General features: G+C 57.3%; 3 protein-coding genes across 8 annotated transcripts; 1 reads left to right on the top strand and 2 right to left on the bottom strand.

Moving 5' to 3' along the window:
- Positions 1-39,053: 39,053 nt before the first annotated feature.
- Positions 39,054-44,796, bottom strand: PPIL1 (peptidylprolyl isomerase like 1). Its single transcript, XM_038380275.2, has 4 exons — positions 44,574-44,796; positions 43,981-44,135; positions 41,314-41,382; positions 39,054-40,371 (listed from the first exon to the last, which is right to left on the bottom strand). Exons 1-4 carry the CDS (start codon positions 44,627-44,629, stop codon positions 40,151-40,153), a joined length of 501 nt encoding a protein of 166 aa, XP_038236203.1. The 5' UTR covers positions 44,630-44,796; the 3' UTR covers positions 39,054-40,150.
- Positions 44,797-44,853: 57 nt separating this feature from the next.
- On the top strand, positions 44,854-73,759 carry PSRC1 (proline and serine rich coiled-coil 1). The gene is made up of 7 exons (XM_038380048.2): positions 44,854-44,955; positions 62,462-62,518; positions 64,503-64,560; positions 65,274-65,814; positions 67,269-67,422; positions 68,792-69,061; positions 69,767-73,759. Exons 2-7 carry the CDS (start codon positions 62,497-62,499, stop codon positions 69,847-69,849), a joined length of 1,128 nt encoding a protein of 375 aa, XP_038235976.1. The 5' UTR covers positions 44,854-44,955; positions 62,462-62,496; the 3' UTR covers positions 69,850-73,759.
- Positions 73,760-75,888: 2,129 nt separating this feature from the next.
- CELSR2 (cadherin EGF LAG seven-pass G-type receptor 2) lies at positions 75,889-133,297 on the bottom strand. 6 transcript variants are annotated; one of them, XR_006276452.1, is made up of 36 exons: positions 129,726-133,297; positions 114,067-114,711; positions 109,714-109,936; positions 102,488-102,603; positions 101,972-102,060; positions 100,124-100,281; positions 99,152-99,315; positions 98,552-98,677; positions 97,983-98,149; positions 96,881-97,066; positions 95,229-95,342; positions 94,442-94,616; positions 93,901-94,042; positions 92,216-92,336; positions 91,213-91,396; positions 90,341-90,442; positions 90,053-90,147; positions 88,839-89,048; positions 87,951-88,134; positions 87,315-87,458; positions 86,840-87,023; positions 86,042-86,209; positions 85,786-85,912; positions 85,243-85,443; positions 84,784-84,958; positions 83,523-83,635; positions 82,418-82,497; positions 81,665-81,791; positions 81,097-81,219; positions 80,581-80,711; positions 80,372-80,460; positions 79,927-80,097; positions 79,185-79,406; positions 78,340-78,586; positions 77,233-77,706; positions 75,889-77,171 (listed from the first exon to the last, which is right to left on the bottom strand). XR_006276452.1 is itself a non-coding variant. In XM_038380132.2 (35 exons), the coding sequence occupies exons 1-35, from the start codon at positions 133,174-133,176 to the stop codon at positions 77,679-77,681; spliced, it is 8,982 nt and encodes a 2,993-aa protein (XP_038236060.1). In that variant the 5' UTR covers positions 133,177-133,297; the 3' UTR covers positions 75,889-77,678. The 6 variants fall into 6 exon arrangements, 3 of the variants coding, with proteins under 3 accessions (XP_038236060.1, XP_043356297.1, XP_043356296.1); XR_006276454.1 differs by having other exon boundaries at positions 75,889-77,402; positions 77,433-77,577; positions 129,726-132,514; XR_006276453.1 differs by having other exon boundaries at positions 75,889-77,402; positions 77,433-77,554; positions 129,726-132,514.
- Positions 133,298-139,801: the final 6,504 nt, after the last annotated feature.

Raw genomic sequence — 139,801 nt, 5'->3', positions numbered from 1 at the left:
AACTCCATTGTGGCCTCCTTGTAAACATCCTTGCCTAGAAGCAGATGGACTTTGGCATGAGCAAGACGGGGCTGGCTTGGGTCTCTGGGGTGGATTTGATCCTAATGTGTCCTGAGGCTTAGACAATGGATGCATAATAAATGAGTGAACAACAACTGTCCTTCCTCCCGCATGGCAACCAGCAGGTAACCCTGGCAACGCTGGCGCTTCACTGTCTCAGAGCCAAAGCCCCAAGCACGGCAGGCTTGGAAGATCCTGCAGCACTTTCTGGAAGGCCGTTAACCCCGTTAGCGGCCTGGCCAAATGCTGCAGATGTTGCACCAGAGTCCTGCTCCTCCAACTTCCCTGCGCAGCTGTCAACCACACCCCAGAGTCAGCATCCAACTGGGGAGAGGGGCGGTTCCTTACACAAACCACACCCACACCACACCCTCTCTGGCCACGCCCACCTCCTCCAGTCCTCCCTGGGGCTTTGTTATAACACTCTACACCACATGTAATAACAAGGTGAGAGCTGCTGAGGGTCCCACGAGCTCGCCCTCCTGTCCCCACATACCCCTTGGGCCAAGACCTAGCCAGGCAGGGCTCCCGGCACAGCTTACAATGGCCCTCTCTCCACCCCAGCCTCACGGGTCCAGACACAGTGAACACTGGGGCCTTCTTGCTTTGGTCTCTCCACAAAGGACCCCTCCTGCCCAGCGTCCCCCCACCCGTCTTTCCCTTCTCTATCCTCCGTCGTCCCCCTATCATTGCACATCTCCCTGGCGCCCCAGCCCCATCCCTTAAAGGGCCAGTACTCCCCCGCACATCGGAAGGTCAGTCACTCCTTCATCTATCTTATCTTGTGCCCATTCCAGCAGCAACTGTAGTCAATGACAAACTCCCTTTGGCACCGGAGAGCATAAGCCCAGCCCCCTTAGAAAATGCTTAGAAAATGCTACCATTCATAGGTGCCAACTGGGTGCTGTGCACCCACTGGCAGCCCCCCATCAGCTCCTCCCTCACCTCCAGCGCCTCCTGCCCACCAGCAGCCCCGCCAATCAGCGGCTCCCTCTCCTTCCCAGCATGTCCCACCCACCGCAATCAGCTGTTCCAGGTATGCAGGAGGGGGAGAAGCAAGGGCAGGGGCACTCAGGGGAGGGGGCGGAACAGAGGCAGGAAGAGGCAGGGTGGGAGTAGGACCTTAGGGGAAGGGGTGGAGTGGGGGCAGGGCCAGGGGCAGAGCTGCGGGGAGCACACCCCGGGCACATTAGAAAGTCGGTGCGTGTGCTACCATTCCTTGGATGGCTTTTTCGTAATGCGGATGTTTCTCACAGTAGCAACCTTCCTTTTCTCTCTCTGCAGCAACCTGTCACTAAGTCGTTACTGGTGCCCCCTTTGCCCCAAGGGGCTAGTCAAAGTTCAAGACCCTGTAGATTGTTTCCTGTTGGGAGGAGAAATTGAGGGTGAAGTCAGGTATCTTTCATGCAGTTCTGCTTATTTACAAAGGATGCACAAAGTGCTGTTCCCAAACACTGAAGGAATCAAACAAAATGAGGATTTCTTTGGCCCAGATCCATAAAGGAACTTTCATAGATTCCAAGGCCAGAAGGGACCATTGTGATCATCCAGTCAGATCCCTGGATAACACAGGCCAGAGGCCTGCCCCCAAAGAATCCCTAGAGCAGAGCTGTTAGAAAAACATCCAGCCTTGATTTACAAATTGTCCATGATGAAGAACCCACCTTGATCATTAGTAAGTTGTTCCAGTGGTTAACTACCCTCAATGTTAACAATTCACACCTTATTTCCAGGCATGAGATCATGTTGTACCTCTCTCTGCTAGATAGAAGAGTCCATTGTTCCCCATGTAAACACTTACAGACTGATCAAATCACCACTTCACCTTCTCTTTGTTAAGCTAAATAGACTCAAAGAGCTCACTCTCTCACTATAAAACATGGTTTCTAATCCTTTTATCATTCTCATGGCTCTTCTCTGCCCCCTCTGCAATTTATTAACATTCCTCTTGAATTGTGGACACCAGAACTGGACCCAGGATCCCAGCAACAGTCGCATCAGTGCCAAATGCCTCTCTGCCCCTACTTGAGATTCCCATTTACACATCCCAGGTTAGCTCTTTTGGCCACAGTGTCGCACTGGGCGCTCATGTTCAGCTGATTATCTGTCAAACCCCTAGAGTTTTTCAGAGTCACCGCTCCCCGGGACAGTCCCTGATCCTGTATGTACAGCCTACAGTCTTTATTCCCAGATGTTTCCATTTACATTTAGCCGTACTAAAAACACATTGTTTGTGCCCAGCTTATCAAGTGATCCAGATCGCTCAGTATCAGTGACCTGTCCTCTTCATTATTCACTATTCCCCCAATTTTTTTGTCATCTGCAAACTTTATCAGTGGTAGTTTTATGTTTTCTTCCAGGTCATTGAGAAAAATGTTAAATAGTGAAGGGCCAAGAACCGATTCCTGTGGGACCCCACTGGAAACACACCTGCTTGGTGATGATTCCCAATTTACAAAGACCTATCAGGTAGCCAGTTTTTAATCCATTTAATGTGTGCCATGTTAATTTTACATCATTCTTGTTTTTTAATCAAAATGTAATGCAGCACCAAGTCAAAAACCTTATAGAAATCTAAGTATATTACATCAACATGTTTCAGAGTAGCAGCCGTGTTAGTCTGTATTCGCAAAAAAGAAAAGGAGTACTTGTGACACCTTAGAGACTAACAAATTTATTTGAGCATAAGCTTTCGTGAGCTACAGCTCACTTCATCGGATGCATCAACATGATTACTTTTATCAACCAAACTTGCAATCTCACCAGAAACAGATATCAAGTTAGTTTGACATGCTCTGTTTTCCATAAACCTGTGTTGATTTGCATTAATTATATCACTCTCCTATAATTCTGCATTAAGATTTAGGCACCTAAATCTCACTTAAACCCAAGTTTAACTCAATTAAGCCTAAATCCCGTTTTAGCTGCACTGCAATCCACAAAACTCCCTCTGAACCCTGAAGACAGTTGGTGAGTAGAATCATAGAATATCAGGGTTGGAAGGGACCTCAGGAGGTCATCTAGCCCAACCCCCTGCTCAAAGCAGGACCAGTCCCCAATTTTTGCCCCAGATTGCTAAATGGTTCCCTCAAGGATTGAACTCACAAACCTGGGTTTAGCAGGCCAATGCTCCAACCACTGAGCTATCCCTCCCCCCGAGTAACTTTTCAGGGTAGAAGTTCTTTAGGCACCTACATTTCTGCCTCTGGGCCTGCACACTGCTGCCTCCCTAAGCGTCTGGATGCCTCACGGCTTAATTAAAACAGCTGTTAAAGGGCTCTGCTTGGAACAAGTATTACTTCTGATTTATATTTCCAGCTTTGCTATTTATTGACAAGGAAAGGTAAAGTAATGAGACATGCCAAGGCTTTGTAGGATCACAGCTAATGGAGTATAAATCTGAATTCTGAAGGAGTGCATGAATATTAAGACTGCGTCTTCACTTCTGAGCACATTAGTGCTGCCGAGTTAATTTCCTTTTTAAACCATTCTAGTGTGTGAGATACTAGAGCACTTCTCATAAGCAAACTAGAGAAACGTGGGCGAAATGCAATTACTGTCAGGTGGGTGCACAAGTGGTTGAAAGACTGTACAGACACCAGTTATCAATTATCAGGGGGGGCCATGTTAGTCTGTATCCACAAAACCAACAAGGAGTCCAGTGGAACCTTAAAGACCAACAGATTTATTTGAGCATAAGCTTGTTATTTTTACTAGTTATCAATGGTTCTCTGGGGGAAGCGTATCTAGTGGGGTCCCACAGGAGTCAGTCCTGGGTCTGGTACTAGTCTAGATTTTCATTAATGACCTGCATAATGGAGTGGCCAGTATGTATATCAAATGTGTGGATGACACCCAGCTGGGAGGGACTGGGAGCACTTCAGAAGACAGGATTGGAATTCAAAACAACCTTGAAAAACTGGAGAATTGGTCTGAATTCAACAAGATGAAATTCAGTAATGACAAGTGCAAAGTACTACACTTAGAAAGGGGAAAAAAATCAAATGCACAATGGGGAATAACTGGCTAGGGATATGTATACACTGGCAATTGAACAACAAAAGTTTTGGCGACAACAAGCAAACACTGTTCATTGGGGGTGGAAGTTTTTTGTTGGCAAGAGAACTACACTGCATGACTTTTAGTGGCACGGCTATGTAGTGGAGACATAGCCTAGGTGGCAGTACTGCTGAAAAGGATCTGGGGGTTGCAGTCATAGGAGTCAACAATGTGATGCAGATATGACAAAGGTGAATCTCATTCTGGGGTGTAGCACCAGGAGTGTCGTACGTAAGAGATGGGAAGTAATTGTCCCGCTCTTCTTGGCTCTGGTGAAGCCTCAGCTGGAGAACTGTGTCCAGTTCTGGGGGCTGCACTTGAGGAAAGATGTGGAAAAATTGGAGAGTCCAGAGGAGAGCAACCAAACTGCTAAAAGGTTCAGAAAACCTGACCTATGAGGCAAGGTTAAAAAACACCTGGGCCTGTTTCCTCCTCAGAAAAGCTGAGGGGGGAACCTGATGACACTCTTCAAACATGCTCAGGGCTGTGTCATGGGCTGCTCTACTCACTGATGGGAGGCATCCCCATGGGGCGATTCTGGGGATTAGCACCACCTGGTTCAGTACCCCTATGGCTGCTCTCCTCCTGCTCACAGAGTTGCAGCATGGCCGCATCATGACACGGGCTCTGGCCAGGTCACACTTTGATTCCCCTTCTGGGGAAGCCTTTTCATGTCTCTCGCACAAGCAGTCCTCACATTCACCACCTGATTGTGTCACTCCCCCAGTGACTCAGGCAGCCTTCCCGGTCACTGCCCCAAGCAGCCCCCCTCTGCAGTGCATATGTAAGCGGGGGAACTTTCCTGGCTTCGGCCCTACCCCGGTGAAGGGGGCTAGCGAAAGGATCTGAGTCCTCGCTCCCACTTCCTTTACTCAGTGGCCTCCCTGCCCTTGAGGGCTCCCCTTCCACTCTCCTGTCTGGCAGAGTCCTCGTAACCCCGACAAGGCTGGGCCCAGGACTCCTGGGGGGCTCGACCCCCAACCCTGCTGTGGTCACCTAGGACAGGGGCTAAGGTGTCCCCACTCCAGGGTACTCTCTCTGCACTGGGCACTTCTCTGACCCACTGACCATTACATACAAGTTAAAGCAAATGCAAGTTATTTAATCAACAATTAATTTTAAAAAGGAAAAATGGGAAATGCTAAAGGAAACACATCACCCCGCTCTGTGGCGGGGAACATCACAAACAGTGTCTCTGGAATGTCAGGGCAGTTCACAGTCTGTTCCCTGTAAGTCCCAGGCCTTCTTCTCAGGCCCTGGCTGTGCTGCAGGATGCTGTGGGTTGGACACTTGATCTGGTGGTAGCCACACGCTCTAAGTGGCAGGACCCTTCTTCCCAGTGTCACCCCTGCCCCGTCGGGGTTATGATCCAAGCCTGGCCTGCAGAGCCTCTTGGCTGAGGCATCTCCCTGTGCTGGGCCCGCTGCCCAGGGTCCCGCTCAATCTCCCCAGCTGCTCACTGCACCCAGCTCCAGACTGCTCCAGCCCCAGCTGCACCACTCGGTCTCTGCACTGCTACTGCTCTGCCTACAGCTCCCTGAGCTGTTTCTTTGGCCCCTCTGCCTCTGGTTGCTGCAGCTCTGCTCCCAGGACAGGTCTGCTCTGCAGGCTGCTTCTGTGACTCTGCTCCCAGCACTGACCGGCTTCCTGGGCTGCTTTTCTGGCCCCTCTGGCTCTGGTTGCTGCAGCTCTGCTCCCAGGACAGGGGCTGCTCTCTCTGGGCTGCTTTTCTGGCCCCTCTGGATCTGGCACAGCTCTGCTCCCCAGCTCAGCTTGGGCCCCTGCTTTCTCCTTAGCTCAGCCCTACTCAGTCTGACCCAGGCAATTCCAGCTCACCCAAAGGATAAGGACGGGACCCCCTTGGCCTACTGACTCCCTGATTATAGATTCATAGATACTAAGGTCAGAAGGGACCATTCTGATCACCTAGTCCAACCTCCTGCACAGCGCAGGCCACAGAATCTAACCCACCCACTCCTACGAAAAACCTCACCTATGTCTGAGATTAGCCTGCCCGCCCTGTCATTCAGGCTGACCTGGAGCACTGGCCTCTCCCCATTGTTCTGGGGACTGTAAGACTGTAAGTCTCAGGGTCCTGATTCCCCATCGACCCTTCCCCTTTGAGTACTGGGAGCTAGCAACTAAAACACCCCCACTGAATGTTAGTAAGGGGGCAACAGTCCCCTTACCCATGGCAGGTCCAGGTTTCCCTCTCCTCTGGGCTCCAACCAGGGCCCTAGATCTGCAGCTACCCCAACCTTACTGCTCTCTTGCCTGGATGACTTTCTGCCATGCTTCTTTAAGCTTTCCCTCCATCAGCCTTTCTCAGGCCCCTCTCTTAGGCCCACTAGGAAAACCTTCCTCAGGGCGAGAGACTGCAAACTTCCTCCCTGCCACCCCCGCACTGGGCCCATTGTGACACTGGTATGTCACAGGTGAGCTTCCTTCTAATTAGTGCCCTCTACACAGCCTAAATCTCCCTCCTGTGGTGCTTAATTGGCTGATTGGGACTACTTGGCTTAATTCACTCTCTTGGGGCCTGTGTTGGGAGCAAACCCCATCACAGGCTGTTACACAGGACGGTAACCAACTGTTCTCCATGACCACTGAAGGTAGAACAAGAAGTGATGGGCTTCATATGCAGCCAGGGAGATTCAGGTTAGATATTAGGAAACACTGTCCAACTCTAAGGACAGCTAAGCTCTGGACCAGGCTCTCAAGGGAGGCTGTGGAATCCCCGTCACTGGAGGTTTTTAAGAGCAGGTTGGACAAACTACTGCCAGGGATGGTCTAGGGTTACCCAGCTTTGCCTCCAGTGCAGGGGCTGGACTAGCTGGCCTCTCAAGGGCCCTTCTAGCCCCACATTTCTATGATTCTATCTAAGTCCCAGAGCGGTTCACAATCTGGGAGAAGACAGGCATTTGTCCTCCTACAGCATGTGAGGGGTCTGATCTGGTAGGGGTGCTCAGCGGCCCATTCAAAATCCAGCCCCTAGGCAGGAGGTGGTGTCCACCCACCTGGTCACTTGTAGCCCAGTGGTTCGAGCCCTCAACTGGAATATGGGAGCCGCAAGTTCAATTCTCCTCTCTGCGAGATGGGAAGACAGGAGTTGAACTGGGAGCTCTCAGCAGTGTGCTCTAACCACTGAGCAAGGGGACAGTCTGATGTGGGGATGGCCTTCATCTCTCCTGCTGAAGCCATTGCACTGTGGATAGCTAATGAAAGAGGGTTTGGAGCTAGGCACTTGGACCCTGGGTGGGCAGCTGCTTCTTCTCCAGCTCTTTTGTATGGGATAAGGCAGGTGACTAATGTGACCGTGCATCCCATAAGGCTTTATGGAAATATGCTTATGAATGTATATATGACATAACTGGAATATGTTTTATGCTATATATCCCATGTAACATATCTCTGTAAAGGTTATGATCTATTGAATCTATTCATCCTATTTGTATGCATGTATCATTTTTGTATTTGAAGTTATGAATATTGGCTGTGTACTTGCTTGATTTTTAAGTAGCCTTAGTAAAGCATTTGATCAGTTTCTTGAGAAAGGAATGTGCAAATTAAGCACCCAATCAAGAAGCACTTAATGGACAATGGATCTTGGAATGCTCCAATCTACATAAGAAGTCTACATGAGGACATTCAAGGTAGCATGTGAACCATGGCTGCTACCTATAAGTTCTGAGTAATGCATGGACATGTGACTTGTCCATGTGACTCCAAAACTCCATCTTGTAGCTGGAATTCTACACAGGGAGAGGGAAGGGTGTCCACCCACAAGAGACAGTCTATTTAAACCCCTGGGAGACCCCTCCATTTTGTCTTCAGCTGGCTCAGGAGATAGCCTCTCCACCCCAAAGGATACCTGAAAGAAACTGGAACAAAGGACAGTAACCACAGGGGTGTGAGTGATTGCTGGACCCAGACTAGAAAGAGACTAGTCTGTAAAAGGAAGCTTACGGGGATTCCTCTAAGGGCGAGGTTTTATCTGTATTCAGTTTTCTTACTGTATTAGGCTTAGACTTGCGGGTTTTATTTTATTTTACTTGGTAATTCACTTTGTTCTGTCTGTTACTACTTGGAACCACTTAAATCCTACTTTCTGTATTTAACAAAATCACTTTGTACTTATTAATTAACCCAGAGTATGTATTCATACCTGAGGGGGAAGGGAGGGAGCAAACAGCTGTGCATATCTCTCTATCTGTGTTATAGAGGGCAAACAATTTATGAGTTTATCCTGTATAAGCTTTATACAGGGTAAAACGGATTTATTTGGGGTTTGGACCCCATTGGGAGTTGAGCTTCTGAGTGTTAAAGACAGGAACACTTCCTAAGCTGCTTTCAATTAAACCTACAGCTGTTAGGGGACATGGTTCAGACCTGGGTCTGGGTTTGCAGCAGGCTAGCGGGTCTGGCTCAAACCAGGCAGGGCACTGAAGTCCCAAGCACAGAGGGCAGGGAAAGCAGGGGAAGAAGTAGTCTTGGCACATCAGTGGGCAGCCCCAAGGGGGTTTCTGTGATCCAATCTGTCACACCTAACTCAGTCCCACAAGAAACACCTGAGACCCCTGAGGTGGTGAGATCCTGTTCCTGGAGCACTAGGCAGAGCTAGGGGCGTATCTCCAAGAGGGGGGCAGGCTCAGCTCACACCCATGGCACTGATTCTCCCATGGGCTCACTTAGATGGCTCCCCGCCGAGCGTGCTGCCGGGCGCCTGACTTGGTTTGTGGGCTGCAGTATTGTTCTGTGATTTTCTAGGCTCCTGAAAGTTAGGTGTCATGATGCTCAGTGTTGCAACGCCTAAGTCCCTTTGTGGAGCAGAGGTTCATCCCCAGCTCCGAGCCCTCTTTCAACCAGCACCCAGCCCAAAAGCTCTGTCTGTGCTTTATCCAGGACCACACACTCTGTGCTGTGTCTTGCACTTCCTTGCTGCCTTCTCTCTCAGCATCTCTGGCGTGTCTCTTTTCCCCTGTCTCTCTCTCACACACACACACACACCCTTCTGCTCAAGACAATATCCAGCCGGGCCCCGCTCTCACACAGTCCAGGGTCCTGTGTGGTCCACCTATGCCTGTGTTTGGGTAGAGGCTGTTGCTGTTTCATACTGTTTCTTACAGCTGTCTTACCGGGGGTGGCCATTAGACTTATCACTTCACTGATGTGTCACCCCACCTGCAACATTATTAGCAATACTGTGTGAACCCAGACACTCCTGCAAACACCTCAGCTTGTCTCTGTCCATTCCCATTTCATGCTCCATCCCCCACTTATCCTTTCACCACCAACAACCCCCAAGAGGTGCCAGGCAGCAGCACTGTGATGCCCATAAAGATCTTACATTACAAACTGATCAAATAGTGATTCTCTGCCCTGCTAAGCCATTGCTGGAATCAGTGTGTTTTGTGTGACTGTATCCCCCAAGCTAATTCCATGAAACTCCCTGAGCAAATATATTGGAACTGAATCCACTGACAGAAGAATGCTGTCTGTGCACAAAGGCTGTCACACCTAACTCACTCCCACAAGAAACGCCTGAGACCCCTGAGGTGGCGAGATCCTGTTGTTCTGCGTTGCTGGGTCAAGTGAAAACCAGCATGAGGCCTGCAACTGAAGGAATCGGTGAATGAAAGTGCAAGATTTGCCATGTGGGATACTTTGCCTATAGCATTTTGGTAGACACCCGGAGCTGGCACGGTATGTGAGCAGGAGGGTATATTCCCAGTATCTACCTGCAATCTCTGTCTGCACCGGGCGAGATCATAGTCCCATTGAAGCCAATGGCAAATTGACTTCACAAGACCAGGGTTTCTCCCCACAAGTGTCTGTCTAGGCTCCGTGTCTATACACAGCAACCAGCTGCCTGCTAGGGAGGGGCTCCCTGCATCCCCTGGCTTGGTGGCTAAGCGCAGTGCTCATACCCATCTGCCTCAGAGGTCACTGTCATTTACTCGTGGTTTTACAGGGGCACACCGAGGCCCCAGTCAGGGTCCCATTCTCAAGCTTTCCTCCAAAACCGTCACGGTTAGAAACTGACTTTTTTGTTAAAATAAGGCCGGAGTCTCCGCAGTCACCTGACTCCGGGAGCTGGGCCTTCAGAAAAACCCTAAACGCTGTGAGGCTGCCATAAGAAGGGGCGAGCTGGCCGCACTGCATGGGAGGGCAAGTCCCATTGGCTCATGATTCTAAATCACTTAGGCACTTGGAAATCCCAACCTCTCTGCTTCCCCCTCCCTTGTCATTTAACCCCCAGGCCCAGATCCTGCAACCGGAGCCACATGAGCAGGTGCTTGACCCACTGACAGGGCTTCTCACAAGCATAAGCAGCTCCCTGCAGATCCAACGGCAGGACTGGGACCACAGGCCCCGTCCTGCAATGTGAGGTGTAAGGTGAGGTGAGGTGAGCCCACACGGACTCCCAGAAAAGTCCACAAAGCTGTAGGTGAGTGCAGCCAGGTGCCTGCGTGTAGCACATTGCAGGCTGGGGGACTCGGTCTCCAAAGGGACGTCGGCCCAGTGGTGCAAAGCTGAACGTTCGGTGCCCTGTGGAACCTCCACCTTGAGCCAGGCACCCTGGCTCCCTGCACGATGCTCGGGGTGAGACGGAGCCTGAGAGTGGGATTCACAGATGCCAGCCCACTGGGTGGGGAGGTTCCTGAGCCAGCCAAGAGGAAATGCAGAGAGAGGGGATGCCTAAGACCCTCCCCTTAAAGGGGCCAAAGTCTAGGAGGGGTGTGGGGGAAGGCTGTTACAGCAGGATGAGACTCACAACTTCACCCCTCTCCTGGAGTCAGCACCTGGGCCAGGTCACAGCAGGGAGATATTCCGTGGGCCAGCGAGAGCGATTGACTCTGTGCCTGTGGTCCCAGCACGTCCCCTGGGCGTGGGGCAGTCGGGGCTCAGGCCCTGCACTGCGAAATAGTCACACAACGTGGAACAGCTTCAAAGGGAGACAGAGCGAGCCAGGGGCTGGGGCACTCACCTGGGATGTAAGAGACCTGGGTTCACAGCCAGGCCCAGATCAGGCAGAGGGGCTTTGAACCTGGGTAATTGACTTGCTAGGTGCCTGCACTAATCGGTGGGCTGTAGGGGAGCTCTGTTTTGTGCAGGGCCTAATCCACTGAGCCCCACTTCCAGGTCAGGTGCGGTGGCCAGGGAGCACCTAGTGTGAGTGCTGCTGGCCTGGAGGTGAGTTAGGCGCCAGCCATAGGCCTGAGGCAACAGGGCAGGCATCTCTCTCAGTGGAAAGCAGAAGCCTGCATGGCGGGGGGGAGGGGGGTGCTCAGGAGCTGAATTTGTGACTTAGGTCCCTGAAGGGGCCATTAGGGACCCACCTCAGGCCTGAACGCCCCAGGACAGGGCACCTAGGAGTTACTCACTGTGATACCCAAGCTCCTTTCTGGATCCAGCCCTAAGGCGTACAGAAAGATTGGGGGAGAACGGAGACTCACGCCCAGCACTGTCAAGCCCTAGGGCCATGCCCTAAGCACTGGACCCCCTTCCCTCTCGTTAGCCCTGCAGTGTGTGTCTCAGCATCACATCCTGCCATACCTCCTGATGTACCTCTGTCACTGGCCATCTCGCTAGGTCCAGGTCTAGGTGATCAGAAAGCTTCATGTCACTACACTCATTAGCTTCACCTCATCGCTCAGGGGTGTGAACAATCCCCACCCCTCCCTGAGCAGCGGATTAACCCACCTAAGTCCCTGTGCAGACAGTGCTAGGCCGATGGAAGAGTTCTGCCTACCTCACTACCACCTCTCGGTAGGGTGACCATACGTCCTGTTTTGGCCAGGACAGTCCCTTTTTTAAGCCCTGTCCCGGCCATCCCAATGTTTTTGGCAGAAGTGGGCATTTGTCCCATTTGCTCTCGCCAGCTTGATCAGTGGGTAAGAGCAAATGGGAGAAACACAACGTTTTGTCAAAAAAAGGGGGGTGGAGGAATGTGGGGGGGGACGAGCGGCAATGCCAGCCCCACATGGGGCGGGAGGCAGGGCCCGGGCGGGGCAGGGCTGGGGCGAGTAGAGACACCAGCCCCATGCTGGGGGCAGGAGGAGTGGGAGGGCTTGGGCCAGCCCCACGCAGGTGTCCCGTTTTCCCTTTGGGAAATATGGTTACCCTACCTCTCGAGGAGGTGGATTAACTATGGCAACAGGACGGGAGAACCCCTTCCATCCGCGCATGTCGTGTGCACGGTGAAGCATCGACAAGCCCCCGGGTGCAACGCAGGGATTGCCAGAGTGGGGCCTGCAGCCGCAGCAGCAGCTCTCCTGGTTTGCAGTGAAGGCAGAGTACTGAACTGCTCTCTGGTGGAGTGTGTGGACCTCCAGTTTGCTTCCCATACGGCTGTCTGGAGTGGGGGCAGCTGGATTTTATTTTCCTGGAGCTGTGTTTTGGGGCAATGGGTCCTGATTCGAGGAAGGCACTTAACTAAGGTCTCTGGATGTAGAAGGTGCTCCGCTGCACTGTAGTTAGTTTCTGAGGATAATCTGCAACTGGAAGCTCACAGAAAAAGAATTACATTTTCTGTAAGACACTGTAACAGCTTAAGCCAATAAGAGGTAATTACTTGGTAATTTTCACATCGTTACAGAGCAATTTGAAGGCTGTTGCAATGTATTACAAAGACCCTGATTGCACCAGCGTCACTGAGCAAGGAGAAATATTGCACTTCATTTCCACTGAATAAAGCGACTAGCTGGCGCAGGAGAGCGGGGGCTTTCCAGACCTAGGTGCGGTTCTGGGCCAGGTTGCTGGCGATGTGAGGGATGCTGTTGCCCTCTTGTGGCTTTCGAACTGCCTGCATGTCCAGAGTTTGGGGGGCCTCGGAGCAGTGACCACATCCCCACTGCAAACATAGGCTGAGATTGTCAAAGCAAGCAAGGGCAGGGTTTCTCAAGCTGGGGGTCATGACCAACAATCAGGGATCATGACCTCCGTGCCCTTCCCATATTGTTAGAAATAGGGCCTCACCAAATTCACCATCCATTTTTGTAAATTTCACAATCATAGCATCTTAAAAATCTTTAATTTCGTGGTTTCAGATATTTACATCATAAATGTCACGGGGTTGTAACAAAACAGGACTATGTGTTAAAAACCAGCAAAATATAAACGCCCTTAAGTTGGCATTTCTTAAAGTGGAAGTCCTGACCCAAGACGGGTCGCAAGGCTGTTGCAGGGTGGGTGGCAATACTGCCACTCTTGCTTCTGCGCTGCCTTCAGAGCAGGTGACCAGAGAGCAGCTGTCTGGACGCCCAGCTCGAAGGCAGTGCCACCACCACCACCAGCAGCAGCACTGAAGTCAGGGTAGCAGTACGCCTGGTGGCAGGGCTGCCTTCAGAACTAGGCGCCTGGCCAGCAGCCTCCATTCTCCGGCCTCCCAGCTCGGAAGGCAGAGCAGAAGTAATGGTGGCAATATCACGACCCCCCCTGTAACCTCCTTTTGATCTCATAGTCCATGATGCGTTTTTCCCGGCCGTGAATTTGGTTAGGCCCTAGTTTTAAACCTCCACAGGCTGGATGAGGCAGACCGGCCCGGGTACGTGGATGGGTGGGGATAGATAAACAGGAAGAAAGGAGAGACTTAAACAGCCCCAGCTGGCCCCAGCCATCTGACTGGCAGCCAGCTCTGAACTGGCCATGTGGGGAACTCTGCGCTACCCACCCGGATCTCTGTGATGAGCAGCTGCCACAGCCGAATTGCTAACCTGGGGCCATCTCCGCTTTGTTCAGTGAGAGGGATCTAACGGGCTGCTGTGCTGATTGCAGCTTCCACTCTGCTGTGGTGAGTGGGTGACTGGCTAATGCAAGCCCAGGTGGGAGTGCTCAGCAGGGGAAAGCAGCGGGGACAGCCCTCTGACTGCAAGCAATCAGCGCCTGGTTGCATTTCCCCAGCAGTTCCTGCCATAGGGCTGCCCTGCCAAGCTCTCTCTTCCTTCAGCTGCCCTCACTTGGGTCCCATCCTCTGCCCTTTGCAGCAGGTTGAGAAGGCCCTGGCTGGGAGTGGGAAATGGGTCAGAGATCCTGATCCTAGGGATGGAGGAAGAACTGGCAATGGGAGCGCGTTCTCTGGGGCAGTTTGTCTAGTGGTCAGAGCAGGGAATCGGGGAGCCAGGACTTCTGGGTTCTGTTCCTGACATAGGAAAGAGCGTGGCCTGGTGTTCTGAGCAGGGAACTGGGGGCCTGGCATCCTCACCCTAGCTCTGCCTCTGACCTGGGGGAACATCTCAGTTATGGAGGCCCCAGTGACCCACATCTAGGGCAGCCCCATGAGGAGGTGACCTGCCTGTTTGTCCACTTGATGACTCCCAGACTCTGAGCCTGCACACTCAGCCAGGCTCACAGAGAGTCGCAGGCTCCAACTGCTTCTGTAGTTCTAGGTCCAAAACGGAGGTGCCAGTGACCCAGCTTGGCTGCCCCCAAAGCCCCCAGGGGCCGAGCCCCCGCCAGGCAGCGCTCGCAGAGCTGCCCCCGTCCTAACACTGCCCCCAGCGAAGGAGCTGCTCTGAGCCCTAGCATAAGCTGGTCCCCCAGAGGGATGCTCAGGCTAGGTGGGGGGATGTGCAGCTCACCTATGGAGTGCAGTCCTGCTTAGTGCCCACCTACACCCTACACCTTTCAGCCCCACAGCAGGCAGACTGGAGGCAGGCCACTGAAGGGAGTGGGGGGCACACAGCCCCCACCCTCCGAATATAGCTAGGGGGCACACAGGCTGGGAAGCTGGGCAGGGGGAGCTTACTCACCTGGATCTAGGAGACCTGGTTCGGCTCCCCGGGGCTTTTGAACCTAGGACTACATATGCCAAAGCAGCAGCCCCTGCCCCTGGTGCTCTGGGGGCTCTCGCCAGTGCTTGTTGTGAGAAGAGGCTGCAGGTTGACTTGAGGAGAGGGGTCAGGGCAGAGAATCCCAGCACCAGAGAGGCAGCTGGCTCTGGTCAGTCAGACACCTGAGGCCCAGATCAATGGGAGTTCAGTGCCCACATATCTGTGAGAATCCGGCCCAAGCCCCACCCCTCTCTGAGGCATCTCCTAGTAGCTGGTGTAGGCAGCTCGCTGCCCGCTCAGCCCGCTGGTGTCTGAGAATCCCTGGTGTAGCTGCCCAGGGCTGAGACGTGTCCTGTGTGCCAGAGGGTGGGCATTGCAATTGGCCTTGTGAAGCTGGGCTGGTCCCAAGCAGGAAGCACTCAGCATGGTGCAGCACCAGCCTTCGGGGAGCGGAGTCCGTCCAGGTAAGAGGATTAACCCAGAGCCTGCTTCCCTCCTGCCCAGGCAATTGCAGGCTGCATTCTCCTCCGCACAGAGCCCTTTGCATCCCCAGCTTCCAGGGCAGATCCTCAGCTGGAGAACACCGGGGGGGGGGGGCAGGCTGTGTTGATTCAACGCAGAGGTGTTGATTTGCACCCGCAGTGGGGCTGGCCCCCATCGTTAACCACCGACCCCCTGAGGAAGAAGGTGCCCAGCTCCCAGGTGGAGGAAGCAGAGCCGCAATGGTGGGCATTATTCTTTACCCTGCCATCGTCCTGTGCTACTTCTACCAGGTGTCCCGGGGGACCCAGCGTGACCGGCTGGTCTTGGACTCCAGGGCTTCCTTCAATGTCTTCTGCCTCTTTGCCATTGTCCAGCCCGTCTGCCTGGCCGTGGGCGACTACACCGGCATGCTGGCATATTGCATCGCTACACTGCTCTCCTACGCTCTTCTGCCCCAGCCAGAGCACGGCAGAGACACTGGACGGGCAAGGTGCCAGAATGGGAAGGCAAAGAGAGCCTGAAGGTGACCTGCAGCCACGCCCTGGCCAGGACCCTGGGGGTGGCACCATCTCTTCCCCCCGCACTGCTCCACACAAGTGGGTCCTTCCCTCCCCTGCTAGGCCCAGGGCACTGGCCTGTGCCCAGGAAGAGGAGCGGGAGATGCCCTTGCCCGGGGATCATGTGCCCAGCCAGGTGTGTTACGGGAAAGGGTGGGGGCGCACTAGCTATGCCTCCCTCTGATGCATTTGACATTGGCCGTTATTGGACATAGGCCACTGGACTCTGGACTCTGCCCACAGCCTCCTGCGGTGCCTATGTCTAGCCTGTGGCACTACGGACACCCTCACACCCCCGCCAGCTGCTGCCTGACCCATGGGTGCCCAGTGTCCACCGGCAGCCAGGCAGAGCTGCCTAAGTCCTGACACTGCCCCCCAGCAGTGAGCTCCTTGGCAGCCTGGCTCGTGTCTAGGCCCGGCCCGCAGGAGTCTCATGCCGGGCATCGCCCGTCTGTCTCACCGGGGGGATGGGGTCCAGCTGGGAGCAGGCCCAGGCCCTGCGGCCGGTTTGAAGCCTGACAGCCCCGGTTTCCTATGGTTTGTCCTTGTCCGGTGCTGATCTAAAACTCGACATGGCTTTGGCCAGTACCATAAGAGACACACTGAGGGCCCCATTGTGCAGCGTGCGCGTCTCTGTGTGTCCCCCCTCCCCATATGTGTGAGACCAGCCTGCCAGGAGTGGGGTCATGCTGCTGGGGGCGGAGTCATATTGCCGGGGCGGGGTCACGCTGCTGGGGGCGGAGTCATATTGCCGGGGCGGGGTCACGCTGCTCCAGAAGTCCTGTATTGTAGGGATCCATCAGTGGCCCCCTATCCAGCAGGTGTGCTCGGAACTTGGCCAGGTGTAACCCACACACCTCCTGGGGGTGGGGTTCAGTCCCATCTAGTGGCACCGAGACCACTCAGAGAGAGAAAGAGATTAATGAGTCTGCTGTGCAGCCTCAGCTTACAGAACAGCCAGGTGGCTTTTAGCTCATGTGGTAGAGGCTCAGGCACAAGCTCCAGAGGTCCCAGGTTTGAGTCCACCGATGACCAGGGTCTATCGGTGTTACACAAGGACAGATCGGGGGCAGCGTTGGGGCACTCCCCCACATTATGTGGAAGACCCAGGCTTAGATCTCTGCTCTGCCTGCCTTGGCCAGGGGCACCCTACCTTCAGGGACTTGAACCTGACTTGCCCCCAATGCCCAGGGTGCTTGTGCCACCCGACTGCAGAGCCGCTGGCCCAATGAACAGGTAATTCGTTATACAAACAGAACAGCTTCAGCGGGAGTGCTGGAGAGACGCCCCCAGCCCAGCAGGCAGGGCCCTCTCCTGGGAGGTGGGAGACTAAAGTCCCTGCTCTGGATCAGGCAGAGCAGGGCTTTGATCCCAGCTGGGCGCCCGCTGGCTGGGCACTGGGCCCTGGCTGTTCACAGAAAGGGCTGGCCTGGGGGAGGTAGCTGACTCCAGGATGGTTCTCAGCTGAGAAGACCGAGCAGAGACTGGTGCCTCTTTCCTGCCTATCTGTGTCTCTGTAGATTTGGGCCCTGAGCCCCAACCCCTCCCTCTGCCTGTCATCCATGGCCGGCTCCCTGCTCAGCACCCTGGCATTATGAAACCTGTTCTGGGGTGCCTGGCTGGCTCTCCCCATGCATTGCACATGGCGCCTGCATGCCTGACGGGGGCTGTGAATCCAACAGAGCAGCCGAGCCCCTAGGAGTTGGGCAAAGCCAACGCCCCTTGGTGACTCTAGCACTCAGGAGCATGTGTTCGGTCCTGGAGATCCCGGTTCCAGTCTCACTTTGGGCCCAAACAGGGGGGTTGTGCCAGGACAGGCAGTAGGGGCAGCCTGGGGGCTGGGCTGGGTGAGGCCCCTTCTCTAACCCAGCTATGTGGAGGGCAAGGCAAACCTAGCCATGGCTGCTCTCGAGGGCTGCTGCACCCCTCAAAGTGGGTTCGTGCTCTGACTGTTCCCACCCTCTCTAGGGGCCCTGCTCCTGGTCTCTAGAGCTGAGGATAATAGAAGTGCCACAAAAGCACTAAGAAGTGTGATAGGGCCAAAAAGACCCCCCAGGTCCCCAGTGGGGTGGGAAGGGGGAGGTTTCTCCTCTTAGTATAACAGATTTTTCTCACTAACGTGCTGCCCTGTGGCTCGGCATAGCCCTGGCTTTGCAGTCACAATATAGGTCCTGGCCAGGTGTGGGCAGCTGCAAATGGCTGTTGTGTCACTGGAGTCACTGGGCTGGGACATTCTGGGCCCTTCCTCAAAGCAGTCCAGTGGGGCCAGCAAGCAGAACGGGCCCTTCTCCTGCCCTGTCTGTGACCAACTTTATTTCTACCGAGCCTGTGAGCTCTCCAGGACAGGCACCCTGTGCCCAGTACATCTGTGTACACAGCCAGGGCTGGCTCCCTGGGGCCCGATCCTTGAATTTGACCCCTGGCCGCGGCTGTAATCCGAATAATAAATACTAGTCCCTAATTTTGTGGGCATTGTGGCCTTCCACTATGAAATATAGGACGTGGGTTTGTGGCCATGCATGGATCCCTCCCCTGTGGAATGCAGTCTCTGGTTTTGGGGCCATGTGCATATCCTTCTGGTGTGGGTATGTGTGTATACTTCCTCTATGAAAAATGGTCCCTAGGTATTAATTATTTTTGATCTGCAATTACATGAGCCCTCCCTAGTTAGAAGCCAGCTGGCGGGGATTGAAGGTCGGCTGGATGCGCCAGTAGGGTGAATGCCAGCTCCAGGGATGCCCAGGGACAGTCTCATACATGTTGCAGCTGCCATTATTGCGATGTTCTGCATATGCAGATTGGATGGTGGAGCTGGCTCTGCTGTGTAAGGAGAAGTATTGTGGTGTCAGCCGTTTCATGCATTATTCATTGGATGAAATGAAAACACTCAGTCTCTGGGGCTGGCTGGTCTCCAGGCTCCAAGAGGCTCTGGCATGCTTATATGTGGATTACAAACCAGAGCCCTCCAGACCTTACCGCTGTGGGAAGAAGGGCCAGCTCTTCAGCGGGTGTAAATCTGCTGAGCTCCGGGGAAGCCTGTTGACCTGTTCGGGTTTGTATCCGCTGAGGAGCTGGTCTGTAACTTGGGGTAAAATGTCTGTGGAGAGCAGTAGTTCCATCCACAGCATGGCCGTGCATCAGCACTCAGAGAAATCAGCTCGACTGCAATGAGTTTGATGGAGGAATCGATGTGCTGGAGCGACCCCAACTCTCAGCTAGTGAACATTAGCAGAGCTCCAGGGAAGACAATGGAGATGCACCTATTTATACCTGCTGGGGATCTGGCCCAGTGAACCTTGCCCTGACCTACTGCTGAGGGGGGACAACAATTAGTGGCAGAATGAAGTTTGCATTGTAATAATGGTGAAAGAGACTTGCACCCACTGAATGTCAGCATCTGCTCTCTTCGGCTTGGGCAGCAGCTCCCCACCGGGCAGGGAACAGGCCAGCGTTCAGGGCATGAGCCTTGGGAGAGAGGGAAACCCACCCAGTTGGCTCTGCCCTGGGGAGAGGCTGACACAGGCAGGATTCACAGCAGGCCCTCGGAACTGCTCACAGATGGCCAAACCCTGGGACACAGGGCGGACTGGGCGGGGGACACAGGGCGGACTGGGCGGGGGGGGGGGGCCTGGCCAGCAGCTGAATGCGGCCAGGTCAGGTAGGCTGGGGTCAGGGTGGGTTTTGCCATCAGTGAGTCCTCCCCAAACGCACCCTGATCTTCCTGCTGGACACCCTGTGGAAAAGCCCAGGCCTCCTCCTGGCAACTAGCCTGAAGTGTGCCCTGGTGACCTGCCCCATGGTGCCCCACTTTGGACATGCCCCGCTCATCCCTGCCACGCCACCAGGTGATCCTGACACACCCGGCCTGTGTTCCTGTCAACCCAGCTTTACAGCAATGTAACTCCACTGACTTCATGGGAGTCACTCCTGATTTACACCAGGATCAGTGAGAGGGGAATCGGGCCCAGTGGTGTTACTCCAGATTTACACCAGGGTCAGGGAGATGGGCATCGGACCCAGAGCCCTTTTCCAGACCATACCTTGAACTAGTACTAAGTCACCTGTAACTGTGACCCAGCTCAGCAGCAGCAGAGTGAACGAGCAGGCTGGTGACTTGCTGTGACCAACTGGCGGCCTGGCGCCCCGACTGAGCAGCTCCCCCGGCACTTCGCAGCACTCCACCAGGCACAGCTGTCTTGCACACAGGGCTAAGCCTGGCCCATCACCACCTCCCAATCCTTCCAAATCCCCGCATGAGGAATCAGTTACATTCAGACTCCAGCGCCCAGCCAGAGGTGGCATTTGAAGTCCTTTGCTTGTGTTTTCCCTATTATTTAATTAAACCAATGTCTAAAATAACTCCAACAATTACTCCAGCTAATGGCTGTTCTGTTTACCAAAAGCCTTTATTCTCCCCAGGCTTTGTCTCTAGGATGATTAACTTGCTGCAGGTCTCTGCTGGAGCAGGGAGGGGAACTGTTTAGGGTGGCACAAGGGGCTGGAACTAACTGGGAGCAGTGGGGTGAATGAAGAACAAGAACATTTGGACTGAATATCACATCCAATAGCAAGAGTTGACATTCAGCTGAAGAGGAGGGGGAAATCAGCCACCCTCGCAAAGGTGGAATGGAGGATACACTATCGGGAATGATCCTGTGCCGACTGCTCAATAGATGACATGACATACAGGTATGGGATGGGACATGGTCCTGCCTACTTCAGCTCTCCAGTGTAGAAGCGAGACCGTCAACCTTTTATACTCACGAGTTGGAGCTCATGAGAGCCATCTGGTCTGTTGCCAGGGTGAGTCAGCAGAGCAGCTCTGCACCTCTACCACAGGGGGTTGGTCACTTACAAGTATGAAAGTGGAGCCAACAGCAGGACTTTGAACCTGAGCTACTTTGACTCTCATGAGGCTGGGGAGGTTTGGGTCACATTCTGCTCCCCCGGGATTAGATTCAACACCAGAAGAAGTTTTCAGGCTCTGTTTTGGCTATTGCCAAAATGCCATGAGACCAGCCATCCTCCACCCAAGATGGTGGCCATCTGGCTGGGACAGCCTGGGAGATATCAGTGCTTGACCCTTCCAAACACAAACCCTCAGCCTCAAGCCTTGGCCTTACCCAAATTTGGATTGGATCCCCACTCCCATGGCCCAGCTGGTGTTTACCTGGGAAAATTCCCTGTAAAGGTGCATGTTAAAACTGCAGTTCAACCTGCCAACCCATGAGAGTGCTGAGATCAGGCTGAAATCTGTGGTGATGCTTCGCTCCAAATTCACATTGTGCATCTGGGTTTACACTGTGGCCTGGGTCTAAAGCAGGGAGTTTGGATCTGACTTTTAAATTCCCCCTGCCAGCCTCAATCAGCCTTGCAACACTGTGCAGAGTGTCTGTGTGCCATCAAAACAACTGCTGTGGTCCCCCAGAGGAAGCTGCATTTCAGTGATGGGTGAAGCGATTTCTATATTTAGTCTATAAAGTAGGAAAGCGTTCTCAGAGCCTTCTGGATGAATATAAAAGTAAGTCATTATCACGATCCTTATTATCCCTAGCTCAGAGTTTCCTTCCTTTTGCAGAGGTGAACAGAGCCAGGTGTTTAATTTTTTTTCTGCACAGTTGAATTTGGCATTTTTTTTTATTTTAAGCTGGTATTTAAAGATGCCCTATTATGAGGCGAAGGTCTCCAGGCAGGCATGTAATAACTGACATTTCTATTGAACGTCTCGAGGAATCTCAAAGCCCTTTGTAAGTGAATTCAGGTTCACTAATACCCAAGGAGAGAGCTTGGTCTTATTAACCCCATATTATAGATGGGGAAACTGAGGCACGGAGCTGGGCAGTGACTTGAGCAAAGTTCCCTACTGAGTCAGTGATAGAGCAGGGAAGAGAATGCTGATTCCCACCACTAACTGCTCCACCCCACTCCCCTCTCGGGACTGGATACAACCAAACATTTTTTTATTGGAATGTGCTGATTTGTTGAAGTTGTAGAAACAGTTTGGTATCGATGAAGGTCTAAGGCTGGGCTCAGAGCCTCTCGTCAACTGACGCAAGATGGAAAAATGTCCAAAAACTCCAGAGTGTTTGTGTAACTGAAATTCAGCTTCCCAGCCAGATCTCCCCACCATAAACACTGTCTCTGTCTCCCAAATACTAGCTAGCACTCCCCTACCAGAAAGAAGAGGAGAATCCAGGAACCCTGTGTCCCATGCCCGGGCTTGCTGCTAGGGGGCGCTGAGCTGCTGCTTTATGGAGCTATAAAACAGATCCTGACCTGTAGTACTGCTGGAGGCGACCTGCAAAGGGGGAAAAGAGTTTGGGTGGCCTGAAAGGTTTTACGGTTTACATAAAATGGGTGCCAGGCAAGGGGAATTCTGCTTCCATTTACATTAGAAATCAGGTGTGTTAACCCTGTTTTTCTATGTATGCCTGGAGAGCTAATAGGATTATATCACTGGGATTGGGATTATCTGTCTGTTGTGCAGGGCCCAGCAAAGCGGGGCCCCAGTGCAGACTGAGATCTCCAGGTGCTAGCACAATAAGTATTGATAATAATCAGTCAAAGTTCATAGAGACCAAGAGACACTTCCCTAAATCAAAAGAGTCAGTTTATGCCCGATCCTCAGCGGGCATAAATCACCATTGCTCGGCTGAACTCAAGACCATTTACACAAGCAGAGGAGCCATTGTTTACATCACTTTAACTCAAAGGCCTGGGAACCAGATGGGAAGAATGAACTCTTTGTTAAAGTGTGATGAAGCTGCTGCTCCACCTCTCTGTGTTCTTCCCTCCAGCAAAAAGGGAGAAGACTTGAGAACCCTGATGACTCTGAGGCAAATGAACCATTTATAAAAATGCAAAGACCTTTCAGCTCTGCTTTGTAAATTATAAAGAGAAACGGCAGGGACCAAATGCGAATTACCAGTTACACAGCCCCTTAGCCCAAGCCTCATGAGCCTGAGTCAGCTGCCACAGACCAGCTGTGGGTGTTTAATTACAGGGTAGACACACCCAGAGTGTCAGAAAGGAGGCGCTATTATCCGTGAAAATGTTGCTGTTGTTACTGTAGTGACAGGAAACAGAAGAGAGAAAAAATAAAACTTGTGAAAACAGCCGTTTCCCGTTGTTGTGCCTGGCGTACAGCTCACAAGAGAGATCCCCCTGGAGAGGCGGGAGCCATGGCACAGCTAGGAGTGGACATGTGAGGGGAGCCCTGACTCCTCGTGGATGGGTAATGGCCAATGGAGAGGGGCGACTCCCACAGCCATATGGACAGGGCTTAGTTAGGGCAGAGGGGCCGGTCAGAGCCCAGGCAGTACCTGGCTGTGGGTGAAGTTGTCAGGGCTGGGAGAAGTTTGTGACACTGGGCATTCTCACAAGCTCAGTGCTGGGCGGGCCTGGGGTGCCCCTGGATGGGAGACCGCTGTTTGAACCCCTCCTCATCAGGCAGCAAGGGTAGTTGGACTGGGGTCTCCTATCCCTTGGGGTTTCAGAGTAGCAGCCATGTTAGTCTGTATTCACAAAAAGAAAAGGAGAACTTGTGGCACCTTAGAGACTAGCAACTTTATTTGAGCGTAAGTTTTTGTGAGCTACAGCTCACTTCATCCGATGCATTTGGTGGAAAATACAGAGGGGAGATTGATATACACACACAGAGAACATGAAACAATGGGTTTATCATACACACTGTAAGGAGAGTGATCACTTAAGATGAGCCATCACCAGCGGCGGGGGGGAGGAGGAAAACCTTTCATGGTGACAAGCAAGGTGGGCCATTTCCAGCAGTTAACAAGAACATCTGAGGAACGGTGGGGGGGAGAAATAACATGGGGAAATAGTTTTACTTTGTGTAATGACTCATCCACTCCCAGTCTCTATTCAAGCCTAAATTAACTGTATCCAGTTTGCAAATTAATTCTAATTCAGCAGTCTCTCGCTGGAGTCTGTTTTTGAAGTTTTTTTGTTGAAGGATAGCCACTCTCAGGTCTGTAATCGAGTGACCGGAGAGATTGAAGTGTTCTCCGACTGGTTTTTGAATGTTATAATTCTTGATGTCTGATTTGTGTCCTTTTATTCTTTTACATAGAGACTGTCCAGTTTGACCAATGTACATGGCAGAGGGGTATTGCTGGCACATGATGGCATATATCACATTGGTAGATGCGCAGGTGAACGAGCCTCTGATAGTGTGGCTGATGTGATTAGGCCCTATGATGGTGTCCCCTGAATAGATACGTGGACACAGTTGGCAACGGGCTTTGTTGCAAGGATAAGTTCCTGGGTTAGTGGTTCTGTTGTGTGGTGTGTGGTTGCTGGTCAGTATTTGCTTCAGGTTGGGGGGCTGTCCGTAAGCAAGGACTGGCCTGTCTCCCAAGATCTGTGAGAGTGATGGGCCATCCTTCAGGATAGGTTGTAGATCCTTGATGATGCATTGGAGAGGTTTTAGTTGGGGGCTGAAAGTGATGGCTAGTGGCGTTCTGTTATTTTCTTTGTTGGGCCTGTCCTGTAGTAGGTGACTTCTGGTTACTCTTCTGGCTCTGTCAATCTGTTTCTTCACTTCAGCAGGTGGGTATTGTAGTTGTAGGAATGCATGATAGAGATCTTGTAGGTGTTTGTCTCTGTTTGAGGGGTTTGAGCAAATGCGGTTATATTGTAAAGCTTGGCTGTAGACAATGGATCGTGTGGTATGATCTGGATGAAAGCTAGAGGCATGTAGGTAGGAATAGCGGTCAGTAGGTTTCCGATATAGGGTGGTGTTTATGTGACCATCGCTTATTAGCACCGTAGTGTCCAGGAAGTGGATCTCTTGTGTGGACTGGTCCAGGCTGAGGTTGATGGTGGGTTGGAAATTGTTGAAATCCTGGTGGAATTCCTCAAGGGCTTCTTTTCCATGGGTCCTGATGATGAAGATGTCATCAATGTAGCACAAGTAGAGTAGGGGCATTAGGGGACGAGAGCTGAGGAAGCGTTGTTCTAAGTCAGCCATAAAAATGTTGGCATACTGTGGGGCCATGCGGGTACCCATCGCAGTGCCGCTGATTTGAAGGTATACATTGTCCCCAAATGTGAAACAGTTATGGGTGAGGACAAAGTCACAAAGTTCAGCCACCAGGTTAGCCGTGACAGTATCGGGGATACTGTTCCTGACGGCTTGTAGTCCATCTTTGTGTGGAATGTTGGTGTAGAGGGCTTCTACATCCATAGTGGCTAGGATGGTATTTCACCAATCCATTGGTGATCTTCCTAAAAACTCCTTTTCTTTTATCCCTTGGGGAGTTCCCTAAGCTCTGATATGGGAGTCACCACCCCCCGGTGTGGCGTTGGGTGTGCGCTACGAATCCAACCCAATGGGACCCAGCGGCAACAAGGCAGGAGAGCATCTGGCCTCGCCCGGGGTGAGGCTTACGCTGGGGCTTAGGTATAAATAGGTGTTTGGGCACCTGCCGGAGGCAGAAATGCAGCTACCAAGGGGACTTTCATAGCTAACAGGTAGGCAGCTGCAGAGCCAGGCAGCAGCTGAGTGGGGGGTTGAGGATCTCGGCGCCTGAAGTGGGAGTTGGTGCCCAAAGTTCTTTTGTGGTTCTGGGCCTTGGGCTTTTTCTAGGGCCTTCAGGGGCCAGATTTTCCGAAAGTAAGGAGCCCCATTGAAAAACCAGGCCCCTTCCAGGCAGGGTGTCCTAATGGATAGAGCACTGGACTGGGACTCAAAACGTATGGACTCTGTTACTGACTCTGCTGCTGGGCAAGTCCTGTTACTGTTTCATGCCTCAGTTTCCCCATCTGTAAAGCAATACTGACCTCCTTTGTAAAGCACCATGAGGCGAAAGATGACAAGCACTAGATAGGAGCAGGGGATTAGTACTGTCTGCAGCTGAACACCCACAGCCACTAGCCACTGTTGAAAGCATAGACCCCAGCGTGTGAACGGGAAGGGGACAGGCGTTTGATTTGTCATTCCCTCTCATCCCTCGGGCCATTACACAGATGCTTAGGTGATGTCACTGGGTTTCACCACCTCACTAATGGATTTCAGCCACTGACTGAGAAAATCTTAGACCCAAGAGGAACATGTGGCTTCCCATGGAAGGGTTAATCTGTAAACACCAGCTCTCAGCTATTGCTAGTCTAGCACGCTGCCCTCTGGATCAGCCTCAGCCAGGGACAGCACATGCTGGTGAGCTAGTGAGTTCCCACCCGATACCCCTGCGGTGGGAAGAGATTTACTGAGAACTGGTCCCTCCTACTTATGGACCCTTGCAGCCGCTGGCTGTGCTGCTCCGCCTGCCTGGCTAGAGGCCCGGACACATCCCAACTGCTGGAGATGCGCTCGGATCCCACGTTTGCCAAACCGGCCCTGTGATCAGCCAGCTGGTGTCACGTCGCCTCGTGTAATGGGTGTTTGCACAACCCAGGGCTGGGGAGCTGTAAGGCAATAAGTAGCAGCGCCCTCTGCTGTCTGGGCCGATGGTCTCCTGGTTGCCAGGCTCTGTGTTGGGTTGGGTTCTTTGAAGGTCCCAGACAAAGGGACGCAGGAGAATAGTGTCATGAGCTGGCTGGTGTCTTTGTCAACACTATCCTCTGGTGGTCACAGTCTGAATGGCCCAACCGTGTGTCATAGGCACACTGGACTAGATCCACAAAGGGGACTTGGGCTCCAAGGTGCAATGCCTGGGCTGTCCAGCCGCCCAGGGGAATCACAGCCCCAAGCTCGGCGTCTAGTCACGGGGAGAGTGACTAGACCCAAGAACGGGAGCCACAGACACCAGCCCACTGAGCTGCATAAGCAACGCAATCGGAGACACCAAGATGAAGGGTGTGGCCTAAGCCCAACCCTCAGGATCCTCAGCCCATAATCCTCTCCTGAGCCAGGTCAGCCCCTTCCAGGTCAGCTTCACACCCTGCTCCAAATCCGGCTGAGAGGCTTGAACCAGGATCACCCCATCCCAGGCGAAGGCTCCCACCAGTAGGCTGTGGGGCAGAGGGGCTGGGGCTCCTGCCGGCTGTGTTTTGGATGGGGCCTGATCCAGTAGGCATGTGCCGAGGTGGCCTCAGAGCACCGCTACCAGATCAGGCCCTCCACCGAGACAGGCAGGGAATGTCTGCTGTGAGTATCCGGCCGGGGAGAAGCGTGAGGAGAGTCAGGACTGAGGCAGCTAGGCACGACCCACCGGCTGGTTGTTAGGCACCATGGGGACTTTGGCAGTGGAAACTGAGGCACCAAGGAACTTCAGGTGCCTACGGGGGTAGGCAGCAGCTGAGCAGGGGCTCTGGGGCTCTGAATGTTGGATTTAGGCAGCTCATCCCTCCGTGGCACTAGCCCTATGCTGCTAACAGCCAATGGAAATGCTGTGTTCATTCCACCCTGTGGTCCTAGAGCAGGGGGCTCTGAGTTTGATGCTGAGAAGCAGGCAGTGTCATGTCTTATTCGGACATGTAAAGGGATCTTGTCTGTTGTGTCGGCTCATCTGGGGAGGGCAGAACCGGGCAGCGCCCAGACAGCGCACGCGAGCCATTCACATCCCTAGAACCAGGCTGGCTGGGGACAGATCACAGCTCTGGGTCACCTGCTGCAGCAATATCCCCCCAGGGAACCTACCTGTATGCTGAGCGCTTCTGCCTGTCCCCTGTAAACACCCCAGGTGCCACCTGGCACAGCCAGCACTAGCCAGGGAGCAGCTCGTCCCAGCACCAGCTGCAGGGCTTGTACAAGAACAATCCTTCTCCTCGCCAGCACATCTCTTCAGCTGGGTTGCAGTGCTCAGTGAAACCAGGGGGAGGTGGGGCAGGCTATAAAGTGCTTTTGCTGGCTCTTGGGGCATTTCTGTGTACTTCTGCCGGGCTCCCTGTCAGCTGTGACAGTCCAGCCAACAGCTGAAGGCATTTGTGGGTGAAGCATTTTCCAAGCAGCTGCTATTAATCTCTAGGTTCTTGCAGAAGCTTGAAATCTGCAGTGTTTATGCTCAGCTGAGTGGAACTGAAAAGAACTACAGAGTGAGAGATACAGCGGAATCATAAAATTAAGGGTGATTTTCTAAACATTTGCCTTTCCATAGGCCTGCTGGTCCAAGGGAAAGTGATCAGAGGAGTGGTTGTTCCAGCCACCAGTAAAGATTTATAAACAGAACTGAAGGAACTCAAATGTGATATTGCAGAACTACTAAATGTGGTTTGTAACCTATCATTTAAATCTGCTTCTGTACCAGATGACTAGAGGATAGTTAGTATGATGGCAATTTTTAAAAAGGGCTCTAGCAGTGATCCCGGCAATTACAGGTCAGTAAGCCTGACATCAGTACCAGGCAAACTGGTTGAAACTATAGTAAAGAACAGAATTATCAGACACGTGGATGAACATGATTTGTTGGGGAAAAGTCAACATGTTTTTTGTAAAGGGAAATCATGCCTCACCAATCTACTAGAATTCTTTAAGGTGGGTCAGCAAGCATGTGAACAAGTGGGATCCAGTGGATACAGTGTACTTAGATTTTCAGAAAGCCTTTGACAAGGTCTCTTACCAAAGGCTCGTAAGCAAAGTCAGCTGTCATGGGATAAGAGGGAAGGTCCTCTCACGGATGGGTAGCTGGTTAAAAGATAGGAAACAAAGGGTAGGAATAAATGGTCAGTTTTCAGAATGGAGAGAGGTAAATAGTGGTGTCCCCCAGTGAGCTGTACTGGGCCCAGTCCTATTCAACATAGTCATAAATGATCTGGAAAAAGGGGTAAACAGTGAGGTGGCAAAATTTGCAGATGATACAAAACTACTCAAGATAGTTAAGTCCAAAGCAGACTGAAGAATTACAAAGGGATCTCACAAAACTGGGTGACTAGGCAACAAACTGGCAGATGAAATTCAATGTTGATAAATGCAAAGTAATGCACATTAGAAAACATAATCCCAACTATACATATAAAATGATGGGATCTAAATTAGCTGTTACCATTCAAGAGAAAGAGCTTGGAGTCCTTGTTCTCTGCAAACATCCCCTCAATGTGCAGCAGCAGTCGCAAAAGCAAACAGAATGTTGGGCATCATTAGGAAAGGGAGAGCTAAGACAGAAAATATTGTATCACCTCTATATAAATCCATGCTACACTTACACCTTGAATACTGTGGGCAGATCTTGTCACCCCATCTCAAAAAAGATATATTGGAATTGGGAAAGGTACAGAAAAAGGCAACAAAAATGATAAGGAGTATGGAACAGCTTCCATATGAGGAGAGACTGGGACTTTTCAGCATGGAAAAGAGACGGCTAAAGGAGGATACGATAGAGGTCTATAAAATCACGACTGGGGTGAAGAAAGTAAATAAGGAAGTGTTACTTACTTCTTCGCATAACACAAGAACAGGGGTCACCTGATGAAATGAATAGGCAGCAGATTTAAAACAAAGAAAAGGAAGCATTTCTTCACACAACGCACAGTCAGCCCATGTAACTCCTTGCCAGAGGATGTTGTGAAAGCCAAGACTATAACAGGGTTCAAAAAAGAACTAGATAAGTTCCTGAAGGATTGGTCCACCAATGGCTATTAGCCAGGATGGGCAGGGATGGTGTCCCAGCCTCTGTTTGCCAGAAGCTGGGAGTGGGTGACAGGGGCTGGATCAGTTGGATGATTTCCTGTTCTGTTCATTCCCTCCGGAGCACTTGGCATTGGCCACTGTCGGCAGACAGGACACTGGGCTAGATGGACCTTTGGTCTGACTCAGTCTGGCCGGTCTTATGCTCCTATGCACCACTAGAACAAATCCTGGGTTGCTTAGGGCTAAGGGATTGTCACCATGGCCACTCAGGACAGCCAGCAGTAGCAGGAGGAGATCACTAATCCCTGTGCTCCCAAAGCTCCCATCACATGAGTTACAAAGGGACTCCTCGTGAGCTATTAGCAGTATGGAGCCTATGACACACAGAGAAGCAGTTATGATTCCATCAGCAGTGGTGCTCCCTATCACTCATACTCCCCCTGGCACCCCAAGCCCCTGCTCACTCCGTCACAGAGCTGTAGCACTCAGCACTGTATATACACGCGCACACACGTAATCCAGTGCAGGGACAGTGACCAGAAAGTGCTCCACAGGATTCTCCAGTGCAGCCGGGCAGAGGGGGCAGTCCCAGACTTTCCAGGTCCCAGAAAGAACTACTCCATCTGGACCAAGGGGAAGCATTGCATGCTGGGCCCCAGAGACTTATGCAGCTCCGTCTGCATGTAAAAGATGAAGCTAGGCTGCAGCCTGCCCTGTGTGATGTGCTCAGGCCACAAGGAGGTTTGGGCCATCAGCTCTCCAAGTCGTGGTGACATTTGGCTCTCTACTCTGCGGGTCACAGCTGAATGTGCACCATAGGAACACCTGTCCAAGAAGGCTGGGAGTTAGCCACGCTGGCGTCAGCCAGGGGCTTGGATTGCAGGTTTAGCTGGTCGAAGCCCGCTGATCAGAGGTGCTGAGCGCCTATGACTCTCCCTGATTTCCGCAAGGGGAGCTCCAGCACCTCTGGAAACCACACTGCAGATAGCCTGGGCTGAGTCAGCCCCAGCCCCTGTGTCACTGCTTGGAGACTGACAGGTGCTTCCCTGCTGAGAGAAGCATCTCCACAAAGTGCTGCAGGCGCCCTAGGGACCTGGAGCATGAGAGCTTGGTGTGAGACAGCCGTGCACCGTGTGTTTCTCCCGGTCCTATGCTGCAACACAGTGCCTGAGCTCTGCTCGGCATGCCACGAATTCACTAACAGGAGATTAGTTTAAATCTAAAGCAATTTATTGCCTCTGTCCCCACTCAGAGCTACAAACTACATCTATTCCTCGCTTGGTATCCCCGATTTCCTCTGTCCTTGTTAGCTACGGAAAGCAATGGGAGGTGGAAAACTGTTTGCAGGACTTCCTTCCCGAGCTGTAGCTCACGAAAGCTTATGCTCAAATAAATTTGTTAGTCTCTAAGGTGCCACAAGTCCTCCTGTTCTTTTTGTGGATACAGACTAACACGGCTGCTACTCTGAAACCTGTAATTCCTGTGGGGAGCATCCAAACTTTGCCCAACCAAGGGCCACGATGGCCATTTGCTGGGAGTGGCACTGAATAGAGATGCAAATTGGAGCAAGCCTTGTGTATTAATAGGGGCAGATGGCTCGCAGAGTCTGGAGCGCCCCCATGCAGTGCTGGATCTGGATCCAAATGGAGCAGTCAATGCTGCATCGCCCCCCGGCTGGATGGGCAGCCCACACAGTCCCACCTTGCACTGAGCTGTGCACAGCCTCTTCAGGGGCGCCACAGCATATGGGAGGAGCACCACTGCGGGTTGTTTCTGGGCAGCTGAACGTGGGACCCCAGCACTCAGAATATGAGACGTTGCTGTTTGTGCTGCAGGAGCAGAGTTGCAACGGATTCACGTCCTCTGTAGACCAGCCATGAGGGGCAGCATCGCTGCTTTGGTGTATTGAGGACTGTGCTGGAATTGCAAGCTAATCACTTTCAGAGCGGGGGAGGGTTCCTGGTCCTGTTTGCAGACCTGGAGTCTCTGTAGGGCACTGTGCAATCCAGGCCTAGCAGCTAGTGGTCAGTCTTCATCCAGCCAGCCTAGAAGAAGGTGGGCTGAGTAGGGCCTCGTGCCTTAGGGAGCAGCCTGCTTTGTCTCTCTCTGGTTTGGGTTCTGTGAGCTATCGTTTGCAATTCCAGGGCACAAGCTCTTGTTACGTTTTAACCTTCCGAGTAACAGCATTTATATCTTTACCTAACTTCTGCATGTGTGAATGTAACACTCCTCTCCTTGCAAAGCTGCAGCCCTGTGGAATTCCACCTCTGCCTGGGGGGAAAATTCCTTCTGATGGGCTGCAACCCCCAATGCCCCGTCTCCATGGAAAGAGCGGCCAATCAGGGCTGCTGCAGGAAGCAGGCAGAGCTGTAACCCCATCCCACGAGCTGACATCATTTTCATGCGAGGTGAAAGAGCTCAGCTGCTCAGCGCAGCCCTGCTCCCCTTCCCCTCCTCTGAGCAATGGGTCGGTCTGCTCCCTGCTCCCCTTCCACAAGCAATGGGTCAGTCTGCTCCTCCTCCCTGCAACACCTGGCAGGGAAAGAGGCAGGGAGGGGAGCCCGCTGCAGGAGGAGCGGGTGGGGGAGGGGACACAGAATTAATGAGTTAGGGGCAGGAAGGAGCTGGCGGCTCTGCCCCATCAGGAAGCAGTGAGAGCTAGGGTGGGGGGCAGATCCCCTTACGCTGTGCAACAGGGAGCTGCTGAGGTTTGTTGCCCCAACACCCGGCGGGTAGGAGGCAGTTCATTAATCCAAACACAGTGTTGTCTTTTTTTAAAAAATGCAAGATTCTAGGGCCAAGCTCATGATCGTTAGGGGGGTCACATGGGGGCTGCCTGATTCTGTGTGCAGTGCACCAGCTGGGCCCACCCCAGCTACACACCCCAGCACGCCCTGCTCCAGCATGGTCCTTGTGGAGTCTACACGTCTCAGCATGCCCTGCTCCTGTGAGGTCCCTATGGAGGCTACATGTCCCAGCACCCACTGTTCCATCTTTCCTAAGTAGCCTGGCCGCAGTTCAGGCTTGCTCCTCCTCACAGCCAGGTTGTGGCTTGTCCCTATGACAGACAAAGCACTGCTACCCTGTTAGCCCCTGGGCCATGCTTGGGCTGGTCCAGCTGGGAGGGCTGAGGAATTAGTCGCTGGGTAAGTACCAGACACCCAGCCTGGGCCCTTTGCCCCACTCTCCTCTCTGCAGCACTGTCCCCTGGGCCCCTGCAATCCTCATCCCCAGCACAGCGGCTGTGGAGTGACACTGGCCCCTCCTGGGCACATTTGAGACTGGCTGTATGCCTAGGTGTTTCAGCTATTTGTGAGCCATGCCACAGCTCTGCCTGTGCCGGACTCCATAGACAAAGCTGCTCCGATCTCAAGCTGTGGGCTCCTTCCCCTGCTCTTCCCTACTGTCCACTACATTTTAGCAAATGTGGTGCTGGGAAAAGAGCCAGCTCAGCAGCCCTGGAGACCAAAGGCCTCTGACTACCCACCCCTAGGGCAGCCTTCGCAGCCCTGCCCAGCAGAGACCCCCTTGCCACATCCCTTGGGGCCACTTGGCTGAGACTGCCAAGAGAGGGGCTGCTTGGTGTCACTGCCGATGGCTTTGTGATGTGTCCGGGAAAGAAAAGCAGGGATTCACATGCTGGGTCCGGTCGTTAGAGGAAGAGGCCTGGCAAGCCTGTACCTGTACCTCTGGGGCCAGAAGAAACCTGTGCAACATGGAAACAGGGCAACAAAGAGATGCAGAATAAAACCACCAGCTGAGAAATGCTGTGCAGCAGGCAGTGACTTTGGAGTTGATGATGTAGGCGCACAAACCATCTGGATCAACTGGTTGGCAAACTGACTTTGCACCTTTCTGATGGGAAGCTTGGCATGTCTCCCTAGGCCAGTGACTTGGATTATGGCCGTGCAGGGGTGCTTGAGAAGTGGATGTCTTCAAAATATGATGGGGGCGTTAGTCTGCTGTGGGACTGTTTATCAATGACACTTTTACTGTTACTGCTAGACTTCTGAAATGACTTTTTATTCTACAATATAATCAGTCTAAGTGAAGATTTCCTATTGAACATTTGAATTTTATCATTTAAATTTCCCTTTTAAGCTGTTTGGGATGTTGCTAGCTAGAGATCAGAGTTTAAATAATCCTCATTAACTATTTTCTTTATATAACTGGGGTTAGAATAAATTAAACCATTTAAGCAGTGGTACAAACAGCTGCAGGAGGAGGAATCTTTCGTTTACAATTTCATGTTTTTCCAGCAGTGCACTGAATAAATACTCACTGAGCGTGACTTGCATTACTCTTTTGTTTCAGGGTCCAGGTGAGACAGAAAGGGGTTATGCAATGTCTACAACTTCAGAGGAACCTACTGGCCCCACCAAACATACATCTGTTATTTTTTTTAAAAAAGACTTTTTTCATCATCCATAGTTTTACTGGATGAGTTCATAATCGGAACCAGCAAATTCCAATAAGATTCCAGCTGAAAGATTGCTTGGTTCGTTTATAAACAAATTCTCCCTTTCAATTTGTTCAGAACAAACTTTTCCAAGACATAGTTCAATCATTAGAACCAAGCTGTGCTCCACCTGGCAGAGCAGACACTGCTCGAAGGTTGCAGGATACAGCGCATGAGAAGGAAATTGAATCAGTGCAAAAAACTTTTACAGGAAATTGGTTATCCTGAGTGTTGATGGGTGGCGCCACCTCGCAATGATCCAGTAATATCTGCTTGTGCGACAACAGAAGGTGCGGTTGTCTGTATTACACAAAAAATGGATGCATCATGAACTGCCCATACAGCAGAATACTTAGAACAGTGGTTCTCAACCTATTTACCATTGTGCGCAGCCTATGCAGCTCTCTATGCATTATATGGGCCACATCACCACAATATATATACTACCTTTATGACCCTGAAGATGTCACATGGGCTGCAGCTGTGTGCTGATTGGGCCGCAAGTGGCCCACAGGCTGAGAACCACAGACTTAGAAGAAGTAGCAGTAAAAGCTATAACAAACTATGAACATTCAAGCATCAAGTGCATAGCTTTGTCAAAGACAATGTTGCAAACGCAGCAAAGATGAGAAGAAACGTAGAAGATAAATGGAACTTGCAGTGCTCATTAGATGCCTCTTTTAGCCAAAGACTAAAATACAAGTCCAGGAACAAAGGAAAATGTTGAAACTGCCAAATACTTCTGTAACAACCACCTTGCTTTTGCATCACTGAAAGGAGCAAGCAAATCCAAACTCATTCTCCTGAGAGATGGACAACGGAATTCAGGGGGTGACTGTTTTGAGCTAGTTTGTAAGAACTGGCCTATTTTCATGATAATTTGTGAAGAAAATTATGACCAAATGAATGAAACTATCACAGACAAAGTAGCCACCATCAGACTAAAGAGAAATGTAGATGCTGGGCCCAATATAATAATAACCTATTTCCACAGCCTTGGACAAACTGCCGAAAGATTGCTGCTGTAGGGTGGATGCTGCCGAAATTTGGAAAAAACTTCAAGGGACACTGAAGAAAGAAATACTCACCAACACAAGTAAATTGCAGGCAGATGGACTACGCACTTACTCCACCTCATTTCCTTGCCAATATTCTCAACCCAAAGCACCAGGGTAGATGCTGCTGCTATGGGCATAATGGGCATAGGCATATAATAATGGGCATATAATAATCAGTCGTCAATCATAGCAACCACAATAAATCTCAGGCTGGAGGTGAACCGTTCAAGCAGTACATGTTTGCTAATGTTTTAAAGAAAATCACACCACTGAACAGGTGGAAGTCACCAGCTCAGCACCTGAAACTGAAGTTTGTTGATGTGCTAAACCAGCTTTTCACAGCAGTAGCCTCCTGTGCAGGCACAGAAAGAATATTTTCTTCCTTTGGACTAATTGATTCCAAGTTGAGAAATCAACTGAGACTTGAAAAGACAGGAAAACTTGTCCCTCTTCCAGTCCAATAAAAATTAGGAGGGACAGGATGAGATCTACTTGATTAAAAGTTTTAAGGCCAACCTAAGTTACTTAGGAGACTTGTCTCATTTTCGGGAGATGTAGGCGAGTAAGAATGTAAGCTCCAGTCACTTTCATTTGGGCATATTTAAAAAATTTTCCAGGTTGACCTGAAATAATCAGTTTAATTCACTGATTACAGTTAATCCCTCTGTTCCTTTAATAAATCATTTAGTTGGAAATGTGAAACATGTTTGGATAAAAGAAATGTATGTAGGTTGATTTGTTTAATAAAAATAAATATAAAATATTCTCTTATGTGTTTAATTAAATCCTAATTACCGTCCTAATGCAGCTTGACAAATTGTAAGCAAAAGGTTAATTAGTAAATAAGCAATACCTCATTCACCACTTTAACATACTAAACATGTACAATTAATAAGAATCTGAAAATATTAAGTTATGTAATTGCTTCAATAAATGTATATAGTTATAGCATACCCTCCTAGGTAGCAAAAACATGTGCTAAGTCTAGTGTCAAGGCTCTATGTAGTTGTAAATCAACATGGTTTAATGGTTACATCAACCAATGAGAATACCCCTTTCTTCAGAAAATAACTGAAGGACAAATGGAAAAGATGATTTCAATTAATTATTTAAATTGAGGCTTTCCACTTGGTGATTTAAATCAAGCCAGCCTTCTGCATAGCAATGGCTAGAACAACCCCTGAAATTCTGCAGTGGCTCAGAGGCTGCATTACAGACAGAGGAATCACAGAATATCAGGGTTGGAAGAGACCTCAGGAGGTCATCTAGTCCAACCCCCTGCTCAAAGCAGGATCAACCCCCAACTAAATCATCCCAGCCAGGGCTTTGTCAAGCCTGACCTTAAAAATCTCAAAGGAAGGAAATTCCACCACCTTCCTAAGTAACCCATTCCAGTGCTTCACCACCCTCCTAGTGAAAAAGTTTTTCCTAATATCCAACCTAGACCTCTCCCCCACTGCAACTTGAGACCATTGCTCCTTGTTGTCATCTGCCACCACTGAGAACAGCCTAGCTCCATCCTCTTTGGAACCCCCCTTCAGGTAGTTGAAGGCTGCTATCAAATCCCCCCTCACTGTTCTCTTCTGCAGACTAAATAAGCTAAGTTTCCTAAGACTCTCCTCATAAGTCATGTGCCCCAGTCCCCTGATCATTTTCGTTGCCCTCCGCTGGACTCTCTCCAATTTGTCCACACCCTTTCTGTATTGGGGGGCCCAAAACTGGAAGCAATAGAATCATAGAACTGGAAGAAACCTCAAGAGGTCATCTAGTCCAGTCCCCTGCCATGAAGGCAGGACTAAGTATTATCTAGACCATCCCTCACAGGTATTTGTCCAACCTGCTCTTAAAAATCCCCAATGATGGAGATCCCACAACCTCCCTGGGCAATTTATTCAAGTGCTTAACCACCCTGACAGGAAATTTTTCCTAATGTCCAACCTAAACCTCCCTTGCTGCAATTTAAGCCCATTGCTTCTTGTCATATCCTTAGAGGCTAAGAACAATTTTTCTCCCTCCTCCTTGTAACAACCTTTTATGTACTTGAAGACTTATGTCCCCCCTCAGTCTTCTTTTCTCCAGACTAAACAAACCCAGTTTTTTCAATCTTCCCTCACAGGTGATGTTTTCTAGACCTTTAATCATTTTTGTTGCTTTTCTCTGGACTTTCTCCAAACCTTTCCTGAAATGTGGTGCCAAAAACTGGATACTCCAGTTGAGGCCTTATCAGCGTAGAGTAGAGTGGAAGAATTACTTCTCGTGTCTTGCTTACAATACTCCTGCTAATACATCCCAGAATGAGGTTTGCTTTTTTTTGCAACAGTGTTACACTGTTGACTCATATTTAGCTTGTGGTCCACTATGATCCCCATATCCCTTTCCGCAGTACTCCTTCCAAGGCAGTCATTTCTCATTTTGTATGTGTGCAACTGATTGTTCCTTCCTAAGTGGAGTACTTTGCATTTGTCCTTATTGAATTTCATCCTATTTACTTCAGTTTGTCCAGATCATTTTGAATTTTAATCCTATCCTCCAAAGCACTTGCAACCCCTCCAAGCATGGTATCATCCACAAACTTTAAAAGTGTACTCTCTATGCCATTATTTAAATCATTGATGAAGATATTGAACAGAACCAGACCAAAACCGATCCCTGAGGGGACCCCACTCATTATGGACCCCACCCTTTCAGCATGACTGCGAACCACTGATAACTACTCTCTGGGAACGATTTTCCAACCAGTTATGCAGCCACTATATAGTAGCTCCATCTAGGTTGTATCTCCCTAGTTGTTTATGAGAAGGTCATGTGAGATAGTATCAAAAGCCTTAAAGTCAAGATATACCACATCTACTGATCCCGCCATCGACAAGGCTTGTTACCCTGTCAAAGAAAGTGATCAAATTGGTTTGACAATGATTTGTTCTTGATAAATCCTTGCTGACTGCTTTTTATCACCTCATTCTCTTCAAAGTGTTTGCAAATTGATTTCTTAATTATTTGCTCCATTATCTTTCCGGGTACAGAAGTTAAACTGACTGGTCTGTAATTCCCAGGGCTGTCCTTATTTCCCTTTTTATAGCTGGGCACTGTATTCCCCCTTTTCTAGTCTTCTGGAATGTCTCCAATACTCCAGATGTGGCCTCACCAGTGCCGAATAGAGGGGAATAATCATTTCCCTTGATCTGCTGGCAATGATCCTACTAATGCAGCCCAATATGCCATTAGCCTTCCTGGCAACAAGGGCACATTGTTGACTCATATCCAGCTTCTTGTCCATTGTAATCCTCAGGTCCTTTTCTACAGAACTGCTGCTTAGCAGCCCCTAATCTGTAGCGGTGCATGGGATTCTTCCTTCCTAAATGCAGGACTCTGCACTTGTCCTTGTTGAACCTCATCAGATTTCTTTTGTCCCAATCCTCCAATTTGTCTAAGTCACTCTGGACCCTATCCCTACCCTCCAACATATCTACCTCTCCCACAGATTTGTGTCATCTATGAACTTGCTGAGGGTGCAATCCATCCCATCATCCAGATCATTAATGAAGATGTTGAACAAAACCGATTCCAGGACCAACCCTTGGGCACTCCGCTTGATGCCAGCTGCCAACTAGACATCGGGTCGTTCAAGGAGTCACATACATTTGCAGGGTACCACAGGTGAGTGGAAAGATTTCGTCTGAGCAACCAGCTCCCTGCAGGAGTCACCTTTGCACACCCAGTGAAACCAGACACCCCTCTACCTAGTTAGCATTTCCAGGGCCAGAGATCATAGCAGCAGTGAACTTGCCTCAGCCTGTTGCAGCTATTGCAAGAGCAGTCCTCTTGAAACAAACCAGTCATTGTTTGCTTGCCTGCCTCTCTTCAGGAGACTGCTGTCCCCCCAGTAGAGAAGCTCTTCAATCGGACGCCCTGGAAACTATTAAGTTTTGCCAGCAGATAAGCACACAGCAGGAGATGCTTTCAGTGGCATTTGAGGCAGATCCTTCTACTTTAGAAGAAGTTGTATTAAAGCAATGGAGTTGCCGGTCCATTGACACTGTTGAGTCCTGCCACACATCAGCAACCGTGTTCTCTATAGAATGCCTTTCAGATCTTTATTTTAAGAAAAATCCATGTATTACAAAGAGTATACAAGAGCACACTGGTCTCACAAGCATGCACACACCTGTCTTCCTGCAACAAGGAGCTGTAAGGGGGGATTGAATTAGATTTCACAGTAACTCAGTTCTTTGAGAGAGGGGGATTCAGTATCCCCATCCTAGAGGCCATGGAAAAGTCTGAGCTTCTCCAGGAAGCTGTAGATTCTCCTTACAAGTTAATTCTAAAAATAAAATGACATTTAAGGTAGCCCCACCTGCTGTAGTAGACTCTTGGGAGTTGGGGAAAAAGTTCCCACTGCCTGTTCTCCTAGTCCAGTTTGGCACATTAATCATGTTCCACTGTACTCTTGGTTCAAATGATCCTATAGATTAACATGGCCTTTTGGTTGTCTTGTGGAAAAATAAGACAAAGTCACTGATTGCCCAGCTCACACAGCATGTTAAAGGGGATGCTGTCAAGCTGGCTAGGCCCAACGTTTACCAATAAATGTCAGACTCTCCTGATTAGAATCTTCCTTAACTCGACATGCCAACTTCCTCACCCTCAAAGGAGAGGGTGCTGTAACCCTGTTATTGCTCCTTTGCTGCTGAGACCCAAGAGCCATCCTGCACACTGGATTGCCTCGCAGTTGTAAGCATGCATGGTGTGCCAGCCATGTGCTCTGCGTGGCCTTTGCACGAGATAGTTGCCAGAACAGAGAGCAGAGAGGTGGCATGGTGAGTACTTGCACGCTGGGCACACCAACCAAAACAGGGCTCAGCAGGGGTGATTTCAGGCCACGAGGCTTTGACAAGAGACCCTTTCCCCAGCATGGCAGGAGGCAGCTCAGAGAAACAGCACTGCCAGCACTCTCGAAAAGAATCCGGTTCACTTTAGTTCCTGGGCAAACTAACTGTAGATATTTTTAAATCCACTTTACTTTAAAAAAAAAAAAAAAGCTCAAATAGATTGTAAAGTAGGTAAACGTTGGGCCTAAGCCACTGGCTTGCATTCCCTGGAATGACAGGACAATCCCATGGGGGATACAGGATTTAACACACGGGAGTGCCAACACATTAACTGCAGAGAACTCTGGTCTAACCCGATGGGTAAGCCTTCAGAATCTTCACATCATCAACTGGGCGATCTTGGGCATTTGTCTCCACCATGCCCACTCTGTTCACCATCCCGATCCCCTGGCAAACACGGCCAAAGATAGTGTGCTTCCCATCGAGCCACTGGGTTGGTGCCAAGGTTATAAAGAACTGACTGCCATTTGTGTCTGGGCCGGCATTAGCCATGGCAAGGATTCCTGCACCTTTGAAAGAAAGGGTACGAGTTAGTAACGTGCCCTTAGACTGAAGATCTGAAGCCAGTTTCAGTTAAAAACCAAACCAAACCCAAAAAACAGATCAGTCTCTTCCTAAGCCAATTACTTCTGGTAGCAACTAAGGATCCAGTCATATGGCTTAATTACCAGAATCAAACATGAATTTAAATACAGCAAAAAGCTTCTTACAGTTACTCTCTACTCCTGTTAAACATCCTTTGTGTGCTCAGCTAGGGTAATTTTGATTAAGTGAGACTCACATACTGTGATTTGTTTCCATAAGGACTCCAGTGCATTGTAACTCCTGTATAAACAACAGAAGGGGACCCAAGAGCCCTCGCATTTGAGGTCTTTAAGAGCTGAATTATAATACAAGAACAGTTTAGCTGTACTACACAGGAAGCCTATCGCCACACTGCACTCCCAGCCGAATTCGGAACATTGTGTTTGTAACAACCAAGCCAACCTTTACCTTAATTCACAGAAATAATTTTAAGGAGGCAATCATACCATTCAGCCCTCAGGATTTGTGATTTAGCACAAGGAGTTCTGCTGGTGTTAGACCACTGATTAACTATTCTTGGGAAGAGACTACTTAGCTGAAAACAGGACAGCTGCAGCATTAACTCTGCAGGCTTAGGGGTTATAGCTCCTTGATTCCATTCGTGTAAAGAGGAGAGGCTAGCATGTTACTGTTTATTTGTCTGCTTGGCGACCCTAGTTAGTTTTTACTTTTTCATTTCCTGCCAACAGTCTCTTTAATGCTTCATTTGTCGTTAAGAACTACCAACCCTGCAGCCCTCACTCTACCCAGACTCCTAATGACTTCTGCATAAGGACTGTGGGACTGAGCCCTAAATTGGTGCTATGCCCAACCTGCAAGATTAACAAAACAAAAACACCCACACAAATCCATCAAACGGCATTTACCTGTAAATTTTAGTTCTGGATGAAGTTCATCTTCTAACTGCTTTCCATAGATGGATGCACCCCCTCTGCCTGCCCAGCCAATAAAAGCAGATGTGTTAGTTCAGAAAGCCATGATAACCATTCAGAACTACTCTCACTGTCATACAAGTGCCAGCCAACAGTCTAAGAAATGGGGTTTGAGCAATTCTATTGCCAACGTTTGATGCTCAGCAATAAAAACTAGGGAGACAGACGTGTATAAATCATCAGCCAGCACAGGAACATTGGTGAGGCCAAAGACTAAGAAAGGCCAGACTGGATGAGACCAATGGGCCATCTAGCCCAGTATCCTGCCTTTCAACAGTGGCTGGTGCCAGATGCTTCAGAGGGAATGAACAGAACAGGGCAATTATCAAGTGATATATCCCCTGCCATCCAGTCCCTGTTTCTGGCAGTCAGAGGTTTAGAGATAACAAGAGCCCATCCTGACTAACAGCCATTGAAGAACCTGTCTTACATTAACTGATCTAATTCTTTTTTGAATCCTGTTATACTTTTGGCCTTCACAACATCCCCTGGCAACAAGTTCCACAGGCTGACTGTGCACTGTGTGAAGAAACACTTCCTTTTGTTTGTGTTGAAATTAATAGGCAGCACGTTTATTGGGTGACCCCTGGTTCTTATGTCATATGAAGAGGTAAACAACACGTCCCTGGTCACTCTCTCCACCCCCGTCATGATTGTACAGACCTCGATCACAGCCCGAGTCGTCTCTTTCCACGCTGAACAGTCCCAGTCTCCTTAATCTCTCCTCACACAGAAGCTGTTCCGTGCCCCTCATTGTTTTTGTTGTCTTTCTAATAGATCTTTTTTAAGATGGGGTGACCAGAACTGCATTGCACTGTTCAAGGACTGGGTGTACCATGGATTTATATTGTGGCATTATGATATTTACTGTCTTAATAAGAACAGAGAAGTGCTCATGTTGTAGGAACCTGCAAGTCTAGAAACTGGGACCGTGGTGGTTAGGGGCCGCTGCCGCTTTCACACTGCCACTGGGCACTTACTCTGCTTCCAGGTAACGTATCTAATAGGGCTCCCATGGCCATAGAATCGAAGCATCTCACAATCTGTAATATATTTAACCTCACACCCCCCGGGAGGTAGGGCTGTACTATTAGTTACATTTTACAGATGGGGAATCGAGACCGAGAACAACTAAGGCTATATCTACGCTAATGGTAGCATGTGGAGCAGGGGCAGGCAACCTATGGCACACGTGCCAAAGGTGGCACGCGAGCTGATTTTCAGTGGCACTCACACTCCCCGGGTCCTGACCACCAGTCCCAGGGGCTCCACTGCTGGCCTGAGATACCGGCTGCTGGCCCTCTGCCAGCCAGAGTTCCATCTGCCAGCCCCGCTCAGCCTGCTCCCAGCCCGGGGTCACGGCCACTGGTCCCAGGGGGTCTGCTGCCAGCCTGGGGTACTGGCCGCTGGCCCACTGCCAGCCGGGGTTCCGTCTGCCGGCCCCCTCAGCCCACAGCCAGGCCCAGGTCCACGGGGCTCTGCTGCTAGTCTGGAGTACCGGCTGCCGGCTCCCTGCCAGCTGGGGTTCCGCCCACCAGCCCCACCCAGCCCACTGCCAGCCCCGGGTCCTGGGCACCGGTCCGGGGGGGCTCTACTGCTGGCCTGGGGTCCCGGCCGCCGGCCCCACTCAGCCTGCTGACGACGTCGGGTCCGGGCCCCGGGCTCTGCTCCCGGCCACCCCGAGGTGTGGCCCTCTGGCCCCAGCCTGGGGCAGTGAAGGGTGCAGACAGGGCCAAGAGTGGGAGCAGCTCAGCATGGATCGCATGGATTCTTATTACTGGCACGCAAAACCTTAAAATAGAGTGAATAAATGAAGACTCAGCACACCACTTCTGAAAGGCTGCTGACCCCTGGTATAGAGTACAGGCATGACACATATAGATGCACATTACACTGAAAGGCTCCAGCAGCTCCCTCCTGCCAGAGCCTTTTCCCCACTGCCTCCCCCCAACAGAGCCTTTTCTCCACTGCTGGAATCTTTCACTGCAATGGGGAAAGACTCTGGCAGCGAGAGGCAGCAGCAGGACACTACACTGCTGAAAACACCAGTGTCGAGGTGGGAGGCCCTGCTTGGGGGTTTAGAGAGCATGTAGGGTTTATACCCTGGGGCTTCGGGCATGTCAGACACTCTATTCTACTTGCCTAAGCTGTGCCTCACCATCTACACTACTGTTTATACCCAGGCTAGCTAGATGTACTGTATCTGCACTCTCCATGCAGCCTTAAGCGTAAGCTGAAAACATAAGTGACTTTGTTGGCGTCATACAAGAAATCTTTATGGGTGCAGGGAATTGATCCTGGGTTTTCCCAAGTCCCATATTAGTGTCCTAAACACTGGGCCATCCTTCCTCTTTACTTTCCTCCTCATTCAGTCCTCTGGCCTCCCTGGGATGGCCAGCCCTGGGGACCGCAGGCGAGGGCATAGGCTGGAGCAGGAAGTGTCACCACACGCAAGGATTACACACATGCTTCCTTGAGGTCTGCTTGTGCCCTAGCAAGGAGGTTTAGCTCCCCCAGACACTCACGCCCCCTGCACCCATGAAGCCCCGACGGGGCTCCCAGTTGCGTACCCAGCCCACCCGTTTTCACTCTGGGCCTTACCGGTCCCCGTGGGATCTCCCCCTTGGATCATGAAGTCTTTAATGATCCTGTGGAACTTTGTGCCGTTGTAATAACCTCGCCTGGCTAATTCAGCGAAGTTCTTACAGGTCTTGGGCGCGTGTTTCCAGTACAGCTCCAGCACGACGGTGCCCATGCTGCAGGAGGGAGGGAGACAGACCGACAGGGCTCAGGGGCTCCCTAGCGCCGGCGATCCGACCCACCGACAGAGCCCGCGGAGCCAGGCGTCCAGCCGCCCTGCGGGGCCTGCGGTGCGAGGGGGCCGGTCTCGTGCCGGCTCAGAGCCCGGGGACTCGCCCCCGCCCTCCCCAGCGCGGGGATCAACCCCCGGGCGGACAGGGCCCAGCCGCCGGGCTCCGGGGGGCTCCCCACGCGGGACACCCCGCGGCTGCCCCCGCCAGAGGCCGGCGCGGGGCGGGGCGGGGCGGGGCGGGGCCGGGCCGTGCTCTGACCCCGGCCGTGGCCCGCTCCGGCTGCGAACCGAGTCAAGGCGCCGCGCGAAGCCCGGGACCCGCCCGCTGGGCCGAGCAGAGAGACCCAGGCCCCGCGCCGGGAGGCTCCCATCGGCCTCTTACGTGGTCTCCATGGAGACGGCGGGCGGCTGCCAGGAGTCGGGGGGCACCGCGGCCATGCTGCTCCCACGCCGGAAACACTCCGCCCAGGGGAAGAGGAGCGTCACCCTCGGTCCTGCTTCCGCTGCCACAGCCAATCCGCTCCCTCCTCTCTTGGGGCGGGGGCGCCGAGTTGCTGAGCGGCCAATGAACGCTCGGCTTTGAAACAGGCTGGGGGCGGGAGCCACCAATCAGCGCGCTGGGCGGTAACGTTATGAGTGTGATGTCCAGGCGGGAGATTCGAATTTAGCCACGCCCCTTCCATGCCGCGGCTCGGCTCGGCTCGGCTCGGCTGGGGACGGTGCGAGGCGGAGGCGGAGGGGCCGGGGCCAGACGGACCGAGCGGGTGAGTGACGGACGGACGGACGGACGGGCGGGCGGGGCAGCGCCGCGCCGCGCCGCCTCCTGCGGAGCCGCAGGGATGCTGAGCTGGGGGGGCTCGGGGGTAGCGGGCTGGGCGGTTTGAGGGGCCGCGCTGGGGGGCGGGAGGGTTGGAGTGGGGATGGGGGCAGGGACTGGAGTCACTCTCACCATCCCCCAGTGGTGGTCGAGACCCCGTCAGGAGAATTGCGATGAACCCCCAGGGGTCCCGGTTAAAACCCCGCCAATGGCCTTGGCCTCCCTGTGGGCCCTTTAGCTTTGCGGGGTGTTGCCCGCAGAGGAGCGGAGCCGGCCCGCGCGAGAGGGGCTGTTGTTACCCAGTTGACTTGTGTTTTCTTTGTTCTGTTACCTGGGGGCCATGTTGCATCGCTGGAGGTCAGGCCCCTCGGCTCAGCAGTCGCTCGCTCCTAGCTTTGGATGCTGGAACTTGTTGGAGATGGGCAGAGTTGGCCTCTGTTCTCCCAAATGTGCGGGGAGATGTTTGACTTGCCCCTGGGTTTCAATGTCCCTCTACCCAAGCCTGGCACCTCTTGGGCTTTTGATGCATGCCAGGCCCGGGCTGTCCAGTGTCTTCTATTTCTGGCTCTGTTTGGGTGGGGAGATCACAGTCTTGGTCACGGCTGAGCCTATACAGCTCTGGGAGAGGGCACTGGGATCCCCAGGATGCAACCTGGAACTGGGGTTGTGCTGTGCCCCCTTAACTCTCCAGCCTCAGCTGTTGTTCACATTGCTTTGCTAGTGACAAGCAGCAAACCCCTCCAGGCGCTGTGATCACTCCGCACAATGTGGAGCTCCCACCCAGCTAGATTGCATGAATGCTCCCAGAGCCACTCACAAATCACACAAAGAAAGGCACCAGCCAATTCCTCTCAGCTCCTGAGCCTTACACCCCAGAGCTGTACCATCTTGCCCAGGTCATAAGCCTGGCCAGTGTACGTTTGTTACCCAGTCTGCCCCTCCCTCAATGTGGAGAGGTCTTGCACTAGTCTTTGTAACCTGAGCTGAGATTTCCCAAGCACTTTAACCCAAACACCCTGTTTTTGGTAAAATATAAAACAGATTTATTAACTACAAAAAGATGGATTGTAAGTGATTATAAGTGGAAGGCATAAAAGGTCAAAGATAGTTACCTTAAGAAAATAAAAGATAAGTGCACAATCTAAATCTTAAACCTTTTTACACTAGGCAGCATTTAGATCAAGCAGTTTACTCACCCCACTGGATGTTACAGTTCTTAATACACTGCCCTCTCCCTTAAGCCTGGACCAGTCTCCTCAGATGAAGTGTTTGTCTTCTCAGTGTTCTTGTTGCTTCCAGCATAGGTGGGGGAGGAGAAAGGCCAAGGCACGATGTCACTGTCCCTTATTTTATACCCTCAGTCCATGTGCCTGGAAAATACTAGCCCAGACATGTCCTGGTGGGCTTTGTTGAGTCACAGGGTTGAGCAGTCCCTTTGCTGTGGTCTTGTGCAACTGTTGTTGAATTGTAAATCCCTTGGTTACAATTCCCCTGCTGATTAATGGTTGTTGAACACCCTCCTCTGGGCGGGGATCACCTCCTTCATATATCTCTAGCAAACTTACAGCATATTTCAGTATCAACCATACAGCAAAATCTCAGAACTTGATACACCCAATGATATATGAACTTGATACATACTAACAATATATGTATTTTGACAGAACATGGGTTTCAGCAGATCATGGCCTTTCATATGATATCCTGCTTGATGTGCTTTGTATGAAATATATTAAAGTTATATGATGGGGTGAATATGGGGGTTCCAGGGTGCTGCTTTGAGGTACAGAGTGCCATAGTTGTAACCTACTCCTTCTTTTCAGTCATCCTGTTACCAATTGCCCTCTGTGCAGATGCTTTGGAAGCAGCGGGGCATGACAGAGTATTATTAGCAGACAATGGGGCTGCACAGTTGCTCCTGTGAGAGCACATCATCCCTTTGCAGACAGCAGCAGTCCCTAGGCCCAGCTTAGCTGTGTCCTAGGCCTGGCTTATGGTAAACGCTTAGGTCGACGTAGCTACAGTGCTCAAGGATGTGAAAAATCCATCCCCCTGAGAATCGTAGTTACAGTGACCTAACCCTCTGGTGTAGATACAGCTAGGTCGATGGAGGAATGCTTGTTGGAGGCAAGAAGTTTTGTGAGATCCTTTTGTTTCCTACTCTTTGTTTCCTATCTTTTAACCAGTTACTGATCCATGGGAGAACCTTCCCTCTTATCCCATGACTGCTCACTTTGCTTAAGAGCCTGTGGTAAGGGACCTTGTCAAAGGCTTTCTGAAAGTCCAAGTATACTATAGTCTCTGGATCATCCTTGTCCGCATGCTTGTTGACACCCCAAAAGTATCCTAATAGATTGGTTAGGCATGATTTCCTTTACAAAAGCCATGTTTATTCTTCCCCAACAAATGATGTTCATCTATGTGTCTGTCAATTCTGTTCTTTACTATGGTTTCAACCAGTTTTCCTGGTACTGAAGTTAGGCTTATCGGCCTGTAATTGCCGGGATCTCCTTAGCTGTCCTCCAGTCATTTGATACAGAGGCAAATTTAAGCAATCAGTAATGTACTACAGTTAATAGTTCTGTAGCTTCATATCTGAGTTGCTTCAGAACTCTTGGGTGAATACCATCCTGGTGACTTATTACTAAGGCTATATTTTAGTCACAGGTATTTTTAGTAAAAGTCATGGACAGTAAACAAAAATTCACAGCTTGTGACCTATTCATGACTTGTACTATCTACCCTTGATTAAATCTCTGGAGGGGGGTGACTCTGGGTGCTCTTTGGTGGGGAGGAGGGTGCCTTGAGGACTGCTGCAGGCACCATGGGGCAGAGGGGCTCGTCCTGGGGTGGGGGTGGGGGAGAAGATGTGGGGGGAAGCAGGGCAGCCAGAGGCTGCCGCTGCTACTTGTGGGGCAGGGGGGCCCAAGACTGCCCCAGCAGCAGCCAGAGTGGCTGGCTCCAGGACTGCCCAAGCTGCTCCTGGGGTCAGTCGCACCAGCCACTGCAGAAGACATGAAAGGTCCCGGAAATCATAGAATCCATGATCTCCGGATCTGTGACAGACTTGCAGCTTACTTACTACTATTTAATATATCAATTTGTTCCAAACCTGCCTCTATTGACTCCTCAATCTGGGACAATTCCTGACATTTGTCACCTAAAAAGGATGGCTCAGGTATGGAATCTCGCTCACATCCTCAGCCGTGACAACCGATGCAAAAAGTTCATTTTGCTTCTCTACAATGGCCTTGTTTTCCTTGAGTGCTTCTTTAGCAGCTCGAGCGTTCAGTCACCCCACTCATTGTTGGCAAGCTCTCTGTTTTGATGTACTTTTAAAAAAAATTGCTGTTAGTCTTTGAGTCTTTTGCTAGTTGATCTTCAAATTCTTTTTTGGCCTGCCTAAGTATACCTTTACACTTGACAGAGTTTATGCTCCTTTCTATTTTCCTCAGTAGGATTTGACTTCCAATTTTTAAAGGATGCCTTTTTGTGTCTAGCCATATATTTTACTTTCCTGTTTAGCAGTGGCTTTTTTTTTTTTTTTTGGTCCTCTTACTGTTTGTGTGTTTGGGGTATACATTTAGTTTGGGGCTCCATTATGGTGTTTTTAAATAGTCTCCATGCAGCTTGCAGGCATTTCACCCAAGTGCCTGTTCCTTTTAATTTCTGTTTAACTAGCTTCTTCATTTTTGTGTAGTTCCTCTTTTTTGAAGTCAAATGCGACTCTGGGTTTCTTTAGCACTTTTCCCACTACAAGGATGTTAAATTTAAGTACATTATGGCTGCTAGATAGTCACCTCTTGGACTAACTTGCAATCCACACTGATACTGAGTGTGTCCTGTGGCGGCTACAAATCTACATAAGAACGGCCATACTGGATCAGACCAAAGGTCCATCTAGCTCAGTATCCTGTCTTCCGACAGTGCCCAATGCCAGGTGCTTCAGAGGGAATGAACAGAACAGGTAATCATCAAGTGATCCATCCCCTATCACCCATTCCCAGCTTCTGGCAAACGGAGGCTACGGACACCATCCCTGCCCATCCTGGCTAATAGCCATTGATGGACCTATCCTCCATGAACTTATCTAGTTCTTTGGTGAACCCTGCTTTAGTGTTGGCCTTCGCAATATCCTCTGGCAAGGAGTTCCACAGGTTGACTGTGCATTGTGTGAAGATATGCTTCCTTTTGTTTGTTTTAAACTTGCTGTTTATTCATTTTATTTGGTGACCCCTAGTTCTTGTGTTATGAGAAGGAGTAAATAACACTTATTAACTTTCTCCACACCAGTCATGATTTTATAGACCTCTATCATATCTCCCCTTAGTCATCTCTTTTCCATGCTGAAAAATCCCAGTTTTATTAATCTCTCCTCATGTGGAAGCCATTCCATACCCCTAATCTTTTTTTGTTGCCCTTTTCTGAACCTTTTCCAATTCCATTATCTTTTCTGAGATAGGGCAACTCCATCTGCACACAGTATTCAAGATGTGGGTGTACCATGGATTTATACAGAGGCAATATGGTATTTTTTTATCTGTCCCTTTCCTAATGATTCCCAACTTTCCGTTTGCACAAAGAGGCAGTCAGAAAAGCTGAGTAGGTGCAGGCATTGATCTCCTGAGAAGGTGGCACTTGGTTGGCCAAAGTATGGACTCACTCTAGGGGCTAGAGCACTGGGCTGGGACTCGGGAGACCTTGGGTCTGTTCCCAGTTCAACCACTGCCCTGCTGGGTGACCGTGGGCAAGATACTTTACATCTCCGTTCCTCAGTTTTCCCATCTGTAAAGTTAGGATAATGATACTGATCACCTTGGTAAAGTGTTTTGAGATCTGCTGATGAAAAGTGCTAGATAAGAGCTAGATGTTACTGTTCTCTATCATCTTCTAGCCAAGGATTTTTCTACAACCTTTAATGAAATTAGTCTCATCACACCTTATCGAATAGTTGCATATCATTATCCCTGGGGAAACTGAGGCACTGAGCAGTGACATGACCTTCCCAGGGTCAAACATGGAGTCAGCTGCAGAAATAGGAAGACTCTTATTTTTTAATTTTTTTTAAACTCTATTTTTAACTGGATCAGTGACATTTTTTGGCAATTAAAAATAATAATCAAGAAGCCCTATTCTTTCCCTTATTTGAAGAATTGTGTTTGCAGATGCTAAATGGAGTGGCTTCCCAACTATCCACTCCGGCCATAAATCCAGGCTTTTTATTCTGACTCTCACAAATCAGGTTCATCTTATGCTGCCTGTCCAGAGGGCATCTGCTCCTCCTGCCCATTAGCAGCCTGCCAGGAGATGCTTGGGAGGCTGTTGGAAACGGGCTAACCCAGAGGAGCACTGGAAATCCAATGTAGTAAGATGCAGCAAATGATGGAGAAAAGATTCATGTGTGAATGAAGCTGGCGCATCTTGCCCGAGGGAGGAATAAATGTTTTATCCCTTCTTAGGAAGGGAATCCCTCACTTGTAAAGAGAGAGATTTGTATCAAGAAGGAGAAGGGGCATGAAAGAACAGAGAGCCAGCTAAGGGAATAACTGTTTTCCATCCGAGGAACCATAAAAATATTGAGCGTTGAAATGATGGGGGGATATCTGTTCAAATACACAGACCGGAATGATTGTGTGGAGAGATGCCGTTCCCACAGCACACAAGCTTTTGAGAAGTAGTTACGCTAGTGCTGGCAGCCGGAAGGGAAATAACTGTCCTTAAATTATAGTTGCCTCAGATTTGTGTCCTAAAGCATATTGTGCAAACACTGTACCACGTCAGGGTAGGCTAAACCATGATTTACCCCACCTCCTTCAAACTGCAGCTCTAACAGTTTTTTTTTTTTTTTCCATTCTGATCATCTAGTCCGACCTCCTTCACAACGCAGGCCACAGAATCTCACCCACCCACTCCTACGGAAAACCTCACCTATGTCTGAGCTATTGAAGTCCTCAAATCGTGGTTTAAAGACTTCAAGGAGCAGAGAATCCTCCCTCAAGTGACCCGTGCCCCATGCTACAGAGGAAGGTGAAAAACCTCCAGGGCCTCTTCCAATCTGCCCTGGAGGAAAATTCCTTCCCGACCCCAAATATGGTGACCAGCTAAACCCTGAGCATATGGGCAAGATTCACCAGCCAGATACTACAGAAAATTCTTTCCTGGGTAACTCAGATCCCATCCATCTAATATCCCATCTCAGGGGATTAGGCCTATTTACCCTGAATATTTAAAGATCAATTAATTGCCAAAAATCACATTATCCCATCATACCATCTCCTCTATAAACTTATAGAGTAGAATCTTAAAGCCAGATAGATCTTTTGCCCCCACTGCTTCCCTTGGAAGGCTATTCCAAAACTTCACTCCTCTGATGGTTAGAAATCTTCATCTAATTTCGAGTCTAAACTTCCTGGTGTTCTTGTGTCCACATTGGTGCTGAGCTGAAATAATTCCTCTCCCTCTCCTGCATTTATCCCTCTGATATATTTATAGAGAGCAATCATATCTCCCCTCAACCTTCTCTTAGTTAGGCTAAACAAGCCAAGCTCCTTAAGTCTCCTTTCATAAGACAAGTTTTCCATTCCTCGGATCATCCTAGTAGCCCTTCTCTGTACCTGCTCCAGTTTGAATTCATCCTTTTTAAACATTGGAGACCAGAACTGCACACAGTATTCCAGGTGAAGTCTCACTAGTGCCTTGTATATTGGTACTAAAACCTCCTTATCCCTACTGGAAATGCCTCTCCTGATGCATCCCAAAACCGCATTAGCTTTTTTCACAGCCATATCACATTGGCAGCTCATAGTCATCCTATGATCAACCAATACTCCAAGGTCCTTCTTCTCTTCCGTTACTTCTAATTGATGCGTCCCCAGCTTATAACTAAAATTCTTGTTATTAATCCCTAAATGCATAACCTTACACTTCTCACTATTAAATTTCATCCTATTACTATTACTCCAGTTTACAAGGTCATCCAGATCTTCCTGTATAATATCCCGATCTTTCTCTGAATACCTCCCAGCTTTGTATCCTCTGCAAACTTTATTAGCACACTCCCACTTTTTGTGCCAAGGTCAGTAATAAAAAGATTGGTCCCAAAACCGATCCCTGAGGAACTCCACTGGTAACCTCCCTCAAGCTTGACGGTTCGCCTTTCAGTAGGATCCATTGTAGTCTCCTCTTTAACCAATTCCTTATCCACCTTTTGATGTTCATATTGATCCCCATCTTCTCCAATTTAACTAATAATTCCCCATGTGGCACTGTATCAAACGCCTTACTGAAATCTACGTAAATTAGATCCACTGTTTCCTTTATCTAAAAAAATCTGTTACTTTCTCAAAGAAGGAGATCAGGTTGGTTTGGCACGATCTACCTTTTGTAAAACCATGTTGTATTTTGTCCCATTTACCATTGACTTCAATGTCCTTAACTAATTTCTCCTTCAAAATTTTTTCCAGGATCTTGCATACTACAGATGTCAAACTAACTGGCCTGTAGTTACCCGGATCACTTTTTTTTTCCTTTCTTAAAAATAAGAACTATATTAGCAATTCTCCAATCATTTGGTACAACTCCTGAGTTTACAGATTCATTAAAAATTCTTGCTAATGGGCTTGCAATTTCAGGTGCCAATTCCTTTAATATTCTTGGATGAAGATTATCTGGGCCCCCCGATTTAGTCTCATTAAGCTGTTTGAGTTTCGCTTCTACCTCAGATATGGTAATATCTACCTCCATATCCTCATTCCCATTTGTCATGCTACCATTATCCCTAAGATCCTCTTTAGCCTTATTAAAGACTGAGGCAAAGTATTTATTTGTTCAGATATTGGGCAATGCCTAGATTATCTTTAACCTCCATTCCATCCTCAGTGTTTAGCGGCCCCACTTCTTCTTTCTTAGTTTTCTTCTTATTTATATGGCTATAGAACCTTTTACTATTGGTTTTAATTCCCTTTGCAAGGTCCAACTCTACTCAACTTATAGCCTGTCTCACTTTATCCCTACATGTTCTGACCTCAATAAGGTAGCTTTCCTTGCTGATCCCTCCCATCTTCCACTCCCTGTATGCTTTCTGCTTCTTCTTAATCACCTCTCTAAGATGCTTGCTCATCCAGCTTGGTCTACAACTCCTTCCTATGAATTTTTTCCCCTTTCTTGGGATACAGGCTTCCGATAGCTTCTGCAGTTTTGATTTAAAGTAATCCCAGGCCTCCTCTACCTTTAGATCCATAAATTCTTCAGTCCAATCCACTTCCCTAACTAATTACCTTAATTTTTGAAAGTCAGCCCTTTTGAAATCAAAAACTCTAGTTGCAGATTTATTTTTGTTAATCCTTCCGTTCAGTTTGAATTGAATTAGCTCATGATCACTTGAACCAAGATTATCCCCTACAACCATTTCTTCTATGAGGTCCTTGCTACTCACCAAAATTAAATTTAAAATGGCATCCTCTCTAGTTGGTTCAGCAACTACTTGATGAAGGAATCCATCAGCTATCGCATCTAGGAAAATCTGAGCCCTATTATTATTACTAGCACTGGTCCTCCAGTCTATATCTGGGAAGTTAAAGTCTCCCGTGATCACGCAGTTTCCATTAGTATTTACTTTATTAAAAACATTAAAAAGGGCTCTATCCATATCCAAATTAGATCCTTGAGGTCTATAGCACACCCCAAGCACTATCGTAGGAGAGGCTCTACTAGTTATCTTCCCCAATGTAATTTTTGCCCAGACGGACTCTTATCCATTGCATCGCTTCTTATTTCTTTACATTCTACCTCATCGTTGATGTACAATGCTACTCCACCACCTTTACCTTTATTTCTGTCTTTCCTAAACAGCACATATCCTTCAATACCTGTAGTCTAGTCATGACTACTATTCCACCATGTTTCTGTTATCCCTATAATACCTGATTTCACTTCCTGCACCAGTAGCTCTAGTTCCTCCATTTTGTTACCTAGGCTCCTCACATTGGTGTACAAACATCTTAATTCTTGCTGTTTGGCCTCGCTCACATTTTGTACCCTATTAGGCACAGTCGTTCTACAGCCAGTATAACCTATTAGACTGGTATCCACACTCCCCTTCCTCCTTATATACATTCTCCTACCCACGGCTGTATCCTTTCTTACTTCATCTTCTTCCCTCTCAATGCTAAAATCTGGCGTGGAGATTACCTGGACATCTCCCAACCATCTCCCCCAAATTCCTAGTTTAAAGCTCTTTTTATCAGTTGTGCCAGCCTTGACCCTAGAAGTCTATTTCCTTCCCTACTCAGATGAAGTCCATCCCGAGAGATCTGTCCTCTGTCCGTGAATGCCTCCCAGTGGCCATACATCCCAAAGCCCTCCTTATAGCACCACTGCCTAAGCCATCTGTTGACAGTCATAATCTTGTCACACCTTTGTTGCCCTTCTCTAGGAACAGGCAGAATCCCACTAAAGATCACCTGAGCCTCGATTTCCTTAAGTGTCTTCCCCAGCCTAGCATAGTCTCCCTTAATACTTTCCAGCGAGAATCTAGCTGTATCACTTGTTCCCACATGAAGGATCATTAGGGGATTCTTTCCCGCTCCCTTTAGGATCCTTTTCAACCTCAGGTCTACATCCCGTATCTTAGCACCCGGAAGACAGCACACCCTTCTATTCTCTGGATCAGCTCTAGTTACAGGCCTGTCTATTCTTCTCAATAAAGAGTCCCCGATCACATAGACCTGCCTTTTCCTGGTGACGGTGCTATTCTCCAGTCTCTTCCCCTGTTCCCTCTGGCTGCAAGTTCTTTCCATTCCTATTTTCCCTTCAACCCATCCTGTATCCTCCTGGGGCTCATATTTGGTGTAGTCTCCCTTGACTCTTCCCCCTTTTCCTATAGGACTAGCCTCTCTTCTCTTCTTCCTTGCCCTTCCACCTTCAGCCTGCTGAGCCTCTTCTTCATTTTTCAACTCTGCAAACCTGTTCCTAAGCTCTGTTTCTCCTTCACTAGCCCGTCTTTTCCTCTGCCTGGTTCTTTTAGTCACATGCTTCCATTGACCGCTTTTCTCTTCAGATACCTCATGTCTTCGCTCCATCATCTGCTCAAACCCCTTCCTAAACTAAACCAGACTTTTCACCTGCTTCTCCAGACCTTGGATCTTTTCCTCCATCAGCTCTATCAGACGGCATTTCACGTAGAAAAAACTCTTACCAGGTCCCCCCTCCAGGATCATGTACATACCACAGCTTCCACATCCAGTCATCCTCATTGTCTCTTCCACTACACCAGTCACTGCCCCAGCTGCCTCCGTATCTGTCATCGCCTTCCCACCTAAATCCTGTTAATCTGGGAAACAAGCCACACCAAAAAGACCACCCCCCACAGCAAAAACAAACCCCAAACAAGCACCACAATGCAAACTCCTCTGTTTACAGCTCTGTTTGCTGGTTCTGTGCCACTGCAGCTGTCTGCTTTGAGTTCAGAGCTTGCTAGTGGTTAGAAATCAATGGGTATCAATAAATACCTTGATACATTTGTGGAGCTGGGCCTAAGTCCCCAAGGCAGGATCCCTATTGATTGTGGGGATTGAGGCAGAAAGCAGATAGACTGATTGTCAGAGCCTCGGTGACAGTTGCACTGCTGGTCATTATCTGAGGCCGTCAACGCCATGTGACGTCAGTGTTGGGAGGTTTTCAAGACTTTGATCCTAGGAAGTGCTCAGCACCATCCCTCAGTTCCCTTGGACATTGATGGGAGTCACTGGTGCTCTGAGGCTCTCAGCATCATGCTCTACCTGCAAAAGCCATTCAGTTAACAGAGCTGCTGTTTAAGAGTGTGACTGCTCCTCAAACTGCTGTACCTGGTCTAAAGGGGTAAGCTCAGGTAGGGCTTGCAAAATCCACTGTACGATGGTGACTAGATACCTGGCCTTGGTAAGCTGAGGGTAGAGGTGCCAAGGGGTCATTGATTTGTATGGGATTTAATTTTTTCTTTTTTTAAAGAAACCCCTAAGCTTCTATCCCCTCTGCTGGCAGAGAACCTTGTGACCAGGCCCCAGGGCAGCACTGTTGCCTCGGGCCTGGTCTGCCCTGCTATCTTAGGTTGATGCAAGGCGACGTGCATCTGTGCACGTGTCTCCTCTCAAATTTGTCTCCGGCCAACATAAGCGCCCCCTCCCAGCGACGCAGTAACACCACCTCCTGGAATGGCTTTGAGCCAGGGTTGCCCTTCTGAGCCGTAGGGCAAGTGTAGATGCTCTGCGACCTGTTGGCCCGAATAGTCCTCCAGCAGCTGTCCTACAATGCCCCATTCCCTGATCACAATTATGAGCTGCGCCTCCTAGGGTCACTGAGACCAGAAGGCCCCTGCCCCTCTTAGAACAACCTGCCTATTTTTGAAAGGCCTTTTCCTGGTTGCCTGTCTTGGTGAGCAACCCAGCAGCTTCTCCTGGCCCTGTGCAGTGCTCAGGCTCTGCAGTCATAGCTATGGACCAGCCGTAGACACAGCCGTAGACCTCTCTGAGCTGATTGCACAGGTACAACTGGAATCCACAGCAGTGCTGCGTGAAAGTCAAGAAACCACACAGCTGTACCACAAGGCCAGGTAGCACACGCTCATTCTGGTGCTGAGCCACGCACCTGCTGCTTTTACAGCCAGCCACCTGCTTGGCAGAGACTCCACCAGCATCCTGCTCACCACTATGTATACCTTGGAGGAGCCGGAGACAGATCCCTGCCATGAACAGCATGGCGGAGGAGGAGAGGGCATTTGTGGCCAGGAGCTCCAGCTATGCTGTGAGTCAGGGTCTATTTGAGGGTCCTCCACAGTCTAGCCAGTCCCCAGGCTGAGTGCAGATGAGCCTGATGAAGGGGAAGGGACTTTGCATGTCTGTGCTAATGGATTTTCCCTAACAATCTTTAAATGTAAAGAGGGTGCCTAGCCCATCCCCAAATGAACAAGACAAAGCTATCTACTTTCATTGGTTTGCTCGTATGAGAAATACAGAAGTAGAGGTAGCACTTGCTTTTCATTCCCCTGTTGTTGGGGGGGGAGGGGTAGGCAGAGCACTTGATGTGCATAAGGGTGTCCCTATATCCTGCAGAGAGACCTTAATGAAACTTGCACGGAGAGACTTTGCAATCCTCTCCCAAAGGTTTCTAGGGATGGCAGTCTCCCCTCTGCATTAGGGCACTTTCCCACACCAATCTCAATGAGATCAGCTGGCACCATGCAGTAAACAGGCTAATGCATGCAGGCCTGGGCAGCTTTGGGACACCAGGAGCAGCTGTCACCCTTGTAGGCCTTGCTGGAGCCCAAAGCATAATTAACAGTGTGAACCAGAGTAGGCCTGGCATTGGCAGAATAGTAACCCACTAGATGTCAGCTCACCAAGAAAGCACCTTCCTGTTTGGAGAGTAGCTATGTAAACACATTCCCCCCTGTAGGATAATAAGGGGACAATGACAGGAGAATGGATAAGGATGTTTTGCTCAAACTAGGAGGTAGAGGATTAGGGGGATAGTTAACTACATCTTGAGTGTAATAGGTAACTTGTTTGGATCAGTGGCTAAAAGAAGCAGTCACAGGAGGGGTATCTTTGTGCTGGTCTAGGGGACGGAATCCTGGGGTGCTGTTTGAAACACTACCATTGCCGTGGGCTGACGTGCGTTGGTGTACCCGGAGCACCTAGGGTGACCTAGAACTGTGCTTCATTGACTGTAAACCTGCCCAAGTGCCTTTGCTGCTGACCCGCGTCTGGGCCTTTCTTTGAGTAACATGGAGGCTGATGTGTCCGTGAGCTTCATTTTCTGCTTGTGTAGCTTGCACCGGAGCGCCAAGGACTGCAGCGTCCACCCTCAGCAGTGAGTTATCGGCAAAAACCACCTGCGCTTGTGGAAAACAGCACCTGCGTGCAGCACCGTTGCCTGAAACTCACGCCCATGGAATCAGAGCTACAATTCCTTCCCCCTCACCCTGCTGCGCAACACTCACCATAGCTGGGACTGGAGAGCAGGGCTGTGCCAAGGCTCTCTAAGTCTTTATAAGAATAAGGGACGAGAGTTATGAAACTTGTTTTTGCCTTTTCTGGTGTCACTATAAATCCAGTGGGGGCCCCCCCCATCAGCACCTGCAGCTATTGCAGCCTTGAGGGGTTCCCCATCCACACCCACAGATTCCCTGACCCTGTTGAGCAGAAAGAGGCCTGGGGGGGTACATTGTGCAAATCCTGCATTGTCCTGTGACCAAAGGGCCTGGAGAAGGGAAGAGGAGACAGGAGAGAGGCTCAGGACAAGGAGAGGGAGATGCACTGGGATGTAATGGGTCTTCACAGGCAGCAAACCCAAATGCAGCTCACCCTGGTTGACCTTCAGGTCCAAAAATCTGCCTCGCCACCCTTTGCAGTCCTCTGAGCACGCCACAGTAGCAGTTCCCTACATCCCCCAACACACCTCATGGCATCCCAGGCTGCAGTCCTGCCCCTGCCATTCCATGCCATGGGACAGCAAGGAGCTCCACATGCATTGACCTGTGAGAACCAGGTTTGGTGTACGTGTAGCCACAACGGACTATGGCTGAGCATTGAAGTGGACAGAAATGTTTGCCGTCTTTCCAGTTGCAGAGTCCCCTCCTCTTACTTTAAAGTTTGTATTGCTTTCCTGCTGTTTTTTGATGCACATTGTTTGTTTGTTGCCACTCAAATTGCTATTTTTAGAGAATAAAATTCTTTATTAGTTCACAGCAGACTGCCTTGTGATACTCCAAGCACGCAGTACTTGTAAATGTACTTCAAGCACTACATTGTTCCAACAGCACCCAAACCTCCAGGCCCTCAGAACAATCGAGCCTAGAACACTACTATGACTGGCTGTTAAAGTGCTCTTTCAACTGTTCACTCTACACTGAGCACTTGCAATGGTCCTTATGTCTGATTGATCAGAGTCCGCAGATAGACTGACAGATAGTATGCAGGACCTAGCAGGTTGGTCACTGCGATCTCCTGTAAAGAGTAAATGGCACCAGCAGCTCTTCTGCCAACCAAAAGCCCTTTCAACAGCCCTCCTGCACCAGCTGAGCTTGTAGTTCAATCTTTCCCTGGTGCTATTGAGGTGGCTAGTGTGCAGCTTCATATAAGTAGGGAGCTAGGCTAGGTTCCCTAGAGTCGCTATTGGCATTTCATACCACCACTGGTAATCTGTTGATCTGGAAAGGAAGTCCGTACATTCAGCTTTCTGAACAGTCCTGTGTTCTTAAAGATGCAAGCATCGTGCACGGTCCCTGACTAGCCCACAGAGCTGTCAGAAGTGTCCATGGTGATCCACCCCAGCTCACGTGACCATAGAAAAGTAGCCCTTTCTGTTGATATACTGTTGGCCACCTATTGCCCCATCCACTATGTCCTGAACATTGCCAAAAGTCCCTGTCCTGCATAGCAGGAGACCATTAATAGCCCTGCACAGTTGCAGGACAACAGTCCCCACTGTGTATTTTCCACCTCCCAAATGATTTCTACGTGACTCGTAGCAATCTGGCATTGCATGCTTCCAGATCACCACTCGCTTTGCAACTGTCAGTGCAGCCTTCGTTCTGGTGCCCTTGTGCTGGAGGGCTGGGGAGAGTGGGGCATAGATCCAGGAATGGGGGGGCCTGTTGCATCTGAAAGTTCTGCAGCCACTGCTCATTGTCCCAAGCGTGCATTACAATGCACTGCCATCAGTTAGTGCCCGCTTCTCGGTCCCAGAAGTGGTACTCCACTATCTGCAGCGGCTCCGTGAATGTCACCAACAACCTTGAATTGATTTTCATTATATCCCTTCGCAAACTGTCCTCAGAGAAATCCTTATGTTGCCTGTTAATCACAGGAATGTCATGCATCCTGTGTTGGCAGTGTCCATGACAATGGTGCAGAGCTGGGTGGGCTCCATGCTTCTGTCAGAGATTGCAGACACCAAAAAGTGCTGCGTGGGGTTTTTAAAAAATGCCAAAACATATGGGGCTAAGGATCGCGTATGGGGCTAGAAAATGTTACCTGCTGGGAACTTGACCTTGAGCACCCAATGATCCCAGGGCTCGTCATTTCTGTCCTACACTACGTTGTGATAACTCCCCAGAGGCCTTGCACTAGACAGCAGTGCCTGGTACATACTCAGTCCACTGCACTTTGTGTTGACACAAGCATTCCTGGTGCGTATACTGCGCCAACGCAAGCAGCCAAGTGTGTGTGTGTACAAGCCGTGTACAAGCTTCAGCAGCTGTATGCTGATGAGACTTGCGTCAGTCAGTTTGCAGTGCAGCTATGTGAGCACTGGGGTCAGTGACAAGGATCAAGTCACTTTCACTTCTTCCATCCGTCAGCCACAGGGCGCCAGGGAAGCCAAGATGTACCAGGGTCCTACTCAGAGGCTGGTAGAGAAGATGCAGCGTTCAGCACCCTGGAGGGAACTGGGGTGAGCTCAACCCACCCCTCGCTAGGGGACCTTCCACCATGTTTCTTAAAGCCTCTGGTTTTCAGGTTTACTCCTGTGACGATGGGTGTCTGAGCACAGGGTCGGGTGTTCTGGATTCAGTGCCCCGCTCTGCCACTGACTCACTGTTTAACCTTGGGAAAATTGCTCCCCCCAAGCCAACCTGATGAGCTGCAAGGGTTAGTCACTGTTTGTCCAGGGCTGTGAACCTGTGCAGCGAGAGACAGGATTGCCCAGTGGTTAGGGCGCTCCCCTGGGACTTGGGGCATCTGCATCCAATTCCCTGCCCTGCGACAGATTCCCTATGGGACTTGGGGCAAGTCCTTTAGACTCTGTGGGCCTCTGTGTAATGGGGCTGCCAGCCCTGCCCTGCCTCCCCGGGGTGTTGAAAGGGGCAATATGCTGTGACTGTGAACTACTCGGAGGCTGGGGCTGGTAGATATCGATGAGGTAAAAGGAAGGGTTGTGGAGGCGCTAAGTGTCAGCAGAGGGAAAATGTCCAAGTTTGCTCAGCTTGTCTGCTTGCCAAGGCCAGGAGCATTGTGGATATTTCAAATCAATGCTGCGATGCTCTGCCTGATTTACTTACGGGAAATCGGTGCTGCCAGCCTGACCTGAGTGAGCAGGAACAAAGAGCAGTGTGGGGGTTGGCTGAGGATGAACGAGCACCTAAAGAGCTCCGCTTCCAGTTTCAGGGGGCTTGTCGGCAGATGTGGGACTCAAACGCTTCTGGGAAGGGCTGAACTCTTCTGGGAGGGGGAGTTTCCCCTGCTTATTTTTGTGGTTTTTCAAGTGATTTTCTCTCCTCTGTTGCTGTTTGAGGGCTCCCACAACTGCAGGGGAAACTGATTTATGCAGGGTAGCAACTCCATGCCCATGAGAACTGTCCGATTGCTCGTGTCTGTAAACGTCTGCAGGGCCTGCCCAGAGGAAGGATGATGCACACGCAGGGCTGGCAAATGCCCAAGCTGAAAAAAACAGAGACAAATGGTTATGTTTAAGCTTCCTAGTAAGGGGTCCTCTTACCACAGTGGCAGGTGAGGAATGTTCCTGATTGAAGTGATGGCTCATTTTGAGAGTGTTCGTTTGACCACAGCATCTCCCAGGATCTTGCTGTATCTCTGTCTACGGGCTGTGAGTTTTCATGTGGATGTGTGTGTAACGGCTTGGAAGCTATTACTGCTGATCCAAAATGACCAGCCTGTGGTTGCAATACAGATGCCCCTGTGGCCGGTTAAACCTCCCTTATGGGATGTCTCCTGATGTTCTGGGATTTCACTGAGCCCGCCTGCTCCACTAGCCTGGGCTCCATCTCCCTGTTTTGCTGAATCAGGCTCTCTGGCCTCTGGCAGCATACACACACACACACAGGTAGGGAGCACCAGCTGTAGAATCACACAGAGGCTGCAAACAGCTCTCTATGAGATGGTTCAGCTAGGAAATTGTCCAGCACTCAAGTGCAGCTTCCCTTTGGAAAGTACACCCAAGATGATTATGGGTGTGCGCTGTGCAGATCTTTCTATACAGCGCAAGACATCAAAATTCATCTTTTCCCTCAATGTGAAGAGAGATATGCACAGCTTCTTGCCCCTCTTCCCCCAGCCCCCAGTTATAAATTTCACAAACTTTTGTCTTTTGCAGGGGAGGATTTAGCATCTCTGAACGACAAAAGTTTTGTCACTCAATTGCCAGGGTAGACATAGCCTAAGGGATTATCTACACTGGCACTTTACAGTGCTGCAACTTTCTCTGTTGGCCTGTTGTCTGGTGGGTGTCTCCCAAATACACACCCAGTTGTAATTGTTATATAGTCAATCTTCCTAACTTCAGATATAGAAATGATCCGGGCACACAAATTGGATAACCTTTCCAATGAGACCTTACAAGACCCATCTTGCATATTCACATCATAACCATATTTCTATGAAGAATATTGGGTGTAACACTGTGCCGTTTGCATAGGGTGGGGTAGATCTAATACACCCTTTCGCGTGTTTCTTTTTCAGATTGTCCCTGGTCCAGCTCAGTGCTCCCTAGAAAGATGGAGATAGCAGAAGAAGAAGGTAGGGGCTGGAATGTGACTGACAAAGTGGGTTTGGCCTGGTTTTAGGTTCGTTGCTGTGCAGAGAAACTCAGGTAACTTACACCTGCTGCGGTTCGCCAGGTGACTGCTCCATTGGAAGGAGCTTTTAGCATGTTGGTAAATCTGGAGGTGACTCGTTTGCTTGATTTGGTTTTGATCCCCCCATTAGCCCAGTAACACGACTCTCTCCAGCTGCAGGTGTGTCTGTGCAATCTCATCATGGCTGTCCTTGTACCCAGAAAGGGGCGGGGCCTGGTAACATGATCGAGGGGCGGTTTGGGGCTGCCTGAGAGACTCAGGACAAACACGAGTGGCACCAAACTGAGAGAACAGGCTACTGGGAAATCAGATTGATGGGCAGCTTTGATTTAAAACCTCCAGGTGTGTGAGGGTCCCCTGATGGTGACCGACCCTGGGATCACTGTGCAGCACTACCAGCCCAGGTGTCATGATTCTGGGCTTGATCCTGGTCTCTCCTCAGTGGAACGCTATAGCCTGCGATACCATCGCTCCTGATTTACACTGGTGCAAGTGGGAGCAGAATCAGGGTCCTGCAGAAAGCGGGGTTCAGTTCCCGGCTCTGCACAGACAAGTCATCTAGGGCTGGTGATATAATTGTAGGGGTCCTGACCCAAAAAGGAGTTGTGGGGGGGAGAGGGTGGGGGAGTCACAAGGTTATTGTAGGGTGGGTTGCAGTTCTGCTACCCTTGCTTCTGCACTGTCTTCAGAGCTGGACAGCCACAGGGTGGCAGCTGCCCCTCTCTCTGTCATCTACAATGACTCCAAGATCTTTCTTGAGCGCTAACATCATTTTGAATGTAGACCTGGGATTCTGTTTTCCGATCTGCATTACTTTGTATTTAACAACACTGAATTTCATCGGCCATTTTGTTTTCCAGCCATCCAGTTTAGTGAGAATCTAAGTTCCCTCTAAGCTGTGTGGCCATGCAGCAGCCTATCAAGCGCTGCTCAGGCTGCGGTGGGAAGAGGTGCCCCTCCCCCGATCCCAACCCAGCTCTGGACCTGCTGCAGCTGGGGCAGAGGCACCCAAACCCAGCCGGGTGTCCCAACCCCGGCCTGGACCTGTGCGGCCGGGTGAGAAGCGCCTATCCACGGCCCCAGCCCAGGTGCAGCTGCAGGGAGAGAGAGTGGGGGGTCTCTCTCTCTCTCTCTCTCTGCCATAGCCCCGGGGCAGCCTGCATCCCAAACCCTTCATCCCTAGCCCCACCTCAGAGCCCTCACCCCTTAGCACCACAATCCTCTGCCTGAGCCCCTCATCCCCAGCCCTGAGCCCCCTCCCACACTTCGAACCCCTCGGCCCCACCCCCGCCACATGGATTTGGTTATGTGCTCCAATATGGAGGTGATGTGTCACAGGTCACCGCCATATGGATGCACATAACATTCATTTCACACATGGCCATAAAAAATTAGAGGGAACACTGGTGAGAACCCTTTGTAACTCTTCGCTGTCAGCTTTAAACTAGCAATTTTGTATCACCTGCAAATTTTGCCACCTCACTGTTTATGCCGTTTTCCAGATCATTTGTGAATATGTTGAATAGGACCGGTCCCAGAACAGACCCCTGGGGGACACCACTATTTACCTCTCTCCATTCTGAAAACTGACCATTTATTCCTACCCTTTGTTTCCTATCTTTTAAACAGTTACCCATCCATGAGAGGACCTTCCCTCTTATCCCATGACAGCTGACTTTGCTTAAGAGCCTTTGGTGAGGGACCTTGTCAAAGGCTTTCTGAAAATACAAGTACCCTGGATCCACCTTGTCCATGTTTGTTGACCTCCTCAAAGATTTCTAGTAGATTGAGGCATGATTTCCCTTTACTAAAACCACGTTGACTCTTCCCCCAACATATTGTGTTCATCTTGTGTCTGATAATTCGGCTCTTTACTATAGTTTCAACCAATTAACAATTAATACTGGATCAATATTTCTTTCCAGATATAAAATTTATCACCGATGAGAAGTTTGACTTTGGTCTGTCTTCTCCTTCAGACAGGTAAGATTGAAGGGCCAGAACCTCAGCTGGTGTCGAGCAACCTGGCAGTGAAGCCAACAGCTGAATTACACCAGCTGAGGGTCTGGCCCAATATCCATTTCCCTTAAAGGTTTCTGTCTGTGTGTGCATTGAAGGGCCCTCCCAGGTTTCTGATCATGCCGATGGTGTGGCGTGAAAGCCTGCTGGGAGGGCAGAACTCTGTGACGCATTAGTCCATGTCCCTCCCGCCTCACTCCGTGCTGGCAGGTGTTGGGCCTTGTGGCTCTGGGAACCTGCGACGGGAGGAGCGAGAAAACCGGGCTTGCGGCGCTTCAGCCTTAACTTGCCAAAAAAGCTAGGCCCGGCCCTGCAGATCATTCAGCCGCAAGCATCCCTCTGGGCCGGCTGCTCCCGAGCGCTGAGCCTGCTGACACAGAACTAGGCCTCCTGCCTTCGGGGGGCCAGTCGTGGCTGACAGTTGCTGGATGAGGCCCTTGAGTGGTAGATCTGATCGGCCTCTGCAGAGCCATAAAGCTGCCAGGTCAGACACATACGAAGGGCAGGGCAAATCCCCCCCATGGGGGGTCAGCCAGGTTCTGACTGACTCAGTTAGTAACCAAGGTGCAGCTGGAAAGACAAAATACTTCCCTGCCTCCAGCTGTAGCATGAGCCTTGTGGAGCTGGGCACTCTCCGCTCCGTGCAGGCTCTGGTAACCGTGGCTTTTCCCCCACAGCCGGGACGAGGAGGTCCGGTATGTCGAGAGGGGCGTGGCACAGGGGCTCGACCTGAACGTGCAGCAGAGGGAGGACGTGGGCCAGAGCAGAGAGTACTTGGTCCGCTGGAGCCCACTGAGTGCCGAGAAGCTGGAGGAGATCGTGAAGGAGGCCAACCAGCTGGCCGTGCAGCTGGAGAGGTGCAGCCTGTGGGAGAAGGAGAACGCCAGGGCCGGGCTGCTGGGAGACACAGCGCTGGGCCCAGCGGGGGAGTCCCTTGTGTCCGTGCGGTTCCTGCACAAGGAGCAGGCGAGCCCCCGGAGCCCCCGGCGTGAGACCTTTGTGGTGAAGAACAGCCCCGTCAGGGCGCTGCTGCCCACCGTGGAGCCAGGGACGCTCCCCCCCGCGGGGAAAAGCCCCTCACCATGCGCCAGAGCAGCACCGACTCCCCCCCGCCTCCGACACAAGCTGGGCAGCTGCTCTTCTGGCGGCGAATGGCTCCGTAAGAAATCCACCCCCAGCAAGGGCCCCGCTCTGTCGCCCACAAAGAGTACCGAGAAGGTAGATGGGCCGCTGCGAGGGGGAGGTGCTGAGAGGCCTGCGCGGGGCTCTATCCTCCATGGCCAGCTCTGGTGGGGGCAGGGGTTACTCTGGAACCCAGCCTCCCACCCCCCTTTCCTGCCAGAAGGGAGAAGGAGCATTCTCCCCTATCCACCGTGAACCTCCTGATCTGCTGCTCCGTGTCTGGGTCCCGGTGCTGCTCTGGTGCTGCACAGCGCTCACACCAGGACCCAATGCTTGTAAATTTCTCTGCTGCCCACATTCCCAGTAGCAGCTATGAAACTGATCAGAGGGGTCTACTTTCAAAGGGCAGGTGCCTGCAAAGAGCTTTGAGCAACAACAGCGGCACTGGCCCAATCTGTCTGCAGACTCAGGCAGGCAGCACTGCACCTAGGTCATGTGAGGGAGGTTTGGCCTCCCAAGCATAAGATCAAGAAACTCTGGTTCAGCAAATGAAAATTTGAATTCTGCCTAAACAGCTGGCTTTGGCCTAGCCCTTCCCGGAGGGAGGGCTCCCGTTTGTCCGTGGCAAGTCACAACTTTCCCGCTGTGCAAACTGCTGTCAGCATTCCCTCCTGTAAAGTGGAACCAACCCCCCTAGCATGAAACGTTCACTTCTCGGTGTCCTCAGGAGGTTGGGATGCCCCCTGCTGGCCCTGGGCTGAAACACCAGGGCAGTGAGCTGAACTGGGGCATCCCATGCAGGAGCTGGGCTCGTGGCAGTGCCTCTGGGGGAACTGTTTGAATGGTGCAGGCAGCAGGTGCTAACGCGTAGGGACCTGTGTGGGGCATCGGGTGTGGGCTCTCTTGAGTCCCTGGGCTCACATCGCTGCTGCGCTGTCAGGATTCCCAAGCTGAGTTGGGCTGGACCAGGTCAGCATGGGCGTGCAGGACCTCTCAGGAGCACCGAGGGGCTGCAGGAAGGTGGATTCTGGCATCTGAGTCAGTGTGAGGCTAGGGGGCACTGTGCTGCAGGGAGCGGGGTGGGGGCTCAGTAGGAGGCGCTCTCTCCTATGCCCCTAAGGGAGTGGCTCAGTGGGAGGCTATCTCCCCTTGCAGTCAGTGCTGACCCCGATGCCCAGCCTGGTGCCAGGGGCCCTGTGTTGCTACACGAGGCTGTCGTTCAGATGGGATCTAAATCGCGGCCCTGGCACCAGGAGCGGGAGCTCCAGCACCCCGCACAGATAGCAGCAGGGGATGTTCATCATTGTGTGCTGCCTCCTGACCTCCCACAGAGCTACAGCTGGAGACAGTATTCACACACACACCCCCCGCATCCTGTCTGTTGTGGAGCCTTGTCCTGCACCCCACCGGGGTCCGCCTGACCCCACAGGTTATTGCTCTATCAGGTTGAATACTGCAGGTTCCGGTCGCCAGGGAGAGGCAGGTGTGCTGATCTCCGCTGTACGGTGCAGCCCAGGCTTCACCTCCCTTTATCCCTCTTGCCGCACTAGCTGAGCCTCCAGGACCGGCCGCCCAGCCGTGCATCACCAGCCAGGGGGAGGAGAGAACCAATGGGCCCCAGGTCATCTCCCTCCCAGCCCCGCCCTGCACAAGAGCCCTTGACGCCCCTTAGGAGAGCGGAGCTCCTCCAGGAAGCAAGTGCAGGTAACCGGGCTTGCGAGCAGACTGAGCATGGGGGTTGGGGGCTAATCCTGCTCACTTCACCTTACCTGTGGGGGGATCAGGGGGTCTGCATCCCCTTGTGTGCCACCGAGCCCTGCACCGGACAGCCCGTAGTGGGCATTGGGGGCAGCGTGGCCCCACGCAGAGGGGCAGGGGCTGCTCCTCCCTGGTTCAACAGTAGCACGTCGGCTGTGCTGCCCGTCTACCTTATGGGGGAGGATTCAGGATCCCAGTGTATAGACGTCCCAGGCAGGATGTGTCCCCGAATGGCCCCCGTGCTGGATCTGTGCCGTGTGTTTGCAGGTCCCTATTGCTGCCCCTGCCAGAACCGGCCTCGGTGTCTCTGCCCTTCCTGCATGCAGGGTTCCCCGGGAATCCACTTCTCATCCAGCAGAGAGGCAGCGCCCCCTAGTACCCTGCTCTGGGAGGGGGCTCCCTCCAGTGGCGAAAAGAAAACAAAATGGGTTTTTATGCCTGGAAAATAATTGTCGCGCACTAAGCGGGGCGGGCTGGCTGGGACCAGGCTGCCCTCCACCATGGACCAGCTCCAGAGAAGTGCTGCTGAGCTATCAGAGCCAGGAACAAGCCTGCACTTCCCAGGAACCAGCTGTCAAATCAGGTCCCTCCAGCAGCCCAAAGAGTCAGCCCCGGATGTTGCCCCGGTCTCGAGTCAGCCCCTGCGCTTTGTGCTGGCAGTTGTTGGCAGCCACATTTCGTGGCTCGGAGACAGCCAGGGCCAGATGTGAGGATCGTCGAGTGCTGGGCCTTGAAGTGCTGTGGCTCATGGCTGCAGAGGTGGGAAAGGGGTGCAGAATCGGACCCCAATCTCTGTCACCTGCAGCACTGGCGAGATTGGCTGCTGCCTGGAGTGGGACCTGAGGGAGGGCAAGGGAAGATGGGAATCGCAGCAGCGGAATCGGTACAAACATGTTCAGACCCGTAAAGTCCCCCTGGCTCCTCGGGCAGCGATCTGCACGCAGCGATGTCTGGCCCGGGAGCGGGATCAGAGGGTGTAGAGGGAGTCCAGGGCCAAGCTCTGGCTTTAAAAGCCAGTTGGCAAACAGGGGTAGTAACAGTGGGGCTCCAGGTGATGGGGGCTATTCACAGAGCCCTGAGGGACGGCAAGCGGGGTGGGGAGGGGTAATCTCCCTGAGTGAGATTGAGCGGGGGGAGGGGTAGCAGCAGGGCCCTCCAGTGACTGGGAGTTGAGGGGGTGGCAGAGCCCCTGAGGGACTGCGAGTGGAGGTGGGAGTAAGAGCCCCCCCACCCAAGGAAAGGGGGGCGGGGGGCTCTCTTGGAACCTGCCTGAATACAGCCCTAACAGATCCTGCTTTTCTTTCTGCCCAATCAGGTCGGGCTAAGGCCTTCAGGGGCGATGCTCCCCAGCTCTCAGCCAGTGCCAGGCCTGCCCCTGGTGCACACGCCCACCAGACCCAGGCCAGGAATATGGCCACCCCTGTGCCTATGAGTCGCCGCCCGGTGCCCAGCGGCATCCCCAAGCTGGCCAGCCGCATCGTCGTCCTGAGCAGGGCTGCCGTGCCCGGGAGGCCCAGCCAGCTGCAGCCCATGGGCCGTGGCTCAGCTGGCAGGAGAGTGCTGCCGAGCGCAGCCGGACAGAGAGGTGAGAGGTTAGGTGTGTGCAAGCACAGCACGTCACTCGCCCCAGGGGTGGGCTGGGACAGACCCACGGGGAGCTCCCATGTCCAGCTTGCACTGGGCCTGAGCAGGGTAAGACTCTGCATTAGCAGGGGGCAAGGCAGCCCTTCCCTGGGCAATTAGTACCTCTCCCATAGACACCACTGAGCAGTGCCTGCCGCCAAGCCAGCCTGGCTGTGCCCATGCTAGCCCCCCCCAGAGCAGGACTACATCCCCTAGTCCTGCTTTGGGATCTGGCCCCAGGGTGGAGCTTTCTGGGCACACACAGCTCTAACTGGGCTGCCCCTCCCCCCAGGACAATGGAAGTGTCTGTCTCTGCATTGTTATAATGGTCTAAGCGGGAGGCTCGTGCCCTGATGCCCATAGGATGCTGTTCGGTGGCACCTGGAGCTGGATCTCCGTCTCCAAGCAGTGACACTTGCTTGCCAATTACTGCCAGGTTTGCCAGAACCTATTCTCCCACCTAGCCCAGGCCCCCGAGCAGCCGGCTGGGAGCCCCAGCCTAGCCCAGGCCCCTGAGCTACTGGTTGCGAGCCCTGGCTGCCCGGGCCATCTGGTGCTGGATGAGAGATCTCAGCAGCCTCCTGTATCCTTGTGCCCTCGAGGCTCAGATGCTCCAGCTGGGCTGGGCTGGGCTGCGCTTCCTGCTGACTTTTTCCTTTGCCCGCAGGCCCCGGCCCTCAGCGGACAGCCCCTCCAGGAAGCAGGCTGCAGCCACCCCGGAAGGTGACCTTGCCCAGGTCTCCGAGGTAAAGCTCTCCCACTGTGTGGTGGTGTGTGAGCCTTATGGGAGCAGAGCTGCAGATCAGAGCAATCCCTGCGAGCTGTTTGCCTCAGGGCTGGCGCTGCCTGCAGGTTTGCTACATAACTGCACGGACTCTTCAGGAGCAAGGCTGCCCCTGTCGGTGAGAGCAGCTTCCTGGGTTACCAGCCACCTCCTGTGGCAGGAGCTGTCCGTCTCGTCCTGTGTGCTCTGCAGCCCATCAATGTCCGTCTTGTGCATTAACCCCACAGCCACTTGTCCTCCTTGCCGGCCTGGGGCTGCTCCCTGCTCTAAGGGCCCAGCATCCCAGTTGGGCCAGGTTTGCAGCAGGGCTCCCCTGGTGGGTGCTGAGCTCTCTAGAAAACCTGGATCCATATCGTCCCAGCACATGGGCTTTGGTCTTTAATCCTTCTTCCACCAGCCATCTGCGCCCATTGATGGATGTCTGACACCCCTAAACCCATGTGGCCTGCCTCACACGGCTTCCTGCCATGACACTGGGCTGTGATAAAACGGTTTGAGACCAGACTCGGCCAAGACCCCGATCGTCCTCGTGCTGGCAGAACCGGACTGACCCTTCACCTGCCTGTGGGGCATCCGTCAGCAGCACATGCCAGCTTGAAGGACCCGGGAGAACTAAGGGCCACCACCTGCTAGGCTGGCAGCCTGAACTCCCCGGTTTTGAGCCTCTGCTCGGGGGGGGCGGGATCATGGTTAGTTTTACTTTGTTTTTTAGCTAGAGGAGGGGGAAATGCTGAGCTTGTTTTGTGCAAGTGGACTGAGCAGGTTGCTGGGCCGTACCGGCCGCGCCTTATCTCATACGGCAGCTGCATTCCTACGTGTTTAGTGGTTGTAGATAGAGTGGGCCAGGAAACGGGGCTTCCCTGGGAAATCAAACTCCAAAATAGTTTGATTCTGAAATGCTGCCAGTGTCTTGTGGGAGTTTTAGTTTGGGTGCCTTGAGTCCTCATTGTCCTCTAAAGGTTGGGCTCCCTGGTCAGACTACATTTCCCATGGTGCACCATGGAAGGGGAGGCAGTGCCTTATGGGAATTGTAGTTTGGGTGCTTCACACTCCCAATCTCTGTGTGCCAGGCTCCCTGATTGGATTCTGTCCAGGGGCGGCGAGTTGTATGGTCCCGCAGGCTCGAGCGATCTTCAGGGCCCGGGGGCCTGGCTTCACCAATGTGAAGCACCTCCCTGGGTCCCAGAGCATCCCTGCCTCTCTCCTGCCGCTCCATGCTGACTCGGCTCTTTTGGCTCCCTGCATCAACTGCTGCCACGGGGTCCTAGTGCCCCCCTCACTAATGGCAGGGCAGGCTGCCCTTCTGCCTTGGACCATTCCCTTACCCGGCAGCGCCCGCCCCCGCCCGCAGTCACCACTCCTGCCCCATACTGGGCAAGGGGCAGCCCCATCCCTCACCCCCAGTGAGGCTACAATGAGGGGCAGCAGCAGGGGAGAAGGCACACATGTGATGGCAGCCCCCCGGCACCCACCACAGGGGAGGCAAGGGGGCTTCCTGGACCTGAGAGGGACCCTAGGAGCATGTGCAGTGACAGTGGTGTAGGGTGAGGGGAGAAAAGGGGCCCCTCCCACAGAGCTCACGGCTGCTGGGGGGAGAGGGCTGGGGGGAGTCCTCCTCTCTGGCTCCAGCCGCAGGGCAGCCTGCACACACCCCAAACCCGTCATCTCCAGCCCCACCCCACAGCCCTCACCCCTGCACCCCTCCCTCTGCACCCCCTCCATCCCCAAACTCTCTCCCAGAGCCTGCACCCCACACTCGCTCCTACACCCCCACCCCCTGCCCAGAGTCTGCCCCCAAACTCCCTCCCAGAGTCTGCACCCCCAGCCCGGAGCCTGCACCCAGCACCCAAACTCCCTCCCAGAACTTTAGACAGGTGGGGGATGGAGTTGGAGGGGGGGTTCTGGGTACCACCACCATTTCTACAAACCTGCCACCCCTGATTATGTCTCCACTACTCGCTCTGGCCCTTCATTTGCCATCATGTATGGCCTCCTGTCACCAAGAGGGGAGACCATGGTGGGAAATGTCTCAAAAAGCTAGATTACAATTGGAAAAGGTTCAGAAAGGGGTAACAAAAATGATTAGGGGCATGGAACAGCTTCTGTGTGAGGAGAGATTAATCAGACTGGGCCTTTTCAGCCTGGAAAAGAGGCGACTAAGGGGGGATCTGATCGAGGGCCATAATGTCATGAGTGGTGTGGAGAAAGTCAATAAGGACGTGTTATTTACTTCTTGTCATATCACAAGAACCAGGGGTTACCCAATGAAATTAATAGGCAGCAGGTTTAAAACAAACAAAAGGAAGTATTTCTTCACACAATGCACAGTCAACCTATGGAACTCCTTGCCAGAGGATGTTGTGAAGGCCAAAACTATAATAGGGTTTGAAAATAAGTTTCTGGAGGATCGGTCCATTAATGGCTATTAGCCAGGATGGGCAGGGATGGTATCCCTAGCATCTGTTTGCCAGAAGCTGGGAATGGGTGACGGGATGGATCACTTGATGATTCCCTGTTCTGTTCATTCCCTCTGGGATACCTGGCACTGGCCACTGTCGGCAGACAGGACGCTGGGCTAGATGGACCTTTGGTCTGACCCAGTCTGGCCAGTCTTATGGTCTTAGCCCTGCCAGGGAGCTAAGAGGAGGAGAGCAGGTGCATGAGGCACCGCAACTGCATTTCAGAATCAAAATATTTAGGTTTGGGGTGAGTTTTTCAACAAAAACTGGAAAATTTATTTGGAAATTAGACACTTTACCCCAAATTCCTGTAGCTGAAAACTCAAGCCTCTGACAAAATTGTTTTTGAAGGATGAAGGAGTGGCACTACTTATAGACCCTGGCAGAGGGCACTAGGGCTCTGGGCAGCTGGCCCTGGCGGGCAGGTTAGGCCCACAAATGAGTTGGGTTTCCAGGGCTGCCTTTGCTCCCACTGTGGGTTCCTTCCTCTGAGCATGTCTCCACAGATTGCAGTGGGGCTGGATCATCCTTCCCTGCCCCAAGGGCCTTGTTCCCTTTATGTTACATTGCACCGGCATAAAGGTCCCAGTATGGGGATGAAAATCCAGCCCAGCTGTAGTACGGGCAGCAGAATCTGGACCCAGGTCATTGTTGTTTTTACCAATCCAGCGGAACGTGCGTGTGTGTGGGTGTGTGTGTGTGAGAAACAAATCTGAGAAAGCTGGGCCAGATCCTCAGCTGGTGTAAATTGGTATCTCTCCATCAGCTGCATTAGAGCTATCTCTATTCCCTCTATTGTAACGTTAACCCTTCCCCCTCCAGTACTCCCACCACGTGCCATGAAGCTGACACGCAACCCGTCAGTCTACCTTCAGGCTGAGCAAAGAACCCCAACGGGATCATGTGGTTTGGGCTCCTTCCCCCGTCCCGGGGTGCCAGCACAGCTGGGAATGTCCCTTTGCTCTGCTCTGGATTCTCGGGGTGGGGGGGACTAGGATCCTGTGTTAGACAAGACCCTCTCGTGCTGCGCAGCAGCGCCCCCCAGGCTCTGTAACTGGGGCCTGAGCCTCAGAGAGGCCCGTTGAGGTAGTATCCAAGCTGAAAGCAGGTGTTCTTGGGAGCCAGCCGGAGCCACCTGGGGCCCGATCTTCAGAGGAGCTGCAGGTTCCCAGCGGTTTGGAAAATCTCCCCTTTCCCCTCCCCCATGCTTCAGGTGGGTCTGCAAAAGCTGGCCTTGGTGTGGCACTGAAATGCTGTGAACTGAGCCCCATGGGGTGGCTGGACCCAGCTCCCTGGCACTAGTGTTGTTAAGAGGAGCTGTTTTTGTACTCTGTGTATGGGCATTGAAACATGAACCCTTGCCAGAGGGGTTGGCTCTGTACCCGACTCTCTCTCATACATTCTATTTTTAAACAAACCTGGTGGCTGAAGGTCTCTTTCCTGCAAGGCAGCAGCGGGGCTGGGGAGAGAACACACAAGCAGAGTCCAGCCCCATGGAGAGGCCTTTCCCGGCCAGCCAGTTGCAGGAGCTGGGCTCTGGCTCCCTTTCCCAGACCTGCAGAGGGCGGTTACTCTGCAAGGAGAGTCGGGCCCAGGGCGTTAATGCAGGAAGGGAGCTGCTGGGGCTGCGCTGAACCCCGGGGCCTGGTCACCTGACGCATGTGCTCTTGCGAGCAGAGCAGCTCCTGTGTGACCATCGCCTGCCAGCCTGGGCAGCGAAGCAAGTTCAAGCCAGATGAGCTTAGGCCCCCAGCAGGTTCTAGGAACCATCCTGAGCCTTGGGGGCGCTGCTGCTCCGGCTCTGTTGCACCAGCTCCCTGCCCGCACCCTGACGTGATCTTTTCTGGCAGCCCAGGGCCTCCAGGTGCTCTGCACACATCCCCATGAGGAGCCAGGCAGCGGGGCCCTGAGCAGGGCCAGTGGGGTCTTTCCATGGGAGTCAGTGGGCTGTCTCAGACCTAGTGTGACTTTCCCAAGGTCACGCAGCAAGCCAGTAGCAGAGGTGGGAAGAGAACCCAGGAGTTCTGGCTCCTAAGACCCTGCCCCAAACTCAACCCTCTGGACCCCACTTCCCTGCAGAGCTGGGAACAGAACTCAAGGACCCTGCCTTTGCTCTGGTTCTAGGAGCTGCCGGGCTGAGCTCTCTGGGCAGGGGAGAAGCTTCAGCATTGGCCAAAGTGGCTTCTCCACCAGGCCAGCTCTTGGGTTTGAATTGACACAAAGGCCGAGTCCTGCAGTAAAACAACCCACCTGGGCTGCACCCTTGGCGGAACTATCGCTGGATCATCCTCGTGGGCCCCATGCCTTGGAGGGGGCTCCAGCAGCCAAGTGCCTGGCCAGGCCTGCGCCCACTCAGCAAGAGCCTGGGTCCAACTGATGCAGGGCTTTGGTGACACAGCGGTGAGGGTGGGGTAACCAGACAGGCCTGACCTTACTCACAGGTAACCCCAGGGCAGTATACCAGGGGCCTGGGAGCAGAGCCAGGGTGCTACCACATGTACTACAGACCCCCCAGCACTGGGCTCAATGAGGGCTGTCATGTGTGAGCCCAGCACTAGGGCGGCCTCTGGGCCTGAGCCCCCCTGGCTGGACCCATTTACACCGGCTGAGGTTGGGTCTGCGTTCCCAGATCCTCAGCTACCTGCCTGCCCCCCACAGCAGGCGTCCAGGAGCCGAGGGCAGCGAGCAGTCAGCCAAGTGCGTGCATCGGCCCAGAGCTCATGGGGTTAGTGCCAGAGCCCGGTGGTCGCTCCTGCCACGGTTTTGCCCAGCTGGCCCCGGAGGACATGGATTCACGCAGGAGGCCACAAGTTGGGGCTCAGCTGCTCTTACAAACAAAACCCAGACCCGGCAAGGGGCCCACAAAACTGGCATGGAGCCAGCCATGGGCTGGGCCTGTCCCTGCCCCCCTGCACAGCATATTCTTGGTGGGAGGCAGGGCTATGGTCAAATGTGGGGTCCAAGTGAGGGGGTCCTTGGGGCAGTGCACAAGTATAACACCCCCAATCCGCGGTGGGGCCTGGCTGGTCTCACAGCACAGGACAGCTCCCCCTTATGCCCGGTGGTTGGGCCCTGCCCAACTATGCCCAGCTCCTGCCCAGCCATGGGGCTGGTGAAGCCCCATGAGGTGTGATAGTGGGATTCTCACCTCTCCCCCATCAATACATGATTCTCCAGCCCCCACTGGTGGGACCGTGCCCCTCCTGAGACCCCCCAATGGCTTTGCCCTTCAGCACCTGCTGGGGGACCCGGGACCTGGCTCGTGGGTATGGGGGGCCTAGATGGGGCATGGGGGATTTTAGTAGCAGCGGGACCAAGTTTCAGCTTTACAAACAAAACCCTAGGAAGGATTCAAACCCACAGACCCCTGCTGATCTGGGCACTGGGGCGAGCGCCTGACAGGTTGGGGGGCTTTTGTGCAGCTCGGGAGGGGCTGAGTGGCTGCCCTCAGAGAGCAGTGTCCTACACTGGATGCCCCCAGATTCCCCCACCCCACTGCACCAGATCAAACCCTGCTGCGGAATGATGCTGCAGCATGCGGCTGGGGTCAGGCTGGTTTTTTAAATAAAAAAGCGTCCAGCAAGCGCCATCAAATTAACAACTACACCAGAGTCCCCAGCGGTGTCCCGTCCCCCTGCGCAACACCTCCCCGTCTACCTGCAGCAGGGACAGGCCGGCCATGGCCCAGGGGCTGGGGACACATCAAAAAGCACTTTCCAAAAGCCCTGGTGGGTGCTACCTGGGCCAGCGCTGGGGAGGGGGCGTAGAAAACAAAGGCTTTGAGGCAGAAAGGCAGGTGTGGCAGGGCCCTCACCCAGTGGCACAGGAGCCCCTCATTCACTCAGCATCGGGAGGGTTAGCCCCCCCCCCCTTTGTGGTGTGTGTGCGGGGAGGGGGTTATACAAAATAATCACAGCCTGGCCCATGCAGCTGCAGGGGTCTCCCCCATATCAGCCTTGGCTAAGGGCCTGGCGCTGCCAATGGGGCCTGGCAACCTTGCCAGCATAGCTGGCTTTAAGGGCTTGAGCTTATAGCAGTCCAGGAGCATCTTTCCTGGGACCCCCCCACCCCATGGGCACCTGGCCCATCCTCCCCACCTCCAGCTGGAGACTGCTGCTGTCGCTTGCCACGGGTGCAGAACGTGGCCCTCACCCGGCTGCCCCAGGTGCCCTGCCCTGGGGCGTCGTGCGGCACAGCAGAGGCAGAACGTGCTGGGGACACAGCTCCGGAGCCACAGGCACATTTCAGGCCCAGCACCACCATGGCAGCATGTTCAGGCATGGGGCTGGTTCACTGTGGGGCCAGCCCAGCCCCCCACTTCATGGGGGCCCACGGTGAGACCCTTGGGGTCTGGGCCAGAGGTGCTGGGGGCACTTGGCCCTCTGCCAGGCAGCCCCACATGGCAATGGCCAACCCCAGGGCTGTTTTAGGGGCTGGGGGAGACTACCCCTCAGCAGGGCAGTGGTGGCCATGGGGAATAGGGGCAACTAGCCCTGGGGCCCAGTGGCAATCGAGACCGTGCCTGCAGGGCCGAGGGGCCATGCTAGTGGCTCTGCACAGTGACGTCTGTCCGGCCAGCCGCCTGCCTGCAGCTGAGGCGGGGTCAGCGTGGGGCTCAGCGCATTCGCCAGGAGCTGAAGTGCAACTGTTCAAGTACGTCCGTGGTCCAGGCCCCCGACCCACTCAGCACCAGCCAGCAGGGGCCTGCACTGGGCACAAAATCCCGGCAGGTCAAGGCAGTGCCCTGGGTCCTTTCGCTCTTCATTGAAGGGCCAGTGGGGCACCTGGCGGAAGCGTGGGACGGTGCAGCTTGTGCTCCAGATCGGGGCCTTGGCAGCTGGTTCCTGGGATGGAGGGGCCTCGTCGGCTGGTCCCCGGGGCACAGGGAACCCTGGCAGCTGGTCCCTAGGATGGAGGGTCCCCATCGGCTGGCAGCTGGTCCCGAGGATGGAGGGTCCGGATGAGCTGGTTCCCGGGGCAGAGGGGCCCTGTCGGCTGGTCCCCAGGGCAGAGGGGCCTCGTCGGTTGGCAGCTGGCCCCAACGCAGAGGGACCCTGGCGACTGGCTCCCAGGATGGAGGGGCCCCGTCGGCTGGCAGCTGGTCCCCAGGCTGGGCAGGCAGGGGCCCCATTGGCTGGTGGCTGGCCCCCGAGGCAGAGGGGCCCCGTCGGCTGGGCCCCGGGGGCCAGCTCAAATGGAGGTCTCGTCGCTCCTGCTCAGTGATCAGACACACACCAAGAGGGGGGGAACAAACACACAGACGTATGGTCATGAGCAGCTGGGCCGGGCCCCCGGCAGGCTGGCCAGGCGGGCGGCAGAGCCACATGGCACACATGTTAATGGAGGAAATTAAAGAACAGAAATCTGGGCGGTTGGGGGCAGGAGACAGAGAGGAGAGAGGCGGGGTTAGTGCGAGAGTGGAGATGGCAGTGGAAGAGTTAGAGCAGGCGAGCGTCAGGCAGGGTCTTCCCCCCACCCCGAATCAGCCCTGCCCACTTGGGGCCCCAGACTCCCAGCTCAGAGCCCTGGGCTCAGCCCCAGGCCAGCTGCTCGGGGCAGGGCAGGTTCCCAGCAGCTGGGGGCAGCTCGGCCCACCCTGTGACTCGCAGGGGGCAGCTGAACCCTGCATGGAATTGGGGGTGGGGGGAACCGAGGCTCCGGCCGCACAGCCCAGTTCAGCACTCGGGACTCACCCTGGCCAGGGGGCAGGATCCAGGCCCAGAGCGTGGGAAGAGCCGTGGGGGCCCTAGGCCAGGGGAAGAGACGCTGGGGGGCAGAGCCTGGCTGGTTTGAGTGGGCAAAGCCCCAGTTACCTTCCAGGGTGATGGAGGCTGACGCTAGCGCCATGGGCAGAGTGGGAGGTTGGGGTGACGCAGGAGCAGCTCCACAGCCTCCCCCCACAGCCAGATCCCAGGCAGGGCTGTGGCACTGACTGCCCTGCAGGTGGGCACCAGGAGGGGTCAGTGGCAGCGGGCTCAGCCTTGGGCACCTACTCACTCGGAGCCGGAGGAGTCCTCGTCCACTGTGCTGGCCTTGATGCTCATGGTGATGGGTGTCACCCCGTTGAGCTGCTCCTGCAGCGTCTGGCGGGGCCGTGGCAGCACCCTGCCTCCCCGGCTGCCCTCACTGCCTGTCGAGGAGCCGTGCAATGCCACCGTGCCCGGCAGGGGGGCTGAGAGCTCGCTGGGCACATGGCGGAGGCTGTTCTCGCTGATGGTAGGGAGGCACTTCTTCTTCAGGATCCCTGCGGGGGGAAATGGGGGGGTGAGGCCAGGGCAGAAGGGGGAGGGGGCCCAGGCAGCTGGGGTGGGGACAGATGGGAGGGGTCGTAAGGCTGGGATGAGGGTGTGGGGGACCCTCCCGGTTCCTGTCCCGGGCAGGCGCCCTGTGCCAAGCTACAGACAGAGGAATCGCCCCATGGGAGCGGAATCGCCCCATCCAGCCTGGGCTCCCAGATCCTGCAGCCAGCAGGGCCAGAGCAGGTCCTGGGGCTTTGCCAGGCTCACCTCACCTGCAGCGCCTGCCTCTCTGCAGCATTGATCAGCCCTGGCCTGGCAGGAGCCTGCGACCACCAGCTGCCACACGGGTCCAATGCCACCTGGCTGAGGGCTGGAGAAGCCACAGGCTCTGCCGTGTCTGTAGGGGAACCCCATCCCCTATAGAGCCCCCATCTCTGCTGTGTCTATAGGGGAAGCTCTGAGGACCCTCTAGCCCCTGGTACGCCCCCCCCCCCCACTCAGCGATGTCTGTGGAGGACTCCTGCCCCGCACAACACCCTCCCGCCAGCCTTGCAATGCTGGGCCCCCACCCTGGGTGCAGGGGGTGCTGGGTCCCCTGCTTACCTTTCTGGGGCTGGGCAGCAGGGTTGAGCAGCGGAACCAGCATGTTCTTGTCCAGAGTCTCCCCGTTCTCTCTGGGTGCCTCCTCTGGGGGTCCCAGCCGCACCTGCCCCACAGCTGGCTCCACCCGCAGCATCTCAGGGCCGGTGTGCCCATCACTCTCGCTGGCCGTGGTCACAAACTCCCCCGGCCAGTAGGGCTTGCCGTGGGCCGGCATGTTATCCACTGGGGGAGAGCACAGTGAGCTGAGCCGGGGACCCCCTGGAGCCAACTCCCCACCTCCCCAGGGCTGCTCCTGTGCACACCGAGCAGGCAAGGGGATGGCAGGCGCCCGGCGTGGGGCAGGAGATCAGCGTGGGGCAGGCGTCCATCCTGGGGCAGGCCAGAGGAGAGCAGGCGCCTGGCGTGGGGCAAGCGAGGAGTGGGCAGGCGCCCAGCATGGGGCAGGCGAGGGGACAGCAGGCACCCGACATGGGGCTAGCACCCACTGTGGGGAAGATGAGGGGACAGCAGGCACTCGGCATGGGGCAGGCACCCCTCATAGCTGTAGTGTCCCTTGCTCTGGAGTTACAGGACAGCCAGGGAAGGGGTGGAAAGGAGTCAGCCAGGAGAGCAGTGCACTGCCCAGCCCCATGGCTTAGCCACCTCCCCTCCCACTGGCCACAGGCCCAGAATGGGGCTCCCAGGTAATGACCCACTGTGGGGGCTGCTCCCTCCCCTGCCAGCCCCCTGGTCCCGGCGTTACCTTTGGGGGCGCTGTGTTGCAGCAGCTTCTCGCTGGGGGGGTCCAGCAGGTTCTCCCAGCAGGGCTCCCCCGGGAACACCTCGTCCTCGCTGTCTGAGGAGTGGGTGGAAGCGTAGGAGCCGCTCTGGTCGTCCTCCAGGGACAGGTCGCTGTCCGAGTCCGTGTCGTGCTCTGGGGCAGGGACACACAGAGAGCTCAGCATGTGCCAGCGCCCCAGCGGGCCAGCTGGACTCACTCGGCAGGGCCAGCTCCCCCCACCGGCCTACAGGGCCCCTCCCAGCCTAGGGCACAGCCGGGAGACAGAGCCTGGTGCCGGGCTCCAGACAGCCCAGTTCTGCCCCTGAGCCAATGGGACCCCCTGGGGTGGCAGCCACCAGAGGACGCTATCGCTGGCCGCCCGCCCCACGTCACCCAGCAGAGGCAGCACGGCGCCACCCTTGCTCACCGATCGGCTGGTCCTTGGCCGCCAGGAAGAGGGCGCCGGGGTCCGTCTGGCCGCTGGGCACCTGGCAGCTCTTCAGCCCAGACTCCTCCCTGCAAAATACAGGCAGGACACTAGCACCACACAGGGCCTGGCCAGGCCGGGCTCCCCAGCCACATGGCCCAGCGCTGCCCGGGGGGGCCAGCTGGCTGCCCTGGCAGGGCGAGCGGTACCTGAGCACGAAGGGGAGGTAGCTGTGCTGGCTCTTGCCTGAGTGCACGGTGCTGTGCAGCGAGCCTGTGGACGCGCCGAAGGGCATGTGGTACAGCCGGTCAGCCACATACGTGTTGTTGCAGTTGTAGGCCTGGGGGCGGGGGTCAGAGAACAGGGGGCAGACGGTGAGTCGCTGCTTCTTCTGACACTTCCCACTTGGCCTGCTGCCCCTCCCCAGCACCTCAGCCCTGGGATCCCCCACCTCTGCTGGTGCGCCTCACTCCTGACCCACCGCCTCCTATTATCCCAGCCCTGGGCTCCCCCCAGCCCCCCAGCTCTGCTGGTGCCCCTCACTCCTGACTCGCAGCCCCCTGCTAGCCCAGCCTTGGGCTCCCCCCACCCCCCAGCTCTGCTGGTGCCCCTCACTCCTGACTCGCAGCCCCTGCCAGCCCAGCCCTGGTAGAGATGACGCCGCCCAGGGCAGAGAGCCAGGCTGAGGCACTAGTTACTCCGGCTGTGCAGGGCTGGGCACTAACCGCTGTCAGGGTGGATTTGGTGGTGAGTGCAGGATCTGTGCTGTGCTTCTTGCTGCAGCTGAACTTCAGAGCCTTCCTCACGTCCTTGCTGAAGACGATGCAGGCGAGGAAGATGAAGGGGCCCTGAGGGAGGGTGCGAGGGGCAGGTCAGAGCCTGCTGGGGCTGAGCTGGGCCGGGGGGCCTGGATGGAGCTGAGGGGGGTTCATGAGCCAGGCCCCCTTCCCTGACGTACTGCCACACTTCCTGCCGGAGGGTGATGGCTCTGGGGGCAGGTGCTCACACAGGGGTCCTCCATTGGGGACCTCTGTGCCAGGCCCGGATCCCCCCAGCCGTCACAGCGCAACCCCCCCACCCCCACCCTGGCACCATGGTGTGAAGCTGGCTCACCACAGGGCCAGGCACAGGCCCCGCCAGCTCGGAGCCAACGGGGCCACGCCGGGCTGCTGAGGCCTCTGTGCCACCTCTACACAGGCTCGGCTCCTGGGCCAAACTGGGGAGACCCCCACCCCTGCTGGGGAAAAGGCCCCGCTCCCTCAGGGAAAGGCCCCACCCCCTGCCCTGCCATACCTGGAGGCAGTTGAAACCGGCAAAGAGGTAGTGGAAGAGGATGGCGTCGCTGTTGACGGAGAGCAGGGCCAGGAGCCACGTGGCGCTAACCAGCAGCAGCACCAGGAATGCCGCCCGCAGCCCCGACCTGTGCCAGGCAGAGGGGTCAGGCCAGGCCAGAGATGCCGACCCCGCCCACACCGACCCCTCCCGCACTGTGTGATGCAGCAGGGAGGGGGAGTGTTGACCGGGGAATGTGGCTGGAGAGTTTCACTGGGGATGGGGGAGGTAAAACTGGACAAAGGCTGGGGGGGAGCTGCGGGAAGCTGGGTGAGATGCTGAAGGGGTTTTTCAGTGGGGAGTTGGCCGGGGAAGAGGGGAGAGCCCCAGAGAAGGGGGTCTAAGCTCTCCTCCCCCAGAAGGACCTCACTAAGGGGTCCTGTTTAGGCCTGCAAGCTCTGGTCTGGACTGTGTTCCTGTCGTCTCTAATAAACCTTCTGTTCTACTGCTGGCTGAGAGTCACGGTGAATGTGAATCGCAGGAAGCGGGGGTACAGGGCCCTGACTCCCCCACGCTTCGTAACACACTGACCCCTGCCCATGCCCACACAAACCCCTCCCCCGCCCATCCCCACACCAACCCTGCCTGCACCGACCCCTCCCCCCCCAAGAAACACCCCCCCAGTTCCCTCCCCCCGGGAGCAGGCCTCAGTCAGCACCTCCCGTGCTGCCCTGCCAGCCAGCGCTGCCCAGGGGGGCGGGGCGTAAGACTCACACTGGGCCCCTCTTCTCGAAGCCCCGCTCCTGGGCCAGGCAGGCGGCTTTGGTGGCCAGGACATGGAGGAAGATGCTTGTCTGCACGGGGGAGAAGGTGGGTCAGCAACAGGAGGCAGGGCCCAGGGTCCCCCCAGCCCCTCCCCATGGCCCCCTGCCCCTCCCCACAGTCTGCCCAAGTGGCCATAGTGCAGAGCCCAAGGTGCCCCGGCAGGGCCCAGCCCAAGGCCCCGACCCAGGCAGAAGGAGGTTGTTTCTTGGTGGGATGCGCCTGTGCAGGCATGAGCCATGGGAAGCAGCCCCCGGGTCAGAGCCCTGGTCCGGCTGGGCTGGGACACTTCCAAGGAATCCATAGTGAGGGGGTTCCCTTCCTGGCCCCACGTGACAGGAGGAGTCTGGAGGCCAGTGGGAGGAAGGGCAGCAGGTCTGCATGGCCCAGGCCCTCCCCTCACCCTCATGGCTCTCCCCAGTAGGGGACCTCAGCGGGGAAACTGAGGCACTGAGAGGCAAAGGAGCCTGTCCCAGGTCAAACAGAAAGTCAGTGACTGGCCTGGGATGAGAACCCAGGAGTCCTGGCTCCCAACCCCCCTGCTCTAACCACTAGATAGCCCCCCCTTTCCCAGAGCAGGGATCGAAGCTAGGAGTCCTGACTCCTCTCTGCCAGAGGCGGGGGGCAGTGCAGCGCACGCGGGTCAGTGCCGGGTGCCCAGCAAGGGCATGGGGGGGCAGCCTGTGCACTGTGGGGACAGGTAACGAAGCTGGGGCTGCTCTGCACAGAATCGACCAGCCGTGCCCACGGGGGTGGTGGGGGCACCCCATGTGCAAAGGCTTTGACCCCACTGCCAGTGGGGAGTGTCACTGCAGGGTGAGTAAGGGAGATACCACTGCAGGGGACTGGGGGGGGGTGCCTGGGTCAGCTGGAGGAGATACCACTGCAGAGTGGGTGGCGGGGTGCCCAGGCCAGCTGGGGGGAGATACCACTGCAAGGAGACTGGGGGGTGCCTGGGCCAGACCATGTTGCAGTTGGTCTTGCTGCCCTTTGATCCTCCCCGTGTCTCCCCAGCCCCATGCACTAGCCTCGGAGCCCCCACTGCCCCCATACGCACTGAGACGGTGAAGGCGATGGGCCCGGCAAAGCTCCAGACCAGCGTGTCATAGATGGAAAGCCAGCAGAAATCGGGGTTCCCGTAGCCCTCAGGGTCCAGCCCCACGGCCAGTCCTGTGAAGAGAGGAGCCACATGGCTCATCACATCCCATCCTGGCAGAGCACAGAGGAGCCAGCAATCCATGAGCCCTCTGCACCACTGGTGGACCAGGTGCCTCCCATGCCAAGGGCCCTGTGTCTCCACTGAAGACAGACCGATCGGCCCGGTGTTAAGCAGGGAGCAGAACAGGAAGGATGCGGTCAGTCTTCACGGAGTGCTTGGGGCGTTCTCACCCAGAACCGCTATATCCCTTATTGGATGGTAACATCTGAGGGGTCAGATCGTGAGCCGGTGGGACCCAGCAGCCTGGAGAGACATTAGCTAGTGCAAAGGGCTGGGCGCCAAAGAAGGGGTGACACCCTGCCCCACGGGAGAGTTCCATGGATACCAGACCTGCCACTGGATCATCCCTACGTACCGTCAGCAAGAGGACATGAAGAGGAGTCAGGGAAGTGGATTCCTCCCAGCCGCTGAGTTTGCAGTTTAGAGCACATGGCAGGGGGGAATCAAACTCCCAGACGAATGGAACTTGGGATCTTTGTGCTGCTTGGACACTGGGGGGGCCAAGTGTTTGTAGGCATAAGCAAGAGATGTCCGGCTGTTTAGCCTGGGTTAGCCCTAAAGGACACAGAGCTGGCTTCTCAGAGAAGCCTCTATTACCTTTTGAAACGTAAGGTTGGAACTCGTTTGTGTATCTCTGTTACCTGCTGTAACCTCATCAGTAACCCTCGTTACCTTTTCCTAGCTAATAACTCTGTAGATAGTTTGTTAGAGGTTTCGCTGCAAGCCTTGTCTTTGGGGTGAGATCTGAAGTGCAGCTGACCTGAGTAAGTGACTGATCCTTTGGGACTGGGAGTGACCTGAAGCTCGCTGTGATCTGTGGTGAAGGGACCAGCCATCACAAAGGCCGGCTCACTGGGGTGGCAACAGAGCGGAGTGCCCAAGGGGACTGTCTGTGACTCCAGAGGAATTCACACTAGAAAGATAACTGGGTGGTGAGGGCTCAGTACTGAATTCCCAGCCAGCGTGGGGGTGGGGGGCACCCTGCTCCTACCAGCCTGCCAAGAACACGCCCCTCCCAGCCTTGCCCAGCAGCGGACAGCAGAGCCTGTGGGGAGCAGACGTAGCCCCAGCAGGGAGGCGGGGCAGCGCCGGGGCTCACCTGTGATGAAGGCTGGCACACCCCAGCCCACCATGTAGTAGAAGCGCATGGGGCTGTGGTTGATGTCCCGCACCTCGGTCAGCATGCGGTAGAGGTGCAGTGCCTCCAGCAGGAGCCAGGCGAAGGTGCACATGTAGAAGAAGTGCAGCAGGATGGCGATCACGGTGCAGGCAAACTGTGGGGAGGGCCAGGCGTTAGGGGGCAGGGGGAGCCGGCACAGCTGGGGAAAGGCCCCAGGACACCCTGGTCACTGTGCGCCCCTCAGGCTTTGAGGCGCCCTGCTGCCCCCAGCTAGGAGACTGCACACTGCAGGGCCGCCATGCCTGGGCTAAGCCAGCCCCGCCGGGGCTCCATGCGCAGGGCCCAGCCGCCACCTGCTCAGCTCCCCACCCCTGTCCCAGTCGCGCCTCAGGAGGGTCCCAGGCCAGCCCAGCCCCCGCGCCCCACCCGCAGGCTCACGGGGACGTCGGCCTGGTTGATGCCCAGCAGGAAGACGAGCTCGGCGAGGAAGAGGGCGGTGGCGGTGTTCTTGCGGATGCTGTGCTGGTTGGCGCGCAGGGCCCGCAGACCAGCCAGCACCAGGAAGGTGAGCAGGAGGCTGCCCAGCGTCACGGCCACGGAGGCGTAGGTGATGGTCTGCAGTGGCAGGATCTCCCCGTTCTGGAGGGCAAAGGGGGGCTCATTGGGCAGCAACCAGCACCACAGGCCCTGCCCCCCAACCAGCTCAGGGCTCAGAGATCACCATAGCCCCGCCCTCTCTCACTCGGGGCTACACCCATGGCTCCACCTCCTTGGGAATGGGGCTCCTCCCCCTCTCACCCCTCACACTGTGGGCCCACCCATCGCTGCACTCCCTGGGGGATAGGGCCCCACCCCACCTGTCATACTGTGGCCTTGCCCATGGCTCTGCCCCCTGGATATCTGGGCTCCTCCCCCTCTCACCTCGAACACTGTGACCCCGCCCATGGCTCCGCCCCCTGGGTTGGGGCCCCGCCCACTCACCTCTCTCCTGGAGATGTCCATCAGCACGGCGAAGCTGGTCATGTGGCTGCACTGGCAGCTGACATGACTCTGGTTCCTGAAGACCAGCTCACAGCCCCTGGCCGACCAGCCGCCCGCCCCACCATGCCTGGGGAGCAGGAGAGCCGGAGTCAGGGAGGTTCTGGGGGACCCCGGTGGGGTAACAGGGCCTGTGAGCCCAGAGCCCCCCCCGCAGGTGGGCGGGCTGGGGGTGCTGGGCCCAGCCCGGGGTACTCACAGTATGGAGTGGTTCCAGAAGACGCAGATGGGCTTGGAGCGCTCCTCCGTCTCCAGCAGCCGGAACTGCACGGTGATGGGCTTCTCCAGCGCCCGCGGCCCCCGCTGCTCCTCATCGTGCACCATGATGCTCACCACCGGTGTGTTGATGATGGGCCGTTTGGGGACCCTGCGGGAAGAGCTGGCACAGTGGGACCCAGGGCCACATGCCCCACCTCACTCACCTCGGCCCCAGCGACTGAGACCTGTGTGCTCCGGCCTCCCAGCTATCTACCCACCCACCTGTCCCTCTGCACCTCTGCCACCCCCCACAGATACCTGCCCCCACATGTGCCCCCCGCCACAGCTACCTGTCCCCCTGCACCTCTGCCACCCCCCACTGCTACCTGCCCCCACATGTGCCCCCCACCACAGCTACCTGTCCTCCTGCACCTCTGCCACCCCCCACTGCTACCTACCCCTACATGTGCCTCCCCCCCCCGCCACAGCTACCTGCCAGAGGAGATGGGGGGAAGGTCCAAGCCCAGTTCCCAGCTGGGCCGTGGACACCAAGCTCCCCTGGGGATCCCGCAGGGCAGGGCCATGGCACATTGGCTGAGGGTAAACAGGGGCCTTCACTGCCTCTCCGTGCCCCACTTCGCACCATCTTCTCCCCAACGCCCCCCGGATCCTCTCCCCAGCTCCCCGCGCGGCTCCTCTCCCCAGCACCTCTCCCCACCTGCCTGCCATCTTCTCCCCAGCACATCCCAGCTCCTCTCCCCAACGCCCCCCCGGGAACCTTTCCCCAGCCCGTGGGTACCGCAGGCTCCGTTTGTCCGTGTCGTACTGCTCTGGCAGCAGCCCCGCCAGGGTGCGGTAGATAATGACACTGGCCACGGCCTGGCCCTCACTCAGCTCCAGATGCCTCTGGTGCCGGGTCACCAGCGCTGGCTCCTTCTCCTCTGCGGAGCTGGGGGGCTGCTTGGCACTGACCGTGGGGGGGTCTGGAGGGAGAATCACAGTAGGTGAGAGCAGGGCTGGACCTTGCTCCCACGAGGGCAGCACGGACCTAGGCGAGGACCAGTCACGCTGCATTCCCTGCAATACCGGCTGGTGCCCACAGAGAGCCCTGGGCTCCCCCCAGCTCTGCCGGTGCCCCTCACTCCCCACCCGCAGCCCCCTCGATCCCAGCTCTGGGCTCCCCGCCAGCCCTCCCTGAATCCTGGGCTCCCCACAGGTGCTGCCCAGCTCCACCCCTGCTGGTGCCCCCTGGTGGGGCACTGCTGCTGACTCACCTTTGCCCTCGGGCGCCTGGAAGACGGTTTCGGGGAGGATGACGGTGGTTTCCAGGTCTGCAGGCTTCTCACCACGCAGCGTATCGTAGTGGGGCAGCTTGGCGCCAGCAAAGTTCTCCTTGTCCAGCCGCACTACAGAGATGACTGGCGGAGAGACCCCCTCATGAGGGGCTGGGCCTGCCCCCGACGAGCTCACCCCACCCTCCTGCCTGGGCTGGCACCAGGCCAACGTAGGGTCATGATTCTGGGAGCCCTGGAGACTCCTGGTGGCGCCAAGTATCCACCCTCCCCAGCCGGGGACTGCTCAGGAGCGGGCCATGGGGTGGATAAGGCTGGGCAGCCGAATGTGGCCTGGCGTCAGGCTGGGCTCCCTCACACGCTAGGGCTCCCCTTCCAGCTCCTGGGCACAGCAGCCTGCACTCCCGTGACGCAACAGTCACACCCCCAACTGACAGCCACACCCCCACATGACAGCCACGCCCCCACGCGACAGCCATGCCCCGCACAGGACAGCCATGCCCCCACGCGATAGCCACTCTCCCACGCGACAGCCACGCCCCCCATGTGACAGCCACGCCCCTATGCCACAGCCACGCCCCCCACACGACAGCCACGCTTCCAGTGCACTGCCCTCACCAATGTTGGGCGTGACGAGGGTGAAGGGGCTTAGGTAAGTCTGGCGCAGGTTCTGGGCCAGGGTGCTGGCATAATCCTCATAGCGCTTCAGCAGCCAGGCCGTGCCGCCCTCCGTCTGCTGGATCAGCTCCCAGTGGCGCTTGTTGCTGGGGTCCAGCAGGGCACTGCCCACCTGCAGCAGGTTCTGCAGGGGGGGCATCATGAGCATGGGGCCCTGCTGGGCTGACACACTGGGCACCCCCGGGTGGGGGTCTAGAGCACAGACCTGGCTAGGCACTGCAGCAGGCTCATCGCCAGGTGACGGAGTGCCTGGTCCCACCCCTCTGGGGCTGAGCCAATGTCACGGTTCGGGTCTCAATGGGGCCACCTGGGGATCCAGCCCCATGGAGTCAGGGTGTCTGGGGACCTGCCTGACCTGTGGGACCCACCTGCCCCTGTGGGACCCTCCCTGGCCCATCTCCCCAGCTGGGTGTTTTGTTTGTGGGTGTGAGGGGGAATCACCTGCCCCAGGCCACAAGAGCCTGTGGAGTCCCCTGGGCAGCCTGCACCAAGCGATACTGGGGACCCACATCCTTCCCGTCAGCCCCCTGTGCCTGTGCCCAGGGGCAGCCTGGACAGGCATGGCAATGCCCAGATTCTTTCCCAGGTCCCCATGGTGGCTGCTTTGCATGGGGTCAGTCTCCAGCTCCACGGGGTCAGTTTCCCATGGAGCACACGCGTGGCCCCAGCAAGGCACCATCCTCTGATCACAACAAGCCCCGCGTGCCCAGGAGCAGGTGCACCAAGGTCCTTCCCTCCCTGGCCAATGCAACCTGAAGCCCCCACCCCTGTGCCTGCCTGGCAGGGCTTCCCCACACCACCCCAGCCACTCTCCCAACCCGCTGGCACCTCGGTGAAGTGGACGTCCTGTGTGGCAGCCAGGCTGAAGCCCTGCTGGTGGCTCTCATGCTGCAGGAGGCGGGCACAGAGCTGGTACGCCACCCGCACGTCGCTGCCAAAGTAGCTGGTTGTGTGCTGGGTGGCATTGTGCAGCTGCAGGGCCACCCGCTGCGCCAGCCCTGCGTCCAGGAGCGACTCATTCCGCAGCAGCCGCTCCGCCTGTGCCAGGCAAGGCAGTCATCAGTGCCAGGCACTGGGGAGGTGCACTAGGGGAGGCCAGACTGAACGTAGCCTTGGGGCTCAGCACCGGGGGAGCAGGGGGGCCTCCGTCTGAATATGGCCTAGGGGCTCAGGGCTGGGGTACTGAGGAGGCGGAGAGGCCCAGGCTGAGCACAACACGGGGGACTCAGCACCAGGCACCTGCGGGGGCACAGACCGAACTTGGCCTGGGGAGCTTAGGGCTGGGCACCAGGGAGGCAGGGGAGTCCCAGACCGAATGCAGCCTGGAGTGGGGAGAGGCCTCATGGCTGAGATCCGGCTGCCTTTGCAGCCCAGCTGTCATGATGTGCTCCTCAAGGATGGGACTGGTCAGCTTGTGGGAAAACCCCCCTCTGATTCACTGCCTTCCCCACTGCCCTGTCTCTTGGGGAAGGGAGGCTAATCAGAGCTGCTGCAGGTTGCTGGCAGAGCTTTCCCCCCACCGATACTGTTCCCATGGGGGGGCACTAAACAGCCCAGCGGGTCATCCCCCTCCACAGTGAGTGACAGCGCAGCTCCTCGGCCCCCCACCCACTTGGCCTGGGCAGAGGCAGAGGGGGGTGAAGACCCCTGAAGATGCCATTGGCCTGGTGGGGGAGAGGAGCCCCCAGCACCCCCCACCTGGGAGAGGAGGTAAAGCCTGAGGCGTGCTGGGGACAGAACTGGGGGGTCAGGATGAAGTGTGGGGCAGGGCAAGGGGAGCTTGACAGCACCGATGGCCCCTGCACTGGGGCTGGCCCAGAGCACAACAAAGTGTCTGGCACTGGGGGGGGGCCAAGTCCGGCGGCAATGACACCTGGGGCTGCCCGTACAAGGAGCACCTCAGGTCTCGCCTTGTCAGGTGGAGCAGTGCATGCTGGGGCCCCCCGGAGTCACAGCCAGGGCACTGGGAGCTGCCACGGGGGCCCTGGCAGGTCTGGGGCTGGGCTCCCTGGATCTGTGGGTGCTGGGCAGATGCCACTCACCAGGCTCTGGAGCTGGGCGAAGGGTAGCGAGGTGCAGTTGAAGAGGTTGGGAGCCAGCCATCCCTTGTGCTCGTCACAGTGCCGCACCGCGGTGCCTGCGGGAAGAGAGCAGGGGTCACCGTGGGGCGCCCCGGCCCTGCCCACCCAGCCCTGCTGCCAGCACGGGCCAGAGACTCAGAGCCATCCTGCACCCCTAGCGTTTGGGCAGGCGGGCACAGGGCATTGCGCTGCAGCCGTGGCATGAGGGCACATCAAGCACCGTCTCCCGTCGCAGCGGCACATAGTTACCCAAGGATCCTCGGGGGCAGGGTGATGCGGCAGGCAGCCCAAAACGGGTGCGGGGCCACCAGATGTTGGCTTCGATGGCACGGGGGCAGCTGTCGTAATTCACTGCACGACAAAGAAGCAAATCAGAGAGTCCCGAGGTGCCCAGCATGTGCCCCCAGCTGGGCAGGTCCAGGAGCCCAGTTTGCCGCAGTGTGCTCAGGGGAGCCCTGGCTGGAGGGCATAGGGGCCACGGGACAGCCTTGGGTTGGGGGGTTACTATCACAGACCCCACCTGGACAAGGGCCTGCTGGGCGGTGGGCAGGCAGCGGGGTACATGGGGAGTCTGGATAACAATGGATGGGGGGATGGGACATCACCTGGGGCCGTGGCCCACATCCTGACAAGGAGATCTTGGCAGCCAGCGGCCCTGACACCCCTTCACCAGCGTGGGGGAGGGCAGGGTGCCCACAGCTCCGGGGCTATGGTCCATTCAGCCCCCAGCTGACTCTGGCCCCCCAGAGTCTCCTTTATTTCCCTGCTGGGGTGGCCGTTCCACCCACACTACCCCCAGTGGAAATCCTGTGTCTTGGGCATGCCCCCCACTTGCATCCTGAGTGGTGCTGGGCCCTGCCGCGCCCTGCGGGGCCACATCCTACCTCATGCTGGCAGTTGTGTCCCGCCCCTCCCTCAGGGTTGTGCCAGACATGCCATGGGGAATGTGCCCCACCTCACCCTGGGGACCACCTGGAGACTGGGCCCTGCCATGCCCTGGGGGCTGCACCCGCTGTGCCCTGGGGGCAGGGCCCTGGGGGCCGATCCCTGCCATGCCCTGGGGGCCAGGCCCCGCTATGCCCTGAGGACCACGCCCGCCGTGCCACAGGAGCTGGTCTGACCTTCGCAGCCATTGGTGGTGACCTCGGCAAAGGGGTTATCACAGTGGTCGCAGCGTCGCCCGATGACACCTGGCTTGCACTGGCACTGCCCTGTCTCAGGGTCACAGAGCCGCGCCAGGGAGCCTGTGGGGTAGCAGTCACACAGCAGGCAGGAGTCGCTGGCCAGCGGGCAGTAGTGATTCTCCTGGGGGGAAGAACCCAGGACTTTAGTCCCAGTGGGCAGCTGGCAGCCCTGTGCAGCCAAATCCCATCTATTGACCAGGCAGCCCACAGGTCACCACAGGGCCAGATCCACCCATTGCCCTGTGCTCCATGGGGCTCTTCTTGGTGGAGGGGAGAACAGCTCCCACCCATCCAGCTAAGGCTGCTGGCAGGGCCTAGTTAGTGCTCTGGAGTGGGGGACACTGACTCACTGAGACCCCCCAAAGTCTGCTCACACATGGACTACCATGCACCCAGCGGGCACTGCCATCGACCATGTCCCACTGCCAGCCCCTCGGCTGCCTGCTGCCTGGGCCATGGGCAGAGCCGTTCCATGGGACAGGTACCACCAGAGACCAGCCACACCTGCCCACCCCCAAGGCTGCAGAGGGCAAAAAATCTCACACTCCATCCGGGCCCTCAACCTGCCTCATGGGAAACCCTTGACCCCAGTGCTGCTCAACTTCCGGCCCCTGCTGGAGCCCTTCTGGGAACCCGGCGTGGGGGGGACGCAGCACCCAGAGCCAAGCAGGGAGGCAGGGGATAGGCAGCACAGCCAGACTGCAGCGGGGAGCTGATGGGAGGGGCAGAGGGAGCCGAAAGATCTGGAGCTAAGCCCTGGGTCACTGGCACCCCCAAGCAGTGCTATCCCCCCAGCTGGGCTGAGCATCCCCCCAATCCTCCTTCAGTGGTATCTCCCCCCAGCTAGCCCGGCACGGCCCCAGTCTCCCTGCAGTGGTATCTCCCCCCTGCTGACCCGGGCACCTCCCAGTCCCTCTGTGGTGGTGCCTCCCTCACTCACCCTGCAGTGACACTCCCCACTGGTTTTGTTGCAGTCGGGGTCGAAGCCTTTGCTGACGTCACAGTTGCAGGGGCTGCACATGGGGTGCCCCCACCACCCCCGCGGGCACGGCTGGTCGATCCTGTGCAGAACAGCCCCAACTTCGTTACTTGCCCCCACACTCCACAGGCTGCCCCCCCACGCCCTCGCTGGGCACCTGGCACTCACCCGTGTGCGCTGCACCGCCCCCCCCCACAGTCACTCTGGGCACCATTCCCACACGCCTGGCACACTCACTGCGTATGCACTGCACACACATTGCCCCCGACATGCTACCAGACACTGGGCACACACTGCCTGGGCCTGCACTGCATGCACCCCTAGTGTACACTCAGCTTACACCTTCACTGCACATCCAACATACACCCAGTGTACACCTGCACTTCATGCACACCCAGCATACACCAACATTGCATGCACACCTAGCATACACCCAGCTTACACCTTCACTGCATGTATACACAGCGTACACCCAGGGTATACTCGCACTGCACATACCCCCAACATACACCAGTGTACACCTGCATTGAACGCACCCCCAACGTACACCCAGCTTACACCTGCACTGCACGCACCCCCAACATACACCTGCATACACCTTCATGCACGCACCCCCAACATACACCCAGCATACACCTACACTGCATGCACACCCAGCGTACACCTACACTCCAAGCACCCCGAATGTACACCCATCATACACCTGCACTGCACGCACACCCAGCATACACCCAGCGTACACATGCACTGCACACAACCCTAACGTACACCCAGCGTACACCTGAACTGCATGCACACCCAACATACACCTACACTGCACACACACTCACTACCTACATCTGCACTGCACACACTCCAAGCATAAATTTGCACTGCACGCACACCCAGCACACACCTGCACTGCATGCACACTCACTGCCTATATCTACACTGCATGCACATCCAGCATGTGCCTGCACTGCATGTGCACACTCACTGTGCACATGCACACACATACACAATCACTGCATAACCTGCACAGTACACACAAACACTGTACATCTGCACTGCACACACACAATGTACACACACTCACTGTGAACATCTGCATGGCACACACACTGACTGCATACACCTGCACTACACACACACAATCACTGAGTACACCCACATGCCATGCACACATACATATTACATAAATTTCTACTATGTGCACACACACACAGCATATATGTGCAGTGCATACGCCTATACAGCATGCATGCAGACACACACCCTGAGTGTATACTAACACTGCACACATGCACACACACATATTTACTGAATATACCTGCATGGGGCATGCACACTCACTCCATAGCTTTGCATTGCACACATATGCACACACACACACACACACACACATAGTGTACACCTGCATGGTGCTCTCTCTCACACACATACACACTGTGTACAGCTGAACAGCACACAGAGTATACACCTGCGCTGTATACACACTCACTGCCTACACCTTCACTGTGCACACACACACACTGCACTCACACTCCCTGCATAGACCTGCACTGCACACCCCCCACACACATACACTGTGTGCACACACCAGTACTATGCCCACACAGAGCATCTACATACACTGCAGACACACACCCCACGTCCTGGCATCTCACTTGTTTTCACAGTAGGGGCCAAAGTAGCTGGGGGGACACTCGCAGATGTAGCCGTGCGGAGCGCTGGGCTTGCGAGTGCACGTGGCCTGGTGCTCACAGGGGTTGAGGGCGCACACGTGGGCACAGCTGTCTCCATAATAACCTGGGGCAGGAAGGAGGAGATGCCTGGAGGTTCAGTGTCCCACTGCCCCAGCCCGGGGCTCCCACGGCCGCCCGCCCATGCTGGCTGAGAATGAGTGATGCTCTGCGTGCAGCACCAGAGCCAGGGCGGCCTTGGCCGGAGCTGTCCTCCAGGGGGCTGGCCAGCCTTGGGGTGCCCCTCGCATGTGATCAGCCCCAGAGCCACTGGCCTGAGCTCCCCACAGCTCCCCAGCCTGGCTGAGATGTGCCCCACTGATCCCAAGGGGCTACTGGGGGCTGTACTGGGGTGGGGCAAATACCCCTGAAGATGCACAGGGATCACCAGGCAGCATGTGATCCCCCTGGTGCGGGCACTGCAGGGCAGGGAACTCTGCCCCCCTGCTCAGTTCTTGCCCCTCACCTGGGTCACAGCTGCAGGAGAAGCTGTCCCAGTCATCGTTGCAGTAGCTGTTGGCCGGGCAGGGGCTGGAGTCACAGGGGTCAGGGACGCTGCAGCCGTGCTCCACGCTCACCCGCTCAGCCTGGTTCACATTCAGGGCCACGGCACTGGCCGACGTCTCGCCGATCCGCACCCCCTGCCAGGGCACCAGGGGCTCCGGTGAGCCTGGCATTGGCCACACCCCGCTCTGCCCCCCTCAGAGTGGGCCCGGAGCCCCCCCCGAGAATGGGCCCAGAGCCCCCAAGAATCAGTCCAGAGCCCCCCCGAGAACAAACCCAGAGCACCACTGAGAACGGGCACAGACCCCCCCCAAGAACGAGCCAACAGCCCCCCAAGAATCAGCCCAGAGCCCCCCTGAGAACAGGCCCAGAGCCCCCCCAAAAATGGGCCTGCAGCCTCCCTGGCAGCCCCCCAGCAGGGGGCTGGGTTCCTCCATCACCCCCTTGTTTGCGTGTTTCATGCTGTACCATAGACCCAGCAGCAGCCCCCCAAGGGCCCAACTGTGTGACAGGCTGTGGCTGCCAGGACTGGCCACTAGAGGACGCCACAGTCAGACCCTGGGACTTGGGGCCGGAGGGTGCCCAGTATCCGCCGGGACAGCGGTGGGGCTGCCCGAGAGCCAGGGGCTGTAGGTCTGGCCCTGGTGCTGCCATTACCTGCCCGCCCAGGTGCCAGGTCCCAGCTGGATGGGCCCATCCCCCGGCTGGGACCCAGAGGAGGGTACAAACCCCCCGGCGCCCCCCGGTACCTGCATGCAGCCGCGGAATCCCTGCTGCACCCGGCCCCCCGCGCCCGCCACGCCGCCCACGCTCAGGTTCCCCAGCTTCAGCCCCTGCAGCTCGCTGCCGACGATCTCCAGCACCTGCCAGAGAGACCGGTGAGCGCTGGGCCCTGCAGAGCTCGGGGGAGCCCAGGGCTGGGATAGCAGGGCGGGGGCTGTAGGGTGGGAGTGATGGCAAAGCTGGGGGGTGTGGGGATCTCAGGGCTGAGATTAAGGGGGCTGCGGGTCGGGGCTGAGGGTCACTGGCAGAGCTGGGGGGGGGTGGGGGGAGCCCAGGGTGGGATCGAGGGGGCTGTGGGACGGGGCTGAGGGGCCCCGGCAGAGCTGGGGGGGAGCCCAGGGCTGGGATTGAGAGGGCTGCGGGTCAGGAGTGACGGGCACCGGCAGAGCTGGGGGGGAGCCCAGAGCTGGGATCGAGGGGGCTGTGGGTCGGGGCTGAGGGGCACCGACAGAGCTGTGGGGGAGCCCAGGGTTGGGATAGAGGGGGCTGCGGGTCAGGAGTGACGGGCACCGGCAGAGCTGGGGGGGAGCCCAGGGCTGGGATCGAGGGGGCTGTGGGTCGGGGCTGAGGGGCACTGGCAGAGCTGTGGGGGAGCCCAGGGGTGGGATAGAGGGGGCTGCGGGTCAGGAGTGACGGGCACCGGCAGAGCTGGGGGGGAACCCAGGGCTGGGATCGAGGGGGCTGTGGGTCGGGGCTGAGGGGCACTGGCAGAGCTGGGGTGGAGCCCAGGGCTGGGATTGAGGGGGCTGCGGGTCGGGGCTGAGGGACACTGGCAGAGCTATGGGGGAGCCCAGGGGTGGGATCGAGGGGGCTGCAGGTCGTGAGTGAGGGGCACCAGCAGAGCTGGGGGGAGCCCAGGGCTGGGATCAAGGGGGCTGCGGGTCGGGAGTGAGGGGCACTGGCAGAGCTGTCAGGGAGCCCAGGGGTGGGATCGAGGGGGCTGCAGGTTGGAAGTGAGGGGAGCCGGCAGAGCTGGGGGGGAGCCCAGGGGTGGGATCGAGGGGGCTGCGGGTCGGGGCTGAGGGGCACCGGCAGAGCTGTGGGGGAGCCCAGAGGTGGGATCGAGGGGGCTGCAGGTCGGGGCTGAGGGGCACCGGCAGAGCTGTGGGGGAGCCCAGGGCTGGGCTAGCTGAGGGCTGCGGGTCGGGAGTGAGGGGCACTGGCAGAGCTGGGGGGTGGCGGGAGCCCAGGGGTGGGATCGAGGGGGCTGCAGGTCGGGAGTGAGGGGCGCTGGTTGAGCAGGGAGCCCAGGGTTTCTCCGTTGCTCTCACCCCGTCTCTCTTGTTGGCCCCAAAATTCAGTTCAAATGTGAAGAAACAGACCCACGGTTTAAAGGAACGACAGTGACTAATGCCCCCTCCCCCGTGCCTTGCCCAGCCCCCCATCCTGCCCCCTATACCCTCCCCCAGGGACCATCACACCCCCCACGCCTTGCCCCCACCCCTCTACCCCCCTGCACCTACCCCCCATCCTGGCTTCCACCCTTTACCCAGCCCCCCTTCCGCCCCTCCCCCCCTTATCCTGCCCAGAGCCCCTTTGTCCCAGCCCCCGGTTTGTCTCGGCCCCACCCACAGCTCAGCACCCTCCATGCCCAGCTCCATGCCCGCCAGCCCTGCACCTGGTGCAGGCCGTAGTCGAGGGACAGGACAGCCAGGTCCTTGGCCTCCACGCTCTCCCGCCCGGGCCGCAGCTCCAGCTGCAAGTGGTGCCAGTCGCCGTCATTCACCTTCACCTGGCGCAGCCGGAGTGCCCAGCCACGGCCGCCAGGCTGGGAGACGCTCATCAACACGTGCCCCTCGCTCAGCTGGAAGAAACGGGGGCCATCAGAGGGGGCGGGGGCAGTGGGGCAGGAACAGGGGGGAAAGCGGGGGGAAGAAGTGGGCAGTCGGGGGAGCAGGGAGTAGAGGGGCAGTGGGGGAGTGGAGTGGGAGGGGGGTATGTGGGAGGCAGGGGGCAGTGGGGGGAGCAGGGAGTAGAGGGGCAGTGGGGGAGTGGAGTGGGAGGGGGGTATGTGGGAGGCAGGGGGCAGTGGGGGGAGCAGGGAGTAGAGGGGCAGTGGGGGAGTGGAGTGGGAGGGGGGTATGTGGGGGGCAGGGGGCAATGGGGGGAGCAGGGGGTACAGAGGCAGTGGGGGAGCTGGTTGGGACCCGGGGGGCAATGGGGTCCAGGGGGCAGTGAGGGGAGCAGTGGTCTGGGGTCCCGGCTGCTGGGACATGCCCAATGGGTGGCTCTCGAGGGCCTGTGGGTGGATGCTCAGACTCTGGGCAGGGGCCCCAGGGGAAGTGTCTCCCAGATCCAGGTGCTCCCACCTGCACTGGTGCAAGGGGCCCTGGGAGGGCAGTGTTAGCTGGAGGCCAATGGGGCATGTGGGGCCGTTCCCAGCCCCTGCCTCTCGCAGCCCATATGGGGCCAATGCCAGGGGGCTTGAGCGCTCTGGCACCAGCCCAGCAGAGGGCGGGTGCATCACTTCCCGGGGCACCATGGCAGGAATGGGTCCCATTGTGACCTGGGCAGTAGGGGGGTCAAGGTCCTGCATCCCCCAGGCTCAGGCACCTGCAGAGAGTCCCTATGGGCTGATGGCCCCTTCCCCCACCCGCCTGCCAGGCAATGGCCCCTCCTCCCTGTGGCACCCACCAGCCAGGCGATGGCCCCTCCCCCCATGGCACCCGCTGCCGGGCGACGGCCCCTGCCCCAGTGGCACCTGCCTGCTGGTGCCCCACCTGCAGGGTGATGCTGGAGAGCTGCCCAGCCAGGGCCCGCAGGAGGACGCCGTTGGCCTGGCGGGTGCGGAACATGAGCCCCATGTGCCAGGGCAGTGAGATGCTCAGGGCCGGGTCACTCCAGGCCACCAGGCTGCTGCCCAGGAACCGCTGGGGATTCGCCATCTCTGCAGGAGACACCGGCTCAGCCCATGGGGCCTACTGCTCCCCCACAACAGGGGCCCACAGCCCCCCGAAAGAGCCATGCAGGGGCCTGGAGTGGGTCCGGAGGGGCCTTGCTTCCCGGAAAGCAGCACTCGGGCAGCGGTTTGTGGCTCTGGCCTTCTCCTGGAGCCCCCCGCCTGCCCCCTCCGTACCCCCCGCCTGCCCCCCCGAACCTCCTGCCTGTCCCCCCCGGAGCCCCTCCCCGCCTGTCCCCTCCACCCTGAGCCCTCCGCCTGTCCCTGCCCCGAACTCCCAGCCTGTCCCCGGAGCCCCCTGCCTGCCCCCCTCGAGCCCTCTGCCTGCCCCCTCCCTGAACCCCCAGCCTGTCCCCCCTGGAGCCTCCCGCCTGGCCCCGAGCCCCCTACCTTGCCTGCAGTTCTTGCCCCCAAAGCCTAGGGGGCACTCGCAGCTGAATGTGTCCCACTGGTTGACGCAGGTGCCCCCATTGTGGCAGGTGTTACTGTCACAGACATTCTTCTTGGCAGAGCAGCCTGAGGGGGTGAGAGCCATGCTGAGCCCCAGCTGATGGGAGGCGTTCCCCAGAGACAGGGGGGCAGGTGACACTTTGGGGCTCAGGGAGGGGCACAGACCCGATGGCAGCCCCTTCCCAGGGTCTGAACCCCATGATTGAGGGCAGAGGTATCCCCAAAACCCATCCCGTTTGGCTTGGCACACACACCTCTGTTGCACCCCCGTCCTGTGGTACAGGACACTTTGCCCCCCAGCTCCTATCCCAGAGACCCACTAACTCAGGGACCACCCAGCACCCACCCGGCACGGTACCCCCCGGCTCCTATCCCAGAGCCCCCACAACCTCAGGGACCACCCAGTACCCATGAGGCACGGTGCCCCATGGCTCCTATCCCAGAGATGCCCCTAACTAAGGGACCACCCAGCACCCACCCATCATGGTGCCCCCCCAGCTCCTATCCCAGAGGGCCCCCCCAGAGCTGCCCTGCACCCACCTGGCATGGTGCCATTGTTGGCGATGAAGTCAGCCATGTCCAGCTGGCGATTATCAATCAGCAGGTTCCGGATGCAGCCCACGAACTGCCGGTTGCGCACCGGGAAGCTCTCTGGCAGGTCAGGGACCCCACCCAGGAGCAGGGGGCCTGTCAGATCCAGGGACCTGGGCAATGGAAGCAGAGTCATATGGGGACATGACCATAAGGTGGGGGATTCCTCCCCATTCACTATCCTGAGCTAGGGACTGGAAAACCCTCCCCTGCCTAGTGCTGGGCTAGCAGGGGCTGGGGGTGGGGAGTGAGGGGCACCGACAGAGCGGTGGGGGGCAGGTCTGGGCTAGCAGGGAGCTGTGGGTCGGGAGTGAGGGGCACCGGCAGAGCGGGTTGGGGATCAGGGCTGGGCTAGCAGGGGCTGTGGATCGGGAGTGAGGGACACTGACAGAGCGGAGGGGCAGGTCTGGCAGGGACTGCGAGTCAGGAATGAGGGGCACCGACAGAGTGGGGGGGCAAGGCTAGCAGGGGCTGCGGTTCGGGAGTGAGGGGCACCAGCAGAGCGGGGGGGCAGGGCTGGGTTGGCAGGGACTGCGGGTCGGGAGTGAGGGGCACTGGCAGAGCGGGGGGGGGCAGGGCTGGGCTAGCAGAGGCTGCGGGTCGGGAGTGAGGGGCACCAGCAGAGCGGGGGGGCAGGGCTGGGTTGGCAGGGGCTGCGGGTCGGGAGTGAGGGGCACTGGCAGAGCGGGGGGGGCAGGGCTGGGCTAGCAGAGGCTGCGGGTCAGGAGTGAGGGGCACCAGCAGAGCAGGGGGGCAGGGCTGGGTTGGCAGGGGCTGCGGGTCGGGAGTGAGGGGCACTGGCAGAGCGGGGGGGGGCAGGGCTGGGCTAGCAGAGGCTGCGGGTCGGGAGTGAGGGGCACTGGCAGAGCTGTGTAGAAGCTGTTAGGCTTTCACCCCTGGGGGTCCCAGCGAGTCTCTTACTTCTTGGGGCCCGACTGGGTCCCCTGCGCAGAGCAGGAATAGTTCCCCAGCACTGGCCCAAACTTCAGGGCCACAGCCACGTCGCAGTCATCCACCGTCACCACAGCCACCTTGTGCTGCGAGGGGCCCTGGGGCACCCCTGACTTCCCAATGACAGGCTGTGGAGAGAGCAAAACCCCCAGCTGCAGCAGGAGGCTGGGGCAGGACAGAGCCCCGCACTGGGCAGGGCATGTGCTGTGGGTGGAGTGGCACCATCTGCACCTCCCCAGCCTAGGGATTCGGGCACCAGTCAGACCTTCGCTGCCATCCCATCATGAGAGCAGCCCAGCAGCCTCCTCCCCGAATGGGGCCGCACCCCAGAGCAGAGGGGTCCCCAGCGCTCCTGGGACCCAGATCTCGGCCTGCCCCTGCCCGCAGGAAGCGGCTGGAGAACGATAAGGTGGGAACCGGCTGGCAGCCTGCGGGCGTGTGAGGTCGGGGAGACCAGCAGCCCCAGGAGCTGCCAGCAGAGCTGCTTTGCCATCACCCACTCGGTCAGCTCATGGCCCGACCTGCTCCTGGCCAGCTCCCTGCCCAGCCAGGCCCATGGGAAGCTGGCCCTGCCATGGCCGTGTGGGAGTCAGGCTCCAGGACTCCTATCCCTCAGGCAGTGCAATGAGCGCCTGTGACCAAGTGGGAATTTTGATGCCTATGTGTGCCTCAGTTTCCCCAGTATTCTGCATGGTTACTGGGGGCATGTCTGCTCTCAGGACAGGCTAAGAGACACAGGTGAATGGTGCCCAGCTATCTGCACTGGGCGGGCTGTGGCGACCCCATCTCAGCCAGCCCCCAGGCCAGCAACACCTGGCACCCAGCGCCCCAAAGGGGGATGGATTCCCCGCCCCTCCACAGGGCAAATGGGCAACCCCCGCTCCCGGGCAGGAGGGAGTGGGAGAGGAGGGGGAGCAGAGCTGGCTGCGGGTCTCTTGGAACAGAGCGAGGACAGACGGACGGACAGAGCCTGACCAAGGGGAGCTTGGCTGGGCTCTGGGCTCACAACAGCCAACACTTTACCCCTTGCTCTGCTGTGTCCAGTGGGTGGGTAAATCTGCATGGTGCCGGCAAATGGCACTAATCCCAGCTGAGCCGCTACGTCTCCGTCAGGAGGCTGCCTCGGGCCATGGCCACGTGGGACACGCTGGAGCGCCAGTGTAGACACCAGCTGTGCCCGCAGGGGGAGCTCTCCCATTGCTGCAGATCATCTGCCTCCCACCCCCAGCGATCTGGTGCCATCTGCACCCAAGTCGCTCGGGGGTTTCACGCTGTCCCATGGACAGCTCGGGACAGCCGTCAGCCAGACTTGTGGGGCAGAGCTCCTGGCGTGAGACTGTGGGGCCCACCCTGGGCAGGAGACTGGGAGTCCTGGGATTGGGGCCTCCACCCCTCCCCCAAGAACCCCTCACCCTGGACCAAGAGCCTCAGATGCTTCCCAAGGGTCTCACCCCACAATTGCCTCCTCCAGCTCTCTGGGGCCCCAGGACAGGAGCCTCCCCCGCAGCCCCACCCCCAGCCACCCAGGGGTGCTATTTCAGCATCAAAAGATGCAACCAGCTGAGAATTGAGGGGGCTGGGGTGGGGGAGATGGGATGCAGCAAGCTCAGCACCAGGATCAGCCCATAGCGAGGGAGGGGCCGGGCTGGGCCAGGGGCCCAGTGCTGCCTCCTGAGGGAGTCTGGGGGTCTACTGGGACCTCTGACTGCCTTGGTGATTGCCTCACTTCCCCCATGGCACGGCTGGCAGGCACGGCACTGACAGGCAGCTGCCCAGATGCCCTGCCCTCCGGGTGCCCGCCAGCGCCGCCCCTCTCACCTTATTGTAGTACTGCAGCCGGACCGTGTGCCATTGCCCATCGCTCACACCGCCCGGCACGGACGGAGTCACAGTGGTGGTCGACTCGCCTGGGGGGAGCAGGGGGACGCTGGTTACCGCGGGACCCTGGTGAGAGGGGCACCCCAGGGTGATGGGGGAGCCACAGCCTGAAGTGGGCCAGGGAACCCAGAGCTCACCACCCGGCAGCAGGGAGCTGGGCCCTGAGAGGGGAGCAGGGCCTGGGGGCAGAGAGCTCTGCGGGGGGCTGCACGCCCAGGAGCCAGAGGGAGCCAGGGGGTGAGGGGAGGCAGGGCCAAGGGAACTGAGAGCCAGGGCAGCTGGGGTGAGGGGTGGGGAGGACTGGTGGGCCAAGGGGAGCCGGGCCCGGGGCCGAGGGGAGCCAGGCCGGGGCCGAGGGAAGCCAGGGCCAGGGCCGAGGGGAGCCGGGTCACGGGGAGCCGGGCCGAGAGGAGCCAGGCCCGGGGCCGAGGGGAGCCGGGCCCAGCCAGGCCCTACCTGCCGAGAAGGTGAGCTGGATCTGCTCGTGGATGATCTCCAGGGCCACGAAGTCATGCTTCTCGTTGAAGCGCCCGTTGTACAGGAGCAGCCCGTTCCGCTCCTTCGTGGCAAAACTGCCCGAGAGGGAGAGGGTGAGAACAGTGTCCCCCACAACACACCCCCTGGATCCCCTGCCCTCACGGCCTGACAGGCTGAGAGAGCCCAACCCCCCCGGGACCCTCCAAGATGGGTAGGAGCCGGTGTAGTCAATTAGTTTGTGTCAAGGTCCAGACTCCAGAGAAAAAAATAACAATGATAATAAGTAAAGGAAAAGATTTCGGGGTCTGTTCAAAAGCATCTGGCTGTCCAGATTTGGCCTACTGTCCCCTGCTGACGAACCCTGGGCACGAGCATGGCCAGAGGACTGGTGAATGGAGGCACCTTGGCCTGGGTGGGGAATGGATGGCATCGGGGCACAGAATTAAGGTGGGTGTCGGGCATAGGTAAGGGGGTGTTGGGGCAGAGTTAAGGGGGGCACTGAGACAGAGTTAACGGGGGGCATCCAGGCAGAGTTAAGATGGGTGCTGGACCAGAGTTAAAGGGGCCATCGGGTCAGCATTTAGGGGGACAGAGATATGGGGTGCATCTGGTCAGAATTAAGGGGGCATCAGAGCAGAGTTAAGGGGAGAGAGTTAAGGTGATGGGCCCCCATGGAGCATGCTCCCTGTGCAGTGAGGCATGAGTTCAAGGCTGGGTAGTGGCGATCCCATCTTTGGTCCCCCCACAGCAATCGGAGTATAAAGGTGGCCATGGGCCTGGCTCCCCCATGCTCCCCGATCCCCTCCCGTCAGAGATCAGAGGAGTGGCGAGGAGCCTGCAGAGCCTGCAGCAGCCCTGCATGCATGGGGAGAAGCTGGGCAAAGTTAAGGGCCTGCACCGTGGCAGCCTCACCTCCCTGTGGGCCAGAGACTCTGGGGCTGGGCTGGTTCTGGGGCTCCCTCAGCCCCACGGGGGCCAAGAAGAATGAATATAATGGGGCTGGGACAGCAGGGGCTGTGGGTCGGGACTGAGGGGCTGGTGAGCATGGTACATGGACGTACCAGTGACACAGGGAAAGGCAGGTACGGGGGGGTATGGCTGGACGGGGGCACAGGGGGGTATGGCTGGACGGGAGTATGGGGTGGGTATGGCTCAATGGGGATAGAGGGGGTATGGCTGCACGGGGGTAGGGAGGAAGGTTTGGCTGGATGGGGTACAGAGGGGGGTATGGCTGGACAGGGTACAGAGGGGTTATGGCTGGATGGGGACACAGGGGGAGTATGGCTGGATGGGGGTAGGAAGGAGGGTATGGTTGGACGGGAGTACAGAGGGGGTATGGTTGGATGGGGGTACAGAGGGTGGTATGACTGGATGGGGATATGGAGGAGGGTATGGCTGGATGGAGGTACGGAGGATGGTATGGCTGGATGGGAGTACAGGGGGGAATGGCTGGATGGGGGTATGGAGGGGGGTATGTCTCAATGGAGATACGGGGGATATGGCTGGATGGGGGTAAGGAGGGGTATGGCTGGACGGGGGTACAGAGGGGGTATGGCTGGACGGGGGTACAGAGGGGGTATGGCTGGATGGGGGCACGGGGGGGTATGGCTGGATGGGGGTACAGAGGGGTATGGCTGGATGGGGTATGGGGGGGATATGGCTGGACAGGGGTATGGAGGCATTATGGCTGGATGGGGGTACAAGGGGGGGTATGGCTGGACAGGGGTGCAGAGGGGTTATGGCTGGATGGGGGTACAAGGGGGGATATGGCTGGACCGGGGTATAGAGAGAGGTGTAGCTGGAGACCAAATTTAGGCTGCTAGTGAAGAGGTTAAAGTCCAGGACTCCCTGGGAGCAGTCTCTGAAATGCTTCAGTTCCACACGCAGGACCAGGGAGACGGGCAGAGCTGCGGGGTCTCAATGCGGGGATGAGCTGACGGTGTATGGTGGGGGGGTAATAACTGGGACAGAAGGGGCCGATACAGGAAGGATGGGCTCTGCCTAAGCCACAATGGACCCAGGCTGCTGGGGGGTGTGGAGGAGCACATGGTTCAGACAGAGACGTCCCTTACGGGAGGATCTGTTAGTGGGGATTCTCTGTGTCCTAGTAAGGAGGAGAGGACGGAAGTTGATACCTAGGGAGGTGGTGGAATCTCCTTCCTTAGAGGTTTTTAAGGTCAGGCTTGACAAAGCCCTGGTGGGATGATTTAGTTGGGGATTGGTCCTGCTTTGAGCAGGGGGTTGCACTAGATGACCTCCTGAGGACCCTTCCAACCCTGAGATTCTAGGATTCTATGAACGTACAGTTAGGAGCTGAAGAGAAACAGATGAAAAAAGCCCCAGACAGCTAAACAGGGACACATTTTATAAGTGCTTGGATACAAATGCTAGAAGTCTGAATACTAAGATGGGTGAACTGGAGTGCCTGGTATTAAATGAGGAGGCTGATATAACAGGATTCCCAGAAACTTGGTGGACTGATGATAATCAATGGCACACGGTAATACGAGCGGGTCGTGCTGGTGGGGGAGTGGCACCGTATGGGAAAGCAAGCAGAGTCCAATAGAGTAAAAATCTGAAATGAATCAATCTGTGCCGTAGGATCTCCAGTAGGTAGAAAGGTCAATGCTTGACCAATAAAAGTAGGGGAACATGCTACTGACCTCCTGAGCAGGATGGTGATGGTGACTGTGAAATACTCTAAGAGCTCAGAGAGGTTATACAATAGGAAACTCAATAATAATGGAGGATTTCCCTATCAATGGAAGGGGAAACAGAGGCACAGGACGTGACTTGGGCAAGAGCACAAAGGGAGTCAGCAACAGAACCCAAGAGTCCTGACTTCCCCCCTCCTGCCTACTTTTAACTATGACATCCCACTCCTCACCACACCCAGAGCTGGGGTAGAACCCAGGAGCCCCAGTCACCCATACCCTGCTCTAACCATTAGACAAGACAACCGCACAAAGCACCACTGATCTCCAGCCCCGAGGAGCTGTTCCAGCTTCCACAGGGTGTGCTGGAAATTCAGGGGTTGGTTGGGGGGCGGGGCAGGTCTTGCCTTCTATGACGAGATAATTGCTCTGTGGATGAGAGGAAAGCAGTGGACATGTTATTCCTGGACTTTAGCAAAGCTTTTGACACGGTCTCCCACAGTATTCTTGCCAGCAAGTTAAAGAAGTGTGGGCTGGATGAATGGACGATAAGGTGGATAGAAAGCTGGCTAGGTCATCGGGCTCAACGGGTAGTGATCAATGGCTCCATGTCTAGTTGGCAGCCGGTGTCAAGTGGAGTGCCCCAAGGGTCGGTCCTGGGGCCAGTTTTGTTCAATATCTTCATAAATGATCTGGAGGATGGCGTGGATTGCACCCTCAGCAAGTTTGCAGATGACACTAAACTGGGAGGAGACGTAGATACACTGGAGGGTAGGGATAGGATACAGAGGGCCCTGGACAAATTGGAGGATTGGGCCAAAAGAAATCTGATGAGGTTCAACACGGACAAGTGCAAAATCCTGCACTTAGGATGGAAGAATCCCATGCACCGCTACGGACTAGGGCCCAAGCGACTAGGCAGCAGTTCTGCAGAAAAGGACCTAGGGGTTACAGTGGACAAGAAGCTGGATATGAGTCAACAGTGTGCCCTTGTTGCCAAGAAGGCTAATGGCATTTTGGGCTGGGAGCACTAAGGGCTGGGGGCACTGGGGGCTGTCAGGTGCTGGGGACTGGGGGCACTGAGGGGTGCTGAGGGATGGGGGTGCTGAGGGATGGGATGCTGGGGGTACTGGGGACTGAGGGGTGCTGGGGGCGCTGAGGTGCCTCCTGGGGGCACTGTGGGGTGCTGGGGACTGGGGGCTGAGGAGTGCTGAAAGCTGGAGGGTACTGGGGAGTGCTGGGCACGCTGAAGACTGGGGGGCGCTGGGGCTGAGGGGCACTGAGGACTGTTGAGGTCTGGGGGTATCGAGGGGTGCTGGGGCTGGGGGGCACAAGGAGATGCAGGGGGCACTGAGGCTTACTTGGGGATACTGGGGGGTGCTCCCTAACCGTTCTGGAAGAGAATGTCCCTCTGCAAATGGGGCTCTCCCCCTGGCAGGCAGTGCTGCCCCAGTGCAGCACTAGGGGGTGCTGTTATACAGGGCGTAGGCAGGGGCTCAGCAGGGGGGCTCATAGCCAAATTCCAGACCAAGCCCATCAGCGTCAGCCAAAGCTTCTGCCTGCTCCAGATGTGCCTATGGGCTGCCTGTTCACAACGGCTGCTGGGTTCCACCCCCGAGGTGGCTGCATTTGGATCCTGGCAGCTGAGATGGGAGAAGGGTCTGACACCGGGTGCTATGGGGCCCAGCTACAAATGTTATTACAGGTGCTGGGGCAACACCTCGCAGCCAAGCTCAGGGCCCTGCACTGCACAGAGCGTGAACCAGACCATGCCCTGAACAGATTACACCCTGACTAGACGCAGGCTAGCAGGGGAAACTGGGGCACAACGAGGGGAAGTGACTGGCCAAGGTCACTCAGCAGGGCAGTGGGGTGTCCTGAGTCCCAGGGCTCTGCCATTGCCCCCGCCTCCCCGTGCATCCAGCACCACATGCCCATTGGCCCGGCCCCTCACCCACCTCCTGGCGTGCCTCTGCTGTGTAGGGCCTGACCCCATGTCCAGCAATGGGCAGGTGCCCGCTGGCCCCTCCCAGCAGGGATGTTCTGTCCCTTGGCCACCCTAACACTGACTGCAGCACCCCCAGCCAGGGCAGCAGTGCAGAGGGTGCCCCCCGCATGCACAGCCCAGCAATTTGCCAGTCTGTGGGGTTGCTGGAGGGGGCCATCCCCTTGGCCAGCCTGAACAATGGGCCTAGCCCCAGCCCCCCATGCCAGCTGCGATTCATTACCTGCTGTCAGTGCGCAGCAGCCCCCCATGGGGTGATGGCCCAGCCCCGGCCCCGCCAGGCCCAGCCCCTGCGACGGCTCCCACCCCGGGACAAAGGGCCCCGGCTGCCTGCAGAGGCTGTGGCTGGCTGGGCCTTTGTGCTAGGCTGACAATGGCTAGCACTGGCGGGATTATGGGGAGGGGACCCAGGCCCATTGATGAGGGTTGTGATCTTATCGCTCCTTGGGATAATCCTTCCCATCCCCAAACCCTGCCCGTCCTGCTCTGCCTTAGCTGGGGGGAGAGTGGGGCAGGGCAGGGCTGGGCGGCGAGGCTGGAGACAGGGGGAAGCAGCTGTTCCAGCCCCATCCCCAGCCATGTGGATCCTCTGGGAGGCCAGGCCTAGGTGAGGGCTGCTGGCAAGCTTGCAGGAAGGCACCCGGGGGCAGACACCCCACCCCACTGGCAGCCAGCCCCCCCACCACATCCAGCCAGACAGGCCCTGGAGTGAATGGAGGGGGCTCCGGGGTCAGGGTCGGGGAGGACCAATGAAGGAAGACCCCCGTGTGTCCTACTGGAAAACAATGGGCCCTTCTGGAGTAGGGGAGGGGAGAGCCCCGGGCTTTGGAACAAAGATGCCATTTTGTGTCCACCTGCCAGACCCCAATCCCCAGGGGATCTGCTGTGGCAGGGGCTGGGGCAAGGCTGGCACCCCCAAATAAGAGCTGCCATTGTGGGTCCGCCCAATGGTCCATCATGCCCAGTACCCTGGAGCAGAAGCAAATGATACCAGGTTGGGACTCTCCTTTCAGAGGATGTGGCGGTACCAAGGATACCCCTCCGGGGAGCGGCCCCCATTATGGAGGAGCCAGGGAACAGCAGCGGGGGATATGAGTGTGAGAGATACAGAAAGCTGGGCTGTGATGAGCGGGAGACCTGCAGGGTGAATTGCTGCCTGGCATGAAAGTAGTGGAACTCATGAGACATCTAGACAGCCCGGTTGGCAGTGCTGAGGAGGAGCCGGTGGGTGTGGTACCTGTAGGTACCAGTGACATAGGGAAAGGCAGGAGAGACGTCCTGGAGGCTGCTAGGGAAGAGGTTAAAGTCCAGGACTCCCTGGGAGCAGTCTCTGAAATGCTTCAGTTCCATGCGCAAGGCCAGGAAGATGGGCAGAGCTGCGGGGCCTCAATGTGGGGATGAGCTGATGGTGGAGACCAGGGGCTCTCAACCTTCCCAGACTGCTGAACCCCTCTCAGGAGCCTGATCTGTCTTGTGTTCCCCATCTTACAGCTCACTTCACAATGACCTGCTTACAAACTCAGATATGACAATACAAAAGTGTCACAGCCACTAGGACTGAAACATGGATGACGTTCTCCTTTTTACCATGTAATTATAAAATAAATTAGCTGGAATCTAAATCTTGCCTTCCAGTCAGTGTGTAGAGCATAGAGCAGTACCAGCGTCGTCTGGATGACATTTCAGTCTGTGCTGACTGCACTAGTGCTTTCTATGGAGCCTGCTGTCAAACGAGGCAAATCTCTAGAGGAGTTGGTATACCCACGGAAGACCTCTGCGTATCCCGGGGGTACACATCCCCCTGGCAGGGAACCACAGGTGTAGGGATGGGGGGGTTCGGTTTATGACTGGGAAAGGAGGGGCCTATACCACAAGGATGGGCTCTGCCTAAACCACATGGACCCAGGCTGCTGGCTGTCAAGTGGAGCAGTTTTTAAAGTAAGGGCCGGGGAAGCCGACAGGGACAGGCGTGTGGTTGGGACAGAGAAGCCCCTTAGGGGAGGATCTGTTCTGGGGATTCTCTCTGCCCTACACAGGCGGGGAGGGGAGGAGCTGGGAAGGCCAGGCTTGTGGGCGGGGAGGTGCTGAGTGGGTGGCGGGGGGGGGGGGGTTGAGTGGACTGTCCGATTCACTGACAACACAGAGGACGAGCTGGGGACCCACCTCAGCCCCAGCTCCGCAGAACCCCTGGGCCCAGAGTGCTATTGATACGCGGGCAACGGCTTCCCACCCCGGGGCCAGCACTCAAATGAGGGCGATGCCCCCCGGAGGAGGTGCCAGTCTCCCAGCCCCCCCACCGGTGCTCCCCCAGCACTGACATGAGGGTGATGCCCCCGGAGGAGGTGCCCCCTGGCACTCACGTGAGGGTGATGCCCCCCCGGAGGAGGTGCCCCCCAGCACTGTCATGAAGGTGATGCCCCCCAGATAAGGTGCCCCTGGGCACTCACGTGAGGGTGAGGCCCCCCCGGAGGAAGTGCCAGTCGTCCAGCCCCCCCAGCACGGACATGAGGGCAATGCCCCCCGGAGGAGGTGCCCCCGGCACTCACGTGAGGGTGGCGGTGAAGTGGAAGCGCTGGCGCAGGCCCGGGAAGGTGACGAAGGAGCGGGCGGGGAAACTGCGGCTGCTCATCTCGCAGTAGGGCTTCTCGTAGTCCCCCGAGGGGCAGTCACACTTGAAGCCCCCGACCAGCAGGTTGGTGCAGGTGCCCCCGTTCTTGCAGACGCCCGGCGTGCAGCGGCCTAGGTGGGCATTCACCTCACAGTGCTCTCCTGCAGGCAAGGGCAGCCGTCGGGGCAGTGCCGGGGACCCCCCACCCCAGGGCACGAGCTGCTGGTCCCTGGCTGGCACTGGGAGCCACGGGCACAGCACTCTGCTGCACCCAGCCCCCAGGAGCTAATCACCCTGCACCAGACAGCACCCCTGGCCAAGCCCTCCCAATTACACAGGCCGGCTCCCACTACACACCCCACGACAACAACCCTGCGTGTTCACAGGCCGGCTCCCACCACACACCCCACGACAACAACCCCGCGTGTTCACGGGCCGGCTCCCACCACACACCCCACGACAACAACCCCGCGTGTACACAGGCCGGCTCCCACCACACACCCCACGACAACAACCCCGCGTGTTCACGGGCCGGCTCCCACCACACACCCCACGACAACAACCCCGCGTGTACACAGGCCGGCTCACACCACACGACAACAACCCCGCGTGTTCACAGGCCGGCTCACACTCCACGACAACAACCCCGCGTGTTCACAGGCCGGCTCCCACCACACACCCCACGACAACAACCCTGCATGTTCACAGACCGGCTCCCACCCAGGATCAATAACACGAATGGCCGGACCCAGGAGCTGGGGCCTTGGGAAGTTCTAGATTTACGGCTGTTTCTAGGGGAAGAGGCGCCAGGAATCACCAAGAAACAGATTAAACCTTTCAGCTGCAGCTAATACAAACTAATGTGCAAGGCGACGGCTTCGGCGCGGCACTAATGCCTGTTTGGCGATGCGCAGGACAGGCAGGCCGTATGCCGGGTCGAGCCGGGGCCGGGGGGGCAGGATTGGTTTCTTTGCTATGACTCTGGCTGTCCAGGACAGAGATTTTGAACAAGCAATTGCGAGACGCGCCCCAGGGCAGACGTCCCTCACAGAGCCAGGGCTGCAGCTGGGACCACGCAGTGCGGGACCATTCATGTGCCACGCAGAGACCATCCCTGTGTCCGGGGCAGGCAAGGAACTGGCACGCTGGGAAGTGACCCCTGGCCTTTTAGCACCGCAACTGAGAGGCACTTCGCCCTGCTGCATTATTCCAACACACACACCACCACCACCATCCCAGCTCCTGCTTTCTAACTTCCTGCACAGGCCAGCTCCCAGAGGGCCCCTCGGCTTGGCCAGGGTCCCCCCCTGCTTGCTGTCTTCAGGGTTTCCCAGCAGGGCAGCAGGAGGGGGAACCTGCTGTTTGGTTTCTTCCCCACTGACAGTAAAAGGTTTCACAGCAGCGCCCCAGGAACACTGGCATGGATCGCAGGGGGCACAGGGAGCCCTTCAGAATGAGCCCCCCCAGCCTGTGCCCAGGTCTCCGCAAACACTGGGGCAGGCGTTCAGAAGTGCTCAGCACCCAGCAACTCCCACTGGGATCCTTCTCATTGGGGGCCCAGTGGGGATTCTTCATTGTCCCAGTGTGGGAGGGGAATTCTCCATTGCCAGGGAGCTCACAGCTTTCTACAGTCCCGGGTCACATTCCCTTCAGCGCCATCACCCTGTCTACACTTGGGGAAACTGAGGCACAGAGTAGGGCTAAGGACTAAAAAGAGAATTTGTGTCACAGCCAGGGAGAGAACTCAGGAATCCCAATCCGACCCCACTCCCCTCCCAGAGCTGGGAATAGAACCCAGGAATTCTGGCTCCCAGCCCGTACTGCTGAAACCCCAGACCCCCCATGTCTCTCCCAGAACTTGGGCCAGAACCCAGGAGTCCTTCCTGCATTCATGTATTCTAACCACTAGTCCCCGCATCCCCGTGTCCATCCCAGGTGATGGGGGGAGGCTTTACTGACACCCGACTTGTAGTGCTGGCATCCTCCTGGGGCAGGGCTTGGGGGCAGGCAGTGCAGGGACACTGAGAGGTGCCAGGCCTGGTTTACCGGGGTCCTGGGTCTGCAGTGGGTATCACAGGGGCACGCCAAGCAGTTATCCACTGCTGGGTTTGGAGGTCACTAGCTGCCAGGGTGCACAGGGATGGGGGGCTGGCAGCTGTGGAGCATGTCTGAGGGGAGGGAGGGTCTCTGGGAGGTTTTTCTGGGCTGGGCTAGGGGTGTCTGTGTGCAGGGCAATGGTTTGGGGGTTCACCCGCTGGTACAGGAAGCCAGGACTCCCTAGGCAGGGCTCCCTGGGGAGTCAGGCAGGGGGAGGGAGCCCTTGGGGGCGGGGTGAACTTGGGGTCACCAAGGGGCAGGACTTTGGGGGCAGCCAGAGCACTGTGCTGAATGCCTCATAACCTGCCCCTCAGCGCCCCAACACCAGACACCCCCAAAGCCAGACACCCCCCACATTTCACCCTCTTGTCACAGCCCCTTATGGCATCAAATTTGCTCTTCTCCCTCCCCTATCAGCCCCCCCACGCCTCCCTCCCCAGAGGATTTCGGGAAGGATCCCCATCCCCAGCCCCTCCGCGTCCCGCCCCAATGTCCAGCTTCAGTTTCCAGGGAAACTGACACTCCCCCCCTCCCCGAAAGAAACCCTGTCCCCTCCCCCGCCTCCAGAGGGGACCCCAGGCTGGCGCTGGGATCTGTATGACCCAGCTTGGGCCCCAGGGTGATGCAGCACATGGGGTGAGGGGTGCTGCTCCCCTTGACCAGGCCCCCTGGCTCAGTGCCACCAGCTACCAGGGACTCCCCAAGCAATAAGCCACTGGGTGCAGTTGGCCCCATGGGCCCCGATCCCAGGGCAGCCGCTGAGAGCCCCCCCCAACCCCCCGCCATCGCTAGGCAGCGCTCGCTGGGGAGCGCATAGCTCCCTCTCACCGCACGGCCAAGGTTCCCAGGGGTCCCTCCTAGCTCTGGGCCTGGCTGCCCCGTCCGTGGTGCTGAGCAGCCCTCCCAGCCAGGCCACAAGCCCCCCAGGAGCCCCGCCCTGGGCAACAGAGCCCAGCCAAGTGCTGAGCCAGCCCAGCCGGTCACTGCCTGGGCACGTCCCCCCTCCAGCCTCCCCCTGCTCAGGCCGCAGGGCCGGAGACTCAGTGCTCTGGCCCTGGCTCCAGCCCCTGGAGTGGGGATCAACCACTCCAGGGCTGGGGCAGGGGCAGAAACCCCACCTGGGCCATGGGCCTCAGGGACACGCCTCCCCCTCCCCCCCCGCTCTACAGAGATATGCCCAACAGACATGAAACACTGCCCTGGGCTGTACTTGAATTAGTGTCTTGGGTGTGTGAAGGGGGCTGGGTGGAAGGCCCCCACTATGCCCCAGCCCTCCAAGCCAGCCAGCCCAGGCCCTGGGAGGTGGAGAGGGATGGCCGGAGAGGGGGATATGGATGGGGCTGGCTGGACGGGGGTATGGATGTGGCTGGCCAGACGGGGGTACGGATGGGATGGCCGGACGGGGGTATGGAGGGGGGTATGGATGAAGCTGGTCAGAGGGAGCACGGCTGGGATGGCCGGATGGGGGTACGGAGAGGGGTATGGATGGGATGGCCGGACAGGGATATGGAGGGGGGTGGTGATGCGGCTGGCCGGACGGGGGTACAGAATGGGATGGCCAGACGTGGGTACGGATGCAGCTGGCCGGACGGGGGTACGGATGCAGCTGGCCGGACGGGGATACTGAGGGGGGTATGGATGTGGCTGGCTGGACGGGGGTACGGATGGGATGGCCAGACGGGAGTACGGATGGGATGGCTGGACGGGGGTACAGAGCGGGGTATGGATGAGATGGCCGGACGGGGATATGGAGCGGTGTAGTGATGTGGCTGGCCAGATGGGGGTACGAATGCAGCTGGCCGGACGGGGGTACAGATGGGATGGCCGGAGGGGGGTACAGATGGGATGGCCAGACGGGGGTACGGAGGGGGGTACGGATGCGGCTGGCCAGACGGGGGTACGGATGCGGCTGGCCGGATGGGGGTATGGCTGGGATGGCCGGACGGGGGTACGGAGGGGGGTACGGATGCGGCTGGCTGGACGGGGGTATGGAGGGGGATACGGATGCGTCTGGCCGGACGGGGGTATGGCTGGGATGGCCGGACGGGGGTACGGAGGGGGGTACGGATGCAGCTGGCCAGACGGGAGTACGGAGAGGGGTATGGATGCGGCTGACCGGAGGGGGCACAGCCGGGGCCGGACAGACAGACAGAGGCGTGTGTGGGGACAGACAGAGGAGCCCTGCCCCGCTCACCGGTGAAGCCAGCGTGGCAGTGGCAGGTGTAGCCGCCCTCCCGGCTGTGGCAGCGCCCGTTGCGGCCGCAGGGGCTGGAGGGGCACAGGTCGATCTCGCTCTCGCAGTAGTGGCCGGTGAAGCCGGCGGGGCAGCGGCACCGCAGGCCGCCGACGGGGTGGATGGGCCGGAAGAGGACGGTGGCGGAGGCCAGGAAGGGCGCGGAGCTGTCGAAGCGCAGGACGGAGACACAGCGCATGTAGTTCTCGCAGGGCTCCCGCAGGCAGATGTTGTCGTCGAAGGGCAGCACCCGCTGCTCGGAGATGGCGGCCAGCAGCGTGCGGTTGAGGTAGAGCCGCTCCTGCAGGTCCTGGGAGGGGACGTAGCGCCCCCCGCGGGCCCCGCCTGGCAGCAGCACCGACAGACTGACGTTGAGGATGTGGGCGGCCGGCACGTCCGTGTCATTCTGGATGTTGAAGAGCACCACGTGGTGGCGGGGGGCCGAGAGCACGGCCGCCACCCCCTGCAGGAAAAGCGCCAGCAGGGGCGACAGGAACCGCTCCTGGGACATGTTCTCCAGGCGCAGCGTGATGCTGTTGGTCAGCATCTCATCCGTGATGATGGTCACCCGCAGGGTGCACTGGGCCGCCACGCTGTGCACGCCGTCTGCGAGAGAGGAGGGCATGGCGTGAATGTCGCGTGCGGGGCTGGGGCTCCTCCTGCCTCGGGGACAGGCTTTGACAGGTCCTGAGTCTCCCAGAAAGGCCCCAGGGCTGGGCTAGCAGCGGGCTGCGGGTCAGGACTGAGGGGCACTGGCAGAGCTGGGGAGGGAGCCCAAAGCCTAATGCTCCTGACACCCCCACATGAGCCCCCTCCCCCACACGTCCCGGAGCCCCCGGCTGTCGCCTGCCACTGGCTTCCCTGGTGGCTCAACACCACACTGGAGATTGACTTGTCACAGCCCCGCGCTGGAGGGTCCCAGTGTGATGGGGGAGGGGCTGTGCAGTGTAATGGGGGAGGGGAGGGGGCTGTGCAGTGTGACAGGGAGGAGGCTGTGCAATGTGATGGGGAGGGGGTTGTACAGTGTGATGGGGAGGAGACAGGAGGGGTTGTGCAGTGTGATGGGGAGGGGGCTGTGCAGTTTGACGGGGAGGGAGGGGGTTGTGCAGCCTGCCCTCGGCCCCATCACTCCCCTTACTTGTTCCCCGTGCCGGGCTTGTTGGGGTCCCTGTCTGACACGAGGTTGCTGGCTCTCAGCTCAGGTCCCCACAGCACAGGAGCTGCTGGCTCCAGGACCCGTCTCTCTGGAGCTTCACCCCAGACCTCTCTGGGGCCCTGAGACACATCAGCGGGGGGGAGGTTGCTGCCCCACTGCTGTTTGTGTGGCCCCTGCTCCGAGGGGCAAGCAGAGGGTCCCTGCCAGGTGTCATGTCTCCCCCAGCCCCGTCTGTCCTGGGCCCAGGGGCGCCGTCCCTTTGACCAGCTCCTCCCTGGTGCCTTCTACTCTGGGAATTGACCCTTGAACTCTGAGAATATGGAGCGCGAGTGCTGCTGCCTCGCTCCCATGCCCAGCCTGAAAGGGTTAACACCCCCCCCACACAGGGGGCAGGAGCAGCTCCCAGGAGCTCTCAAGAGACTCAAGCTGCTGCTGCCCCTGCCAGATCCCAGGCTGCACCCCAGAGAGAGCCAGGAATCTCAAAGCACTTTGCAAAGGCGGGTCAGTAGCATCACCCTCATTAGACAGCTGGGGAAACTGAGGCACAGCATGGGGGAGTGACTCACCTGAGGACACCCAGGAAGTCAGTGCCGGAGTTCTGATCTAACCACTAGCCCTCACAACCCCCCCAGAGCCAGGAACAGACCATATGAGTCCTGAAAAGGGATGTGGACAAATTGGAGAGAGTCCAGCGGAGGGCAATGAAAATGATTCGGGGGCTGGAGCACATGACTTACAAGGAGCAGCTGAGGGAAATGGGGTTGTTTAGTCTGCAGAAGAGAAGAGTGAGGGGGGATTTGAGAGCAGCCTTCAACTACCTGAAGGGGGGTTCCAAAGAGGATGGAGCTAGGCTGTTCTCAGTGGTGGCAGATGACAGAACAAGGAGTAATGGTCTCAAGTTGCAGAGTGGGAGGTCTCAGTTGGATATTAGGAAACACTATTTCACTAGGAGGGTGATGAAGCACTGGAATGGGTTACCTAAGGAGGTGGTGGAATCTCCCACCTTTGAGGTTTTTAAGGCCCAGCTTGACAAAGCCCTGGCTAGGAAGATTTAGTTGGGGTTGGTCCTGCTTTGTGCAGGGGGTGGGACTAGATGACCTCCTGAGGTCTCTTCCCACCCGGATCATCTATGGTTCTCTGACTCCCAGCCCCGTACTCCGCCCAGACTGCAAAACTCTGAAGGCACCTGTCTTAGGCATGGGGACTTCGCCCTGGTGCCAGTGTCCACCCCCCCCCCCACGTGCGTTCCTCCCCCCGAGGTGGCTGCAGCTCAGCAGCACCACGTCACCTGCGCAAGGAGCCACTGCTGAGAACTATGACACCTCACGGTAGGGCCACAAGGCGAGGCTCCAGCACCATGAACTGAGCTGGGGGGGAAGGGCTGAGCCAAGGGGGCTGAGTGGGGGGCTGAGCCGGGGGGTGGCTGAGCCAGGGGGTTAACAGACGCCCCAGGGCAGGGCGAGGAGCTGAGGTGGCATGCACACAGCTCAGAGCCTGGAGAGCAGTGTTACACGTCTGTGTGGTGCTGCCTGACTGCCCAAACACCCGTCTCAGGGCGATATGAACGGCTCTCATTCACCGCTGCCGGGCATTCATTCTGAAGCCTAATGGTGACATGTGCAGTCCGGGCCTGGCTGTTTCACTGTCGGTCAGTTCCGCAGAATCTTTCTGCCCGTCTGGGGTGGAGCCTGGATGTATGTGAGAGGGGCCCTGCAGCTGTGAAGACGGAGCTTAAGGGGGAGGGTTTGAGGCCCTGGCACAGTCTACGGGTCCTGTTTCCAAAGCTGCAAGGAACCAAACACAACACGAGGGGGCCCCAGGGTTGTGACCTCACCAAGGAGGTCAAAGATCATCGCCCCCCACCACGCGGCCGCAGAGAATGAGGAGGGGCCGGTTGGCCCCACAATGGCCCCGCCTGACCAGCGGGGAGGCCACGCGCAGGGAGCCTGTGCCCTCGCTCCCCCCCCCCCACGACCTACAGAGCATGGGGGGCGGAGCGGCCGTGTCACAGCTCCCCTGCAGGAGACATTTACTGAGTGCCCAGCCTCCAGCCCATGTCTGTCTCAGCTATGTCTATCTTGGAATTCGCTCCCCCAGCCTCAGGGCCCCCCATCCAGGCCCCCAATTCTCCTGCCCCAGCAAGCTGATCCCCTCCCACCAGTCCCTTCCCACCTGCCTCCCTCTCCTCCCAGACGGGACATTCCTGGGCTGAGCCCCCCCACACACACCCCACGCCCCGGAGCAGGCAGCTGTTAGCTCAGCAAACACGGGGCCCAGGACGCTGAAGGGCTCTTGGGCTGGAGTGCGGATGCCTCGGATACCTGGGGCGGGGGCTGACAAACCCTCCTGGGCACAGGGGCCTTTTCACACTCCGCACCAGGTGGCCTCCCTGGGCTGGGGATAGCAAGGGCTGCGGGTCGGGAGTGAGGAGCACCGACCGAGCTGTGTGTGTGGGGAGCCCAGGGCTGGGCTGGCAGGGGGCTGAGGCTCAGGAGTGAGGGGCACCGGCAGGGCTGGAGGTGGGGGGAGCTGGCTCTCGCAGACCCTCCTGAAATATGCCTGGTTTCCCAACTCTATTCATTGTTTGACAAAGGACCACGGCTGCCATGGCAACTGCCAGCGCATCTCCCCTGCGCCCACAGGCAGGGCCCGGGCTCAGCAGGGCCCAGGCTGGGGACTCCTCCTCCTGCCGCTGCAGGGGCAGAGGGCAGGGCTGGCACCAGGCAGTGCCCCATCTCCCCCTGCTCCCTGGGGGCGCCGTGCTAGGGTCCTTCCCTCCGTCAGGCCGGGGAACAGGGCCTGGCGAGGACAGCCCAGGCTGAGGGGCTCTCAGAGCCATGGGGGGCATAGCCCAGCCTCCCCTTCCTACTCCCAACCCCGGGGCAGAGCTTGCAGGCTCACGGCCCAGGGCCGGGACTCAGCCCGTAACCCGGTTCCTCCCTGGGCAGCCCCCACTCAGTGGCCCAGGCAGAGGCCCCAACTGTGGTCACTGGTTTCTGTGGGGACACTGGCCTGCACTGAGCCCCAGCGAGCTCGTCACACGCAAGGTCCAGCGAACAGAGCAGGGATGGTACCAGCCTGCCCTGGAGCGGGACCAGCAGCCCAGAGACAGAAGGTTCTGCTGGGCCAAGGCTGGGCCTGGCTGGACAGTGGGGTGATGCCACATCCCTGCACCCCTCATCTTCTCCCGCTGGGTCTGACGCCAGGGCCGTGTCCCTGCGCTGGCTCCCTGGGAATCCCCCCAGCGCAGTGCCCAATTGCCCTGTCTGGGCAGCTCCAGTGCCAGGCAGGGCCCAGCCACTCGCTGGGTCTGCGCAGCCTCACGGAGCTTCCCCTTCGGCTACAGTGACACCAGGCGTCTGCTCGGCTGCCCAGCACACATGGGTTCAGTGGACAGCTGGGCTGAGTCCACAGGGGTTTGGAACAGCCCGATCCCAGCTAGAGACAAGGGCTGGGCACACACAAGGGTCCCCCTAACTCCCTGTCCATCCCAGCCCTGCCGGTGCCCCTCAGTCCCGACCCGCAGCCCCTGCTAGCCCAGCTCTGCCCCCGCCAGCTCTGCCAGTGCCCCTCACTCTCGATCCGCAGCCCCTGCTAGCCCAGCCCTGCCTACCCAGCTCAGCCGGTGCCCCTCACTCCCAACCCGCAGTCCCCTGCTAGCCCAGCTCTGCCCCCGCCAGCTCTGCCCGTGCCCCTCACTCCTGACCCGCAGCCCCCTGCTAGCCCAGTCCTGCCCCCCCCCGCCAGTTCTGCCAGTGCCCCTCGCTCCCGACCCGCAGTCCCCTGCTAGCCCGGCCCTGCCCCTGCTCCCAGCTTTGCTGCTATGCTGTCTCCCTCACTGCTGGGGCCAGGACAAGAAGCATGGGTGTAAATTGCAGCAAGGCCGGTTTAGGCTGGAGTGGAGGAAAACACCCTGCCAGGGCAGTCACACCCAGGGAGGCTGTGGGATCCCCGTCATGGGGGGCTGAGCCCAGGCTGGACAAAGGCCTGCCAGGGTGATGGAGGTTTCCTTGGCCCTGCCTCAGTGCAGGCTGCTGGGCTCGGTGACCCCCACGGCCCCTCCAGTCCCACCTCTGTGATCCCACGGCCGTTTGGGGAACACGCACAAACCCAACGTCGCTCCACATGCCAGCCCAGCGGAATTTGAACCCAAGTGTCCGGGGCCAGTGCTCAAGCCCCCCAACCTTCCAGCTCAGCCATCTAACCTGCCCCATGGGGGCCCTGCCAGCCCCCTATGGCCCAGCAACTGGTGCTGCCAGCCCCCCACTGCCAAGCAGCTGCCAGCCCCAGCCCCTCTGAGACACAGCCCCAGGGATGCGGGCAGACAAGGCGAGGGAATGGGAGTGCGCCCCACTGCCCTTGGCCCCCCACATGCCCAGCCCCTGTCCGGCGGCCGTGGCTCTGGCTGGCCACGCTGGGTTGCCATGGAGGCAGCAGGAAAGCGCCAGCTATGCAGGGGAGGCTTTTGTTCCTCACTCTCGGTTCTCTTCTCTCTGACTCAAGAGACAAACGCCCCCTTCCCCGGACGCTCAGCCTTGGGGGGAGGCAGCTGGGGGAGGGGGAGGCTGAAGGGGTGGCAAGGAACTGGGGGGCCCATGGGGAGCTGGGGAAGGGGCTCTGGGGTGAGCGGGGGAAGGTGACAGATGGGGAGCCGAAGGGGAGGCAGGGGCTGAGGATGGGGAGCTGGGGGAGGTGCTGTGGGGCTGGCAGGGCAGGAAGGCCGGAGGGGGAGGGGAGGGGGAGCTGCCCCATTCTCTAGTACCCGGCTCATTCTTCCGCTTTCCGACCCAGTGCCCCGAGCCTCTTTGTGCCCGGCTGCCCCCGCCCCGCCCTGTCCTCGCCCTCCCCACCTTTGTGCCTCTGTGCTGGAGAAAAAGGCCCCCTCCGGTGCTCTCCCCCATCTCTGGAGGGGTCACAGGGACATGGCTGCAGCCGGATCCTCTGGCACCAGATGGGGGGGGCTGAGTGGGGGTTCCCATGTGGATCACCATGGAGACAATGGCCCCATGGTGATGCCCCCGGCAGGCACCCACCGGGCGGGGGCCACCTAGGTCATCAGCCCCCTCCACGTCTGTCCTTCCCATGCAGTCTTAGGCCCTGCCAGCCCCACACTAGCCTCAGACACATGGGGGGGCAGATTCACTGACTCCAGCTCTGGCAGGTTACACCCCAAGGACATCCCCCACAGACTCTCCTGCCAGCCCCCCACTCTGTGACCCTCCCCCCAGACATGTTGGGTCCCACCCTGGCCTACCCCATGCAGTACCATGAGAGTCTCTGAGGGGCTGGGGGCCCCTGGCAGAAGGGGGGTACCTTGCTGGACTCAGACCAGACCATTGCCGGGCACAGCGCTGGGCTGGGCAGGCCCAGCTCAGGACTTGGCTGCACCAGCGCTGGAGGGGTTAAAGAGACCTCCCCCACACCTAAGGCCCTGAACCCTCCCACTCCAGACCCCAGGGGTGTAACCCCCCTCCCAGCCCCAGGTGCCCTCTGCAAGCAGGGGGACAGCAGAGTCCCGGGATGGCATCAAGGGCACCCCCAGCCCATGCAGCTGGCAGCTACCCACAGTCACAGGCCTGGCCAGGCTGGGGGGAGATTAACAGCACGGTTGAGTTACGGGGGGGAGGGTGTCTCAGATCCCCCAACCACCCCCTGCTCCACCCCACACAGCCCACTGGCGAGACCGGCTCCACCAGCGCCGCCCCTGCCCCCGAGCCAGAGGAGCAAGAACCATTAACGAGCCAGGAGGAACCCTGCCTGTGCCCCCCACAGCACAGACCCCCCCAAGAGCCCCACACAACACAGACCCCCACACACAGTCCCCCCACAGTACAGCCCCCCCAGTGCCCTGCCTGTGCCCCGCACAACACAGACTCCCCCCAGTGACCCACACAGCACAGTCCCCCCACAGCACAGACCCCCCCAGTGCCCTGCCTGTGCCCCCCACAACACAGACCCCCCCAGTATCCTGCCTGTGCCCCCCACAGCACAGCACAGCCCCCCACAGTCCAAACCCCTACAGTGCCCCCCACAGCACAGGACCCCCCCCACAGCACCCTGCCTGTGCCCCCCACAGCACAGACCCCCCCCAGCACCCTGCCTGTGCCCCCCACAGCACAATCCCCCCAGTGCCCCCCACAGCACAGACCCCCCACACACAGCACCCCCCAGCACACTACCTACACCCCCCACAGCACCCTGCCTGTGCCCTATACAGCGCAGCACCCCCTGCAGCCCAGCCCAGCACTGTGCAGCCTGGGGGCAGTTTCCTCCTGGACACCAGGGATCAGCCCCTGGCTGGCGCACAGCCCTGACTCTGGAGTGGAGCAGAGGTGTAAATACCTGCACCTAGGCCAGGCCCTGCGGGCAGGATCTGGGCTGGGACGCGAAGGGTTATTTTGGCTTCCAGGTGTCAGCAAGACACTGGGATGGGCAAGAGCTCGGTGAATTGGGCTAAGTTCAGAGACCAGGATACCGGCCCAATATCCCCCTTCCAGCTCCAAAACTCGGCCAAAACCCAAAACTCCGCAGCTAACTCCCCCAGAGCTGGTTCCCAACCAGCCCCCTCAACCAACCCTCACCCCCATGGCCATGCTCCCCATGAACAAAGGGGACCCCTCATTCCAGGGGTGCAAGGCAGAGGTAGTTGGGGGCACAGCGAGGGGGACCCCCAGCACCACCCAGGAATGACTTCATGACCCCCTGATCCCACCCTGTGCATGGCACCTGTGACCCCCCGCCTTCGGTTCAGTAGGGCCCCTGTGCCCCCGGTGCCCTGCCTAAGCCTCTCTCTCCCCATCACGCTGCAGGGAGATGGGGTCTGGATCCTGGGACAAGCTCCTCACAGCCAGGACACTTCACAGGACCCAGACCCAGCAGCCGGGGGTGGAAGGTCCATTCCCCACCCAGTGCCTGGCTGGCTGGTGCCAGGCGGAGGCGTGGACCTGGGGCTGGTGAGGGATGCAGCACCAGTATCCGGGAGCCCAGGGAAATCAAGGGGGTCCATCTGTTCCACATCCTACGGGAGGGCGATGAGCGGCCAGGCCACGCCGGGGGGAAGGAGACGCGGCAAGGGGGAGCGAGGCTGTAGCTTTGTGATGGCGAAAGCTGGGGGGGCACGGGCGGCAGGAGGGTGGCAGCGGAAAAGGGTACAATTGTCCCGAATCCCGGGTCCCGGGCCCCTCAGAGCAGCAGCACAACCCCTGCCCTGGCCTTTCCTTTGGTTGGGACCATGGTGGCCGGGAGCCAGGGATCAGAGCTGACCCCACACCCAGGTCCCCACAGGGTAGGCCCAGGACCCGCTCCCTCTGGGAGAGCTGGCTCCCATGGCTCTTAGTGCCTAGTGCTGAGCCAGCAGCTGAGCATCGCTTCATGGGGGGCATGCAGCAGCATCCTCAGGCCACTGGTTGGGAAACTGAGGCACAGAGAAAGGCCAGAATCTGCTGACTGCGTGAGTCTTATGCTGGTGACTGTTACATTACTGGTGGGGCACTGCATCGCTCCTTCAATGCCAGCCCCCTGCCAGCAGGCTGGCACAGGGCACCCAGACTGGGATTGGGCCCAGACTGCAGAGCCTGTACCCTTGAGGCACCGGTTCAAAGCCAGCTGGGGTCAGCAGTGGCTGAATGTTATCGCATCTGTGAGCTGCTTAACCCCCCTTTCCAGGGCGCAGCCCCCTCTGTCAGCGCCCCGCACAGCGCCAGCTGCTAGGGTGGCACAGACACAAACCCCAGGCCTGAGAATGGCAGTGGAAGAGCAGAATTCTCCTGCCAGTGCTATGGGCACAGCAGACAGAATGGGGGGGGCTGGACACAGGGGGGCAAACAGGCCTCGGTAACCAATTGCCCCCCCGGGCAGCCTGGGCCACAGAGGCAACTGGGCTTGCCCGGGTCCCAGCTGAGCCAGGGGATGGAGGTTAGGGGGAGCATGGGGAGGGGGGAGCCCCTTCCATGGGGAGGGGCTGCTCAGTAAGGGGCAGGAGGTGCTGCAGGGGGACCAGCACTCAGCGAATGGCAAAGGCCAGTCAGGGCGGTGCTGCCCTGGGGGGCTGGTGGGAAGGCAAGACATGGAGGCTGTGCGGCTGCCAGGAGGTGCCTGCCAGGCATGGACCAGCCTGGTTCTGTTGGGCACCGGCCAAGCTGGAGGGTCAGGGATGGGCTGACATGCTGGCCGGCCCCCGCCGTACACACACACAAGGGTGGTGAGCGCCGCCCAGCGCTGCATCCCGGGGACATTGGGATTCCCCAGTGTCTGCTCTCTCCAGACACCAGCGAGGCCCTGGGGAGAGGTCCAGACAAAATTGGGGGCGTTTCAGTGACAGAAAAGCAGCAGCCCAACCATCTCTCGCTTTCCCCAGCTGGAGCATTGTCTGACAAGTCACTTCCCCGGCCAGCCAGCTCCAGCCGGCGCTCACAAGGGTCGGGCAGTGTCTGATCAAAGAGACCAAGCTAAACCGGCCAGAGGCCGGCACACAGCCATTGCCGCACTGCTCGATGCTGCAGCCTGGCCATGCCAGGCCCTCGAGAGTCGCCCCCGTTGCCAGGAGCCAGCTCAGTCTCACCCCAGCCAAGGGCCCCGTGGCTCCAGCGCTGCTCTGGCCTCAGGGGCTCAGGGAAGGGTGGAGGTCAGTGGAGACATGCAGGCAGGAAGGGCCTGGCCCCCATGTGCCCACTGACGGGCGCAGGATGAGCAGGACCCAGGCAGTGGCAAGACTCGGGTGCCCCCAGCTCAGTGCACAGCATGATCCAAGCAGCATCTGATTGGCAGGTGGCCCAGAGATCCCAGTGCTGCCACCTGGGACCAGGCTCCAGCCCTTCCTTTCCTAGGGGGCAGCATCCCCCCCCCGCACCCTACCATGCCCTCTGTGGGCTTAGAGACTGGGCTGAGATCAGTGGGTATCACATCTGCCCTGGGCCTCCCCCTTTGGGTGTGCCCAGCCGCTGCCCCACGGTGGAAATTGTTCACTCTGAGGAGTTGTGGGGAGAGTTTCCAGGGAAGGACAAGCATGCCAATCCCCCCCCCCAAGACCCATAACAGGGAGTGGGGGCCCCAACTATGCCCACAATTGCCTCCCCAGCCCCCAGCACTGGCCAGCCCCACACAGACAGCTCCCGCAACCCTGTCCAGACCAGGTATCACGGCATGTGCCAGGCACCCAACAAAGCAGGGGATCCCCTCCCTGGCACTGCCAGTGTGCCACCTCCCAGCCGCCAGAGCCCTGGGGTCTCTGTCACTCATTGCCCAGCTGCCCATGGCACAAGGACATGACCAACTGTGCGGGTGCCCACACGGCTGCAAGCCTCCCCCACCCCAGGCCTGGACCTGGGAGCTCTCAGCCCCTCCCCCTCGGCCCACCCTTCGTGGGCCCAGGCCACAGTCCCTGCCCTGTCCTTTGGCTGGAACGGAAATACTGCCTTTGCACAGGAGCCAGGCCTCCTTACACCTTATGCAGTGCCATGGGGTCCCCCAAACCACTGCCCCCCATAGACACGCACATTGCTCCAGCCAGCAGCGGGAGCACGACTGCCGAAGCTCCGCTCCTTGCCAAATGCTTGATAAATAGCCACTAAGCCTCCATCCTGAAAGGTGGCTTCATCCTTATGTCAGCAGTGGGGACATTGAGACACAGAGCATCAATGGCTGTCAGAAACAGAACCCAGGAGTCCTGACTCCCAGCTCCCCTGCTCCAGCCACCAGAACCCATTCCCATCCCAGAGCTGGGAACAGAACCCAGGAGTCCAGACTCCCTGCTCTCCCCTCCCCCGATCCAACCCATTGAACCTCAGGGCCCCAGACCTCAGTGAGCCACATGTCACACCCTGCCCCCCACCTCCCGCCGCGCCCGCCCGCCCGGCTGGACCCACACGCCCGTTTCCCACTGGAACGTGGGGAGAAAAGATCTCATCTTTGCAGCCATTTGGTGGGAAGGGACCTCTCTGGGGCGCAGCTCCGGGCTCTGCCTGGGGAGGAGACCTCCCAGGGCATCACAACTGGGGATGATGCTTCTTCCCCCTCACCCCCACACCTCAGCTCTCCTGATCTCCCTGCGAAGGGGGCTGGGCTTTGGGGTCCCCTCCAGCCTGACACCCCAGCATGTCCATCGCTCTCCTCCCAGTTCCTGCAGGCTGCTCCCTGCTGTGGCTGCCCTGGACACGTGGGGGGCTGGTCCCCTCCCTGCAGGGAAATGGGGTGCCCCTCTGCTCAGCCCCGGGTCATGCAAGCCTTCACTTCGCCTGGACCAGGAGAGCTCTTCCCAGCCCCACAGGCTGTTCCCAGGCCCACCTTCCCCTGCCAGCCCCACAGTGCAGCCTCATGAAGTGGCTGATGGGGTGGGTTCAGGGGGCAGCACCAGATGCCTGGGGGATGGGCCTCACTGGGGTGCCGGATGCCCCTGACCTATTTCACTTCTCTCCAGCGGCTTATGGCAGCAATCTTGCTCCTTCCCAGTCAAGGCTCCTGTGCCCCTCCAGGCCCCACCCCCTCCTAAACCATATAGGTCGAGCTGGGCTAATCTCCTGGCTTCTCGACCCACCAATCCCCTGAGCCGCCCCCCAGTGCCTCTCTCCCCTCAGCGGCAGCCCGTGCCCAGAGCAGGGCCAGGCAGAGGTGCTATGTGAGCAGCCCATGGGCGGCCAGGCCTCTGCCTGCAGCCCCACTGGTGAGCAGATGGTTCGAGTGTATTAGCTGCCACCAAGCGCCCGCCACCCCTCAGCCCCCACCCTCTCCGTCATGCCCTGGGCTTTGTGCTGGTGCGGGTGCAGCCGGGTCCCTGGCTTAGGGGGCAGCAGCAGGACAAGTCTGACAGGCAGAGGTGCATCCCCGAGAACAGAGGGACACAGCTGAAAACTGGTGGGCTATTCCATGCAGCTTGGAGCTGGCTCAATGTGGGGAGCTGTGGCTCGGGCTGGCGGGGGACAGCAGTAGCAAGTTCTACCTCAGCGCACCAGTCACTGGCCCTGCAGCCCTGGCTCTCTCCCCCAGCCCCATGCACCAGGCAGCAGGGTTTGGGGGCTGCTGTCCGCCCCCCTCCTCCAGGCTGGCCTCAATGTGCTTCTCCCGTGTCCTGCTGGTAGAGATGGGCCCTTTGCAGGGACCCCAAGGGGACCGTGGAATCATAGCACAATGGGCCAAGGTGTTTTCAGGCTCATCTCCTGGGGAGAAGCTCGGGCCCAGACCCCCAAAGGCAGGTAGGCACCTGACTCCGAGTGGGCTCTAGCCCCAGCTCTCCCCCCAGCCCCAATCAACCCCACACCTAATGCACGGACAGGGCCCCAGCCCCTTCCTCAGGCTCATTCCCAGCTGGGCACCATGACCTGAGCCAGGCTGGTGGTAGGGCTGGGGGGCAGCTCCCTCACTGTGTCTGCCAGGAGAGAAGCCAGCCCCTGCCACAGCATCCACCCCTTGGTGGCAGGGCATCTCCCGGGGCCAGCCCAGCCTGAGCCCGGGTCAGGGCACTGACAGGAGGTTAAAGCTGCCGCGTGTCTGAGCTATTGACACCTCGCAGCATAGCCCCAGCTGGGACCTCCCTGGCAGGGGGCCCAGCTGCGACTGCTCTAATTACCAGCCCCTCCCAGTGAGAGCAGCCGGGCCCAGCGCCTACCTGCTCCAATCCCTCCCCCGGCCCAGCAGGTGCACGGAACGGCTCCCCCATGGAGAGGCTAATGGCAGGGTTCAGGCACAGCTGCTCCCCAGCTGCCCCCAGCCTGCAGCTGCAAGCTGGTCCCAGAGCTAACCCGCAGGCTGCATTAAGGAGGGGCCCCTCAGTTGCGGGGCTCCAGCAGGGCCCTCTCCCCACCCTGCTGATGGCAGGCAGGTCGGGTGGGTGAACACCCCCTGCTGCAGTGAGCAGATACCCCTCTCCACCCAGGCCAGCAAAGCCGGGCCAGCCAGGCCCTGGGACTCCGAGAGCAGCCCAGACAACAGGCAGCACCAATCCAATGCAGCTTTGGGAAAGACTCTGGCTCGCACCCGTCCTCACCGCTGGCCCCGCTGGGCTGGGGAGAGGGATCCAGGCTGGTCACATGGCACAGATCATCAGAAATGCAGCTTCAGCAGCTTCCCCCACCCCCGCGGCACATATAGTCCCCCAGTGCTGCATCCTGCCACGGCTCGTCCCAGCCCGGCACGCCCTCCCCTCCGCCCAACACAGCCCCAGCATCACCCTTGGCCGGCCACGCCCGGCGCCTCACTGCTACAGCTGCAGACTCCCCAGCACGGCACCGTGGGGGGGCCACGTGTGCCCTGCCCCCAATGCAGACGCAGCTCCGTGGCCCCCAGCAGCAAGCTGGCAGAACAGGGGCCCAAGCGAGACGCCGACAAGCGCCAACTTGTGCAGGGGAAATCCCGAGCCAAGCCGGGAGCAGGAGATGGTGGGCAGGTCCTGCCTCCAAGCCTATGCAGGGAAGGCCTGGCCAAGTACACACCCCGCCCTGCTTCTCAGGCCCCATGCCAGCCACTCGCATGCTGGGGAAAGGTCTCAGACTGGAGGCCTCAGATTCAGCCCTAGCCCATGGGCACGGCCAGCCCCTCCCCCCGACACTTGTCCCCAGGCCCGCTCAGATCTTCTCTTCTCCACTGAGACTCACACACCAGGGGGGCTGGGGGCAGGTGGGGCGGGGTGGCTGAGGCTAGCTGGCAGGGTGGCTCAGTGGCCAGGGGCTAACTGGCAGGGTGACCCCATGCCCAGGGGCTAGCTGGGAGGGGAGACACCGGGGTCAGCTCTGGCTCTGTCATAGGCCTAGCATGTTGCACACACCCGGCCTCTCTGGCCCAACCCCCCCACCTGCAATTCCAAGGCACTCAGGCACCGAAAGCCCTGGAAGGATGGGGGCCCACAGGAAGAGGAGCCGTGCCCAGAGGGTCGGCCTGGTCGCCCTGCGAGGGGCCGGCAGCGCTGCAGACAGACAGCAGGGACGGGCAGGCTGAACGGCCGTGGTGGGTCTGAGCAGCCCCTCCCGGGCAGCGACTCCTAGCCCTGGCAGGGCCAAGGCAAAGCTCTGGGGCTCTGCGCTCCCCCGGCAGGCTGTGAGCCAGCCCCCTCTCTGCCCCACCAGCCAAATCCTGTGCCCAGCCAGCAGTGGGTCACGACCCATGAGAGCCCCCGCACGGAAGCACCCAGCACCAGGGACCACCGGACGGGCCACCAAGGAGACACTCAGCAGCTGCCTGATCCTAGCTCTGGCTAAGGTGGAAAGAGCCCGCGTGACAGTCACAGCCCTCCGCCCAGATCACCTGCCTGGGACCCTGGGCAGCTCCCGCACTGCTGTGAGATCGCGCTCCTGTCCCAGCGCCCCTGTCCCAGCACCTGCTGCACCACGCCCCCTGGCACCCATCACGCCCCTGCCCCGGCGCCCGCCGCCCCTCCCCCAGCACCTGCTGCACCACGCCCCCTGGCACCCATCACGCCCCTGCCCCGGCGCCCGCCGCCCCTCCCCCAGCACCTGCTGCACCACGCCCCCTGGCATCCATCGCACCCCTGCCCCGGCACCACCCGCCCCTCCCCAGCACCTGCTGCACCACGTCCCCCAGCACCCACCTCACCCTGCCCCTCCCTCAGCACCCACCGCACCACTATAGCTACATTTAGGGGAGCAGAACGGGGCAAGCTGTCTGGCTAGCTCTAGGGATCGCCCCTTCCATGGGCATCATCCCCCTGCTTGGTCCCCACCCCAGTACCACAGCCACACACAGCCCTTGTGATTACCCTGAGGGGGCCCAGCCACTTCTGTAGCAGAGCCCTGAGCGATGCAGCCCCAGAACCCCAGTGATGCAGACCCAGAACCCCATGCCTGCCTCCCGCACCAGAACCCAGAGCCTTGCTCTCTGCAGGGCTCCCAGGGGCCCTTCCAGGAGAGACCCTGGAAGCTAGAGGAGGAGGTGGGGCAACCTCCACCCGCCCCGGCTCTGCTGGCCCCTGGGCTGAGGGCGGCTCGGATGTGGAAAGGTCATAGCCTCCTGCGCTAGCCCTGGGGGGTTGGTTTTGAGCATGCAGAGGGGGGTGTCCCCGACAGGCTGCCACAGCTTCCCTCATCGCCCAGCCAGGGGATTTGCACTTTGGTTGGACCTTACCCAATTGCAGAGACCAATGAGCAGCTGCCCCCACCCCACCCCCGACCTCAAGGTGGACTGGAGGCCAGAGGGCCTAGCACAAAGTGGCCACCAGTGCGGAATATCCACTAGCCCCACTACAAGTCTGAGATCAGAGCCACTGGGCAGTTTGCCCCAGACCGGGGCACTTCCGCCGTCGCTCGGAGTCTTTGTGGCGAGGCTGGACGCCTGCATCCAAGAGACGCTGCTCCGGCCAGGACCCCTGTCTGGGCTCTCTGGCCTGCGCGACACCAAACGGGTCCTTCCCCCCTTCTCTGGCTGACACCCCGGCCCCTTGGATGTCCAGGACAAAATCCCACTGACCTGAATGTGCCCCTGAGTTTGGTCTAGGCCCCCCTCTGCCCGGCCAAAGTCTTACCTGAGACAGACACCCTCATGATGGCCTCCAGAGGCCTGTTGTTATCCAGCGCCCGGCTCAGACGCAGCTCCCCAGAACTGTGGTTCAGCAGCACCAGGTGCAGCTCGTTGCCCTGCTCAAAGCTGTAGGTGAGCGTGTCTGAGATGTCGGGGTCGTGGGCTGGGATGCGGCCTATCACCCCACTGGGGAAGCTGCTGGACTTGTTGGTGATGTAGTTGTTAAAGAGGATCTCAAAGTTTCTCAGCATGGGGGGGTTGTCATTCTGGTCCAGCAGGCGGATGTGCACCGTGGCCCGGCTCACCAGCGGGGCCGACGTGGCCTGGACCACGATGACATACTCTGCCTTTGCCTCGTAATCCAGATCCATCAGCGCCGTCAGCTCCCCGGAGAAGATGTCGAGCTGGAAGACCTCGGGAATGTTGCCCTCCACGATCTGGTACATGACTTGGGCATTGGTGCCCTCGTCCGGGTCACTGGCCATGATCCGCGCCACTGCCAGGCCGATGGGGCTGTTCTCCGCCACAAAGACATCAAACTCGTCCCGCTCAAAGACCGGGGGGTTGTCATTCACATCCAGGACGGCCACCTGGACGTCAACGGGGGTCCTTGTGGCTGGGATGCCCTTGTCCACGGCGTAGGCTCGTAGCTCGTAGAGAGGGACGTTCTCCCGGTCCAACCGGCGCAACGTCCGCACGATGCCAGAGGTAGATTCAATTATGAAGTCCCCATCCCCATCATCCCCACCTTGGAAAGTGTAGAACACCCTCCCATTAAGCCCCGAGTCCCGGTCGGTGGCGGAGACCTGCAGGACGCTGGTGAAGGCTGGGACGTCCTCGTAGACAGAGCCCTGGTAGGCATCCCGCAGAAATTGGGGCGTGTTGTCGTTGACGTCGTTGACCAGGATTTCCAAGTAGGTGGTGTCTGATTTCTGCGGAATGCCGTTGTCCCGGGCCGTGATGGCCAGTGTGTAGGACACTTGGTCCTCGTAGTCCAGCTCCATCTGGGTAGTGACCGCGCCTGTGTCCACGTCGATCTGGAACTGGGGGATACTGTCCTCCATAAAGTAGGTGATACGGGCGTTCTCCCCTGTGTCCTCATCAGTGGCACTGATGAGCACCACCGTGGTGCCAACCGGCCGGTCCTCATTAATGTTGACAGTGTAGTGGGAGCTCTGGAAGACTGGCCGGTGAGTGTTGGCATCAGTCACATTGACGAACACCTGGGCCGTGTCGAGCCGGGTGCCGTCGGAGGCCGTGATAGTCAGCAGGTATTGCCGCTCCAACTTGTAATCCAGCGGCAGCGCCAGGGTGATGAGGCCGCCCCCACTCTGGCTGGTGATGGAGAAGCGGTTGCGGGTGTTGCCATTGGCTATCTGGTAGGTGATGACGCTGTTGGCATCCCGGTCAATGGCCGAGACGGTCAGGACACTGGTGCCCACTGCAGCATCCTCGTTCAGCCGCACAGAGTACTCCTTTGGGGTGAACTCGGGGTTATTGTCGTTCACATCCAGCACAGTGATGCTGACACTGGCCGAGGAAGCCATGGGGGGGCTGCCGTGGTCCCGGGCTTCTACCCCAAAGCTGTAGAAATCCACTGTCTCCCGGTCCAGCTCTGAGGCCACCACAATCCAGCCCGTGCTGTTGCTGATGGCGAAGGGGAACCTGTGGCCGGCCTCCAGCAGGGCATACTGCAGCCGAGCATTATCCCCGGAGTCCGCATCGATGGCCTGGATGTGTAGGACCGAGTAGCCGAGGGGCACGTTCTCCAGCACCGTGGACTGGAAGGGGGTGCTGACAAAGATGGGAGCATTGTCGTTGACGTCCAAGACCTGGATGGTCACCAGCCCGCTGATGTTGGACAGAGGGGGCCGCCCCCCGTCCTGGGCCCGGATGCGGAGCGTGTACTCCTTGCTCAGCTCGTAGTCCAGCTGGCTGACCACGTCAATGCTGCCCATCTGGGCGTCAATGTAGAACTGGCCCCGGGTGTTCCCGCTCATGATGCTGTAGTGCACCAGGGCATTGCTGCCTTTGTCCCGGTCCGTGGCCATCACCCGCAGCACGTGGGAGTTGGTGGCCACGTCCTCAGGCACCTGGGCCACATAGCGCTTTTCACTGAACTGTGGCGCATTGTCATTGTCGTCCTCCACGGCAATGTGGATGGTGGCCGTGGTGCTGCGGGGCCCCGGGTCCCTGCCCTGGTCGCTGGCCTCCACCAGGAGCTGGTAGGACTCCACAGACTCCCTGTCCACCAGCCCCTTGGTGCGGATGACCCCGGAGCGGGGGTCGATCTCAAAGGCTTCATTGGCCCCGTCACCATTGAGGAGTCGGTAGAGGATGTTGGCATTGGCGCTGGCATCCCCGTCAGTGGCCCTGACTGTCAGCACCTCATACCCGATCTCCAGGTTCTCCCGCACACTCTCCTTATACTCCTCCTGCTCGAAGGCGGGGTTGTGGTCATTGGTGTCGCTCACCAGGATGGTGAGCGTGGCCAGGGCCGTGCGCCGGGGGGTGCCATGGTCCACGGCTGTCACCCGGAAGACATGGGTGCTCTTGGTCTCACGGTCCAGCTCCTCAGCCGTGCTCACGGTCCCGCTCAGGGGGTCCATGGCGAAGAAGCTGTTGGAGCGGCTGTCGAAGAGTGCAGCCATGGAGTAGTGCAGCCGGCCCGCGTCACCCTCGTCGGGGTCCGTGGCCTGCAGCAAGATCACTGGGGTGCCGGCTGGCCTGTTCTCTGGCACCGACACCTGGTAGGTGGGTGGCTGGAACTGGGGACTAGTGTTGACATTCCGCTTCCTCCGGCTGCTCCCACGGCCCGGGGCCCCCTGGGCACCCTGGAGCAGCTTCTCCAGCTCCACCTGCTGCCCAGGGGAGCTCAGACCCAGATTCCAGTTGACCAAGACCCTAGCGCCCCTCCCCTGCCTGAGCCCCCCTGCCCCTTCCCCCTTCACGCACCGCTCACACAGCAGCCCCAAGCGCACAGGGTGCCCCAACCGTAGACACATGGCCCGGACGGGGAGGATCAGCTCCCCCGAGGCCTGGGGGGAGAGGCTCCCCGGGGCGCCCCGCACCCTGCACCGCGGCTGGCAGCCTCCCCAAGCGGCCGCGGGGGGCAGGGGGATGCGGGAGCCTGGCTCCAGGCACAGCCCCCAGCTCCACCTCCTGTCCCCAGGAGCCTGGGGCAGCAGCAGCCGGCTCAGCAGCTCCCTCTCCCCGGCAGCCCCGCAGCCCTGCCCGGCCATGTGCGCCCAGAAGCCGGCTGCACCTGCCGGGCAGAGCCAGAGGGCGCAGCGCGGCGGCGGCCGGGACCGGTCCAGCAGCATCAGCCGCGTCCCGGCCGCGGGCCCGAGAGCGCAAGGCCCGCGGTGCCCGGGCGCTGCGCCCTCCAGCCGCGGCACCCCGAGCGCCAGCAGCAGCAGGAGAGCGCGGCTGGGGTGGCAGCAGCAACCGCCCATCGCCCGCTCGCTGGGGCTCAGCGGCGGCTCCGCCCGGCCCCGCGCCTCATGCCCGGCCGGCTACGGGGCAGAGGGGCCCGGCCGTCTCCCTGCCCCTCCCGACCGCTGTGCGCCTCCCGGCTCCCTGCCCCCCCGATCCCCGTGCGCCGCCCGATCTCACTCCCCGGCTCCCCGCTCCCCCGACCTGCCTGCGCCCCCCCGGCTCCCTGCCCCCCCGATCCCCGTGCGCCCCCCGGATCTCGCCCCCGGCTGCCTGCGCCCCCCCGATCCCCGTGCGCCCCCCGGCTCTCGCCCCCCCAACCCTCGTGCGCCCCCCGGCTCCCCGTGCGCCCCCCGGCTCCCTGCTCTCCCCCGATCCCCGTGCGCCCCCCGACTCCCCGCCCCCCCGATCCCCGTGCGCCTCCCGGATCTCGTCCCCCGGCTCCCTGCGCCCCCCCCCGATCCCCGTGCGCCTCCCGGATCTCGCCCCCCGGCTCCCTGCGCCCCCCCGATCCCCGTGCGCCCCCCAGATCCCTGCGTCCCCCGGCTCTAGGAGACCGAGCCGCCCCCGGCCGAGCGCCCTGGCCCAGCTCCGCTCCGCTCCGCTCTCCCAGCCTGGCAGCCCCGGTTCTGCAGCGCGGCGGCAGGGGCTTGCGGGAGGCTCATTACCATAGACCTGCTCAGCGCAGCTCGGCGGCCCTTAAAGGAGCCACGGCAGCCTCGCCACCAGCCGGGGGACCCACCCGGGCCCCTGTGGGCAGCCAGAGACACAGTGCTCCTCCCGGGCGCGGGGCAGGGGCTGGGGCGGCTCCTAGGGCAGGCCAGCCTGTCTCCATCAGGCCTGTTAGAGTAATCTACCAGGTGAGGGGCAGTGAAGTCTAGTGGTCAGAGAAGGGGCCCAGGGAGCCCCAAGACTCCTGGGTTCCTCTCCTAGCCCCCCCTGCTCAGTCATGTCCCCATTGCAGAAGAGGGATAAGAAAGTGTGGGATCCTGGGCTGAGACGGGCCGCCATCCACGGAGACCGGCTGGGCAGAGCACCCCGGTCCGTACACACCAATCCTGGTCCATACCAATGTTCCCTCTAATTGTTGACAGACTGTGTGTGCAAAAAATGTCTTCAGTGCAAATTGTGCGCACGGTGGTTCGCCATGTGCATATGTGCACAGCTTAGAGGGAACAGTGGTCCACACACACCAGCCCTGGTCTGTAAACACCAGCTCTCTCATCTGCTCACAATCTGCATCCACACCAGCCAGGCTCTGTTATGGCCAAGGACTGCTCTGCTCCTGCTAGCCTGACTGAGGGAGGGGGACTCCAGAGAAGTGGGGTTAGTGTGAACAGACATGGAGTTTGGATTTAGGGAATGCTGACATGCCCACACCCTGTGCACACATAAACACACTGTGTGCACACATATACACACACATTCACTGTGCACATGCTGTGTGCAAACTTTGCACTCAACATAGACACCCACATATACACACAGTCACTCCTCTTCCAGCAGCAAAGCAGAAAGGAAATAGTTAGTCAATAAACTTCAAACTAGCCCCCAGTCCAGTGGCCCATCCTTGGTGGGCAGGTGAGTGGAGATTGCAGTGAATCACAGAATATCAGGGTTGGAAGGGACGGGACCTCAGGAGGTCATCTAGTGCAACCCCCTGCTCAAAGCAGGACCAATCCCCAATTTTTGCCCCAGATCCCTAAATTGCCCCCTCAAGGATTGAGTTCACAACCCTGGGTTTAGCAGGCTAATGCTCAAACCACCTGAGCTATCCCTCCCCCCATGACACCATGGGAGACTAAATCCATGTAGCCAACTGCCCCCCTGTGTGTTGGGGGTGTGAGGAACCAGGCCTGAGCCCAGGAGCTGTTGACTTCAGTTTCCAGGAGAGGTTTGTTTGTGCAATGGCCTAAGTCAGCCTTTCTTGGCTGCCGGAGGCATCACTCACCAGGGACAAGGAAACTGGCCCAGCCCTGGGGTTCTGTAGCCACCAGATCATCATGGAAACAGGACACCCCAGCCTCCGGCATACCTGCTTCTGCTGCGTAAACCAGTGTAGTAACTTCCCTTTACACCAACTTAACACTGGGCCCATTCAGTGTAAACGGACCATGGAGGAGTTGATCTTACTAGCTGGGGATTTTCAGAAATATGTTTTCAAAGTTGTTGTGGTATCAAATTAAAAAGGGGCTTTGCCACGCTGTGGATCTGAGCCATTTCCCAGCCGGGCAGTGTGCTCAGGGTGCAGCCAAACTCCTCTAGGAGTAACCAATGCCTGGCACCTTTCAGGCAAAGGCGGACTGCGGCAGCAAACAAAGCTTTCTCTGTGAGTGGGCTCTCCCTTCCTGTACCAGCTGTGCACCAAGTTCCATACAGTGCTTCCTGATTTACACCATGGTGGGTGAGAATTGGGCCAGGTGGGATGATTTAGTTGGGGTTGGTCCTGCTTTGAGCAGGGGATGGGACTCGATGACCTCCTGAGGTCCCTTCCAACCCTGAGAGTCTAGGATTCTATGAGTGAGCCCAGTGGATTACTCCTGATTGACACCAGGGTGAATGTGAGGGGAATTGGGCCCAGTGGGTTACTCCCGATTGACACTGGGGTGAATGGGATTAAAGTCGGGTCTAACCATGCCAAGAACTGGCCTGTTGCCCTGCCTGGGAGCTGACTTGGGCCCCGGATTGGCTGCACCTGGGGGGACAGCGAGCCCCCAGGCTGCAGGGGTGAGAGGGGCAGGTTCGAACACTCCCTACACAGTAGCATCACCTTTCGTGGGGTGACACTGGATCTGGAATCTGATGGGCGGGGGCTGTTTGAGACCATGTTGGGGGGAGGAGAAGAGCTAAATCCTGGTTACAGAGTAGCAGCCGTGTTAGTCTGTATTTGCAAAAAGAAAAGGAGGACTTGTGGCACCCGATGAAGTGAGCTGTAGCTCACGAAAGCTTATGCTCAAATAAATTTGTTAGTCTCTAAGGTGCCACAAGTCCTCCTGTTCTTTTTGCAAATCCTGGTTAGTAGCTTTAGCTGCATCTGTCATCGACAAGGGCTCTGGGTCCTCCTGCTTCAGGGCAGGATCTAACTGCAGACTTCCCAGCTGTGGGGGGAAACTTCTCCTGGAGCATCTGATCCTGGCGCCGCAGGACCGAGCCCGGCGCTGAGCCGGCCCGGCTCTTTCTCCCGCACTGGGTTTCTTTGTGTTTTTGCTGCTAGCTCCGGGCCGAGGTCCGTGACTGTCCCCTGCCGCGCTAGTGCCCAGCACCCCCCGCCTGCCCGGCTCCGGCTCCAGCCCAGGGGCTCCCCGGCCGGGCCGCACCCGGGGGTCCCCGCCCCCCATGGCCAGGTCGGTGCTTCCCCCGCCCGCGGCCGCCAAGCGCACATTGCGCTTGTGTATATTCTGCAAGGACACGAACCAGGCTGCACCTGCGCACGGCTCGGGGCTGGCGGGTGCTGCGCCCTCTTAAAAGGGCGATGCCACGCTCAGCTGCCAGGGCAATTGTCCCCCGCGCCGCACGGCCCTTCCCGAGGCAGGGGCTGCTGCGTTTGCCGGGCTGGCGTTGTCAAGAAGCAGCCAAAGAAAGCGGTAGCTAAGGGCCCAAGCGGCCACACGAGGCCGGGGCCAGGCTGTGTTAATTGAACCGCATGCCGGGCCCAGGGGGCACGAACTGGCTGCAGAGTGAAGCTGCCCCTCTCCTCGCAGCTGCTGAGCATGGCAGGCTGGTGCCCGGCTGGCCCAGGACCCATGGCAGGGGCATTTCCCGGCAAGCAAACACACACGGAGCCTGAGTGCCCCAAACAAAGAGCCACAAACGCCACTGAAGTCAGACTCCCGCCTGCAGGCAGCCAGAGGCCGGAGCGCCCCCATCTCCGCCAGAGCGAGTCCGCAAGCTTGGGCTGAAAGCAGCTGGGGGCAGCTATTGATTAGCTCCTGTGGAGTTGAGGACAATAGCAGCTGGATAAGTGCTACTTGCCACAAGGGCCGAGGAAAACGCACTGATTTTGCACAAGTGGGGTCAACCCCTGACTACAGTGTGTTGTGCCAAATCTCCATTAGCAGTTAACAGCACAGGGTCTATGACACACAGCCACGCTGTTCTGAACCATGCAGTAGCTGGCATGGCAGTGGTGACTCATACACCAGCCAGGACATTACATTGGGGTTAACTAGGAAAATATGACACCCCCCCCTTCCTTGCTAATTTTCCAGCAAAGCAGCTGCCTGACCGCAGCTCAGTGTTGGGTTCACATGTTGTGATGAAGCAGGACTGTTCTTAACGTTTCCTCTGAATATTGTGGGGGTGCTTCAGTTTCCCCATGGCAGTTCTTAAGTATCTAGGTGGTGGGATAAGGGTGTATGATTGTTGCAGAGCTCTACAGGGCAGGTGTGTGCAGGGGTCTGGACACAGAGAATGGCCAACACCCTGTTTCCTGGCAGCTGATGGCCTGGGCCCTTCCCCCCCTGCAAGGTGAGAGCTAAAGGGTTGGAGAACAAAGGAATCAGGTGACCTCCTGGCCCGGGAAAGGGACAAAGCCCAGAGGAGGAGGGGGTGGAGAGAGTTTCAGTTTGGGGCTGGCTGGAGACATGGAGTGAAGTGCAGACGTGGTTGTCTGGCTCACTGCCCCCCAAAATGGACCCAGCTGAGGTGTCCTGTTCTCTGCACCTACAATCTCTGTGTTAGACCATGTTCCTGTCATCTAATAAACCTTCTGTTCTACTGGCTGGCTGAGAGTCATGTCTGACTGTGGAGTTGGGGGGCAGGACCCTCTGGCTTCCCCAGGACCTCACCTGGGCAGATTCGCTGTGGGAAGCACAAGGAGAGGCAGAGAGGATGCTGAATGCTCTGAGGTCAGACCCAGGAAGGAGGAAGCCGGGTGAGCTGTGTGTCCTGCAGACAGTCTGCTCACAGACAGGAGACTTCCCCCAGAGTCCTGACTGGCTTCGTAGGGAGCAGTTCCAGAGCATCGCCCGGGGACTTCGTGAGAACTGGTGGCAGAGGTGGGATGTACTGCACCCCGTGGATGGCGCTTCCTGCAGTAAGTGACTGGGGAGCAGTAAAACGAAGGGGGATTAATGAGGATCAGGTATGCTGAAGGCTCAGAGAGGAGCGGTTTCAGATGAAGTGAGCTGTAGCTCACGAAAGCTTATGCTCTAATAAATTTGTTAGTCTCTAAGGTGCCACAAGTACTCCTTCCCTGGGAGTGGGTGACCAGCGAGAAGGACTGAAAAGAAATGGGGTCCCCCTGGGGACTGTGGTAAGCAGTCTCAGGGGCAGAGGAGCCTGCGGCTTGGCCCTGGGAGAGAGAAGGACTTTTGCAGTAACGGTTCCTCTGGGGATTGCAGCGAGCGGTCCCAGGGGTGGAGGAGTCTGCAGCTCGACCCTGGCAAAGAGGTGGTGACCTTGAGAAGGGCTGGCACACTAGGGGTTCTCACTGGAAACCGTGGGGAACTGAGAGCACACAGGCCTGAGTCCACAACAACTTAGGGACAGCGGAGTGATGGCCTGTCACCGTCTCCTTAAGAAGGACATTGTAACCCTGTGCAAAAAGAGAGGGTTGCACATTGGAAAGTTCACCAAAGCACAGTTAATCGTGCAACTGGAGGAGGGTGATCACTCTAAGGAGCAGATTCCTGACCCCAATGGGGCTATAGCAGGATCTGGGAGCAGCTGGAGTGGTAGCCAGGCATCCCCAAGACTCCTGTCCCCGACCAGACGAGGGTCTTCATGATCGGGTTCCCCACTGGGGAATCGGAGACAGACGGGATTGGAGCTGAGTCCAAGAGAGCAAGAGGACTGTGAGAGACAGCGAGAGCCCGAGAAAGAGCTGCAGCAGCAGCATGAACTGGCGATGGTGGAGCAGAGAGGCAGAGGGGACCTCCCAGGGGTGAGTGGGGATAGACCCCGGGGTGCCAGCTCCGCAGGGAATCTCGAGACTAAATTGCTGCCCCTGGTTAAGGATGGGGGGGGATGTGGATGCCACCTCACTGCCTTTGAGCAGGCTGGCGATCTGAGCCAGGGGACCCTGCGGAAAAGCCCCGGTGTCTAGCTCCCTTACTGGGTCCCAAGGCCATGGACTCCGTCAGCCAGATGGGTGGGGAGGTGGACAGGTTCCCACTCCTGACCCCAACCTATACGTCTGTGTGTAGTCTCCTGGGGTCAGGCCTCTCGGACTCCCACTGGGAGAGGAATATGATGGTCGATGGGGAGACACAGGCAGGGCAGGGGATCTGTTGGGAGTAGCAAGGTGCTTGGTAAGGAAAGTTTGGGTGAGCCTAGGCAGCCTTGTGAGCTGATGGCCTTGTCTAGTCAGCAGGGTGGGAAGGCGAGGAGAGTGGAAGATGAGTGTCCAGGTACCTTACCTGTTAGCTGGGTGGAGAATTGGGACAGGGAAGGAAACGTGCCTGTGTCTGTCAGGGGTATTGACTCGCCTATGGAGGGAGCTACCCTGATCTCCAAGCAGTTGTCTGTGAACAGACCTGGTGCTGGGACAAGGGGAATGAGATCCCAAGCTGTGTGTCTGGGAAAGGAAAAAGTGTGTCCGGCTCTTCTTTGTCTGTGGAGCAGACAGAAGGGGCCTTTCAGCCTGTGGTGGTTGAGAATAGTGCAGTTGTCTCAGAGTTGGTTCTGGATTCAGCTAAAGCCCAG

This window comes from Dermochelys coriacea, chromosome 21 (assembly GCF_009764565.3).
Source record: "Dermochelys coriacea isolate rDerCor1 chromosome 21, rDerCor1.pri.v4, whole genome shotgun sequence".
Lineage (NCBI taxonomy): Eukaryota > Metazoa > Chordata > Testudines > Dermochelyidae > Dermochelys > Dermochelys coriacea.
This window is presented reverse-complemented; position numbering and strand designations above follow the sequence as displayed.

Bases quoted from the DNA above. Each gene is read 5' to 3' on its own strand.
- PPIL1 (XM_038380275.2), bottom strand. From the start codon at position 44,629: ATGGCCGCGGTGCCCCCCGACTCCTGGCAGCCGCCCGCCGTCTCCATG. The intron at 41,383-43,980 runs GTAAGGCCCAGA...TTGGCTGGGCAG, and splicing joins GGGAGATCCCACGGGGACCG to GCAGAGGGGGTGCATCCATC. The intron at 40,372-41,313 runs GTAAATGCCGTT...TTTCTTTCAAAG, and splicing joins TCCAGAACTAAAATTTACAG to GTGCAGGAATCCTTGCCATG.
- PSRC1 (XM_038380048.2), top strand. From the start codon at position 62,497: ATGGAGATAGCAGAAGAAGAAG. The intron at 67,423-68,791 runs GTAACCGGGCTT...CTGCCCAATCAG, and splicing joins CCTCCAGGAAGCAAGTGCAG to GTCGGGCTAAGGCCTTCAGG. The intron at 69,062-69,766 runs GTGAGAGGTTAG...CTTTGCCCGCAG, and splicing joins GAGCGCAGCCGGACAGAGAG to GCCCCGGCCCTCAGCGGACA.
- CELSR2 (XM_038380132.2), bottom strand. From the start codon at position 133,176: ATGGGCGGTTGCTGCTGCCACCCCAGCCGCGCTCTCCTGCTGCTGCTG. The intron at 87,024-87,314 runs GTGAGTCAGCAG...TTCTCCCTCCAG, and splicing joins CCAGGCGCCCGAGGGCAAAG to ACCCCCCCACGGTCAGTGCC. The intron at 83,636-84,783 runs GTGAGCCCCGGC...CTCTCTTCACAG, and splicing joins TGTGCCAGCCTTCATCACAG to GACTGGCCGTGGGGCTGGAC.